This window comes from Calidris pugnax, unplaced genomic scaffold (genome assembly GCF_001431845.1).
Source record: "Calidris pugnax isolate Ruff unplaced genomic scaffold, ASM143184v1 scaffold188, whole genome shotgun sequence".
Classification (NCBI taxonomy): Eukaryota; Metazoa; Chordata; class Aves; order Charadriiformes; family Scolopacidae; genus Calidris; species Calidris pugnax.
In genome coordinates, this window is record NW_015091257.1 from 5,637,695 (window position 1) to 5,781,873 (window position 144,179).

General features: G+C 37.5%; 1 protein-coding gene across 2 annotated transcripts; it reads right to left on the minus strand.

The window, feature by feature from the left end:
- Positions 1–10,889: 10,889 nt before the first annotated feature.
- Positions 10,890–73,281, minus strand: PRKX (protein kinase, X-linked). Of its 2 annotated transcripts, XM_014960428.1 has the most exons (9): positions 72,855–73,277; positions 42,349–42,517; positions 37,778–38,041; positions 30,769–30,888; positions 24,765–24,860; positions 20,427–20,484; positions 18,244–18,321; positions 15,140–15,288; positions 10,890–14,657 (listed from the first exon to the last, which is right to left on the minus strand). In XM_014960428.1, exons 1-8 carry the CDS (start codon positions 73,039–73,041, stop codon positions 15,163–15,165), a joined length of 1,098 nt encoding a protein of 365 aa, XP_014815914.1. In that variant the 5' UTR covers positions 73,042–73,277; the 3' UTR covers positions 10,890–14,657; positions 15,140–15,162. The 2 variants fall into 2 exon arrangements, with proteins under 2 accessions (XP_014815914.1, XP_014815915.1); XM_014960429.1 differs by lacking the exon at positions 24,765–24,860 and having other exon boundaries at positions 72,855–73,281.
- Between the last annotated feature and the right edge of the window lie 70,898 nt (positions 73,282–144,179).

Consider the following 144,179-nt stretch of genomic DNA (forward strand, 5'->3'; position numbering starts at 1 on the left):
AAGGTTAACAGATGTTTTTGCTTTATCAGAAAATGATCTCAGCTTCCACCCTCTAAATTTCTCTTAGTAGAGGAAAATCAGACCAAATCAGTGCAGCAGATATTTGAGGAGTGGGAAGAGAGCTGAGTTTCCTTTAACCTCAGCACCGTCAGGAGCCCCAGCCAGCTCTGGCACCTCCGTCTCCCCTTACTGCTGTGAGCATTTAGGATGGGCAAAAGCCATTTTCCTCTCTGTCTTATTCCACAAAGTGTCCAGGGCAGTTTTCAAAGCTGTTATATGCTTCCCCAGCCAGACATAGCAGCTGGGCCTGAGGCCAGGAGTCCGGCTCATTGTCCAGAAATGTGATTCTGATTTGGGCTTTGCGATGGGTGAGGGAGCCACACTGAGCTTCCTCAAGGAAGAAAGGAGTTTGGCCAAACCCTTTGTAACACAATGCAAGCGTAAACCCCAGAGCTGGAGAACGTATAGTGATAGAAGGAGCTTTGGCCAGCCTCATTTATATCACTTGCAGCACTGCTATGAGCTGCAGCTGTACCGCGAGTGTATCGCATGTGAACGCCAATAGATCATGGCTGTGTTCACGGCTGTCAAAGGGCACAGGAACCCTTTGACATACGACCAAGAGTAAATGGTTCGCACTGACCTCACAGCTGTTTGCCTCTACTTTGGAACAGGATTCAAAGTACACAGAGAGAAGGAAAAAGGGGCTCCGTGCTGGTATCCTGCTCGTGTGGAGCCCTTCCCCTTGGAAACTAACTGTGGAAGAGCAGAGAGGCACGCAAGCGTCCCTCCTATGAGCACTGGTTCTTCGCAGACTCAGTGGGATCTTAGGTGGATGGGGACAGTGGGACTCAGTAAAGCAGGCTGCCAAGGCTTGGCAACACAGCTTTAATTATTTGAGCTGTTGCATTTTGTTTGTTTTCATGATTGTTATATGATTATATAAGCAATCTGGTTCTAATTATTTATTCCTTATCCTTTCATTTTCCTGAGGAAAGAAAGGAACAAAAGACATTTATTAAGCAAAGAGAGGAACCTGAAGTATTTCCAAGGTCTTCTGTCCTACAGCCTTAGGACTAGAGGAGAACAAGCTACCAAGTGTACAATTACAAACTACAACTACTACAAAAGTAGTTAGGATGCTGAGAAAGCAGGGCTATGTGTTTTCTAATTAGATGGGTTTACATTGCATAGAAACAATCTCTGGTGCAGGGATGGATCCCAATACTCCCCATCAGGCTCCAAAACCCTGAGTTTTTGCTTTCTTTCTTATCCATTCATACTAGATCCTTGCCCCTATAATATCACATTCCTTCAAGAAAAAGTGTGGTCAGGAGCTCTGTGAAATCAAAGCTCAGAAAGCAAATGGTGGTCTCTGAACGTCTGTTTCCATTTTTTTTGGTAAGTAATCACAGTAGCACCATTTCCTTGGGAGACTGTGCTTGCAGGGTTACCTGTGCCAACCTGTAAAAGAGGATTTGAGGCTTTCATTCTCAATCAGACTGAGACATCTAATAAGTGCGTCCATGTGTGTCTGCCTAAGCTCAAGAAAGGAGAGGAAATTCAGCCTAACAGCAGCGGCTTGCGTATTATTTCTAAGAGGAGCATTTATTTGCTTTTTCGGATACACACCTAATATTTGCCAGTTTTCCAGTAATTCGTACTACATGAATAACCGCATGGCTCATTTTGCCACTTCTCCTAAGGCCAGGAAGCAACTGTTTAACTGCACTGGCCCTGTGAGCGGGCAGAGCAGCGTTTTGGAGAATTGGGACTCTCTTTCCTCAGTCACAGAAATCTCTGGGAAATTCACAGCTCCATATCTGCAGGTTCAGTCTTTTGTCAGAGGCATCCTCTCAGGAATCCCACTTACCTCTTCTCAAGCCATTGGGATCTTTTTCAACTTTGTAGGGTCCTAAAAAAAAGATCTTTCTTTTTAATTTGCCAGGATGAGACAGGATCTGGATATCGTTGTAGGTAGGATATGAAATATTATGCTTGAAAAAACAAGGCCCTTATGTAGAGCAAGTACAAGATCTGGATTCATTTACACATTAAGAATCTAGATCACTCTTTCTAAGCTTATTGCATTGGATTTTTGAACCTCATTTAAAAATCTTTCAAACAATTGCCCTATAACTTATGCTGCTCTTTGCTTAACTCCTCCTGACCTGTACTGCTGCCACCAGACCATCATTCTGCAAACAAGGGGGCACAGCAGTTCTTTTGTGGGAATCCCAGAAAAGGGATAGAGAGACTGAGCAGATCGGAAACAGAGCACAAGTTATTTTAGTACTCCCAGAAGGGTTTTGTTCAGCTAATAGCAAAAGCTCATTCTTAGTAATTAGCTGAAAAGCCAGTTGCTTTCTTACCCCTTCCTGTAATTTTTCTGGTGTTCTCTCCATCTCTGGCTACAGAAAAAGTTTTGGTATCCCTGGCTCTAAAGGATTTTCTCTTCTCTCCTGCTACAGGATTTCTACATAATTTTAGCCTAAGAGTACTGAAAAACATAAATTCTCACATAGCAATCAAAGCTTTTAAGTACATGAATGTACTGCTACACAAAGGTACCAGGCAGACACATTTACCTGTAGGAGACATAGCATAGGTAGCAATAATATAGAATCTCACTAAAAAAAATTACTACAGCTAATGAGATTAAGCTGTCTATTTACACTAAAAAACAAACTCAAACTTACAACTCTGGTGCTGCACAATGGACAACTGATACCTAATAATGCTCAGTTTTTTACAGGAAAATCTGTGAGAGTGAAGGAGAGAAGGCTGTTGTAATGTATGTAACTACAATAATATAGATGTTTATTTGTTATCCACAACATAATAAAATAGTATTCATTAAAAGTGACCAACAGAGAGAGAACTGCAAGGAGAGGACAAACAACTGAGCATTTACAGCCTCCAGAGAAAACAAACCTGGGGTTCCCAGCAGGGCAATTATCTTTGCTAAACTGACAGCTGCAGCCACCAGAAAGAGGAGCCCTGCCTGCTGAACAGCATCACACCGCTGCAAAGGGTGGTGGCGTGAGATGGCCTCCCCACAGGAGATGGGGATTTCTCTGTAGACTGACATAACGCCATAAGAACAGGCCTGCTAAAAACACATTAAAAATATTTTCCCTTTCTAAGGAGGTTGCTTCTTCATCCAAGAAGCGGCAAATGAAATCTCTCCATTTGAGTCCTTTCAGCCTTGTTCCCTTTTAATTCATTTTGGCTCTGTGACAGCTTCCCTTTCCTTCCCCGTGGCTCCTTCGCCTCTGCCCCCAGCAAGCTGTCAGGGCTCTGCTTTCTCTCTCTGGCTGCTATTTAACATCTCTGTGCAAACCCCAGACCACAGGCTCTACCCAACAAGTCTTTTCTTTATTCTTTTTTTTTTTTTTTTTTTTTTTCCTTGGACTGTGCTTACAGACTCTCATCTTACTAAAATACAATCCGCGCTTCTCGGCTCCCTGAGCTCCCCGACGGTTATTTCGTTTTTTTTTTTTTTTTTTTTTTTTTTTTTTTTTTTTTTCCCTTGGACTGTGCTTACAGACTCTCATCTTACTAAAATACAATGGAAAAAGACCACTCCTTGTTTTGGCTCCCATATTTATGCTACTGTTACAGAAGTGGTCTGTTGAAAGACAGGAGAGACATGCAGGCGTTGGGGTTCGTGTGTAGCACAGTGAGATGCTTCGACACCTCCACCACAAACACACCTACTCCAAACACCCTTTGGGCTGTGTGTTTGCAGCCAGCAGGTACCCACAGGTGGAGGCCACCCCTCTGCAGCAGCCAGCAGGTCCCTGTCCCTCTGCTCCTCTGTGCTGTCATGTCTCCCCACCCCACGTCCTCCTCAGCACCACCTCATCTGCCTCCTTCCACTTTACTAACACCAGATTGCTGAGGTAAAATTATCAAAGAATTTTAAGCACTAACTTGGCCCTAGGACATTTACAGCGACTGCTCATGGTAAATGCTGGAGAACCACCTGGAAGGGACCAAGCCTTGACTCAAGTGGAAACCTGTGACTCAAGGTGCCAGACTTCCTTCAGCATAGTGTCCGACAACATGCAAATATCCGAGTACCGCAGGTCTTCCAGAAAATTTTTACCCACTACTTGGACATTGTGGAAAACTCAGGCTGAAAAAAGGTCTGCAGAAGCTCTTCATTGGAACATGGCTCTCTCACTGTACATGAGGATGACGCATTTCCAGCCTGTTGAATCACACATTTTTAACGATCGTGTATGGGACCTGGGTACGAAAACATTTTGATGTAGTAATAAAAGTTTTTCTTGTCTGTGAAATTATGTGTTGAAGTGCTCTTATGAATCACTTTGTCCTTAATTTTTCTCCCAGCTACTTCTCTGGGAGACTGTTTAAAAGTGAAAACCAGAAATTTTGATTCAAGTTTGTTTTTTTTTTTTCTTCACAGTACTGGTGAAGCACTTTGGTGCTAGCTCAAATAGCATACTTTTTTCCCTTCCCCTCCCTGATTTATGCATAATCATTGTTTCATTCAGTTAAAATGGAAATATTATATTAACCCACTATGACTGGCTTAAGGGAGATGGACTTGTAGACATGGGAAGAAATTTATTTATGAAGTGCTTTAAAACTCCTAAACTATTACTGAAGTAATCTTTCCAATCTTATTACTGCGTTCAAGTATAAGCCAAGTTTACAGGTGCCAGTAATGTGATGACAAATCTATTTTTCAGTGATTAAAGGTAACCTAAAAGGATAACAGAGCACATCAACAACACAGCCACTGTAAATAACATCAGAGCTACCTGTATGACCTTGACACACCTGAATAGGGAGTCTTTACTGATTTCTCAGTTAAACAGCTGCATAGTTTTCATCTGAACAAACCTACTCTAAGTTAGAACTTAGAAAATACCAGAAAGAAAAAAAAAAAGAACAAACAAAATTACTTTTGTTTTAGGAAATGCTCCCATTAGATGCCTTCCAGTTAAATGGACTATGTTTTGTGAGTGATGTCTACCATACTTACTGACCCTAATGATGCTGCCACTTTCAGAATCACTAGTGTTTGCAGATATAAATATCACAAAATACATATTTCAACTATAAAATATTAAGTTTGGCAGACTCACAAGGATACAATAACAAATCTTGCAACCAAAGTCTCAAAACCTTTGAACCTACATCTTATGTCTCAAAGAAATCCTTGATGCCCCACACGAGAGAAGACGCAGCCCCTCCCAAAGTCCATGCAATCTCCTCTCACCTAAGGACGTTTTGAAGCTCCTTGGCCATATACTTAAATTCTTGGTGCAGGGTCTCCATCTCCTGATTAATTTTGTATCACTCCTTTTTTGAATCAGGGCCATTGGGAGGAATCAGAGCACTTGGTGCATGACAGTCGATGTTCTTGTCATCTCCCTGTGCCTCGCTGGGCTGTTACTGCTATGCATTATTCTTCTAAGATTGTGATCAGCACTATTAGAAGGCAACACATAACGTATTCAAAACACAGCAAGCTGAAAGTGGAATCACTTTACACAGTAGTATAAAGCCATTAAAATGCTTTTAATAGTGTTGTGGCTCATTTTTAAAGGAAAAAACCCCCTTTTTTACAACACTCACTGGATTATAAATTCATGCTTTTCATATGAGAAGAGGACATTCTGTGATCCTTGACTAAAAAGACAGTTCATGGGGGAGTAATGCTTGCCAAGTTAACTAAAGAGGAGCCTGAATTCTCATCAATTCAAACAGGAAACGAGAGAGGAAGTGTGTTTTGTTTTTCTGTATGTCTTCTCAAGATAAATTCTTTAACTCCAAATTTAGAAGCTTGGAACTAAGCCTGGTTGAAACAATTGAATGATTTACTATTGTTTAAAAATACATACTACAACTCTGGAGTATACTATAGAAGTACTTCTGTGGTTATTTTATTCCTTAACTCTTTTTTCTTTTTTTTTTTTTTTCTTTTTTTTGAGGGAGGGCAATTCTTCCTCTAATCTTCTGTCACCAAAAGGACAAGAACAATTCATGTTCACTTAATGTTAAGTGGTCAAACACTTCTTGACTTTGTCTGGAATATTTTTCATTATAGGGTATTTCAGAAGAGTGGGATTAAAAACAATAGATGGTGCTATTACTGTCTGTACATAAACTGATTGCCAAGTAAATGAGGAGTATATCACAAGAAAGGCATTACTTGGAAATGCCATCAGTCTTCCTCTGTTTTCAATTAAATATATTCCAGGCCAATTCCCATGGCAGTTTTCAGTGGAGGAGGAAGGGAGATGTACGCTCTGTATTAGTGAAGGCCAAAATATGATCCTTATGAGTCCTTTCCAACTTGAGATATTCTGTGATTCCAGGGAATTATTATGTTGACATGAGGAGCCCTGCAAGAGCAATATGGCAATTAAACATTTGGGGTGCCTGAACAAAGGTGTGTGTGGACAGGTCTATGTCTTTGGACCTCTCTCACAACTCTCTGTCACCCAGCCCAAAGAACAGACGTGAAGCTGCTCCAGCGTTTGCCTTGAATGCCTTTTCCTGCCCGAGGTAATGTCTTCTTTTGTGAGAGGTCTCACTGTGCTCCATTCCTGTCTGCCGGTGATGAAAGAGCTGGCTGGCAAGTTGAATGCTATCATACTTGGGCTCATGGTTCCTGGAAGGGCTTTTTTTCTGGTGACGCATTCTCTTTCCACACTCCAGCTCGCTGTTCGGGAGCTCCTCAGCATTTATGAATCATCCAGACAACCACGTCTGGTGGAAATGCAAGCACAATGCTACAAGACTTCATTATTTGCCAGCTTGTCGCATCACCGTAGAAAGAACTGGGTGGAAATCGGTTTCTGGTGAAACTTCATCTGCCAGAGGCATATTTTGAGCAGCATCCAGTACTCTTTGGATTCAGTGCACATCCAGCAACACATGAGCACGTCAGTCTTCTGTCCCTCAGTTTGCAAAGAGCTGGGTTCTGCGCTGATTTCAACCACCCACCAAAAGCCAGAGAAAGGCCACACAATCTTGCTAGACTTGAGAGAAAAGAGGTTGAGCGGCACTGCATTCATCTCTCAGGTAAAAACATTTATAAACTGCTGGAAACTTTGTTCTACACACAGAAGTGAAGATTCCTTCTACCATGAGCTGACAGTTCCAAAAAGGTCACGTAGGATTAATACAAAATACAGTTTTTGTGTTCAGTGTGTAGCAACCTTGTGTGAGCAGAGGGGTTGGACCAGACAACCTCCGGAGGTCCCTTCCAACCTTAACCATCCTGTCAGTCTGTGAAACGGTCAAGTGAAAAATCAAAACTTATCCCAAGTATTTCCTTCTCTTCCTCCAAATTAATTTACCTAATTTGATCCTTGAATTCCTGAGTCCCTCTGGTGTAACATAAGGCATCAAGTATAAGATTCAAACAGAAAACTTTCAAAACCAAGGAAATAACACTTCCGCTTCCATTCCTGAGATGCTGCTATTCTTCAGTTTCAAGTATTCTCTGCACCCCTAGAAGCCGCATCTGCCTTAAATCAACTACTTCATGGGTGGTGGAATTTTTTTAGTTGGTTTTGGTTTTATTCTTTTAGAAGTAAGAGGATACAGTATCAAAGGAAATAGGCGTTGAAGATTTTCATTTTGCAGTCCTTTTTCCAATTTGAGAAAAAATTAAAACCCCAACCAAAGAAATGAACACTGCTGAAATGTGCTATGGAGATACCAAGAAACAAATACCACGCAGATGGATTTTTTCCCCCTTTTTTGTCACAGGTGAACATTTGTTATGCAGTTTCCATTAGAGAAATTTGTACAAAATCATTTTTTTCACTTATTCCCTTACTCAGAAACCCTCTTTTTCCAGCCAATTACTTACAACACTACTTACTGACTTCCCCCTATTCAAAACGTGAGCAACACAGAGTAGGTAGATAGAACAAGTGATATTAGTATGAGAAATTGTGGGGTTTTTTGTAAAGAGCTTTTACTTGGTCATTAAACTGGAAATCCTTTCAAAGACTGCAGCATGATAGGACTTTTTCTCTCTCATTTGTCTACTTCTCATTCACAGTCTTTCACATGACTCTCAATAATGCACTTTCAATCTGTAGTTTATTGCTGCTATCTCCCATGACACCTTGAGAAGAAACAGGATCACAGATTTTTTTTTTTGATAGAATGAACAGAAGTGAACTCCACTGAACATCACCCTCAGGGTAACAGGGAAACAAGCTTGAACGTGAAGAAAGCACTTCCAAAACAATTTATGAAAATATAGCTATGGATTTCTTTAAAGGCATCTCACTGGAAGAAGCCAGTAAATGCAACAACTTTTTGGCAATATATGAAACCATACTGTAACTCAAACCTGATTTTCAAGGTGGCTTGTATTTTCCCTTCCAATACATCATAGGCTACAGCCCTATGCAGAGAAACCCCGCCTCACACTTTTGGACAACATATGTTCTAAAAGTCATTGACTGTTTCTATAATCTTCTTGCAGCTTTTCTCTTTTTAGCTGCTTGAAGCTATGCCAATCTAAGACCAACCAAAGAGATTTAGAGAGAAAAAAAAGTTATGGACTGAATTATTTTAAACAGGATGAAATCTTCTCTATTCAGTGTACAGAATACACTAGAAGCTTAAAGATATTACAATGTAAATGTCTCATTTGCATTTTTATTGTCTTGATTACTATTATTGTTGATGGTTTGAAATCAGAAAAGAACCCAGAACAGAGACTCATTCCAGAGTTAAATAAGGACGATATGTTTCTATACTGGTCCTGATTTTGGCACTGGCATGATAAGAAAGTCTGTTTTCATTTTTGAATGACAATGACAAAAATCATCACTCCACTCTTTGAGCACTGAAGCTTCTTATTTTATACTTGAAAATTCGAAAAGTCTTTTGTAACTCGTCTATCACCACAAGCCTAGTGAAACTTTGCTTCCTAGGCTGACAGGTTATCACTACTGTGAGACTTTTTTACTCCATGAATTCCATCTGCTGGTAAACTTGTTACCTATGAAAAAGAGATCCACTCTGCAGAAAACTCAGAAGCTGAAAAGTTATTTGTATTGACAACTTCACTCTTCCTTTGGCATCTTCCCTGCTTAACATACATACAGGAACAAAAGCAGAGAAAAAGCCTGATGTAAAGTTGTAATCTATCCTTTGCTTTAAAAATGCAACATATTTCAGAGGCCTGTGTCCTAAATTACCAATACAGTAAGAGATGTTTGGCTCCCAACTGCCACCACAACTCACTCTTATTGGCACTGAAACAAATGCAGCAAATCAGATAAAACCATACTGTAAGTCAAAGCTGGTATAACATACCCCTACCTATTGCTGAAATTTTCTGTTGTCACACTTCGGAATATTCCTGCAAAAGACTAGAAAAATATCTGGATACATTGAAAGAAATTATTACAATTCAGCTTGGTAAAATTTTACAATATTCCTGGTTTCAAGGATAAATAGGAAGCTTGACATACATTCATGCATGGCATTTTTTTGAAGGGTAGATGGAAAGGATCAGTGGAAGAGGGAAACGAAACTAGACTCTTCCACAGGGTCAGCAGGAGAGCCTTCACTATCCCTGTGAAGAGCTGCCTAAATTTTCAAGCTGAGGTTGTAGCAGGTAGCAGGAGTTCACACAAGGAAGAGCTTGATATGTGAATTATATACCAATTCACAAAGTACTGGGCAAGATCCAGGTTTGCAATAGTGCTAGCTGCTTTCAACCATCTCTTATAATGTCATACTGTTACCAGTTACCAGTAGGTCACAGAAGGGTCAGTTCTCGTGAAATGCAACTTTAACAGTGTTTTGCAGTAGAAAGGGCTCATGAACCGTGGAAGTGAAACAGCTATGGGAGTAGTGAGTAACGCCATGCGAGTGTGGTCCAGACAAAGTTATACACCAGCAGAACTTACCTGCCCTGAATGAATGAAAAACTTATTTTAGATGGCGTTTGTTGGGCAAGATCTGAACTTACACATGTAGTCAAAAAAGATATAGTACTCAGGTTAGAACAAAAGAACAAAGACTCTTAACACATGGCAAAATGCTGGAGTGAGAACAAGATGCCAAACCAAATTCTTTACAAACACCCTGGACACTTTCTAGCATTCAAAATTTTGGTATGTTTTAATTAAATATTTTTTTGATTCATGTCAAAGACATGACTAAAAGCTTGCCAGGGCTCACCGCAGGGCTTCTTCACTTTCCATTAGCAGTTTTTTGAAGCACATGACACAGTGGTTTAGAAGAGAAAAATGTCAATGTACAAAATTTAAAATTAAGCCAGGCAGAAAGAAAGCACAAAGTTTTGTTTAAAAAGAAAAAAAACAACCCTTAACCAGTCCAAATTCTATCCAGTTAGTTCTATGTCTACATAATCTGCAAGATTAAGCTATCTAGTAGATAAGAAAGAAAATACAATTGACTTGGGAGAAGTCATTTAACACCAACAGTTAAATGAACTTTGCTAAAAATGGACTTTTGAAGTTCCTGATGTAAGATGAAATAAAAGTCTAGTTAGGTGTGCCAGACATCATAAGAATATTTTTTTGATGCTTAAAGAAACATTGTAATGAGTGTTCCTGGCAGCGCTTAGGTCATTAAGTAGTGAAAATGTTGAAGAAATTAGGACCATATAATCAAAGTTAAATGAGAAGTGTTAACTGAGACTTCTCATTATCGGCACACTACCTGAAGTGAATTTGAAAAATATACCTTTGGTGCTTCTTCCATGCCAACTGAAATATGTTCCACCACTTATGTCTTGCTCTCGCAAAAAGAAGAAATAGTTGTTTTTCTACTCCTCTCCCCTTCATAATTTTTTGGATGAAAAACCTCTACCTCCTCCCAACATAAATGGAAACAAACTAGGTATAAACATTTAAAAAGATATAAAGGTTTATTAAATGAATCCAGATTTGACAGGTATTACATAAATTAAACAGCAATAAAATTTTACTAGGGTTTATGTACAAATCACAGTGATTTTCATTGTGCAATGAGGGCTGACTTTGTAACTTTGAACAGTACTTATACATTTGAGCTACAACAAGCAACCAGCAACATACAATGGTAGTCCAAGTTAACCTCGCAAGTCTAGCAGTTCAAACTGAGTATGCGGTACACAAACGCCTGCTACCACTACCACTACTTAACTACACAGCAGAGTATTTATAAAGCAGTCAAGGTTTGCCATAGAAAAGTGCAAAACATGGAAAGTCTGTACACAGTACAGTACAAAAAGGAATCATGCTACAGTCATTGAAAGCTGAAAAATAATTCTATAGCATAGGAAGCACTGCATCACAACTCTTCTGAATGGCAAGCAGGTGGGCTGAGGAACAGCCATATCTTAATTGCTTTCAAAACCGCAAAATCCCTGTTCATCCATTTAAACATAGTTTAGTACCTATATTTGATCCATTAACAATGACTTTCTACAGTGGAAGATCACATTAGTTAAAGCTCAGTAGCACACATATTCATTGATCAAGCTAATTTACAGGAAAATCTACAGCATGTTCTCCATTGAAATCATGAAGCATTTATATCATTTGGTTACAAGGCAATTGAGTTTACAATGCACGTTTATCACTTAAAACCTCAAATTGGGCAATTAAAAATATATATATATAAAAAACTCAAAAATAAAGGCTGTTTTTAATGTTTAACATTCTTGTCCACCGAAGCAGAATACCAAAGGCCTATGGGCTCTTGCAAGAAAACAGTCCTTATGCAAGTCTGTACGCCAAAAAACATGTAAACTGAAGCAACCATAATAAAATGAACTTCAGAGAATACCATACTTGAAGAGAAAATATGAAAGTGTTGTAGTCTGCTTAAAATAATCCAAAGTTCTTAGGGCTGTGTGTACCCGGGGACTTCTGTGTGAGCACTCAGACAGAACTACGTTAGTGGGCCATGAAGTCCCAACAAAGACTTAACATAAAACAGACTCACTTGTGCAAATAAATAAAACGGGCAGGTAATAACAGCTCATTAAGTTCAAGACTGCAGAGAAAATAACTGATCACTTAAAATAATGCTTCAAAATATTTTGGTTTTTTTTTTAGTTAAGGATTTTAAATTAAAAAAGAAAATTGAAAGGAGTTATGTACTAGAAAGCATATTGACGAGGTCAGTAGTTAGGCATATGTACACATGGCTCTGGAAACAATGTAAAAGTCAATGGATTAGCATTATTAATAAGATTGCATTTGTTTCTTCAGTCTCTATCATAATGAGTGTCAGTGCATCCACTGCCAGCAATGGATAAGAGTCATAAAAAGAAAATCCACTATCTCCTGTTGTTCAAGCATTCAAAACTTCTAACCACCACTGTGGTATATTAGTCAAATTCAACTTCATTTCCTCAGCTTTGAAGACTTAAACATGGTGCAGTTTTTAAATTTGAAAATAATATAAAATAAAAAAAAAATTATTTAGCACACTTGCTTGTTGCAGTATGTACATTTTAAAATAAAAAACTGGTTTTGGAGTACGCTGATTCCATAAAATACTGTAAGCTTAAACATTAAAAAACCCTGTGAACTGTGTTTGCTCCCCTTAAAGTAATTTGTGTTTTATGTGCTTCAGTTTTGGAATAACTAATTACACAGATACAAATACAGTGGACCAGATTATTTTTTTCAAGAGAACAAGGTATTTTTACCAGGTTAAAATGATAATTTTTAATGGATTTTCCTGTATTTCATTATACCTTCCTACAGAGTATTTACTGAGTGGCAGCTGGGGCCATCTACTTGTTGCACTTGCATAACATCAAGAAAACTTTGTGATATCCCAAAATTACTACTTGGAGGTATCCTGATTTTGTTCCACACTGTGCATTTTTGCAAAGAGTTATGCAATCTCTTACAGTTAGACTTGCTTTATGAAAAAATAGATCTAATACCCTAGAAATTGCAAGTTCACAACAGCACTTCTGTACTGTGTAGAGGCTAAACTAAAGAAAATGGAGGTCACTTTTCCACAAGAAGACTCTATCTGCAGATCTGTCATAAAATTTAAACACAGTAATTTCATTAGCGCTTAGTAGAAAGCCCACTTCATAAGGATTCAGGATTCAGTTCAGGAAAATGAATGACATTTCTTACAGCATTTCTGATCAAAAATGTGGAGAGCAGTTTGTGGGAGAAAGTGTTATGTTCTACTTGAGCAGTTTTACGTGGAACCACCAGTCATAGTAGTGGAACTCCACTGAGCTGATGTGCTTTCAAAAAGTTTTTTTTGGTCTAAATTTTGTAATTTCACGAAATGTTATCTAAAACCACAACATCTGAAAGAATGTAATTACTTTTTGAAATCAAAGCACTTCAAAATCAATTCCCCTATACTAACACAGGTATCACAATAAGTAACATGAAAAAACCCTAAAAAGAGATCCTGACTTGCATACAATCTATCTTCATGTTTATGTGTACTCATATACATAGATACCTACATATGCACATACTGATATGTGGTGCTACTTAAAATAAAGCAGTATCACAAACACTTTCTAAATACAGTGTACTCAAGCTGCTAGAAAAACGTTAGTACAGGATGAAAAAAAGAGACTCCTTACATCTAAGATTTGAACTCTGCACACGTGGAATTCCTGGCAGCAGAGACTTTAGGACATTTCCAAGAGCAGGAACAGAAAAATCAGGCTCTAATATATATTCAGTCTTCCCTCTCATATTCTGAAGCACCAAGCATTCAACAACAGCTATTTCAATAATGAAAAAAGTCTGTTATGGCTTGTGCTTTGCATTTGGGGAAGACAACAAGCTTGAGAGAGAACAACTCCTGTAAGAGCCAGTTAGAGCCCTTTTATCAGTATGCACTGAATTGCATGTTTACAGAGAGTCTTCACGTGAGGAAGCTCATTTCAGATAGTGTATAATCACTCAATATCCTAGTTTATAAAGAGACATCACTGTAACAGAACTTCACAAATTAGCCATTAAGATGCACCTTAACAACAAAACATGCCCTTGTCTTTCTGCTTTCAAGTACTATGGTTGCAAGTGTGAGGCATTGGACATTTTAGGTAGAAATCTTTTTTAAAACTTAAGTATTTTTGTTTTTTACAAAGAATTATAAAATGTATATAAGATGATGAAAAACTCATTTATCCTTTTTAAGATTTTTATTCCTAGAGAACTTCTTGAAAAACATTATTTGAAAAATAAAAATCATAGACTCTGCAAAGTACAAAAATTTACATCTTTGCACATTCCTGTGCTTTGTTGTACTGTATTCATTATATACATATATACTAATTTGTGCTTTTAATTACACAAGTTTATACTAAACTTATAAAATTAAGTCTATGAGTTAACTATGCAAAAAGGATCTGGGAATAGCAGGAAACTTAACTAAACCATAAGTTAAAAAAAAATCCTAAAATATACCATTTTAGTGAGTCTACTTCAGAGTAGACCATCAATATTACAATTTACTAATGTCAAATGTCTACAGCAAAAAAATCATTACCTCCAACTCTTTAGATAATTATTATATACTAATATGCATATTTGAATGCAGCATCATTCTTATCCACAAAGAAAGTCTTCATTTATGTATGAACTCCATTTTTCTTCAGACTTGCTCTTAGCACTTCAATTTCCTTCCAGTTTCTAAGACAAAAAATAATGAAAAAGGAACACAAAATACAAAGTGGAGCATGTGAATTGAATGACAAGTATCAATCTATCATAGTTTTAAGACAGAATCAATCTGACAATCCTATTCCTCTTATTATAGTCTTCGTTCTTAATAGAAAAATCTTGCAATTACATTTCCTTATCTGTCAAATAAATCTAGACGTATGCTTTTAACACACTATTTTAAGGATGGAAGGACTTAAATATCTGTACACAAATAACTGTTCAGCACTGTAGAACACTGAAGCCTGTGAGATAAATTACCTTTGTCATTCCAGAAGCCTTCTTTACAATATATTTCACCAGCTTACTTTATACTGTCTATTACTAAGATACACGTTGGTTTTACAAGCTGTAAACAAGTATTAATCACTGTTACAAATGTAATTTTTACATATGGCTTTCACTGACAGAGCTGCCATGTTTTGAAGAGGACTACTGGCATTTGGTCATACCTCATCCAGTGTAGATACTGCATTCAGAAGTTCTTGAAAATTTCTAGGTCTTTTGGGGGTACTGGCGGCGTCTTGTTCCAGTCATCTTCAGGATAAGCTTCAAAATTGGAAGTATCTCCATCATTGGATACTTTTGGTATTATGGGAGGCTAGTCAGAACAAGCACAACAAAAATGTTAGTACAGTTTCCTCAATGAGCTCCTCTCCATCAAATTAAAGCAGAAATTTTGTAAAAGACTGATTAAACTAAAGGGCTACATATTTACAGAAGTTCACTTTTTCCACTAATAATGAACGGTATGAGAGAGAGAAGCTTGCAGCAACACAGACACGTTCCAAATCTTTGTCTATATTGCAGTTAAGTATTGTGGTTAAAAGACGCTTATAATACAGATACGCATTTTATTTAGCACTCAAGTTGTAGCTGCTTTGCAGACCAAAGGTAACTACTGCAGAAGATCACTACAACTAATCTCCCAGGCATGTGCTGTTACAGCATAATCTGCCACTTTCCTTCCTCCCTCTCCCCTCTTCTGTGGCCTGTGAGCAAAAAGGAGTGTAATCACATTAGGTTCCTTTCAACTAAGAGGCTTGATAGCAGTGCTTTCTAATTGAGGGAATAAAAGCCTCCTCTTCTCTTAATTGCTTTCAAATAGATTGACCGCTTTTAAGGAGGTTGAAATGACTAACTTGGGTATGCCTCATACTGCCTACTATGCTTTTTCCTAGCCTAGCAATAAATTCAAGGAGGTATAGAAATTGCTGCACTGTAAAAATGCATTTCACAAGGACATCTGTAAAAACATCTTAATTCAAATGGATCTTTTTAAGGAAACTTGAAGGTGCCAAGAGAAATACCTGGTTCCTATTTTTTCCTCAGAGAATCCTTTGGATTTCTAGTATTGCCCTGCCAGCTTCACAGTACCTGTTATTTCTCCTTGTCTTATATCTACCATGGAGATTACTCTGCCCTTCTAGCTCCAGGCTATGAGATAAAGCTCCTTTCTGGAACATTTCATTAATTGCAGGGGTTAACTTAGGGCAAATCCCCTTTCCTCCCTCAAGAAGATTCATCCTTCTATCCCCTTCTCAGTAACAGCGTAACTAACCTCATGAGTCCAACAAAACACTTCAGGATGGGGAAAACCTTATGGATGATCACCAAACTGGCTAATAATTCATACCACAGACAGAATAATAAAGTACAGCTAAATGTTATTCTGCATCTCCTCAAAAAGATAAACGCTTGGCTTCCATTTTGAGCTTCTCAGTTTGAAACAATGCCATCAGCAGGTTTTCAGTGGGAAAGGGAAGGTTCCTGAGGGATGGCACTTCTAAGCTTCAGCCAAAGGCAAGGTTCCACTCTTGCATGTGGCAGCCACAATCTACTGCCCAGACACTTAAGAAAATGGGCGGAATCTGCTTTGCTCCACTGTGGGCAATGCCTGGTTCCCCCACCTCCCTGCAAGCATTTCAGCAGGAAAAAGTTTTTTTGAAGTGACACACGAAAAGAAAAAAAATTAAGAAGAGAGGAAGGAGAGTCTTCTATTCAGATTAACAATATTATTTTCTCTTTCAGCCATTACTATTACTTACATAATACTGATACTTAAGATCTTATCAGGATTGCGAATCAATGCTTCATTTGTACAATAGGCAAATTCACAGTTCTACAGGGAAAATGGAGCACTGGATCCAGTATTTCATATTTTCAATCTCTTCATCAGTATTAAACAGTGAGATTGTGAAAACTAATTCTGGAGAATATAGCCTCTAGAAATATCGAAGTAAGTTTCTGACCCAACTCACATCCTTGCTCTGAAGTATAAGTAAGAAGCATCTTCTCTTCTACGAGCTTAATGTAATCATCACAAAGATTAAGAAACAAATTTTGGATTCATAATAATCTGAATACCAAGGATGTTTAGACTTGAGACTTTTGACTTGTACCTCTAACAATCAGTTTTAAATACTACTTGTTTGTTATTTATTTGGTAACATAGTTGGTTGTCAAGCTTCAGAGCTGAAATACTTATAAAACATATTATCATCCAGTTTGTGTTCTTTGTGGACTTCTGTAACCAGAATTTACAGTAAATAATTTGAAAAATGCTTCTTCATTACATAGATCTACATAAAACATCAACTAGTGTAGTAATCATTAAAAAAAAAAACCAAAACCAAAACCCAAGAAACCCACACATTTAAGACAATGTAAACTTTTTTTTAAAAAAGAAGAGTCACCTACAGCTTTGCATTAGGAGGATGTCTACAATTTTCATCTCTTATCTATGTTGCAAGAAGTCAATTTAAGATATCTAGACAGAAATTCATTGTATGATACTAATACAAAGAAAAGATTCATTGTAAAATACTAATACAAAAGAAAACCAAACATTTAATTGGTACTTGACTGACTGCATATGGCAACCTATGTTACTGAAATTCACTGCCATAAGAAATCGTACTAGTTCAAACTTCAAGGCAGAAAAGAAAGAAGGCAGTTTTCCTTTCAAAGGATTTTACAAAGCATTTTGTAGCGTTGATAGCTTTTGCAAACATCTGCCTTCATATAATACTAGAACTCAGTGCTGTTAAAAAGTATGTTAGAATTACATTCATAAATCCTTCTCTCGCCTTCCCTATTCCTCCTACTCTCATATGCTTTAGATTTTATTAAAGCATTTACCTGAATTGAACTTGGCACCAAAATTTAAATAAAAAACTTCCACAGATACAAGGGCAAAGAAAATAAATAAATCAAACCACCAATCCCCCCCCCCAAAAAACCACTTACAAGAAGTAATTACTTACAAACCCCTAAAACTGAAAATGAAACATTAAATAACCAACTTCAACAGACTAAAGCAGAGACTTTTTTTTTTTTAGACTTTTTGTGTACAGACAAAAATACAAGACATTCATATAATTAATCAGTGTGAAGGGGCAAAAATGCATGTAATAATTGGTGTGTGCATATACATACATGTTAATACACACATATGAACACACAGACACAACAGGCACCAAAACCTAAACAGATCAGTTTAAATGAACAATGATTTCTTATTGCAATATCCTATACAATTTTTTGCAGAATATACCTTTAGTCTCCTTTGAGGTACAGCATCCCAATCTATAGACCTGAACCATCGATGTCTCTTCACATCATCTGCTCCATTCTTTAAAAAAGAAAAAATCCTTTAAATTCTTTAAAAGAAAAAATCAAAATAACTATTTAGCAAGTTATACGTATGCTAAACCATCTATTTCATCATAACGACTGTGGTATCAAGGCAGACTAACGGTCCATCTAACTTTTTTTTCTTTTCTCAGGTGATAATCATTACAAGATTCTAAAGGATAAACTCATAGTGTTATTTCCCTAGCGGATCCTGAGCTCCAGCAAGAACATTCTAATATCTGGTTTTTTAGCAGCATTCTCCTCATTATCCTGACACAAGGGAGATCAAGAATAGCCTTTAAAATACCCACAAAACCATTCACTGCTGTTCTGTTCACTTCTGTTTTCTCCAACATTTTAGAGAATGCTCTTATTCAGCTATACTTTCTAATTCTTACACTAATAAAAAACGTAACAGAGAGTTGACAGTGTCTTAAATAAAAAGCATGTCTGGGAAGCAAGTAGGTCTATCAAATATTACAGACATTTAGTGCTGACAACAAGAGATTCTCAGTACTGTTACAAAAGTATATATATAAAACGATTTGTTTTCATTTTAGATATACAGTTAAAGACTTATTTGTCTTGTAATGATTATCCTCTCTGGGATGACTGCTTTGATTATGTACACAAAGAACGAAAATGTCTTCCCTGCCTGCCCAAGGATAAAGCTTGGTTCAAGCACAGACTCATTCTCAAGGCATTAAGCGCTGGGGAAAACCAGCTGGTTCTCTGTCTTAAGCTCATGCCTCACACAGCTCCATGGAAGGAAGCATACACCACATTTGTTTTTTTCAGATTCATATGGAGTGGGACTATCCATGCTCATATACAAAGAGACAACAAGGAGAGTAATTTACCACCTATTTTCCTAACTTTTCTTGCCAGTCTAAGTTTGTGCCATAAAAGGCTCTGAAAAGGAACTTTGGACAGCAGGTTCCAGCATCTATGCTTCTAGCAGTATATTCAAGGAACCTGGATGACTGTGCATCTTTTACCTTCTGTACCTATTTGCACCACAAATTGTGCTTTGTGCAAAAAAGCAAACCTCTAACCTCCCCTGCCCAGGGAAATGGAAATTTTCCTCTCGAAAAGATGACACAAGCTAATTTAGGTATCTGCAACACTGTAACAACAGTAGCAAGTCAATGAACATAGGATTAACTCTGCCAGAAGGGTAAACTAACCCACACTAAGTTTTGTGTGGTGCTTTGGCTGGCCTGGTAAAGTACTGAGCTAGTTCACACCCAGCTAACTTCTCACTGCGCTACCGGTTATAGCTACTGCTCAGCTGCAGAATCAAATGAGCTCATAATACAGGTGTCATCCTCTTGGCATCACAAGTAGTACCACATCAGGACATCTCACAGAAGTTACTGGATTTCTTTGTGCTCCTCCTTGAGATATCACAGATACAGATGTATTCTGAGGTAGGCTGGAATGCTACCTGAGACATGCGAGCATAATTTTGACTAGTAAGCTACTGCCTTCAGAAATCTGTTCAGCATAGGATGAGTAACTCTTCTTGGTGGAAGACTATTTGACAGGTTTTAATAAGCCCCACCACCAATTAGAACAGTGACCAAACAACATGATACTACAACACCCCTTATATTCTTTTAAATAATTTTTAAGCTTCAAATTTGACTAGTGCTCCTTCTGGGATTAAATAACTCCAAAGAAAGAACCAAATTAACTGGTATCCTGTCCTAAAGGACTTAGCACCATGTTTCTGGTCCAATGTAAGTCTTCAAATTAATCAGTAAACAAGTGTGGATTTTTGGTTTTTTGTTTTGGGTTGGTTGGTTGATTGCTGTGTTGTTGTTTTTTTCCTTTTAGGAGGCAGGTATCATGAAGGATAGCATTAATCAAGACAAATAGGAGTATCATTTCCAGAAATAAACAGTTAAACTTTGCATTTAGTATTGCACAACTGAAGTAACGTATGGGAAAATATATCTCAATTTCATGCTTATAAAAACAAAAGCCATAGAATAGATGTTTCTACATGTTCCCATGTCTTTCTTCATGTTACACATCTTTGTACAGAATTCTTTCAACCTTGTGCTATGTCCTGCATTACATCTAGCATTTTATACTGACCTTCATATTTCCTAATCGTCTTGTCCTGTCAACCACAAGCAGCTTCTTAATAAGGTCTCTGCAGTAAAGAAAACATGGACTCTGATAAATAAAAGTAATTTATATTTGACCATCATGCAAATGTTACAGATGTGAACATACTTCCCTTTGACTAGCTAATACTTGGTATAATTTACCCACTCATTTCCTTCATATTTTAGGACACTTAAGAGTGAATGATAAATAGGAACAACCTGTCCTAAAAGGAACTTGCAGAATTCTTGCAAGTTCCTTTTAGACTCTTTCCAGAAACAAAGAAGAAAAGTTCTCTCTATCTCTCTCCTCCCCTGTCCCCCAAAGTATTACCATACCTTTCTTCATATTTTTTTTTTATTTTGCTGGCCATTCCAAATTTCAAAATGGATCTCAAACCTATCTGGCAGAACATAACTCTAATATACATAAAAAAGTACAGATAAAGCCGCACCCTCAACTTTATACATCGACATCTAAATTGTGGCAGCTAAGTATTAGGAGAAACCATGGAAGAGCTAGTCATCTGCTTAAAACTAGTAATATCCATAAGCTTTAATTTTGTTGAAAATGAAAAGCCTCCCCTGAAATTCTAGGTCATTGAACAGTTCTACATAAAGCTAAATCAACATTTTAAAAGGTGAATGTACGTTTAGAGACACAAAGGACTTCCATTTTAATAGCAAAGTACTTTAAATATTAAGCAACAAAAAGCTCCAACAAATTAAAGTATCATAATTTATTGAATTAGTTTCGTTACTTGAGTTGAAAGAAAAATTTGGCTTCACATTTCTACAAGCAGTTACTTCTCATCTCAAACATTATTTTTCTAATTATTTTTAGAATAATAGCAATCTAGTCTCATTGCATGAAGAACCAATGACAGGAAAGAACAAAAGTATAGTCATCCTTGTTCTTTTTATAACCTCAAACAGACCTAAGAGATGCAATACTACATGAAATGCTAGGGATCTACAGAGCATGATTAATTCAAATTTTTAACTTTGCAGAAGGTTTAAAAAACCCAACAGCTTTATTTACAGAAAAGTATGCAAACATATTAATGACACACTTGCTTCTCTCCATCTCTAACACCTATTATCCCAAAACAAAAACAGTATTCTGTCACCTATTCTCAAAATCACAAAAGCATATACACGAAGAATATACGAACTGAGAGTGAATGTGCTTGAGTGTGCTAGACTGTTTGAAAAGCTGTAGTATGTGGCAGGAAAATACTTCTAAAATTCAACTGGAAAAAGTATACAATTTCCTGATAGAAGGAGAATAAAAAAGTCAAAGTAGAAAGCAATTTTTAAAATACTTATGATAATTCCAGCCAATCAATGTTTGGATCAGATTAAATCATGTGACTACTCCTTTTACAGTCACCGTTGTAGAAATACCTCCTTCTAGTTATTCATGAAGAATATTATTCTGTATGGAGAAGGCTACCAGAACGGCTGTAATCAGACTAATCAGACTTTTTAAAACACAAGCAGGGCCGAAAAGAAATCCAGAAACCTAGACTACATTCACAGGCTATATGGCCAAAGATAAATCATGGAGTTTCCGATTTGTATGTAACCAGAAAACATATAATGGATCATTCTTTCCTTGCTTCAAAAATTCATCTTAGAAATGAACAGTTAAGAAATGAGCTTGCTCAGTGATACTGTGTTGTCACTAAAGATGAAGACATTTGCTGCATTTAATAGAACAAATATGCATTAAATTGAAACATGTAATAGACAGTTCAGTGCTTCTTTATTACACAGTTTCTAAAGAATAATTTAGAAATGATCATGTTAAAGTCAGTCCAATAGAAATGTTGTCGTATGTATTTGGGGAATTAAATTCTACATCAAGGTAGATCATTCCAGACCAATGATCATTAAACTGCTGTAGTACTCATGTTTTGTTTGGTATTTTCTAAAACTGTCTCCACAAAGAAAAGTTAAAAAAAAAATAAATTAAAGAAATAACTTAGGAACTTATTACTAGTCAAAGAAATAGGTGGAGCACAATCAATACTTATGTTTTATGAGAAATGAAGTAACACAAAACTCTGCCAACAGTCTTATTTTGGAATTTCTAGTTGGTTATCATCATCATCATGGCAGAAGCTCCTCTTCAGAAGAGATCTGAACAAATGGTCAAATGTGGGAAGGACTTCATGTACACAGGACAAAGGACCTGGACAAAACATCTGATGAAATTGCAAGCTGGCTGACAAAAGGGACACAGTAGAGAGCATTGAGCAGAAATGCCAGCTCAGGCAAGAGGAAAGGCACTGATACAAGACACACAGCAGTAATACAGCACGAGACAGTGAACATCTAGGAGCAAGAGGGAAAACAAAAGTTGAAATTCAAAAGGCAAAAAGTGTGTGAGGGTGCCTGGAGGTAGGCACATCGAAAAATGTCCACCAGTAAGTTTATGCCGTACAAGAGTTTTCTCAGAGTTCAAAAAGAACAATAGTTTTGCTGCCTAGGAGCAGAGTTCAGGTGCAATTGTTATAAACACTGTATAGTGCTAATACTTCAGACACAGCCTGAACGTAACGGGACCCAAGATAGTCTTCATCCTTGCTGAGATACCAACTGATAGAAAGAAGAGAGAAAAAGCAAATAGGATACAAGTAAGGTAAGAAGCAGACTGTCTTCATCGGACAAAATAATCTTGGTGCTTGCTTTAAGCTAAGAGTGCAGAGATGTCAAAGACTACTCCAGTTCTGCACATTGTCTTTTAAAAAAAGGAAGAGTTGACGGAACAAGAGATACATCATGTTAACAACTCACTGCAGAAAGTAGCTGAAGCCACACAAACAAAGGAGATCACCCAAAACCAAGTTGTAAAAGGAAGAAAGCCCAAGCTAGAATCCCATGAGACCCTGTAAAAGCAGGAGTATAATGGGAATGAGCTGCCAAGCATACAGAAAGAACATCTGGGTAAGAGGTGTATCAACAACTATGTTGATTAATGTATCCTACAACTCATTGGCAGTCACGTCTAGACTGAAGTGCAAAACCTGCATACGTATGCTTACTACCATAACTAGGAAATTTCAAGTCTCTCCTAGGTAGTAGAAATCAACATTGGTCCATGAATGTCAAGCACAAATAGAAGCTAACAGCATCTCTGCTTTTAAGTACTTTCACCTTGTTAGACAGATTGCTAATGATAATAACCTAATTGGAGTTGTTCATCTTCTGGTCACACTGTTACACTTTAATGCTCATACTTATGCATTATCACATTACGATGCAATATGCTCAGTTTTCTTCCTAAAATAGTCTGGGTTAGGAAGATCAGACTATAAGACCACACTAAATTGGAAACAGCATCAAGATAGTAAGGGAAAACTGTTAAGAACAGACACAAATATGAGACAGTTATCAGCCTAAGGTGATGCAGGCATGCTTGAATCAGTACAGCTGATGCTTCAATGGAGGCTTAATGATTATTTTTGCAAGAGAATTCATGAAAGTTCAGAGAAAGTTGGACAGGTTTCATAAGTTTTGCTGTAGAACATTTTATCTATTTATTAAGTGGTGGTGACAGTAAGCAAGTGCCACCTCTAAGGTCACTTCTTCAAAACACCTTGCATAACTGTCCTGTCCTTGCTCACTCATCTCTGCTTCTGAGGATAAACTTCATGCTTAAAATTGCACTTCCTCTGTTCTAATGTTTACTAACAATTACTTCAATTATGGTTTGTTTGGTATTTTTAAGTAGGAAAAAAAACATTTTATCTGCAATATACCTGTAACAAATAAAAATACTATTAATAAAACCCACATATACGTATTTAAGACTGCATATTGAACTGTGGCCCTGCTATTAGAGGTGGAAGTTGATTCTACACTGGCACTTCTGAAGTATCAGACAGTTCATTCAAGTAGTTAAATTGAGAGTGATTTAACTGGCTTGTATGCATACAAAGGAACAGTTTAGTGTTCACTTACTGCACCCCTAATTTGTACCTGTATTAAAATATCTATTCATATTTTTCCTCTTTTGTGTCTTCCAGGCCCCAACCTGGTACCAATGAACTTTTTACAAGGTGGAAAAGCATTTAATATTCCAAAATATGCAGAAAAGTAAGAGAGGCAGATACTATCTTATAACTCTATCTCCAGCTTGAAGTCTACAAAACATGTAATTTTACTTGGACTATAAGAATAAACTTAACTTAAAATATTTTCCAATATAGTGTTTTAGAAAATCAGAAACTGTTATGCAGTCTTCTATGAAGATCCTCTAGAAACAATGCTCAGGAGGTGTTTAGAATATATAAGACAGTGTTGGGCGTCACGGACTTACTTCACATATAAATCCAAATGTCTCGGGAAATCTATTTTGCCAGCAAGAATCTTCTGATATATACCAAATGGATTGTCATCAAAAAATGGAGGAAACCTATTTTAATACAGCAAATTTTTAAACGTTAGAAAAAGAATTTCTAAAAATCTTATAAATAGTATTATGCTCTAGTAATTCCCCTCAGAAAGCATTGATTATATAGTACTTTTTGGTAGGGCATCATCAATCAAATACTAACTTGAATAATAAGTCAAAGCTGCTACTGCAAACCAGAAAACATTTTTATATGCAAAACATTGAATACAGAATTAAAATTGAAGTATTACAAGAGGTTTGTTACATTAATACAGTACAGATAACAATTATGAAACAAATTTTCAGTACCGAAGTAAAAAATGCTTTACCTTTACTTATAAAACCCAGGGCTATACTTTCTAAAACAGTATTATGATTTTTTTATCTTGTCCTGTAACTGCAGGCATACCCTTATACACTAATTTCTACCTAAAGTGTCAAAGGACGTTCATATGAATAGATTGTCTAGTTCATTATTTATTGTATTTCTTGAATTCAAGTATATGTTTTGTTAGAGAAGGTTTAAAAGAGACAGACTGTTCAGAACCTGAAAATCTCTTGAAATGCAGCTCTTTTTCTGTGTTGGACAGATAAAGTTCATATTTCATAATCTTCCCAAGATGATCAGTAAATCAAGATGCAATTAGAATTCTATACTTATTATTTTCTAGAAATCTCTTTACAAAGTTTTAACAGAGAGACTACTTCTTGTCTTACAGCTACAGTAGGATTTGAATTTTCTGTTTTGTTTCTCTCACTAGTATAATACATAACCTGATTACTGCAAGAGACTCAGAAAAGGAGTGCATCAGTACAGTCGGTATAAGCAGCTTAGCCCAAGTGCCAACAAGTTTTCAGAGTGGCAGTCACCTTTTTAAGAGTTACCACAGAAAACCTTTTAGGGGAACGGAATAACTAACTACTCATGCACGAATCTTAGTCCCACTTTGACTTCTGTAAAATGACCCAGGCATACCTCTTGCTACGCTTCTGTCTCAAAACCCCTACAGAATAGAAAAAAGTGAGATTTTTGAATATCAACTATATTAGTAACATCCAACTACTATTGCAGTCCAATGTTTTCAATATTTTCACATCTCCTTAACATTCCATAATTATTTTCTGAGATAACTGCTTGCATACACACACAGTAAGAGTGCTGGTGACTTTGGAAATCATCAGTAGCACAAACAAGGGTGAAAACAATGTCTCTTCATTTCACGTTCTTTCCTTAATTTTATGCTACCCAAACTAGCTTATTCCTCAATAAGTACTAAACACTATTTCCATTACGCATTTTTAGGAGTACTAATTTCTTCATTGCTCAGCTGATGGTCAAGTAGATAAGCATTTCCTTTGAAATACTGTAAAATTCAGCCACAGACAAAAACAGATTCCATCAGAATAGGTAAGTAAAGCTGTCTGTACGCATAAGGTAAAAAAAGTAATACTTCAAAGCATGGAAAAAGCACGACGACAAAACTATCTGGTTAACGAAAGACTGAAGAAAATTTGCTGCTGTTGTTCAGAGAGCCACAGTAGTTTCATTATGAAAAACTGATTAGTCTCAGTTGGAAAGAAACTGGAAAATATAAGAATCTCAGGAAGAAATATTTGTGTGTTTATAAATTGCTGCTTTGACACTAAAGAACAAGGAAAAAATGATAGATGTTTAAAATGCATAAAATTTTCCCATGCCAGAGAGATTATCATATAAAGTTTCTTTTTCAGTCAGGCACATTACGTCCTTCACATTCTCCAAGCAAGTTGACAAACAGTATACTGCATTTCCAATTTTGTATTTTTTATTACATACTAGCATCTATCCACGCATAAAGGAGTCAGAATGAGACTTTGTAACTATGTATTACAAAGGCGCCAGCTACAGTAAGCAGACTGATATGAAATGTAAGGGTTTTTTTTCCCTCCATCTCCAAACAGTCTGTACACTACTGAGGTATGAAATCAAGAGGAATAAGAAGTATGTATATGTTTTTACATTTTTATGTATGTTTAAATTACTCTTTGCTTTCCCACTTTGAAAATCTGAAATTACTATGTCTAGAATTCTTGAGAAAAATTCAAATTACACTTGGATATATAATAATTTAATTGCAATACTGCTTAAAGTACACTTGAACTGTATGCAAAATGGAAACAGCTTTGATGGATTGCATAGTTTTCTTATGGACAAATCAAATAACTTGACTTTGATACTGACCGTGAATGTCAATCTGCACCACAGCACAGATTTAAGACAAAACAATGCAAGTATTGTGCTGGAAGCTACCTAATAAATCAACAAAAAACCCCTTGAGTTTTGGACTGTCTTCACACCATAACACAAATACAAACAGCTGCCTTTTTTCCACCAACTGAAGCTAAAAAAAAATAAAATCTCTGTATATGGGACAACAGCTGCAAGCCATTCATTTTGCTAACTGATGCATAATAATGGCACTAACATTGGTCTCAAAGATAACAGATAGTTTTAGCACTGAAGAAGAGAAGTTGTAAAACCTCAACGGAAAACAGACAGGTCTGAGGCCGTGAAACTGTAGACAGCAACCATTAGCTACCTAAAATGACAGACCACCAAAGCAAAAATGAAAGACACAAACCCCTCATTAAATGAGAAGATTTTGTTAGCTGCATGTCTGATGACAGTACAATTATGCTCTAACATATCTAACATTAAAAAACATGTACATTTTCCTCTATGGTAGATTATAACAGAACATTCACTCAAAATAAATAGATTTTCTAACTCTTGCTATTGACAGTTTGTTCAGCTTGCTTAGATTAACTCTATGAAGTCAGTATTACTAACCTGTTCTGTAAAGATTTCTTATCACCTCTGGCTCTCCCTCTGTTTGCCTTTCCTATATTTTACTATCTTAAACCTAAATGAGACCTTGCCTTAAATCTGGCATGTGGAGAACTAAAATTCCATGGACCTCTAGAGATTAAGTTAGAGAAATAAGACACTGCAGAACAGGAAAGTGTGGTTTTGTTTGTTTGTTTTTAGAGAGATCATTTCCTTACATGCACATCTACCAATTCTTTTTAATTGCTTTTGAGGTTCAGAGAGAGTAACTTCAGGAAATAACTACCAAATGTGTTAAGTAATTTACTTGCAGACTATAACTTAGTCTTGAAGTTAGTTTTGTTCACCTTCAAATAACTGTCCTATTTTTTAAGATCCTTTGAATTTCAAGAAATAAAGTTACCTAGGACTGTTTTTGCATTAATAGCCTTGATAGCAAATACCGCTCCACAGCTTGAGATGGTAAGGAAAAGTGTTTTAAAACACAACTACCAACAACAGTGAAAACCTGGTAAAATACCAAAGCATATGCCTTATGTGACAACCTGCCCTCCTGAAGAAAACACACATGAGCTACAACGCCTGTCCCCTCTTGCCCCCCGAACTCCAGAATCTTAAAAAACCCAAGCAAGTAGTATCAATCTACCCCCCCCCCCAAGAAAACAAACCAGAACAAAAACCCCACAGCACCCCAAAACCTCCCAATAAAAAAAAACAAAAACAAAACCCCCCCAAAAAACCAAAAACAAGTAAATCAACCAAATAAACTTGGGTGGAGTGTTTATCTGAGCTTTGGATAGGGATACAAAAACCAGACACACCCAGACAATAAAAAATAAAGAAGCATCTAAGCATTATGAAGAGCATATCTACACAAATACTGTAATAAAAAAACCTTACAAAACGCAGTGTACAGCTGCTCTGTCAATCAGCCTATATAAGATCTCAGTTGCCTTTTAGAAATGTGTAATTTATCTCTATTGGTTAAGATTCTCTATAGCTGCAGTGTTTATATTAAGCTTGGGGGAATCCAGGTTTCATCACTTGAGCCAGACAGTGTCAGGACAGAGAAGATCCTACACAGAAATGACTGCAGCTGCTCCCTTTCTTTAAGAAGAATATATACCACTCATACTTCAGTTGAATATACAGCAGGCATACTTCAGCACCCTGCAGTCTTGAGGTCTCACTGACTGCAGAGAGACGAGATCTTGCTTGACTATCACCTGTAGTCAGTATGTTAACTTTGGAAACCATGTTTCTATTACTGCTTTAGTAGAGAAAATCCCATCAACATCTCTGTAAAGCACAGAAAGGAAAACCGCCCAGTATCCACTTGCACTGAGACCACACAAACCAGAGTGGTCCCACCAAAACCTGTGGCAGGAAGGTAAATCACTCTGACTACAGCACCTGTGCTCCTGTTATGGCACTGAACACTGTTATCTACAGTCTCCATGCTGTCTAGGACTAAGATTAGTGGCAACAAGGCTGCTGGGAATCTCTTGCTCCTTTCATCCTTCTGAGAAGGATTCCCTTAACTAACTTGGGCTGCTCACCCTTACAGGGAGTGGTGGAAGAAAGGTGATGCCTGGCCTCTGCACAGACCGGACTACATAAATAACGAGTTTTAATTAGACCAGTCAGCCAAGCCTGCTTGTGTCAGTAGGGAACTACTGGTATATTTTTATGCTTTTTCTGTCTAGAAATTGCCTTGAAATTCCAAGTAAATGCATATGCAAGCCTTCAGGAAATTAAGAAAGCAAGCAGGGACAGGAATGCTGTCCTGGGATAAAATTTTGGTGCTACTCCATGAACTTCTTCACAGCAAACACACGCGATGGATTTGAGCTCTGAAGCGATCATCCATCATGGGAACTGTTTGCTCAGGCAATTTTATGAGATTGTCCAAACACCAGAGGAGTCACCCAACTTACCCTGAGCTGGTGGTACTATATAAAGAAAAGAAGGAATAAATCCATGCAAGGATGTTTTTGTTCCAACTTCGCTCTATGGGGCTGCAGATCCAAAATGAAAGGCCACAGAGGGAAACGATGCACTCGGAGAGCTAGAATTCACAGAGCACACTGGGCCTGGTACCAAAAATTTCTAACAACTACAAAATCAAAATATACTCTATTTCTCCTGAAGCTATGCGAGCCTTGCTTTCACCTGCATTTGCTCTAGTGCATCAATCAAAGCAAAACTGATTTCTTTCAAAATTCCCACTTCCCCCCCTCCCACCCCTCAAGTACTTTTAAAAGATACAACAAATTAAAAAACAAGGAAAATTGTGGGGATGCCTTGTTTCAAAATGCAGAATTTCACGTTCTCCCTAAAGCAGTTATTTATTTTACTGAAAATAGCATTTGTTTTTTGAAATCAGAGAAAATTAAGACAATTGCTTTTATCCACCTAACACTTAAAGTCAGAAACACTCAATTAAATCAGTGCCAGAAAGCCTCTTTTCAGTTTGAATTTGTATCTTTTAGAAACATTGCTTATCAAATTCCAAAACATCAAAAGTAGCATTTCAGCAAAATGATTTCCAAATAGACCTTTTGAGCTTTTCCCTGTTCTTTTTTCATTGCTTTAAAGAAAACCAGTGCTTAGAAGTAATACAAGGTTTACTAATAAAAGTCTTTGTACTTGTCACCATGCATTTTTATAGACTAAAGCTCTCACTGCAATATTATTTCGCTGTGCTAGAAATTAATTACACAAGTTTCAAAGGAAATTGGTAGTCATCTTCTTCACCCTTTAAATATAAAGGATTTTATGTATAAAAATATAAACTTCAACAAAACCTGAATTTCCAAAGCAGATAAGGAAAGAGCAGCTGTTAAAAGTCTTAAGTTAAAAAAACAAAACCAACAGTCAAAATCAACAAACTCAAAAGACTAAAAAAAAATCCCAGTACCAACAGTGACACATACTGTTCAGCTCCCAATTCCTTTCTTCAGAGGCAGAAACGAAACCCGTGTATCAATGATAAACTTGGCCCAAATTTGCTATTCCAAATATTATAAACAGAACCAGTAAAGAATCCTGTATTACTGTGTTATATACTATTGCTGTGATATAGTAATTATTGTCACTTACCCTGACAACATCTCAAATATAAGAATTCCTAGGGCCCACCAATCCACAGCTCTTCCATGGCCTTTGCTTTGTATAACTTCTGGTGCAAGGTACTCAGGAGTGCCACAGAGCGTCCATGTCCTGGGAGGAAGAGAAGAAAAAAAAAACCCACAAAACAAACAACAAAACGAGACTGAAGTCAAACCGAAATAACAGTAATATAAAACAACAAACACACACAAAGGAAGTATACCTATATTACTATGTATTTGTAGGAACAAGAAGAAAAAAATGAAGACATCTATAAGATCTAAAAAGACTGCTTTGATGATGCTCTTCCAATTCTACTGTGACAGAGTTACATGGAAATTAAGAAACCTCTTAGCTGTAGGAAATATCTGTGCACTGAGTTTTCCAACTGCTCATACGGTACTCTGTCCATTAGCCTATAAACTGCTTTGAAATTATAAACTGTGGTTTTCATACTGTAAGCTGCAGATCCTGGGAGTTCTGCGTGTTCACAGACTACTTTTGACAGGCCCAGCAAAAGGCAAGATTACTGGCCATTTTCCAGCAAAATACAAAAAAAAAAAAAAAATGTTTAGAAAAACAAAGGGATGAGGGGCAGATAAAAAAAGCAAGTGTAAAATATCTAAGTAATACTATTTTTGACATATTTTAATGTCATTTTTAGCCATAGCTTTCTTAATATAAACTCAGGACATAAAAGTGTTCTATTACTACCAAACTGAAATGTTTATTTCAATTTCTATAAATTGATGCAATAAATTGAAGCTAAGCAGTTAAAGTTTACAAAGACCAAATTGCAATTTGAAACAAAGAATATTCTGAAACCATTTCTTTCTGAAATGTGATGTCATCTTTGTAACAATACCCATGTAGAATTTGCCTGACTTCACTTCCTTGACTTATGCTTAAATACGTGCTACAGGAAAAAAAAAAAGTGCTCCCATTCTGAATAAATTATACTTCCCTGATATCAAGCCAGAAGATGAAACTTTTTGAAAAAGTGCTCACCAGGTCAAAAGAGGATGAAATAACAGCACAGAATAAGAAAGAAAAAAGCTTATTCCATTTTAAGAAGAGTTCTAGTAAGATTTGACAAAGAATATGGCCACAAAATTAATAGTCACTCCACATGATTTCCAACTTGCAGCAAAGGAAACTCTATTTTATTTGTGAGTGCAGGAAGAATCTTCTCTAGTCAAACTGGTAACACGGTTCTGAACAAATGCATCAAGATGAGTAGCAGTCACCTTCAGAAGTAATACAGGCTCCTTTCAACTTCTAGTTTTTCCTACCACTGTTCAACTAAACTTAAGAAACCTTCTTTTTCCTAACCACAAACGGATATTCAAGAAGCACCTCATGGAATCTCAGACTGTTAACATTTTTCTTTATTTTTTTTTAATTAAATAATAATTTTGTGATTGCAAAATTATTTTAAACAGAGCTTTTGGGTGGTCTTTTTCTTGATTTCCTTTTGTTTGGTTGTTTTTTTAAAGCCTTAGCCTTAATTCATAAAAATACCTAAGATCAAGGAAGAGAAGCTGTATAGTCAACCAAGACTTTAAATGAAAATTTACGATGCACAGAATTGAATCTCTTCAAGCTTGATTTTAATATGGCAAAAGCTAAATTACTCCAGTTAAACTGTCAAAATGCATTAGACACACTATGCACCCATGTGCTCCATGGTTCTTGAACTACATTCATTAGTGTAAAGAATACATCTTTAATTTTTATCATAAAAGGGTGGCATATTTTTTTATTGCTAGAAAATACAAACTCTCATTTTCCAAATTAAGCACACGAGAAAATTCTTAGGTACCGCACTGCTTTACACACTACTGCCATCTAGCAGTTGCCTAGATCAGAACTGGGTAAATAATAAAACCAGCAAAGCTTTGTTGTCTTTTAAAACAAAATAGTCCTCCCTCCGTGAAATTTAAAGAACTGTATTACAATCCATTGTATGGATTTTTATTCATAAAGATTTCCCCAGCTCTGCAAATGAAGCAACTGCCAGTTTTACTGTGTTTGGGAAGAAATAAAGCAGACGGGGCAGGCAAATCTGTTTCAATAGACAAGCTAAACTGTTAGCAGGACAATGTCCCACAATGGTCATCCCCTCCTTCCCTAAAATTGTCAACACTATGACTGCACAAACTCAGCAAAGGTGCAATCTTCAGTGGTTTTCATCCCTTAGCAAGGCAATTCACGTACAAAAAAATAATCAGTCTAACATTTGACCATGACTTCAGGACCCACACAATTTGCTGGTAACAATGTAACTGAAAATGACCATCAATTAACATACAGGTTAATAGCAAGGTCTTTTATATTCAAGCAAAAGGAAAACCACAAATTAAGGGAAGGCCAAACTATCCTGAGGTCCCCTAGGACTAGGGTGAATATTTCCTAGCACTAGGAAATAAAATTTATTACCACCAGCAGGTCATCTCTTAATTTCAATCAAGAAATTTATGTTTACTAACTACACAAAAACTTGTAGGAAGCTCAAATTCTTTGTCAAGCTGTGTATTTGTGCCATAAGACCATGGCTTATAATTTCCTCTTTTGTTGGTCATGAAACAAACTACTGAATATTTTGGAAAACGCATCAAGTAAATTCTATAAAAAGATCAAATTGACTGAAGTATTTCTTTTTATCATTACTATTTCATGACTGTTGCATATTCATTTGAAAATCCAGATCATCCTTTTGAAGATAAATCATAAAGCAGAAAAATAAGCATAGACTGTTTCCTTCAAACTGCTACAAAAAGCAGTTTGGACAACCCACTGGTCTGGGTTGTCAAGATAAAAGCTGGAATACAGGTAAGCAATAGCTGGTAAGGTTGAACATGCTATTTTAAAACACGAAAATAAAACAAACAACCTACTCTGGTCACAAAGGTAAGCTGTAAAATAATACTTGCAGGACATGTTAACAGTATTATTTGAAGAAGTTAAGTCTCAATGGTTCTCAATAGACTTCTACACCATTCAGCATCTACCACTGTAGTCCCTGAGAGGCTTCTCGCCTATGAACCAGAGACTGACAACCATGTCCTTTTTGGTATTCTCTTCTGCAAGTTTCTTCATAATCATATTCAATGGAGATTGCTTTGTTTCCAGCCCACAAAAGTTTGTTCTGGAAAACATTCTTGCAGAATGTGAAAAACAACACACTTTGCAAACAAGACTTGCTGTGTCCTGTTTTATTTCTCTTTAACCCACTCTACAGAACAGTCATGAGGCACATCCAGCTAATCAACAGTGCAGAAGTATCCCCAATATCTTTAAGGTTAATCACTTCTCAAGTTTCTAGGAAAACTTTTATAGTTTAAAACTATTCATTTTTTTTAGCAATGTAAACTGAACAAACTAAAATTAACAATGAATAACTTTCCTAAAAAAATAAAATAATGAAAGTCCTAACTCTACTTTTGTAACATTTTGAGTGAAATCTGTGCATTAAAAAAAAAAATAGATAAAACTCTATGAACTTCAGTTTTGTGTCCTCTCTGAAAGAGCACAGGAATTACCCCCACCCACACCTCTTCCCAAAAAAGTGAAAAAGATCGGAAATATGTTTAATGGATATACTATACCCAAAAAGTGGTATTAGCTTTCCAGAAAAAGAAAGGTCTAAAAATGTAATGGGTATAAAGTTCAAACCAAATCCTTTCTACATCCTTCAAGTAACAACCCCATCTTTTTTCTTGACATTGCCCTTTTTTTGAAGTGGTGGGACATCTATTTGATGTCAATGTACTTACAAGACACTGAAAAAGTTATTAAATCTTCAGTTAAGCAACATCAGGGTAGAAAAGAGAAGAAATAAAAAGCAGCTGAGGCAAAGACAAAATGTTTTAGTTAAAAATACAGAATATTTAAAAGTATACTATGACCTAAAAGGGAGGAAACAAGGATAAACAGAAAGATGTATCAATAAGGAACAGAAGACAACAAGAAAACCTCCCCTCTTACCTTTCTCTAAGAAAAAAATATTCAGAGTGTAGCCCTTCAGAAAATGTACTAATAAGAAGGTAAATTAGGAGGCTGCTTCCCACAGTGGGAACATGAGCTATAAGCCAGCCACTTTCTCTAAGAGCAGCTTAATTGTTGATGGACCTGGTGAACACTTCATCCTTTCACACATGTTAATAGGAAAAAGGGAAGTTGTGTGCAGAAAAATGCCAAGTAAGCAATTACAGAATCATTCATGGTACGTATTAGGTATCAAGAATGTATAATTGTATTGAAGGTGTCCTGCAGATCACGTTTTATTTTATATAATATATCTTCTCTAGGAATACATTTGTTGGTCCTAAGTGGCAGGCTTCCTCACAGCTGTTTGAAAAACACGCATATTTTGCGTTTTATTTTCACAATTTATATATGCACTATATATATACATGCATATATTAACATACATATACATAAGGTTCATGTGTACAGACATTTGCCATATATAAAAATGACGAAACATCTCCTGTGCTTTTATCAAATGCTCTATGAAACAAAATAACCTACTGAAGTGTGTTAGTGGATAGAGCACAAGTCTTACGAGGAGAGGCTGAGGGAACTGGGGTTGTTCAGTCTGGGGAAGAGGAGACTGAGGGGAGACCTTATCGCTCTGTACAAGTACCTGAAAGGAGGCTGTAGAGAGACGGGGGTCGGTCTCTTCTCCCAAGTTACAGATGATAGGACAAGGGGTAACGGCTTCAAGTTGCGCCAGGGGAAGTTCAGGTTGGATATTAGGAAACATTTCTTTACTGAAAGGGTTATCCAGCATTGGAATGGGCTGCCCAGGGAGGTGGTGGAGTCACCATCCCTGGAGGTATTTAAGAAACGTGTAGACATGGTTCTTCAGGGCATGCTCTAGTGCCCAAGATTACTGGTTTGTGGTGGGGTGCTGTGTGGGTGGGTGATGGTTTTTTGGTTGGAGGTTGTTGTGTGTTTAGGTGGTGGGAGCTGGTGGTGTTTGTTTGTTGGTGGTTTTTTTTTTTTTTTTGTTTGTTTTTTTTTTTTTTTTTTTTTGTTTTTTTTTTTTTGTGGTTGGACTCGATGATCTCTGAGGTCCCTTCCAACCACTACAATTCTGTGATTCTGTGAAATTCCTGACAACTGCATATTTTTACAGTGACAAAAACAGCACTGTGAAAATGACCACATCTAGTGGGGAGAATACTATGTAGTTCCAAAAAAACCCAAGCAAACCAACACAAAAAACTGAACCAGACTTGCATAGGTATCTACTTGTGCTCTAACTGATGAAGCCCTTGCTCCTTCCAACTTTATGTTCTGTATTTTTATTACATGTTGTACATTTATAAGTAAATCAGCTACAAATATAAAACTACTATAGCATTCTATGATTCAATTCAACACAAATTGATCAACCTCACTGCCATCCCCAACATTATGGGATGCAAAAAACCACAATTAAAACCAGTAGTGATCACTTGTTTTGATGTCCTAAAATGCATTTGAACAGATTTATTCTTATAGATTCATTCTCCAGACTGAAAAATATACAGTGATGTAAACTATCGCCTTATTTAATGAAGGGTTATTTCTGCTGTGTCTTAAACCTACAGAAATCCAAATTAAGAATAACCACTAAGTGGCAGTATCTACATGTAAAAAGGAAGTCGTATGAATTCATATGAAAATATCTCATAGCCAGTCCTACTTTCTTACAGGGAAGTAGCCTTACCTCTTCCTGCAAAAAGTTATTTTCATTTTAAAACAAAATATTTTTTACAAAGTATCAACTTTTGTAAACCTAGCTACTTGCCTAGTGGAAACCTGAATTCAATCAAACCTTGATATTGAAACAGTATGATTTTTTTGAAACAGACATTCAGTTCTTAAGGGTGAACAGAACCAGCACACTTATTAGTCGCATCCCATTCTTCTGTGCTAAGGCAACTTAGCACTGTGAGCATGTAACCCACAGGTAAGCAACCTCTATCACCTCCATAACATAATTTGATTTGTCTCATCTGACTTTTACTTCATAAGGGATCCATTAAGAGTAGCTCCCTCAGATCCACCTTCGTTTCAAATTGACCTCGTAGAATTCCCACACACGTACTGAACTGTTGCAAAAGCAGCATCAACCAGGTAAACAAGATGAGTGAAGAGGATGAGAACCAACATAACACCTCACTTGCTTACTAGGCTGTGGCAACTAGAACAATCAGATATTGTCTCCCTCAAGAGACGGCCCAAGGGCATAATACCAAACCTTGCCACACCGCTTTTCTAATATGACAGGCTATTTTTTTCCTCCCTTTTTTGAATCCCAATGACAGTTCTTGCTTCCTTTAAAGAACATATTATAATCTTGGAAGAGTAGTTCAAACGGAGAGAACAGAGAAATCACTGGGAAAAAGACCTCTCTGCATTATCAAGAATTTTACATACACTAGTAAAACAGACATAAGGCTAACTGTATTGTAGAAGTTACAGTTAAATAAATCACTTCTGCTGAACCTGGCCTTATTGTTTCATTGTAGCAAAAGGCTAGTGAAAACACAGTATCCAGTTTAAAAATATTATTTCCATATTTCAAAAATCTCTCAAAAAGGAAAGCAGAAGGAAACAGCAGTTACAAAACATTAAGCAATTCAATGTGCATGGAAGATTAATGTCCCACTTAATATATTGATGTACATATCTCAATATTTGCTCATATTACTTCACTGAACTCCCTTTTCACAAGATGACTGCTGAAAACCTTAACATACAAAACATACAATAAAAATATTTTTCTGTGGTAGCTTATTTGTTATATGGTTCCTAGTTACAACTAAGGTGCAATACTGGTTTCCACACAGTCATTTAATGATGATTATTTCCTTCCTACTAAGGGATTTGACATGTGTGAACCACATGGAGTATTAGGTGAAATGCTGAGCTCTGAAATCAAACCTTTATTTCTTCCAACTGTTTAACATGCAAAACATAATTACCATAACAAAAACCTACTTACCTATCCACCAGTTTTTTAGCAAATCCAAAATCAGTAAGCTTGATATGTCCTTCTTTGTCTAGTAATATATTTTCAGGTTTTAAGTCTCTGTAAACTATTTCTTTGGAGTGCAGGTATTCTATTGCACAAATAATTTCTGTAGAGTAAAACAGTCCTGTGCTGTTGTTGAAACGCCCCATGTTGCGCAGGTAACTAAAAAGTTCTCCTCCTGGCACATATTCCATTAACATATATAAAAAACGTTCATCGTGGTTGGTCCAAAATCTGTAATAAAAATATTATTTTATTGAATAAACAAATTATATCTCTGATTTGCTTTAGAAGTAAATTTGTGTAAAATGATCTCTGTTGCCCCAGCTATGTACATAATTAATTCATGGTTTCTATTCTGTAAATATTAAATCCCAAAGAATCAAGCAGGATTGTGTAACATATTCTTTACTATGAGGGTGGTGAGGCACTGGAACAGGTTGCACAGAGAAGCTGTGGATGCCCCATCCCTGAAGTGTTCAAGGCCAGGCTGGATGGGGCTCTGAGCAGCCTGCTCTAGTGGGAGGTGTCCCTGCCCATGGCAGGGGGGTTGGAACTGGATGATCTTTAAGGTCCCTTCCAACTCTAACCATTCTGTGATTCAAGTATCTGACAACCTGAAAAGTAAAACAGATACTTCAGGATATAAGTTGCACAGACCATGAAAGAAAATCTAACTGATAGACTTCATTACGTTGTACAAAACAGCTCCCTGCTAAGGATCTAACAACTAAGTATACTGCCACTCTGCTAAGCCCACACAATTCTTACACACCTTACTTTTTATTTAATCGTATATTGCCAAAGTGATAGGAGGTAAACAGAATCTGCTTTTGTAAAGCTGCTTATTACAATGTTATCAAAAACAGGACAACAGAGACTTCTCTTTCCCCTCTCCTACTCCTTCCTCCTCAGATCATGAGGCTTACTCTTTTATGGTATCTTTAATAAAAGCAATAGAAAAGCAAAAATGACAGCAAAACAAGATAAATTTTTTTACCTCAGAATTAACCTAGTGATAAGTACCTTTCATTCCTCAGGCTGTTGCTTTTAATTTAAGAACTATTACTGTGGTACGTTTATTACTAGCATGCAGTAAGTAGCAGCTAAGTAAGAAAGAAAATAATTCCACATGGCTTTCAAATGCTTCATTACAGAATACAGGAATCTTCTCTCCCACATTCCTCAAAACTGTTTTTCTTTTTACCCACATTAAACAACTCATGTACCACACACTCGAACATAACTCAACAGTTAAGAAGAAAATAAGTATTCAGTAACATCTTGAAGAATATTCTACCCCTTTTAAAACAAACAGCTATCCCTATTACTATGATAACAGATAAAGAACACTGTATCCCTACCTACTTTATTGATAGAAGAATAGAAGATACTTTAGCTTCTAGTAACTGCTTCTGCATTATCACAAGAACTGAAAGCTCAAATATCTTTTTCTTCCCCCCCCTCTCCTTTTCCTTCATTAGCTGGTTCCTAATCCAGGCACAGACTCTCAAGAAAGATAAGCAGAGCAAACTGAGCTCCCAAACCCATGAATGACTTTTGCTCAGTAGGATTTTCTTTCTTGATACTGGCACTGAGGGCAACCAAGAAAATGAGACGGAGTATCAGACATCAGCAACAGTTACTCCATTTCTTCAAAGTCATGAAGACAGTAGGAGTCCAGGTCTGCCTTCTACTTTCATGGCACTATTTCCCTATCACAGTCATCAACATAATGAATTGTCAATTGATAATGTTCAGAATATCTTTATTGGCTACGTAAAATCACTCTTGAGATGTATTTTAAAGGAGTTAGGTGAAGTTGTACCTACGATAAACAAAAAAGAGGGACAGAACGGGCAAAATGAAGCAAACCATGTATTTTAAAAAAACATCTATGAGGGAGAGGAAGGGCAAATTCTGACTAACAATACAGAGGAAAAAAAAATAGAAGCCCTAGACCATTAAAACACAGTCTTTTTACTGGAATTAATTTCTTCAATAAGTGACTCTTAAAGGATTTTCTATCCACAGAAAAATGGGTATGTTATTTGGAATACATGAAAAATAGCAAAATAAAGAACTTTAATATTTGCAATACAGATTGCTTTAAATGGTATTTTAAAACACAAAAGGAAAACATCACTAGCTATCATTAGAATAATATGCATGGTGTCATGTATTTTACAATTCAGCCAACATGAACTTTCGAAGCCATTGTGAACACGTACAGACAGATAACATTGTTTTTTAGTTTATGCGACTGTAAAACATGGTTGATTTTTATGAATTCTTGTTCTCTTGGGGAAAAAAAAAAGATTTAGGACCTCCCTACATGCAGGAAAGGCATTTCTCAAAAGTAGCAGGAAAAAAAAAGCCCCACACTTATGTAAAAGTCTTTATATGCAGGAAGATATAGGAAGGAAGAATAACATAAATATGCAGCATTACTTGAAAATTCTCATCATAAAGTGCTACAAAAATACAGTATTATGCTGCTCTGATACATATGCCTTGTTTTGCAACCAAAGGATAATACTATCCCTGTTCAAGGAGGTGACTCTAATTGAAAATATAAAAACCAGACCATATAGATAACACTGTTCAAAGGCATCGAAGAAGAATTATATAGAAATTTTTTATCACCTTTTTGCTGATCAATTATATTCAAAGAACTAATGGAAAAAACCCACGTACTGGGCGGGGGAAGAGGTAGCCGAAAAAAGGGTGTTAGCCACAGAAAAAGCTTGCAGAAAGTTTTATTTGTCATGCAGTTAGTGATAATCATCTATGAATGCTTGTTTAACCTAAAGCACACAAATGTTAACATGACTTAAAATTTAACTACCTCATTTCAGCTAGGTTACTCTGATTCTCCTTTGCCAAGGGCCAAAGGCAGCACTCAAACAATTACATGAGCATAGCTGATGCAGCACCTCATTGAACACGGCAACAGAAAAGGCAGAGAGCTAGAGGACACGAAGAATCATAGAATGGTTCGGGTTGGAAGGGACCTTAAAGATCATTGAGTTCCAACCCCCCTGCCATGGGCAGGGACACCTCCCACTACACCAGGTTGCTCAAATAGCCATCCAGCCTGGCCTTGAACACCTCCAGTGATAGGGCATCCACGACCTCCCTGGGCAACCTGAATCTTTGCCTTGCACAGAAGTGAACTTCCATTTGAATTGTGCCTTTCCCTGGGCAATTTTAAAATGCGATGTTTTGGAAATAAGGCATGAACGAAATCCAAGAAAAATTACTAGTTTTGATTTTTGATCATTTCTGTATGGACACAAACCCTCACATCCCGTCTCTGACTTCTCACCCAAGTTTCTCTATTCACACACTTGCCACTGTTCCAGATGCACAGACATACCCTGTTCCCCCTGTTCCATCCGTATTTTAACCAGTCTAACCAGATGTACTCAGCCTCTTCATCTTGCTTTCCTGCATGCATCTCAAAACTCCACATACCCTGGAACTCATCTTACTAATACTACACCACACACAGGATTTCTGAACACTGCCTGGAAACTAATAGCATCTTGATGCTAGAAAAAGCAACAGCACGCCAGGGAAAAAGGCTTCTTCTACAGTGCTCTTTCCATCTTTCAGATGACTACCATGCTTTTGCCTCTTCTTTTCCCTCTGATACTTTCTTAGCCCTGGGAGAAGGCTGCACCCCTTACAGCTAAAGATTAACTAAGGCTAATTTTGTCTAATTTTAAGCAAAACTGACTAGGGCAGGTATATGCAAAACAAATCTTGATCAATGGCCCTGTATCTATGCATGAGAAAACATAAATGGAAATTAACCGTGCAATTACCCAGAGGTTTCATTATCTCATTAGCAAATACGGACTACACAGAAGGCACTATGGTGTTGTGCACAGAAAGTATAATGTCTTCTCTTCTTAATGAAGGGATCATTAGAATCATCATAATTCCACTAAAAAAAAAGTATTCCTCGTGAACTATGCTTAAATTATGTTTCTCAACGGATTCAATCACTTAAGGCTCAAATATGAGAGTAGCAAAGCCCAATGCTGCAGGCATTTTAACTCTTTAAAATTAAAGTTTGCAAAAGCAAAGTTCACAGGAGTTTTCAAAAAGCATTTCTTAAATCTAATTATATCATTATTTAGATATCTACAGGAAATATACATGTAGAAATACTGCTTTTCTCACCATTCTAATATCAAGAATCATTATAGAAATCGTTTTGATAAACCAATCCTAACATTTTTCATTAGTATTTCTCTTCTCCAGCATGAAAGTAAGAGATAGAGTAAAGCTACAGTGTAACAGTAAAGCTTATAATAAATCATTGCTTAATGTTTAAGTTATGCCTTGTTTTATATTTCTTGATTACTCTATAATAAATATTTTAGTCTGAAGTCTATTTCAGTCCAGATTATGTCACAGAAATTAAACGCCTAGTGTTGGTTAAGTGCATAAGAACTTGCAATGAGACCCTGGAACACTTTAGCTGCATTCTGTGTACTAGTTAAATGAATTAAAAAAATACAACAACTTACAATCTGATCAAAAAGGGGTGGTTGACCTCTTTCAAGACCGATTTTTCATTGTGCACATGTTGCTCTTGCTTCAGTCGAATGACATCAGGAATGCTCATTACTTTCAGTGCAAAGTAATTTTTGGCCATTTTTTCCTTCACCAGATGAACACGACCAAAGGTACCCGTGCCTGAAAAGTCAAAGAACAATGGTCAACTTATTGTAAAGAAAAAAGAAAAAAGTAAAGATAATTTACTAAATTAAAGCCTACAGAAGCCCAGTTACTGGTTTGTTCGGGCTTTTTTCCTCATCAATGTACCAGTATTACATTTCTTGCCCATCTTCACAGAATTTTTTTCTTCAGTTTTCTCAACTTTTAGTGATAATGATTTAATAAAAATAATGGCCACTCTTTGGATAGATACTGGAAGCATTCATTGCAAAGAAGTGGTCCTGAGAAAGGGTAAGGGAGATGTACAAGAAAAATATGTATGCGATGTATAAGATTCAAATGTAACCTATATAAATTGAACAAGCAAAACTGTTGTCAAGTACTGATGAAAGGCTGGGAAACACTCTTACATTTCAGAGACCAGTTTTAATTTAGATTGGGTGGGGAGGGGCAGGATAAAAAACAAAAGTAGCATTCAGCCTATTATATGCACAGTGTGTGGCACAAAAGAAAAAAAGAAAGCCATCACTGACCAAGAATGTAACGTTCAATTGTCATGGATTTAATAATTCCTCAACGCAAAAAACTACTTAACTTCTCATATATTATTTATTAAAACAAGGTTGCTAAAAATCAGTCAGGGTTTAAAATATATGAACTCATAACATGAGGAGTACAGAATATACAAAAATTATGACAACAAAACCAAAAAAATTAAAATATTCATCTACCAATGTTCCATAACTGAGAACAGTTGCCTGCAACTATTCAGGTGAAGAGATTATTCCCTTAAATATGCACAAGAAAGGTCAAGTGATTCAGTAGGAGGGATGTACGGAACAAAGATGCTTACAAGTTGCTGACCCTCTGAAAACAAGTAAAAAACAAAATCTGCTTACAGTGCTGCATCATTATATTAGATGGGAACAGTAGATTTCAGGCACTCTTTTTTTTTTTATAGTTAATGTATCCCTTTTTCAATTCACTCTTAAAAATATAAAAGGAAAAACATATTGTCTTTTAAATAATGTATTACACATTTCTCTATTCAATACAGCAGTTCCTTTTAAGTGTGTTGCACTCAAAACAATTATACATAACTGAACTGAGTATTTCTTTTAGTTTGAAATGAAAGTTTCAAGTAGCACATTTAGCCACACTGCTATTTGCACTGCAGCACAGTGTTATACATTTGAAGACGAACACACATTTCAGCTCTTTGGGTGGTTCTCATTGTTTTTTCACTCATTAAACAATGCCATGTAGGTTCCATTAGAACAGTACACCAGATATTTTTAATCCTATTCTCTGACAGAAATCTGTGCCACTATAAAGGATGCTTGGTATTCAAACCAATTGCCTCATTTGTGAAAGGTCATTCTGGTGCTGAGAAGTGCCTTCCAAACCAGTAAAAATCCTTTATTTAAGCCCATAATTATTCCCTTAGTTGCACATATTCTATGAAGGTAGCCAATAGACCTGTTTCAGTATTATTAACTGGTATGTCAATTGATTTCAGATTGTGTTAAACAGTTATGATCAATCTATACTACAAGACAATTTTCTAAAATGTATAGTGGGTGCATAGAGATGAGATGTATGTGAGAGGAAATAGATTTTTGAGAGAGGCGCAAGCGGAAGAGACCAAAAAATGAACTTCCAAAACTGCATTACTTGGGGAGGGGAGAAAAAACAATGGAGCTTTTGCCTCTAGTAGTTTCAAGAAGCTTGAAAATTTATAAAAATAAAAAACCTGTTTATTTTCTGTACATGTATTCTCACTTAAAACATTTACATTTTATTGAACAGTTATTATTTCCAGTCAGTTGTAATAGTGTTTGAGGGCATGGTGTTTACTAAAAACCACACCAAAACACTGATATTATAAACTAGAAACTAACAACTTCAGCAATCCGGTTTTATGTAACTTGCAGCTCTGTTACTAATACAGCTTTCAAAACCAGCTTTCAAGATAAAACTTCTCACTACACAAACCCACCAAGGATTACAGTTGTCCCAGCACAAAAGATTCTATCAAAGCAGTTTTACATTCCCACTTGTCCTGAGTTACATTTCTTTAATTATCAAAATCGTAAACAGGTCTCAGATAAAGCCTGCTCTTACAGTGAAGTAAGCCACCAGGTTACTCTGGAAAATTTATCATGCAATTAAATCCTTTAACAATGTAGTCACATCACATACCTGTAAATGACCTTATTTGCACAGGGATGGGCTTCTGCAGTAAAAAACCCCAATCATACAAAAAAAAGGCTCAAAAGCTTCCAAGCTGAGCCATCTGTTCAAACTACTTAAAATACTGATTATTTACATCTATATAACGGAATCACAGAATTGTCAGAGTCGGAAGGGACCTCTAGAGATCACCTAGTCCAACTTCCCTGCTAAAGCAGGAACGCCTAGAGCACATTACCGAGGACTGCATCCAGGTGGGTCTTGAAAATCTCCAGAGAAGGGGACTCCACAACCTCCCTGGGCAGCCTGTTCCAGTGCATACTGAATGCACACACAAAAAAACTAACTTAGGTTATTTCCAAATTGGGAGATGAAATTTAAGTTACGAATAAAATCACTGCCGAGAGTATCTGTAATCGTACTGCACACGGAAAATAAAAATGATCTTAAACTTCTAAGACTTCCAAATGTGGACTTGGGGAAATTAACAGTACTAACCCCATCAGTAAATGCTTGTTTTATATGCATTTTGATACTTCTATGGACTAAGTGCTTCCATAGACATATCCAAAAGGAAAGTCAGAAGTGAACACGTACCTAATTTCTACTAGGTCTCGAGCGATCTCATGTTTCATGACTTGTTCTACTTGTCCTAGAAATTTTATTTTAGAATGCTTTAATTTTTCCTTATGTTTTTATTAGCCTAACTTTACAAATGGTGCTGCTCAGAAATAATAACAGTAATAATAATAGCAATCACAAGTTTCATCAATTTTCAAAGAAGGGCCTGTTGGGGACTTATTTAGCAATAGTTCTAACTTTGGAAACATGGCCTCTTTAAAAACGTCTCTGCCAGGAACAGCAAAGCCTGGCAGGCTATTCCAGAATAGTGGCAAGCACCTAATCTGGAGAGCCTCCGGGAAAACCAGAAGACCACACAGGCAGGCAAGAACATACAACTTCCCAAACCAGTTTTATTGTTGAGCTGATTGCAGGCAGTCTTTTTTCAAACATCTTGAGCTCAATTTCAAGCATCTATGGAAATCAAGAAGACAATACAGACCAAGAAGCCATCTAACATTTGTTTTCAGACATCTCTTCTCATAATATGAATTTTTTCCCATTAAAGTCTTCTCAGAAAATCCATTAAGCCTACATTAGTTGGTAGTGACAGTACCCAGACACACAACCACCACCCTTCCAGTACTTCTGACAAACAATATGCTCTCTTAAAGCCCTAAAGAAAAATAATAGCTATGTTCTGGAATTTGCTTACACCATTTAAGCTGTTCAGTAAAACTCCTCTCACTGCAAACAGAAGCAAGGAACAAACATGGCAAGTATTATTATTTTTTTTTTAATACAAGTAAAAAAAAGATCTTAACCACATGGGGCCACTAACAAAGGGGAGCAGGGGAATTTGCTGAAACTTAAAAACAGTTGTATAAAGTATGCAAATTGGGTTTAATATATGCCTTTGCACAGCCACATACAGGACTAATTGTTGAGCTTTTTTTTTTATGCTTAGCTAGTCTTCAGACAACTGGATAAAGTTTGCATACAAAGATGACTACAATTCAAATATCTCACTTAAAACTTTTGGTCTGGATCACCTGCTTAGGCTTTTAGCCATTTCTGCCAATATTTTTAAAATTCTCTTTGCAAATGGGGGGCAGGAGGGAAGAACAGGATGGGACATGATGGTCAAGGTGGGAGGCTGCAACAAGGTGTTGTTATAGTTGTTTAGCACAGTCAAGAAAATCTAGCTGGTTTATAAAACAGGTTTTGTTGTGACTAGGTGGAAATCCTGCCCTTCACATTCACAGAAAGAAAACTGAAAAATTGAAGCAGTGAAGTGACAGCATTTAAGATGGAAGCTCAGCTACATAAATTAGAGGGAAGGCTTTTTGGAAGCAGAAAAAGGCAGCATTACTAGTTTTCTATCGAAGTGCCACTGTGTCCTGCCCTCCAGGAAGGAGACACTAGTTCTGTTAATCCCCATGAAAGAATTGTGCAATTTTTTGCCCCGATCGTATCAGAGCTCAGCTGTATGAACCAGCTAAATTTGACCTTCTGTGACAGATAAGTAAACATTCCTTAGGTTTACCTTAAAAAAGAAATATTCTGTACTTGCTCATCTTGCACATAATAATGAAAGAAAACACAGATTTGTTTATAGATCTGCACAATATTCTACTGACTAGTAGATATTCTACTACTAGTTGAAACCAAGAGAACTTCAGGGACTGTGTACCATTCTAGAGGACTCCTGGGACCTACCAAGTACTATCCTGCTGGAGGAAGAGCAATGACTACACACACACACACACACATGCATATCCCTGTCTGTCTCTCCTTATCATAGTATGTAATGCCAGAGTTTTAGAGCAAAAATGTGCTTACATCAGAAAATTACACCTCATGAAAACTGTTGTTATTAGAAGGTCTCATGGAGGATTTGCACAGCCCCCTTCTCCCAGCTAAGGCATATAGCAAATGGAGGTTTCTGGCCACCAGTAACAAAAGCAAATGAAGTGCCTGTACTATTTGTAACATGCAACAATTCAAGATTTTCAGGACTAAACGAGCAAACAGAATAAAACATGCAAAATGCTAACCACTAATCCAGTCTAATCTGTTTACAACAGAAACAATAAAATTTTTGGATCCCTTTGCAAATTTAGTGTGGTTGCAGAACTTGAAGGAACGCCAGCAAGCTTCTCAATTAGGTAACCTTCTCATGTTAAACACACACAAAGGGAGGAGGCTAAAAACTGCAGAGGACCAGCTTGGCATAGGTATCAAACACAAGAAGGGCACTCTCAGCCTTACAAAACAAGCTGGATTCCCTAATGCCATGCCAAAATACCATAGCCAGTTTCCAGGATTTTACTCTCTTTGAAGCCTGGTAGGAAAGAATAAAGAACGTGGGAATATTTCTGATGCAATTTTAGATAACTTTTGATGGTAGGAAAACCAATCCTGCAACTTTTGATCAGCTAAAACAATTGCGTGAGTAGTCATGTAGTGACTATTTTGCTATTGATGTAGGTGACTAATTTAATGCTCAGTTTGCCTCTTTATTTGTTCCCATTAATTATGCCCAGCTGTTCCAGCTTCCCATTCTTTTAATCCCCAGCTCATTCTTAAAACCACGTTTGTCTTACTCAGATAGATACCATCTGTTTTAATGAAGAATAAAATAGGTCATGTGAGATCTATGACCCTGAGGGTTGCTTTCTGAGTCCCAGAGGGGTTGGTCTTGACTTCCACAGATGCCTACAAAAAACATCAGATGTATTTGCTTTTATTTACAGTTAGAAGAAATGTTTCCTACTGTGCCACATATTAATCTTTACTGGTAGCCACAAGCACAACAGACTTAATTCTGTTGAATATCAGAGATAAACTAAGTCAAGGGTATCACACTGCAAACTCACTACTGAATGTTAAATTTGTCTGCCATTTAATCTGTCTCATCTGAGGACAGAACTTGAACAGCCTAGCAATAAATATCTTAAAGGGGGTACTGAGGATTGTCAATAATTCTTGACAAAGAAGGGGAAGAAGTGGCGCAGCAAAGGAAACCAGCCTGCCCAAATAGACTGGTAATCCAAAGATTAACACTTGAGAGAAAGCTATGGGAAAACCATATAACACAAGTAACTGTGGGCTTCTACAACAAGATGTGTCTGGCACACAAACAGGGCAATGTAGAACGAGGATGATGATTTTGGACAACATATTAGTCAAGTTTATTGGGTTTTTATTTTTCAACCCATAGACCAGCGTTAACTGAAAATATCTTGCAGACTACCACTCAACCTTCTCAAATTCAGTGTCTTCACCAGCTCTGGATTGCTCACCATACCTCTTAGATCATTGTTTATATATTTCTGTACCACTCTAGAGAGTTCTATCTAAACCTGAAAAACATGCCAGAGAAACAAAAAAAATTAGAGGAGGTTTTACAGGTTGCCTATTCATCTGTCTAGAAACGCGCATCTCATACTACTGAATATAAGAAGTGAGTGTCAGGCAACACTTTTTGCAAAGCTTTTGTGTATCCTTCAATGATCATGTATCTGAGGACACAGTCTTTTTAAAAGAGCTTAAAAGCATAGAAAACTGAGATGCCTCGTGCAGTGTTCACCACGTGCAGCTTTGCCGGAGCAGCTTGCTTCTTATATGCCCTCTACATTCCAGGCAAGATCATAACTTTTCAGACTACCTGTTCCAGAAATTTTATTGCCAGTGACATACCAGCAGTTCTCTCTTACTTCTATTTTAGATTCTACATTCACCCCTTGTCAACCAATTTCTCAACTGAAAGCTCAGTATCATTAATTCTTTATCCCAGCTCAGCTGAACTTGAAAAGAATGTAGCAATGCATGTTCAAACCACAGTCTAGCTTTTGACTCAAAAATACTGCTATAAAAATTTCCCCCTCTTTGCTGTCTCCAGGTTCCAAAGATCTGACACATTTTCAGGCTCTTCTCTCTTACTAGGTATACAAGGAGCCTATAACAACACACAACTAAAACTGAATTTAACATTCTAGAATTTGGTATAGTCTCTTTTCAACTTGCACAAGATTTGATATGCCAGAGAATACCAAGCAACTGTGTCAACAACTCCTGTTGTTGACCCACCCGTTTAAATCTTTCTGAATTACAATCCATAAGAATTAAGAATACAGGAATCACCAGGCTAATTAATACCCGCAAGTCAAGCTTCCTGTTTTTTTACATAGTTCAGAGACAGGTTCCTGGTTTCGAAGAAGTGCCATTCAACAGAACACCCATGACAGAAGTTCCTTTCAAATTCCAGATAATTTTTTTTTTTGACTCTCAACTTCTTTCATGTCTATAAAAATATTGTAAATATCAGGGTGTCTTTAAACAAAATAAGCAGAATCCTTAAAAGTTTCTCCTCTCTATTCTTTCATTATTTATTTTGAAATACCAGGGACCAACAAATAAATGAGAACAGAAATTCACGAGCCTGCTGGTGATAACATAGCCCTTAATCCTTTCCATTTCTAAACAGCTCTTAGAACACTGAATTCAAGTGCATGTCCATGTACTTAACAAAACTTTAATATCCACAATCTTCAGAACCATTCTCATAAAACTGGTATTCCCCCACTTCACTCATCAATAGTATTTTTATAACTCTTCCTATGGCTTCTGCTACCTGTGATTCATTACCTGGTATAAAGAATATGAACAGATGATTGGATAAAGTTTTTCATCCATATTAAAAATAGGACATTGCAAAGTCATTATTACTCCTACTTTCACCTATTTAAATATTGCACATGAAGTGTTGATAAGTGTCAACTGCAAAACTGTGAAGACGTAAACATTTTACAGAAACAGCTCAAAGCCTGTAAAGATACACTCCTTTTTCACCTAGAAAACTAAGCTCTATACTGCTTTTCCTGACCTAAATTTAGGAGGCTTGTTGAAAAATAGCATTTCAAATTATACCAAACCCCTGCTAAAAGTAAAGTGTATCAATCTTTATTGACGCCACTTTAAAAAAAAAATTGGTCTATCACATTTTAAAAAATAAGTACAGTTAAGCTAAGAATCATGTACCTGGCTGGCTAGTAACACATTCCAAGTTTAAACACTAGAAAGCATTAAATTATACATTTCATCTGATAAGAATTTCAGGTAAAGTATTATCAAAATGTGTCATTTTTTAATAGTTGGAAAATAATATGTATATTAGAAAGTGTAGTAGTAAGATAGGCCATCTTTATAACTTCTAAAAGTTGTAAAATGTCATTCAAATCCTATTCACAGAATTGCTTCTTTCATGTTAACTGAGACTTTCTTGAAATGTAGATATTAAAGAGAAGGATTTTTTGGTGTTGGTTTGTTTTCCTAAAAATCTTACAAACACAAAGCCAAACATAAAAAACCCAACATCTAGCCATCTCCTATCCATTAACTGGTGCTCAAAATTCCCATCAAGTTTGGTAATTCAGCATTGTTTCTAAATGAATTTGTGCTCAAAGTTAATCTCTCACAATTGCTTTAATTATTTTTTTCTTTCAGTGTTTTTAAACACTATGAAATAGCTTCCTTAAGATGAAACCTAAAACAAATTGTTGAACATTTAGGCTAAAAAGTTACTGTTTTAATTAAAATCTATTACACTAACTCACCACAAACAAAATACATGAATGCATCACAAAGTAACTAGACTCAGGCAAAGAGAAGGAAAACCAAAAAGGTGAGTCTAGTATTATTTTAGGTATCATCACAATCCAGATTTTAGGCCGCAGGATTCCTTTTGATCGTTTAGGAAAAAACAAAATGAAACAAACAAAGAACCAAAAAAACCCACCCCAAATATGACAGAAACATTTTATATTACAACCCAAAATGGTGAATCCTGCTCTCTCTTCAGATACTATTTAATTTTGGGTCTGCTGTTGTGGATAAACAGCTCCTACTTCTTGAGTTGGCCTTAGTGCTACATTGAAAATTTTGAACTAGATGTCACAGAAGCAGACTAAGTCAAAAGGGATTGACAACCTACAAAGGGATTGTTTCCTACAAAGACATGTAACTTGCAGTTTATCTCTGGCAGTGAATAAAGAATCAATTCTGGTGAATCATTAGCACACTGGTTTTCACTTATTCTATTCTGATGATGAGCCAGAAGTACTTCCCAGTGATTTTTCCCCCTCCCAATGAAGGTGGAAAAAAGGTGGCAAGTAAAACATGCAGGGCCGTACTAAATTGGAAAAAATAGCTCTGTGGCTAAGCTTAATCCCCACAGTCAAATCTTTACCCAAGAGGACAGTAAAGCTTACTCTCTTGTCATTTGCCAGCACTTCTATCTTCACCTTCAGTTTTCCTGTTTAAAGAAAGCATTTACAAAACTGATTTGGCTAGTTGCTTTACTTAAATTCTGCATGGAGATATTTAGTTTGGTTTTGCACAAAAACACCCCAAAACAATTTGCCGTGTCACTAATCAAGGACAGACTTAAAACCTTTCCAAGTAACTTCAACTAAAGGCTACAGTCATTAAGTTCTTAAAAGTTTAAAACAGCACCTCTGCAGAAGATACACCACAATTCAAGTACTTAATAAATTGTTCCAGTAGCTTTTGCTCTGTCAACTGCTACAGTTGAATGAAACTAGTATATGGACAAAGCTTATAATTACACCCAAAGAAAATAGAAAACCTTAAAATAAAGTTAACCAGCTAAACAACTACAAAATACGGCTGTGCCCGAAACTCATGTTCTCATCCAAGAAAAATAAATGACACTTGATGACTAAGAAACAAATACTTACAAATGCAATAATCAGTGAAGAGCCACTTTGTTCCGTAGAAGTTAAAGTTACAAGGAGTCTGATAAAGATCAGAGATACATGCAGCAGCCCCCTCTGAACTATTGGAAGCTAAATAGGGGTACTTAGTAGGTATCTAACACCTTATTAGCCACTTCCCTTTTCAACCCAGAAATACGTGCCTCTACACACTGCTAGGATTTTTACATAACCAGCATATTTTTCTCTGTCCTGAAACTCAGCTCTTGCAGATTTTTTCATTTGTTTTCTCCGAAAGAACTACTTGATGCAAGTAAGTCCCATATTAGTGCAAAGAAAGTATCAGGCTTAATATTCTTGACTGTGTCCATTTAAAAAGCAAACAAAAAAATCTTGTTAAAGTACAAAGGTTTATTATTGCTGAATGAATGTAATAAAAGCCACATTGTTTGTACTTGACCGATTTCCTCCTTCACCAGTGCTGGACAGAAGCCTTTGAGAGACTGGTACCTCTTATAATACATTCCTTTCAATTACATTTCACTTCCATCTTCATCTAAAATAGTGCTAAAACATTGTATTTTTCAGTACTTTTGGAACAGATTATCTATTCACTACTTAATATGTTAATGTTAATATGTTAATATGCTTTTACAGTATAAGAGTGAAGAGTGAATTATGCTGAAGAGCTCCTAGATGAAGACAGACCAAAGACTTTGGCTTTATTTAAACACACTCAGCACATTTTAGTTCTCTTGCATGCTAAATAGGCAACTAATAGAAAACTGTTAAAAATTACCTACTCCTTGCTATTTTGCGTGTTACCACAGAATTGGGAACACAAGGCTCGAGTCCAGAAACACACTTACATATGAATTTATACACACTTATACCAGCAAAATAGAGATTTAGCTAGAAAGACAAGGTTGAAAATGAGATACACTGAGAAAGCAAATTCTATCAAATTAACAGTAAAAATCAAGTTCAACAGCAGCCAATACCTACTTCTTCATTTTTTTTTAAAGTTTAACCTTTTTTCCCTTAGACTTCTGACTTTCATTTTAAAAATTTCACTAACATACAGATAACTCAGGATAACAAAAGAAAAAAAAAAAAACACCTCTGGACATTCACACTGAAGACAAAGTAGTAGTAGTTGTTAAAGACCTCGAGGCATCAGAAAGTTCATTCTTCACATTCTATCTTCAAACCTTAAGGCTGATATTTTTGAAAAATGACAAACTGGAGCTCTTTCTTCTTTCAAAGACAGAAGACCAGAGGACCACAGAACCCCATATAAGTTCTTTATGGTTGGACATTAAAAGATAAAACAGATATATCTCCTGAAAGGCTACCACTGTTCTTGGCCTGTTGCATTTATGGGGGGAACTTATAAAAAGTCTTCTCACAATATAAAAAAACAAACAACTAAGCAGTAAAGTTGCAGGCTAACAGAATACAAGCAGCAACTACACAGCTCCTTTGTAACCCAGACACAAGCTGACAGAATTTCTCCATCTTTTAGGCAAACAACCAACAGTCTCCCCAGACACCTTGAGTTGGAATTTCCTCATTTATTACAGAGCTTACCTTTGGACCAGCCAGGTAGAATCCTGTCAAAGTCAACAGAAGGGAAAAAAAGGCACTTCTATATTCAGTTGAGCAGTTTTACTCATCCAATTTATGAACCCAGAAGTACTTATTTCCTTCTGCTGATCATAAAGTGATTCTACACATGTAGGCTTGATAGTCATTTACACTGCACAGGTCTACATTCAGACAGAAGAAATCAATCTCGAAGTTATAAGGTCTGATAAGTGCACGTGGGATTTCACAACACTGAAATTGACATAAATATGCTAATTTGTATAAGGAAGTATACATCTGTGAGGTTTAAAAAAAGAATTGTTCGCAACTCACTAATTGTTAGTTACTAATTGCTAGCAACTATGAAGAATTTACTTCATACACATCATCAATGTGTATGCCAAACGATACCTATACAACTTTATCATCTTCATCACCGTGACCCAAATAAAACTTACTGGCAGAGTATCATAAATGTGCTATTAATAAAGTCAGTTTTCACCTAGCTTTTTTTTTTTTTTTTAATACTAACATAGTTAATAAACACACATTGCACACAATAAAGAAGAAGTATAGCTTTTACAAATAAATACAGAATCACAGAAAGGTAGGGATTGGAAGGGACCTTTGGAGATCACCTAGTCCAATCCCCTCTGCCAAAGCAGGTTCACCTAGAGCAGGTTGCACAGGAGCATGCTCAGGTGGGTTTTGAATCTCTCCAGAGAAGGAGACTCCACAAGCTTTCTGGGCAGCCTGTTCCAGTGCTCTGTCACCCTCAAAGTAAAGGAGATCTTCCTCATGTTGAGAAGAAATTTCTTGTGTTGCAGTTTGTGCCCATTGCCTCTTGTCCTGTCACTGGGCACCACTTAAAAGAGTCTGGTCCCATCTTCTTGACACCCGTCCTTTAGATATTTATAAGTATTGATGAGATCACATCTCAAACACATCACAGATCACAGCTCAAACCACATCCAATTTGCAATCTTGTATTTACCCATATAATCTGTAGTTTTACGTATGTTACTGAAGTTTTTACCACACAAAAGAGTCTTAGAAATTGTGTTGTTGTCTTAGAAGTTGTCTATTGTTGTGTTTACTTTACACTTGAGCTGTTATGCAGACAAAAACAGAAAAAGAATTCTGATATAACTAAGCCCTTTTCTTAAAATTTTATTTAGTTTGATCTTTGTTTTGAATGGGTTGTACTAAGTACTAGAGATTTTATTATGATAGGCATAAAAGACTTAGTGTTGTAACTATGGCAAAATGAATATTTTCCCAAAAGACTCAAATAATTTCTTTGCATCTAAGGTATGAACAGCGTACAGGGCCACTGAGACCCTGTATTCTATCTGCTTTAACTTATGTTTTACAAAACAAAATCAAGCTACAAGCCAGTCAGAATCTTCTCCTAAAACCCTGTTTCAATCTGGAAAAGCACTGCAAATGGATTTATTTTTGGTTAAGGGTTAATACACTGAGAATTCTTGAGTGGAACAAAGCATTCCTCAAAGGGAAGGCTTTGTTTATATTCATAAGGCAGTATCAACCGGTATTCCTGAGAGACTACAGAGTAAGATGCATTACGTATCTAGAAATTACTTCATGTGCTCATTACCCTTCCAAATTCTCTCATACTATACCATACAAAAAACAGCATAACACTGTCCAAGGTAAGGTGATGAAATCACCGTTGTTTGACACTAGAAGGGACATAATAATATCCTCCATACAAAGAACTATTATACGAGAAAGAGGAAGTAAGCCTGGAATATCCAAATAAAGTTATATCTGATATGGAACTGGAACAAATATACTAACACAAATATTAAGTTTCAAAATCCCAGTCTTCAAATTTCATTATCAAATATCAAACATTTCAGAAGAAAATCCCTATAGTTCCCAGGAATTAAACTGCTGATAGAAGCAGAGACTGAAAATAATCTTTGCATTAATACCTAATGTTACTGAAGACATGCCAATGTTAATTTAACAATTACATTTAGTGTAAACTGTTAAATATTCCAGCAGAAAAGGACTGCGGCCTTTAAATTATTCATACTCTTCAGGACTGCGTGGACCACTACTGTTTTTCCTCTATAATGCTGAAAAATATGTCTAAATTGAATTAAAATCCTGCTGTTTTCTAACTTCAGTCTACTATCCAACTGAAACATAGAATGGATAATTTTTCTATTTCTACTGTGCAGAAAACATAGAAAAAGAAGAGCTGCTCTACCAACTTTCAACAGTTAGAAGCCAACTGCCCTTGTTAGTTTTATACAGATACTTTCCTTTCCCTCCCATCTCCAAACTGGGATCCAGTCTCTCTTCAATATTATAACTCTGAGTATCATACCCAAGAAATCTAACCAAGCCAAGAAATAAGAATTTAAATAAAAGTTTGCACATATTTGACAATTCTTAAATGGACAAAGATGAACCAGGATGATAACATTTCAGAATTTATGAAAGAGTACACCCAAACAACCTACAAATACACTTCTGTCATGAAACAACCTTGATTTTCAAAGTAACTCTCAAGAAACAAACTGTACAAGAAAATGGAAATCAAGAGGTGAATGGGTTGCTACAATCAATACTAAAGTAAATTTCAGAGACGATGGCATATATCATAACAATATGATTAATTTTGCAACAGTAAGGATAGACTTTTTGACCAATACCAGATAGCATTTTTTGTGCAGGACTGAGTTTCTGTACAATTTTTCCTATTTTTTTTCTTTAAAACATAAAATCCTCTAAGGTACAATATTTACCTTAATACCATTTGCATTAGACATATTTGCTAATTTCATACATCTGAAAACACAGGTGGGAAAATGCAGCATGTCACAAACAGGCAAAAGGATATAGGTGAATTCCCTAAACAATAATTTTTTTCCCATGCAAAAGCAAAACTGACATATAAGGTTGTGGAAATAAATCTCATTTGCAATAATGACTATGAGCTACTTCTGAACAAAAATATTTAAAGAGTAAATATATATATACGTATAAAAAAGAATTTATCAGATTTGAAATTATTCATGAGTCACAACATGAAACTGAGAATCCTTCATTGAGTCACATGGAGAGCAAAGAGAAGGGTAAAGTTCAAAATCAAAGATCAATGAGATAGCGAAAGAAAGTATCATACAGTAGATATGTTTCAATCACACACAGGCCACGGCTTTCAAGATTCCCCGAAAGAATGCTTGCTTTGGACAGGTAAGCACAATTCGGCCTACCTAGATATAGACTTACCAAGCTCCTAAATTTCTAAGCTAATGTAAATACTGGAGAAAAGCTAATCGCATTAATTTTTGGAATATTTAGATCAAAATGCAGGTAAGTGATTTCAGACAGCTATTTGATAGCTAGTTTTATAGAATAAGCAGCTTACCCAATACAAAACAGTATGTTTAGTGTGAGAAGGCTTAAATCTAAGAAAATTAAAACTTGTATTGCAGAATACTACTAAGACCCATTAGTGGCACAGTATACCCTTCTTTAAATTGTATATAATCTTTCATAACAGATCTCAAGTGTCATTTCTGATAGCAATCGTGTTCAAATTCATGTTTTTTAAATAGTTTACAAATAGCCCTTTCTTAAATATTATCTGTCAATTCAAGGACTGGTCCATTAGAAAAAAAAAAGTCACCTCAGCCTCATGTTGTAGAATTTGAGCAATACCACAGACAAAAATCTGTGTAAATCCAGAAGGAAAACAGTAACCGCCTACCTGAGCACGTACCCTACACCAATCTTTCCATAAGACTTGAAAACTCGCCATAAAAATCTGAAAGCACTTCAAAAGTTGTCAAAACAAATTTAGTTCAGCTTTCAAATGCATTGAGAAGAAAAGACCACATAACCCTTCACATGTATTGAGCTTGGGCTGAATAAATCTCCTCCTTACCAATGACCCAGTGTTCAATATACACTCCCAACTGCAGAATCTCAGCCTCCCAATTCATTGGATTCACCCACTAACCTGGTAGTGACTAAGTTCAAAGTAGTACAGTGGCAACTCACTCACAATGGGTACACGAGAAAAAAAAAACCAAAAAAAACCAATCAAGATGTTAAAAACTGCATTTCAGGACAACTGTTTGGACAATACACTGAGTCAATACACATGGAAAGCTCTCCATCCTAATCAGACCAGCTAATCTAAAGAATGCTTTAAATGGAAAACAAACAAAGCTTTAAAAAGAAAACAGAACAAACCTCCCGCCCCCCAAAACTCTCCAGTATCTGTGACAGTCAAAGGCATCAATAGATCAGAACCTTGAGATCTAAAACAAATCAGTCCCTGATTAGTGTTAGCTGATTACACTCATTCTCACAAAACTACTCTACACACAAGAGTTTAACTTTTACATAGAGTGTATTTAGAATATTGCTTGGAATCCTATTTTCAGAATTAAAAAGTTATAAATTGCTCTGTTCTGCAGGCCATGAGGAGTTATTTCCTGGATCTTAATTCATAATGCTCCGTATGGTCATAAAAAGTATCAAGTATATTATATAATAGTAATAATAGTGAAGTCTATTAGTAAGGTCTATCTAGTAGTAACAGAATTTCCAACCCATCATATCACAGTTCCCCCTCACCCTTCTGCAGGCCATGAGGAGTTATTTCTTGGATCTTAACTCATAGTGCTCCATATGGTCATAAAGAGTATCAAGTATATTATATAGTAGCAATAATAGTGAAGGCTACTAGATAGACCTTACTAATAGAAACAGAATTTCCAACCCATCATATCACAGTTACAGTTATGAGCTAGTCAACCATACAGAACCCTTTTTATAACCCCAGTGTTCTCACTTTCCAGTCACCGAAAGCAGTTAGTCATTAATATTCAAATCTTGAAAATCAACCCAAGTTCTCTTTTTTCTTAAGAATCTACATTTTCTTTTAGATTTTCAGTTATTTCGCTCTGCTATCCTATGCATGTCTTCATCACACATCAATATTTTTAGCAAAATATACCCCTTATATGTAGCTATATGGGTATATAATATACAGATACACACACATGCACCCATTTACCCAACCACAGGTTAATTTATTTCATTGTTTACTGGTGTACTTGCTTCTCACTTCTCCTCTCTCCCATAATCTAATCCCATAAAGTCTCAGAATTAGTTATCTGAACCTAGTCTGATATATTTAAAAACAGGATCACAGTCTGCAGTAAAGAGAGCAATGAATAGCAAATCCAACCCCACCTTGATAGGACAGATTAAATTACAGCTAATTGAATTCATGAGCTGTAGTTCACACGCCAAGAGTACTTCACATGCCCTTGTAGACTGTTTCTCCAAAATCGTAGCGTCATCAGTTACAAAGAGGTTCACTCGCTATTATAGTAGACAAAGCACACCTTTCAATAAAAATGTATTTTAAATTATTAATTTTAAAGAAGAAGCATTTCAATATAATTTATAATTCAGGACTTACTCTTAAAGAAATAGTGCACAAGCACAAACGTGCTAAAATTAGAAGGCAGGGCCAGATATAAAAATCAGAAATGAACACAAAACCAATCTATCTGGGCTGGATCATCAGTTCATATATAACCCAAATTATTTCTAACTGAAAGTTACTGGTTTCTACCAGTCATCAGTTTATGATTCATTAACATTTTTTACAGAGGCTGAAGCATGCTAAGTTGTCAGCAGCAAAGATAAATGCTGGAAAGATAAACTTCTGCCATGAAGAGAGATGAAATATGCCAAACAAGAAAAATTGTTAGGCACATCATATATTTACTGTTCTATGAGCAAACTGCTGTTTGTTTCAGATGCTTGCACGTTTCCTAGGAACAAGTAATAGTCTCAGAAGACAAGACAGAGACTGATGAAATTATTCTTTCACACGTAAAAGGTCCTCCTACATCACTGATGGAAGAAGAAACTAGCATTGCACTATCCAAAATATAACTCCTCAGGAGGCATCTGAAGAAAGCTGTGCCAATGACTAATAAAAATACCTTACTTCTTGACATAAAAATTAAATGTTATCCTTAATAAGATTTGACAGCATACAAGTCAAGTACCATCAATGTTTAAAGAGTCCCTAAAGCACCTGTTTTCACTGTGCTGCCCTTTATAGTCAAGTTACTGACTTACTCAGTCCTTAAAACGAGGTCTGTGTATGACATGCAAAACTCTTTAGAGATGACTACTTTATGGTAAATTATTAAAAAGTATGCACCAAAAAAAGGATTTGTCCTGTTTATAAAACTAAAACAACTTTGCTATGGAAGGACCTCCAAAGCAAAGTGATCAAACAGTATGGTTTTTTTCCTTCTCTCTGCTCTCCCTCTCCCCCTCCCTCAAGTGTTCCAGCATTTCTAAATTGGTTTGTCGGGGTTTTTTCCCCATTACAACAATCATTGTTTAATTTTATTTCAAGAATCATATTTCAAAGGACCAAAGGAGGCCAAGCAACAAAGTGGTGTTTGTTCTCAAACAATGCAGCGCCTAACATCTCTATCAAAAATGAAAGCCAATTAGGTTAGAATCGCAACTAGTCTGGGATTATCTGGAGCTCTGAATCTCTGCCTAGCTGTTAGATCCAATTGCCAGGAGGAGAGTTTTTCCTCCTACAGATATTTTAAATGCCAAAACATGTGAAGATTAGAGAGACATTTATCATTGCATTTTATTACATGAGATAAACTGGTAATATTGCATGCAAGAGAGCTCAACTTTAGGGTATCAATGAATGCATAGCTGGCTTATTTCCACATATAGTTGCTGACATCACACACTCAGTATTAACCAGCAACAACCACAATTTCAGATACACCTACCAGATCTAGAACTAGTAAAGTGTGTTTCTTTTCATATGATTATTTAGAATACCCAGTTGCGCTCTCAGCCAGACTTTCACTCTGTTCTACTTGTTATGCCCTGAAAAGGTACAATATGGAAGAAACACAAACCTACCTAAACAAAATGGAAGAGTGTCTCAAAACAGCATTAAGTCCCCTTATCCTACTTTCTTTTTCCAACATAATTTTTAAGTAGGAGTTCCAACATTCTGAACTAAAGGTGCAGCCTCACCTATGCATTCATCTGCATTACCACCTGCCAGCTTCCTCTGACTACTCATCCACTTTGGTAGTCCCCATTTCACTAGGAACCCTCTTTATTAAAATACAGTCATGCAAAGACGTCAGTAAAATTCAAAAAGATTATTTGAAATTAAGGCAGAGATGTGAACTCTTGTCTCCAAATACTTCATGTCAAAGCATTTCACTTGCAATTAAACATTTAAGATCAAGACTCAGAGACAAACTTATTTATATTGCAGACTTTTATCACCAAGGTACACTCTTATGAAAACTCTTAAAAGCAATGTGAAACTAGTGTACTCTAAGCTATGCAACCAACTCCTGCTTTAGTTTTAAGTTAGATGAGTTTACCTGCAGATCTGTCAGGAAAAAAAACAAAACAATATCGATGAGGGACTGGCTAATTAGCCACAAAGCCAGTTATCTTCCACATTTCCCATGTCACAATGTTGCTCCTCTATTTCCTATTAGCATGTATTGCAAGCTCTTCTCGACAGATAAAGAATTCACCTGCAGTATAGTACAATTCATACATATTTCATGTTAAAAAAAAAAGTCCTTGCTGAAGAGCATTTTGAGAGTCTATTTCTTAATCTGCCTCTGATGTCAGCCAGGTTGAATATTTATGGAATTATACCATAGCCACATCTTATGCTCAACTTCCGCTCACAAAACTAAAACGTTACACTTTTTTGGGAGGGAGGGTGGGGAGGGAAATATCCTTTAGATTTCAGACATCAAATACTGTTATTTCACAAAATGCACATGACCCACTCAAATTGTCCCACCACAGATTTCCAGAGCATTGTTTTCCCAGAATTATCCCAAATCAAGCCAACAAGGCTTCACCCTGCCTAACCCACAACTAACAGTGAAGTAAGAGAACTGAAAAATTTAGGAATACCTAACAAAGGCAGCAAAAAATCATCTCCACTGCCACCAAAATAAATCTTTTGGCTTACAGTAAGTCAAGTGTTGCAGACAAAGAGTTGAGATAATTCTAGACAGTCTCTTCACTTAGACATTTAGAACCAAAGATAAGAGTTTATTTTATTAAACACTTCAAGGGGATAGCTTTCATAGGTTTTACAGCATCAGGAATGGATGTGCCCCAATTTATTTCTACTTTTCAGCTGATGAAGGATGAAACATATACAACTGAAATCCAAAAAACTGAATTTAAAAACACGGGGTTTTTTTCCCCAAAGAAGTATATTTCCATGTATTTTAAAATATTTTGCACTAACTTTCGTGTTAGTTCTTTTTTTCAGATTGTTTCCAAATCTCTTCTCAGTTACTTTGTTTTCCTTCTAATGATTCTGTCTTGTAGGACACACTGCCTTTCTCACAGCTTCTTTCCAGCTGCCTTTTCTAAGAGGAAAAAAAAGTAACAAAACCAACTTTAATCATGGAAAATTTTCCACGAACAGATCCAAGGAATTACTGCTACTCACTGTGAAATTACTAGAAGAGATGCAGAAAGCTTTTAAACAGAATAATTTGAACTAAATTGCAATACTGGGAAACTTTTAGAAATATTTTTAGATTTATTATGTCCTAAATGACATTATTTCCAAAGAGATTAAAGAGTGAGCAATTTCTACACATATGGTTGCTAAGGTGAATCTTAAGTCGATTGAACTACGTTGGTCACTAAAAAAGGAATAAGAACAATGTCGTTGATTCAACAGAACTTCTGTATCCACCATTTCTTAGTGCGCAAGGTGGGTTAAAGACTTGGTCACTAAAAAAAGAACAATGTTGTTGATTCAACAGAACTTCTGTATCCTCCATTTCTTAGTGCGCAAGGTGGGTTAAAGAAGTCTTCAGAGGCCTTTGAAAGTCACCAAAGTCAGGGAGAGTTTAGTAGCCTCAGAACACAAATTCAGCATACTGACACGCAACCTGAAACATCTTGATGAAAGAGAGGACAAGAATCCCAGTTTAGAAACAAACTGACCAGCAACTGTCCTTATTGTTCGTTCTCCAGGGAGAGAGACAGAGTTACCCACTAATCTTCCTGAAAACAAACTAAAACTTTACAATGCATACTCTGAAGTTATTTTTGGCAGGCCATGCAAATTAAAACCGTGCAGGCTATCATCTCCTGCGCCCAAGGAGCTGCAAGAAGCCAATACCATGCTGGGGGGAAGAGGTCTGAGGCTAGAAGTCTGTCATCAGTTTTGGGGCAGGTGGCTAGAAGAGTCAGCTATTAAAGCACCCAGAAGTTTTACATAAACACAGTCAGTTCCCAGCCTCTTATTTTTTATATTTGCCATCCATATAGCTATTACAGTGCCTCCTAATTAGTAGATCAGCAAAGTAAAAATCTTGCACCCAGTTAAGCCTGTTTTTGAAGAGACTATGGAGGAATAGCTTTCTTAACATCTACCGAAACAATTTTGGTGTGTTTAATTTACAGAACTGGCACTACCAGGGAGGCATAAAAAGCAATATTAACTAGACATTTAAAACAATTTTGGTGTGTTTAATTTACTGAACTGGAGCACTACCAAGAAGGCATAAAAAGCAATATTAACTAGACATTTTGCTTCAATCCAGACAGCTCCCTGCACCTTCAACAATAATGGCAGTGTCATTACCATAAAATTTCAGATTGCTCAGAGTCCCCATATTCCCCAATACAAAGAGAACAACACTTAAGCAAATGCCATGAATGCTGTGTAAAAAGCTACATTTTAATGAAGAACCATACCAAACCTCAAATACTGCATAGTGGGCACCCTAAATGTTCACTTTATATGATTTTGATAACACATCATTACCTCCTATGTAAGAATCATGTAAAAAGCCCACAAACAAACAAAAACCTTGGCAGCTCCACATTCTTCTTATATTAAACAATGTAAGAGACTACACAGTCACTTTTTCCAGGCAAAATAATGTATTGTGTTGATAGCTTTAGTGCTTTTAAAGTATGTATAAGACAATACCAAGTGTACACAAGAAAAACTCGCATGTAAGCCACAGGTTACAACTGCTAATAGCAGTTTGTATTACATAGCTCTTCAGCCTTTAGTTGCCTTTCCCAAGTACTCCAATAAATACAAAATACATCACATTATCATTACATATGAATTCTTGCAAATTGCATGGTAAAATCAAATTAACAAATACCAGATATGTGACCTTTCCTGAAAAGTTAACTCAGAATAAATTCTTTAAGTAAAAAGTATCCTAAGGTTAAAAAACAAACAAACAAAACTACATGCTGTAGATACTGTATGAATAATGTAGCAAAGAACTAAGTGCAATAGGTAGCAAATTAAGAAGTCCTGACAAAAAATGAGCAGAAGACTCTTCCTATATCAAGCTTAGAATTGTAGAACTTAGGTTTTATGAATTTATATAAATTTAAATATATATGCCTATATATATATAAAATAACCCAATAGAGAAAGCTTAGGCTATATTCAAACTGAATATGCAGAAAAGAAACAAGAGCAAAGAAGATTTTACATAAAAATTAGTCTGTTTTAGATACCATAGCCTGTTGACATAAGGGCTATGAAATACACTGCAAATCAAATAAAACCATATAACCTATCTACTTTTACTGTGGTATTAAATAAACACTCCCCAATGAATAAAGAGTCCCAAGACTAGAAATTCAGATACTTCACAAAGTATTCAAATTGCCTGAGGGATGCAGTTCAGATTTATTTAACTATAACGTAGGTCAAATTGAGGTGGACTTCTCCCTCAACAGACTAAGGAAGTTGAAGGTCAAAGCAAGACTTTGGGCATGGTTTCACTACCAGATCAATCCAATGGACAAGTCTAACATTCCATCATCATCAGTATTATACAAAAATATGTTACACCACGCAGCTTAGTCACATGGAAACAATGCTTCCTTCATTAATTTTAATGTGTTTCAGCTATAAATAAATAAATAAATCACACACACGAGCAATTTGTCTGAGGTGAAGCGTATTGAAGCAGACCAATTGATTCCCTGGAGAAAAAATAACAACACATTTAAACAAAAGTTACTGTCAACCAATTAATAGACCAGCTATCAACTGCTCCAAGCTGGGACTGAAGGAAGAAAGCAGGCAGCCGAGTGGAAAGTTTTCATGAACAAATGCCACAGATCACCAGAATTTAAGACTGGACAGGGCAGCTGTCAAAATTCACCAAAAGAAAACTTGAGCATCCACACATTTGAAAAGCAAGTCTGCAATGCAAACATCCTAAAACTACATTAAAATAGGTATAGATATTAATACAAATCCTTCAGCATGAGCTTTACACAGCAGCTCAGGTAATCTCATTTTAATAACCCAAAAGCACAAGCAACTTAGCAATACAATTAAATGGGTTTAATCTAGTTTAGGTATGTCTAAAAAGGAGAATTGTAATTGTATATCCTATAACATCTACATGTCCAGAAAAGCACATTCTGAATACTTGTAGTATGCTAGGACTTACAGTTTCAATACTATTTTCCCTGCTCCAGTCATCTTTGGCCTTTCAGTGAAAGCGCTTGCATATTTACACAGTTAAATTGCTTATATTTAATTGTAAAAACACAAAATTTAGAGTTCAATAAGACTGTGGCCCTTATACCATATAAAAACAAAATATGAAGTTAATCCTCATAATGAGATTGCTATTTTAATATTTTCAGAATGCTCCTTGGAGTAAAAGATGTTTTCTTCAAGTTCAAAGAAGCCTTCCAAAAGGATAATCTATATTTTTATTTTTTTAGATTATCAATGGGTTCAGGGCAAACCTGCTCACAAAAACACTGTATCTTTTTTACCCTCTGTCCCTCTAAACCTTTAGAAGAAAACAAACATCCCTCACTGCTTCAGAGGTAATATCTTTTCAAACACCAACCCCTGGAACTTGTCAAGAAAGAAGTCGTTAATTTGCCAGTTTAGAGTCTTACTATCACAACTGAAATTACTTCAATACCCTTGAAATATATTATTTGCCCAAAATAAAATGGTAAACATAATACAGAGAGTAAAAATTTGACCATTTATTTTAATAAAATTAACAAGCAAGTCTACCATTATCCACAGAAATACAATAATGAGACTATCCAAATATGTGTTTTGTTTACTGCTTTCACAATTTACTTACCTGCCTCCCATGTGAATTTCCTTACCACTCTAAATTTACAGTCTCTATAGTAAAGAAGAGGCTATACTAATGGAAAACATCTGATCCACCTTCAGTATTAAAAAAAAATAATAATAATAAAGCAATACATATTTTAAATAAAAACTAAACCACTGCTCTAATGTGAAGTGCAAACAGTGGTTAAAAAAAATGTTGTAATGTATACCTTCCCCCCTCCCTTATTTATTTTTTTTAAAAAAAAGGCCACTTTTGTTTATTCATTTGAAAGGTAGTCTTCTTGTGGGAAAACAGTACAGTCTAACTTTGAGAATTGCTCCTCCATATTACCTGAATATCCCAGGTGCACACTAACACATAGTACTCAGCAAAACTTTACTTACCAATATCTTTGAAGGTGCTAAAACCTTCTAAAACTGTGCAGAAATATAAGGATGCTTTCCCAAGTAAAGACATTGTGTCAAACTACTCCTGAGTAGTACAAGCTAATGCTGAAGATGTTTTAGAGTGATAAGCATCAACAGTAAGGGAATTGTATTGTTTAACCTAAACTAATTTGGTTAAGAACAGCTTACGCCCAGACAAGCTCTTGCAAGGTAAACACAAAGTTCCCATCTTTTACTTCACAAAAATCCACTCCTCAGTGCTGTATACACAGCTATGCCTCTCATAACAAACAAAAGTGGTACATAAATTCCACCACACTTCTCTTTCTTCTAATATTTGTATGTGGCATATCACCCTTAAAGTGGCCCAAGCCAGGATTAAATAGACTTTAGCTTGGGATTTGTTTCCCTAAGTTTTCATGACATAAAGCCAAAATATCAAGACACTCATCTCCAAAAGGCTGCTCTCCCTGTCCACTACAAACAGTCCAGACACGCAAACTCAGGAACCTAAACATAGAAAAGATGAGTCAAGCCCTAAGAGCCTACATGTTGTCAACCACCAATACCTTTAAGTGCTTATTCACTCCCTTTGAAAAAGGGGAAAGAAAGAAAAATTAATTCAAATCTCTATTTCTCGTAAAGTTTTTTATCTTTTTCAGTTTGGGTTGGCACAACCCACGACGGAAGAATTTTTCAACAGTGTCTTCACCTGGAACATTACTTTTATTCAAGCATAAACTTGGCAGGGGAAAGATGTGTTAGGTGCTTTTGATTTTGTGGGAGAGGAGTTTTGCATGCTTCTTATTTCTGAAATACTAGCAGTACTTGGGTTCCAGATTATTTTATTATTTGCATTGCAACAAGCACTTTCGGGCATCTCTGGGCTATTTATAGGACTTAAATTATTTATCTTCAAGAAGTATATTTGCGTGTCAAAGCCCATTCTACAACATACCCTCAAGTACACAACATCAGAGAAAGAATACTGAATTTCTCTCCATGATCAGTTAAATATCTAAGTAAGATTAAAGCAAAAGAAACAGGTGACAGGCAAACACTGGCCATTTACCTCAACACTGATTTTGAAAACTGAAGACAGAAAAGCAGAAATGTGAACTTCCACTTTTCACATGTTCAGACTTTTTCGATATACTCTCACTTTTCTGACCCTTCTGATAGACAAAAGAGGATACCCGTTTCGATCTATTTTTTTCAGCCGCATGAGAACAAGAACCTATGGGAAAGGACCTGTTGCTGCCTACTCCCACAATAAACATTATGCTACTGAAATTCACCTCAGCAGTGGATAACAGGAAAAGCAAGAGAAGAAAGCTGAGTCACACCTGGTCATTTTCTCTCTAGAACAGGCGCTATAACAATACTAAGGATTTATTTTGGGACAAGTATGATCTTGTGGGAGGGAAAAATGAAGCAAGAAAGACATTCCACAGACAGAGAGTGAAAACAAAATCCAAGTCATTTAGCTTTATGACTAAAGTCTCAAAGACGTACAAACGTAATGGTGAATTCAGGTCACCATCACAGTCACAACATTCAGAACATGTTTTCTTTCAAAACTTGTGGTATTTAAGGACATTGCCAAGTAAAATCATGGATTACTATTTATCATTTCAGTATCAAGAAAAGGTGACAAAACAGGAAAAAAATGCTCACACATCCCTCAGAATATAATATTTTAAATAGATGAGAACCTTGGTAGTGAAACCAAAAATAACACTTGGTAAGAAACTGAACTAATTTGAGCCCCTAAAAAAAAAAAAAAAAAAAAAAAAAAAAAAAAAAAAAAAAACCCCCCTTTTTCCTGGTTTTTTTTTTAAAAAAAAACCCCACTTGCTGGACCTGGCCAAGGGACATCCTTCAGGAGCATCGTCCCATCCCCACCACTTCCAGTGCAGGTGTGCTCTTCAGCCTCCGTGCTGAACCGAGCTGCAGCAACTGCTTTGATTCACCTCAGAGGGAACTGTGTTTCAGTCTCGGGTAAATTTATCCTTAAGAATGAGCTGCAGACTCCGGCGATGCTAAAGCTCTTTTGAAAGGAAGGCCGGGGGAGGGAAAAGAACATTACAAATATACTAACTATCTACCTAGCTCTCGTCTCCACGACAGTTGGCAGCATTATCTTTTTCAAAAAAAAAAAAAAAAAAAAAAAAAAAAAAAGCCACCAGTGTTCCAGTGTTTTTTGCTAGTAAAGAAGAACTTCGCTATTCTGGTACAGAATTTTTTATTTACACTATGCGCAGAGAAAATACTACTGTGATGTCCTACACAGGAGCACATTCCTTCTTACAACATTAGACTATAGTTCTGTACCCACTGTCCTGCTGGTATAATGCCATTTGAAATATATTTGGCTAGCATATTTGCTGTGTGTACACAGTGAAATTAAGTATTTAAAAATGTGTTGCAACTCACTTTTCCCATGTACTTTTAAAATTTTTCCCATGCTCATAAAAATTAAAATACTGGTTTGCCCAATTTTTTATTCTGCATTTACTTAGTGTAAAGCACCTCATGGGAACAGTTGTTTAAAAGAATCTTTTCACATGAAAATACTACTATTAAAATATTTCAATCAATTGAGTAGATTTACAAAACCCAATTTACATTTATAAAGCATGCTATGGAATTCATTGCACTTTGAGAAATGGGCAAGAAACAGATCTCACAAGGGAAAGGGCAAAAATAAGTCTACCATCTTTCTTCTCCTAGAGTTCTCTTCCTGCCACCTGCCTTATTAACCATACATTTCATTTAGGAATGTAACACTTGTTCTCCCAACTCCACCTACCCAGTATCTTCTGGTTTTCTTGTACTTATTATTCTAGTCTACTCGAATTACTTCTTCATGATGTCATAATTAAAAATTTAACATCTCCATTTCAGGATATATGTCAGGTGCCTGACTGCAGCCACTCTGCCTACTGGAAGAGGAAGGTTCCTCTCAAATGCTCATAAACAATAAGGATGGTTCAGAAACTATGCCACTAGTGCTCATAGTCTCTCTTCCACCAATCAGACCTACAAAAAGTTTGAAATAAGTTCAGAAAAGCATGAGTAGGCCGTGAACTTTCAGCAGCTACGTTTCTATGAACATGGTGGTCATAGGGTATAAATTTTTGCATCTGTGCAGCACACAACTACCTCAGTCTTGGCACAGCTGGATACGTAAATTCAACTGAGACCGACAGAATATTTCAGCCCAGTCTAAGCAGCTGTTTCTGAGCATGCTGAGCAAACACTCATATTTTGACCTCTTTTGAAAGGAAAATTAACTCACAAACAGAAGTGGACAACCACACACCTTCAACAGTTCCAGAGCAGGAGCACTCAGCTTTCATATAAGAGACTAGTTAAAAAAACAAATGACACCTCAAAGGTTCAACACCATATCTCAAACCTCTCAAAAAGTACCCTCAAAGAAATATGCTTCCTGTTCCATCTTAGTGTCAGAAACCAATATGCACCCAACTCCTGTGACTTCCCCAAACCCATAACTGCACTTTATTAACTAAATATTAGGGCACTTCCCTCAAAAGCACACCTGTACTCTAGTCTCTGCTACCAATGCTTTTACCAAAAGGCCCACAAATACAAAATAAAGATTGAGTCCTGGGATCTTTCGGGGAGATAAATATCCTCCTAAGCATTATGTGAAACTGTTCTCCCCTTTTGCTCTTTCTTTCCTCACAGTGAGGTCTTTATTAAACCAGGCACAGTGTCCAACAGAAATCACAGAGAGCACATGCAATCCAGCTTGCATTATGGTGGTCGAGTTAACAGATTTTAATCCTCTTAGACTATGAAGGGTATTTAAAACAGTAGCTATTATATCCAAAGCAGGTACTGCTTCCAATTTTTATTTTTTTTTTATTTTTACATGAACTTTATTCCATCCTCCAAGAGAAGGTGCCTAAAGTCAGGAATACTCACAGTTTCACAGACACCAACGTCATCTTTTTATCTCAAGTATTACTCATAAACAGGTCTAAGAGCATGGAGTTCACCTCCCTCTTCTGCCATTTTCCCAAGTTGATAGTTTCCAAGGCCTCTTTCTAAGCCTGGGTAGATATATAAGCAACAATGGTTCTAGTAGAGAAGATATCAGAACTTCCTGTCATATCATTTCTGGGTATCCCCCTCTCCTCCACAAACACCTCCAAATATCTCAGATCGAGCACAAAGCTTCTGAGAACATCAGCAGAAAGAAAATGGCTATTCTTATCACAGCAATCAAACTGCAGCTGAGTCTAAGTCGCTGTAGTGAAATTGATGACAATACATTAATCTCATCTATTTGTGCAGGGAGATCAAAACAGAGGATAAGGCAATATTGACTAAACCACAGCTAAAAAAAACAAACCTGCAGATACACTCTCCGTATATGTGATCTAAACCTAAACTGCAATTAACTACCTTAATTAAAACAAGGTTTAAGCTAAGCAAAGATGAGTTTTTCAAGCTAACCTACACATCTACATATTATTCTTTAGTATTCTGCACCGATTTAATTTGCAGATGATTTAACTCAGGAATGCAATGTAGCATGTTAGCAGGTGCGTACAGAGCAGCCCAACCTCAGGCAGAGTTACTGGCTCAGACCTCAGATGCACTACAGAGATGTTAGCAGGGTGCTAAATCTTTTATAAACTCTGCCACTCAGAGGCAGGTATAAATGTGTTCAGTTTCAGTATCACTTTGAGGCTGCTGTATTGCTTCCTGGTCAGGAGCTAGATGCCTTCCCTCCTCATAGCCTTCTATTGAGGCAAGTCATAAATTTGTTTAAAAAACAACTTACAGTAAGCCAGCTCAGCTTCTTTGATAAGGTAAGGCCTTACGTGTTTATCTCTGTACATTTTTATACCCTTCAAGTTTTGCATTTTGTCTTCCTTTCCCTACAAAACCACCAATGCCACGGTTCACAAGAGATGCAAAGAACAGTCATCTTCTCAGACAGAGCTATTTGAGAAAAGAAAAAAAAAAAAGAAGACAGAGAAGGAAGGGAGACTGCTGTTTTAAGTATTCTGTCAGTGCCCTGCTAGACAGCTATCTGCTCCTTTTATATTTTACTCCCTTCTCTGTGTCTTCATAGCAAGCAGGGTCACTTTTTTAAAGTCTCCCTTTATACCTTGTGGAATCACAACTTTCCTATTCCTTAGCCTCTAATGAGCACCTTAAAGAACACTCTAAAAATAGATGCTGTTTAAAACTGACAACAGGATTATTTTCACATTTCTTCACTGGCCTGAGGAAGATCTCCATGACTATTACGCCTTCTTTAAAAATTACTATTTTTCTGCAGTCTACTCTTCACTTGAAGTCATAATCCTCTGTGATGACAATTGTATTCACAGCAACTAGTCATGATGTAACAAACAAGATCAACCACTTCTGGTGGAAAACAAATTATTGCAAACCTTTCAAGTAATCTCTTAATAATCTCAATTAATTTCTCAATAAAATGCCTGTTCACATTTCAAATTGGAAAAATTATCTCAAAAAACAATGCATGGGCAAGAGAATATAGGGTGGTCTTCACTGATCACAATATTCTCAGGCTTTCCCAACTCCATTTTTAAGGACCTATCAAAACCAACAACTTCACTAAGAAAGGGTTTAAATCGCACCTTTTTGGCTGAAGAAAGCTTAGGGGAAATTAAGATTTACAGCACTTACTGGAATAAATCTATCCCAAATCATTCCAGAGTCCCATAAAGATAGTAAAACTTCCATACAGTTGAACATACAGGCCTGCAAACCAGGTGCAAAAACATACGTAACTCCACGTATGTATATTCAAATACAACGCACTGACAGATACAGTGGATACGAACACAATGAACATTATCACTGATGCCCAAAATGCCCATTTATTGAATACATGCATTTACTCCGCAGTGCCACCGATTACAGGCAGTTTTTAGTTAAGTGTAGCAGATGTGAGATGCAAGGTTGCCTTCTACCAAAATTCTGCACACACAAAGCACCTTTGCATCAATATTCAGGGCACCAGCGTGTTGGGGTTTTGAAACGCACTTAGCTGTATTCAGTTAACCTGTCTGATCTCTCCACCGGTCCAACAACTACATTTAAATGATGAATTATTTATTTTATTTTTTTTTTTTTATCACGATGCAGGCATGAAGTTAAACCAGATAAATCAGGTTCGACACCAAAAAGGTCTTTAGGCTTCACCAGTGACCGTCCCCGTCTCCTACACAGGCCAAACCCCGTTACAGGCTTGTTCAGCTGCCGATAAAACCCACGACCTCACAAGCCAGAGACGATGACACGCGTGTGTGCGAGGGTGTGCGTGTCGTGGTGGGGCGGGGGGGGGGAATCACCCCCAACGGCACCTGCCGACCGTTCAACGGCCGACGGTCCAACCCCGCTGCCTCGCAACGGGCCCGCAACGCCCAACGGCCGCAGCTCCGGTGGGAAAGGAAGGAGCGGAGATGGGGGGGTCACCCGAAAAAAAGGAGGGCGCCCGGGAAGGGAAAGGGGGCAGGCGGCCGCTGGGGTACCTCCGGGGGCCGCGCCCGGCAGGGAAGGGGCGGACTGGCCGCTCTCCTCCCGCCGGGCAGGGCTGCAGGCAGGCAGGCACCTGGGCAGCTCCTTTGTTCCTCCCCGCTCCCGCCGCCTCAGCCCTTCCCGCACTCACCCACGGTGGCCAGGGTCTCCAGGTCCTCCAGCTTGTAGGCGGCGGGCTCGGGCGGGGTGGGCGAGCCGGGACCGGCGGGGCTGGGGGCCGGCGCGGCGAGCTGAGGCGCGGCTAGCCCCGCTGCCGCCGCCGCGTCGCCGCCGCTCTTCGCCCCCATTTTGGCCTTGGCGGCGCTGAAGGCGTCCATGGGGCCGCCCGCTCAGCGCATGGAGAAGGGCGAGCCGGGCCGGCGAGGGGGGAAGAGATGAGGGGAAGGAGGGGAGAAGAAGGAGCGGCGGGGACGCAAAGTTTCAGTCTTCAGCAGGCGGGGTGGCTGCTCCCCGGGGCCGCAGCCCGTTCTCGTTGCCGCCTCTGAGGGGGCGCGGAGCCCTTCAGCATCGCGGCCAACCGCCGCGCCGCCCGCCACTCGCAGCAGGAACCGCCGCGCTAACAGACAATGGCGAGGGTGAGCCCGGGCGGGCCGAGCCGAGCCGAGCACGAGCCGTGCCGAGCCGCGCCGCGCCACAGGCGGGGCGGAGGGGCGGGGGTTGCCTCCCTGCCGCTGCGGCACTGTCCCGCAGAGGGCTGGCGGGGCGGGGACGAGCACGGAGGGGACGAGCTCTGCGATCCCGCCGTGGCGGCGGAGCCTCGCTCCCCACCCTGTCCCCACCACGGGCAAGCGCCCCGGGGGTGTCTGGTAACGGCGGTGCCCTTTGCTCGTCCTTCCCCGCGCCCCGCCGGAGGGGCAGCGCGGCCCCGCTGCTGCTGTGAGGGGGGGGATGGTGGAGAGGAGGGGGGGCACCGGCGGGCTCCGCGCCTGCCCCCGCCCTCCCTCAGGGCTGCGGGGGGAAGGTCCCGTCTGCTCCCTGCGGGAAGTTAGAAGCGATGGATGGGGGACCCTTGCCAAGCGGGTTCCTGGCACACCTGGTTTCACACACCGACAGCTGTGGGAAGGATGGGTGGGTGGGTCGCTCCACACGGGTGGGAGCGGGTGTTGGGGTAACGCGCCGTTGCAGGGTGTCTCCCACCCGCGCAATTCAAGGTTTCCCCACGCGTTGTTTTACTCGGCCGCGTTCAGGTAGGGACGGGTGTTGGAGCGGCCGCGGCCCCTCCGTGTTCCCTGCGAGACCCCCAGGTGGCCGGGGAGCGGGGAAAGGCACCGCGTGGAGCGGCGGCCGAGCACCCAATATAGCTCCTTCCACGGCGGCCAAGAAACTGTTGACGATTATGCAGAAAGACGGGGAAAATCGGTGTGGGAGCCAAGTCACTGAGAAGAGCTCGTGTCAGAATTGGGAAGGAAAGCCTCATTTTTTCCATGCCTTGTTCTGGCCCGGTTTTCACGCTGCTCGCCCTGCTCCAGCGAGCAGCGCATCGGTAAAGTGCAGATCGAGTCGCACAGGTAGCGTTTTGCATCTCCTGTTTATTCAATGTGAAAACATGGAAGCACTAGTTTCTGTGTGGAGCAGGTAGTTTCTGCTTACTGGTTTCTGTGTGGAGTCAGTATAATAATAATGAGAAATAATTATCTGTGTATATGCAAAAGTGAGTGTGAATATATAAATTATATATAAGAATTTCAAATTTATCTATATCTTTCCTTACAGTCTTGTCTATAGTAACAATACTCAGAGGATATAATGTGTGTTTTTATCTCGTAGCGTGTTGACACAAAGAGTTATGACTAATTCGGAAAAATGCTAGGTCATCTCTGCTTCCTGTCAGCCTGTGGAAAGAATCACCAGTCAAGGAGGATGACGTCACTTTTGCTACAAAATTTCAAATTTCATTTGTGTTCTTTTCAGAATGCAAGTTTTGTGCTTCTATTTTGCTTTACTAGGTCACTAAATTTCTTTTCGTAATATGTTTTATACATTGTATACAAAAGTTATTGTGATTCATGCCTTGAATGGAAAATTTTAAAGATTCCTTAAATTGCAAGTTGTAAATGTTCTGGCAGGCTGTAAATGTAGTTCTTGTTTGGTCAAAAGATGGGCAAGCCAACAAGCCTCTCAACAGTAACAGAAATTTTTGTTAAAGATAACAGTTTGAATAATAAACATTCATACAGAATCATCTAGGCTGGAAGAGACCCTCGGGATCATCGAGTCCAGCCATCCACCCTACTCTAAAGTTCTCCCCTACACCATATCCCCCAACACCACATCGAAACGGTTCTTAAACACAGCCAGGGATGGTGACTCAACCACCTCTCTGGGCAGCCTATACATTGAAGAAATATCAGTGTCTATAAAAATGCAACTGGTTTTTAGACAAATAATTGCAAAATGAGATGATCTTTAGAAAAGGTACAAGCTAATTGTGATCATCATTTTCACGAGAGGTTACCTGTAACTTCAGTCTATCCAAGAAGATCAATATGTGATCTTCCTGAAACCTTTTTTTTTTTTCCCCCATAAAAACTGAGATATCATTGACTGCTCAGATGTTAGAAAGGACATAAAATACGGTAATGATTACTTTCAACTGACATTTCTACTTATGCTACAAACGTTACTTAGTGATTAAAGTACTTGCATTCAGGAACTTCAAACTCTCTTTGAGGAGCCTCCTACTGCCGTGCTTCAACAGTCAGTGGCCTGCACGACAGCACACATTCAAAAAGGCGATGATTCAGGAAGGCTCGTAAGCGTAGGATTAGCCCCATTCAATGCAGTCTCTCTTCTTATGATTAAAGTTAGCTTCCTACCTTGCTACACTGGCATCCAAAGCATTTGCTAGTTGTAGTTGGAGCAACATAATTGCAATGTTTATATTTAGAATGTCAATGTATTATTAGTGTGCTTTACCACCTCTGTATAACCTACTTAGAATTTATCTTGCAGATACTGATTGTTGTTCACAATATTTCAGGGAAATAAAATGCCATTCTTTCTAAATACAATGAGTCTGAGAATTAAAACTCATAACTTCATAAACTGAGTGTGGAAGTAGAACTGGCCATTGGGTTGCAATTGTGGATATGAAACTTAGTTTCTTGCCCAGTTTGGCCACACTCTGTGGGAAAGTCTGCAGCTCTGATCTCCTTTTGTCTTTCATTTTTGATACTATTTTAACAATATGTGAACATCTGGTCACAGGTACTTTTTGAATAATCTTAGCCTTTCCCTTGCCCTTGATAATTCATAGTTCTCGTCTTTTTCACTTTCCCCACATGTGCAGTAGATGCTACAGCCAGGTTCCTTTAGCTAAAAGCAGAGTTTAACGCCTTACATTTCCACTCCTTGACTTTGCAGGTGCTTACACCAAGGGTTAACTCTATTTTCATTTTCCCTTAAAAGTACCAGATGTTGCAAATTATTCTTTCCAAAGACGGTGAATGCCTTACTAAAAGAGGTTTTATTTTTTTAAAATAAAATTGAGAACAGTAGTTTAGTTTTCTGAATTCTCATTATTTTAGGTGGAGCTTTTTTATTCCATTTCATCTGCAAAAAGTGTTCAATGTACTTAGATTCCTTCATAAACTCAGAATTTTGGGGGACCAGAAGAGCCTTAGGAGTCAATTTGGTGACTCCGTGCTGCCTTTCACGTATGTACATTTGCCAAATTTCAGTTTGCTGCACAAACTGCCACAAGGGTTCAATGATTCTTTGGGCACTAAATTACTAACCTACCTCCCATTCCTTCCTTTTGTTTGTAGGTTTTTTACCTCCCCCTCTGCCCCCCCAAAACCTTTGGTTAACAATTTTAAACTAGTAGAAAGGATTAGAAACTTTCTACCTGAGTATCTATGAATTAAGAGATCATTTCTCTGTCATTTTGAGGAGGGGACATTGAGATACACATATCATGCAAATGGAATATGATTTAAGCACTTAACTTTTGGTCTTTTGAGTCTCTGAGAAAGGAATCAGTCATTTAAATGTCTCCATGACTGCAGACAAAAGAGTCTCTCCCATGGCCTGAGCAGGTTTGCATTTGTCTACCTGAAGCATACTTTTTTCTTACCTGCAAATATGTAATTTTCCTTACAAATCTTGTTAAAGCATATCTTTACCACCACCGTCATAGTAAAACTACTATAACAAGTTTGCTAGAGAACCTGTTCAAACCCGTAGGGAGGAAATGGAGAAGTCCTTCAATGGTGGTTATTACTAATAAGTAGCTCCGTATTTTCTCCTCTTGTCACATTATGTACAGTGCCTAAAAACGTGGGACTGCTCTGAGGAGGAAGAATAACTAGTAAAGATAATTAGTGCTTGTATGTGTTTTTCATTTGCTTTGCTTTGCTAAAGAAGCTCATGATCAGGCAAGTTCTATGAAGTAAACAAGCACCTTTTTGTGCAAGAAATCCCTGCCTGTGACAAAGGAAGGGGGAAATTGTTCCACCCAGCTGAAGTAGTTCCTTCATACTATGGAAATAAGACCATTGGTATAATGAACGAGCACACATCATGTGAATGTATCTACGCATTCATAAAGCAGCTATCACACTTGTATTTTAATATGATTATATTTAATGGTTTTTTAAAAAAGCATTTAAAGGATTATGAGTATAGTGGCTGAATCCAAATGAGAATTTAAGCACCAAGAACGTAACATAGATGCCTACTCCAAAACCGTGATTCTGTTGAGTCTTGCCGAGTCGATGCTTCGCTTCGGAAGTGCGTCGACTTTGCCAGTTCAAACATGGAAATGCTGTTACCAGGGTGTCTAGACTTCTGCCCAGTCTGAGCAAGTTTGTGCTTAGCTTCTGCCAAAACTAGATTGAGATCTGGAAGCAAGATGTTGCTTTGCCTACGTTTGCTGAGGAACTTGTTCTGTTAAGCATTCTGAAAGCCTATCTCACATATATGCAAAACCGCTCCCCTCACAAAATTAAGCCGTGGCCACCTTTTTAGAAAAAAATGTCAAAGGAACACGGTGTTACCTAGTAGGAGACACTGAAATACCGGTGTGCTGGACAAGCTCTTCAAAGACAGATGGTGATATTTTCTTCAGATGGAAGACAGCATAAAGTAGCAATGCAGTAGGACATCTTTTAATTTCTTTCCCCAAAGAACTAGTTATATATATGTATATTCGTGCTAGCACATCTCCTTTTGAATACTCAGGATAGCATGCTGGTTATAGCAGCCACTCAGCAAAAGGAATATCCAGCATTTTTGATCTTAATTGTATGAAAGGAGTTCTCACTCCAGCCTCCTCCCTTTAAATTACTGAAGGCAACTGCAGGACATATTCTCCCATATTGTGCATTCCTACTTCACGAACACTCCTTTTTTTAACTGTGCCCATGAGATGAGGTGTTTGGTCCACTGCTCGGTGGAATGCTGCAAAGGTTGTAGAAATTGAATATAGTACAAGTCACATTTATTTATACAATTTATGGTATGTAGCCATGGTATGTTTTTACAAATTTTATCAAGGTTCTGCAAAGATTATTGTAAAATAATAAATTCCAAAAATTATTAAATCAGTATGAGAGTTATCTTTTTTTTTTTTCCTTTCTCCGTTTTTTTGTTTTTTTGAGCAAGACATGCATTACGTGAACTTTATGACATTCAGGGTAGTCAAACAGAATAATAAAACCCATCTGTTGCAACCAACCTCAGGGAACTAAGCTACCTCATCAAGGAATCCTCAGTTAGACAAATAGAAAATTTCTGTGCCAAACTATTTTTTCCTCTATATTTAGAATACTTAAAGGACTTTTGAAGTAATGTTGCATACCAATGTCTTTTCTAAGGCACACACATCTAATGCATGAACAGAATAAATCTTTTAATTCCACATTTTTTTGAAATTCTATTTGATTTCACGTTGTTGTCTTCATATCCAAGATGAAGGACTTGTGTGAGGAAAAGGAAACAGCTGAAATCTTCCTTTAGTCACAGCCATCAAAGTAAGAAAGATGCCAGGCTTAAGAGTCCATCGTATCTTCATTGATTTAGTGTCAAGCTTTCCCCGTGTCACAATTTATGCGGGCTTCAGGCTTAGAAAGGTGTGGTTCATTTTAAGCTGATCCAAATCCAGGCTGCCACAGTTCTGTCCTCATCCTCCTCCCTCTCTCGCATCAGCAGTCCCACCCACGCCCTTGCTTTTGCATTTGACATTTAGATAGCTCCCTGGTGAGCCAGTTCAGGAATTAGTTCAGAGATTTATTTGTAAAATACAGTTATTAGGGTTTTTAGCCAGATCAGTTCCCGAGACCATTGCCACGCACAAGATTTTGGGGCATTCAGTGCCCTGATCACTCAGCTGTGGAGAATTCTGGGGCTGGTTCAGCATTATTCTCCACTTTCTTCTGCTCATACCTTTGCTGTCTCTCCCGTTGCCCCTTCTCAAAAAAAACCAGAACTTTGAATACTCCATGGTTGTACATGGTGGCAGCTGCAGTTAGTGTTTCCCATGGATGTTTTTAAAGAGATCTTCACTCAGTCTTCTGCATGAAAAAATCACTTCACAGTGGCATTGAGGCTGGCCATAAAACCAGAGGAAAGAGATGGGCATCTCATTTAGATTACCAGTTTGTTTTGTATTCTGGAGGTATCTGCCTAGCTCTATCAGGAAATATGTAGTTAAATTTAATCCAAATTAGCTCTAGGCAAGAGGCTGGCATTCTCTCTCTTACTTCTGTAATACTTAAAATCAGCTAAGCAAAATCTGACCCTTACTTACATAAACCCTTCAAGTTTGGGCAAATCTCTACAAATCTTTGCAGTTTATCTCTAAAATGAAGATGACACCACAGTCCCCAAAGTAAATGGCTAAATGGAAGCAAGTCTTGCTACTTTATTTTTGAAAGCAAAATGCTTGCATTTGCATGATAGCTGCATCTTTAAAAATTGAATTAAATTATGAAAAGAAAGGACATTATCAGATGAATCCATCAACATTAATTATGCCTTTAATATCCATAACTGATATCTTCTGCTGTGAAGTAATATATTTTTTTCTTAATCTGTCCTCTGGTGTTCTGTACTTCATTCATTTAATTTAATTAAAATACTATAGATTCTGTAATGGCACATTTACCACTTTAGTATTCCAAGCTGGTCTGAGTGATGCTTTTATCTTTCATTATCGGTTAATATCCTTATAGAAATATGAGCTAAAGCAGACAGAAAAACATTCAAAATATTTCTGTTGATACTCTTGTAGTCTGATCACTGCTGAAGGAGAAGAAATAGATTTGAGATTTCTTAGAATTAATTTTTGTATGCTTATGTATGAAATAATATTTATGTATTGTTTTCAAACTCTTTTTCTGCTAATCAAATATATATTTTGCCGAACAAATACAAGGTGAAATAGCTGTGATTCATTCTTCTGTTTACAGTTCAGTTCATGAACTGTTCGGTACATGAGAGTCATTGCAGACTCATTAAGCAAAGTATTTAAGCACCTACTTAATTTCTATTAGTTTTAGGCAAGTGCCTAGATTCTGTTAAAGCTGATGGAATTAGTCACAAGGTGCGACATTTCAATGACTGCGGTTGAGTTTACATACATACTTAAAGTGATACATGCACTTTTTATGAACGGCAACATGAACCAAAAAGCATAAAACTGTTCAAGCAATGAAACTGAGAATTAATCTATTTTCAAATATAAAATGGGAACACATTTTACTCAGGCGTCTTGCCTATTTAACTAGAAAAAAGAAACCATTGTGGCTTTTTGGAAAAGTCAAGTTAATATATGCTCGTCATAGATCTGTGCAAACCCTAGGTTACGTCCAAGCTTATATGCTACATCACTGGTCACATTCAATCCTGAAGAAGGACAATTTATCGTGAAGGGCTTTATATGTTTAGCACTCTCACATTTTTTGCTAATTTATGGTGCATTTTATTTTTCCTTGTATACTGCTTTTGTGCAGTATAAAATCTGCAAAATAGTCAACATAACAAATAGATAATGCAGTGAATGTTGGGCAATGCAGAATATGAATGTAGATGAGTTCAGCAACGTATAAGCAGACCAATAGTTAATTCATCTTGCAAAATTCCTAATTACATAACTTCCCTACTATACTTAGCAGCTGATCTCTGGATTTTGAGCTGATCTTGTTTCCAGTCTTTGTGTTTGTTGGAAGGCAATGGACAGCTGGAGTGTATCACCCGTTCATAGTTCTCTTAAAGATGAGAACTTTGGGAAAACCAAGGTGCACAGCTGTTCTATTATCCAGGTTTCAGACTGATCTAATTTTACAGATTTCATACAGATGAAATTAGGATTATTTAATTCAAATTAAAATCTGACAGCTGGAATTCAAGCTAATAGCATTTCAGGAGCTACATTCAATTGACACATTGTCAATGTAATTTCCTGCAAGTCTGAGGAGAATGGGGACGACAGTGGCTTGAATCAGAGGAAAAATTCGTTTAGGAAGAAGAAATGTTTTAAGTCAGTTAAAGATAAATGGAAGCACTCTTTATCAGCTTTGAGCCTGGTATATCTAGGAATCATATCACTTCTGTCGTGAGGCAGAGAAGTTATTCTCATCATTAACAAATTCACTTTATCAAGGCTTGTATCCAGTGTTTTGGGAAGTTTCTCAACATGTTTATCTCTTTTTGCCATGATTGTTTTTCTCCATCCACCCATCTACTCCTCATAGGCACAAGGATATTTCTGTGATGACAGAGGCTTTGTATCGCATACGATCTACATATGCTTGGGGTTGCTTGGGTGGTTGGCTTGTTTGTTTATTTGTTGTGATTAGTTAATAATGACACACTTTAGGTATTAACAGATAGTTGTTTAGATACTGATTCAAACCTAGTAGAAATTAATGTGAATTTTGCACTTACCAATTTTCAGGTTTAGTAGATAATATGATTCTGTAAAAGAAGAAATTCTTTTTGAGAGTCTTAGCTTATAGCAAAAAGATCCTCAGTCCTGTTGTTTCCCTCTCTCCATTTTAGTAAGTTTCTCAAAATGTATTATGTGCTTATTCACATTTCCTATGATGTAAGTGTCCATATATATACCTATAACAACTTTAAGTTATAATAAGAATGGCAAGGAAAACATCTGATGTTGAAATGGTAATGTTTAAAATTGGATTTCAAATTACAATAATGAAAGCAATACTTTTAATACTTCAAGTTTGTCTGAAATGCTGTGGAAGCCTTTTTGCATGCATGTGGACATTCCACTTGTGCAGAAGGCTCTCACTGGCTCTGTAGCTTTTTTCTTGTTTTGCTATATTTGCAGGTAAAGGAAACTGCAGGTAGAAGAGATGTTAGGAGATTGCACTGGAGCTGCAGATAACCCCTTGTAGCTGCTGCTGTCCTTCATAAATGTGATGGACCATCCTGCTCATGTCAAAAAGAAGAGTTTTTCCATCAATTTTACTGGGCTCAGCATCGGCACACCACAGAGCCAGAGAGACCTCTCATTAGTTTACTACTGGAATGAATTGTGAGGTTTTGTTCACAGTCCCCAGCTGCTCCAGACAGGTTTCACAAGGCAAACATTTGGGTCCACAGCCTCAGTTGAACATCCTGCTTCTCCATTTCTAGCTGTGGCTGAGAAGGGAAAACTTCAATCCTCTAGAATCCCAGTTCCTTTTGGTCTGATACTGCAATGCATAAATGGATAAAGAAGAAAAAGGATAGTGTTCTTTTAGGTATCATGTAAGGCATGCCATTTCTTTTATTTGTGCACCCTTAATATTATGTATTAATTTTAAAAATATATTTCACATAATGTATCTGTGATCTATTTTATCTAGTATATCTGCACTCACTTTTTTTCCACATGTAAGTTTAGTTCTTATTGCTGTTCAGATATGGCTGGGCTTGTCTGCAACCCATTAACTAGAAACGGAAGGGAAAAAAAACCCAGAATTTTTGGGGTGGGGGAGAGAACAAACACTGTAACAATGCTCATTCTGCACTTATTTTTGAAAGACCTTCTTTTTTGTGTGTTTAAACAAATGATTTTCATTTTGAACAGTTCTATTTTCCTTCTTTTTCATTCCTGTACGTGTGTCATGAAAGCCACACAGTTTTACATAATCTATTTTACTAAAAAACCTCTGAATATATATATATTTTAATAAAAATATGTATTTTTTTTTGTAACTCTGTTTTTAACTTTTCCTGCATTTAACTACTTGGTAGGTCCTGTAGCATAGGGATAAGGTTTTGATCTTTGTTTGGTTACTCCTTTTTATGTGACTGTTATTCTTCAGATACTTCACTGCCTTAACCACTTTATCAGTGGTGCTGCTTTCATGTTATAAGAAGCTGTTGTCCTCATGTTTATATACTGTGGGTTTCTTATCTGCTTCTGTTTTTACACACCCTTTCATCAGAGAGCCAAGCAGTCGCCTTGCTTAGAACAAGGTTTGTATCTCCCAATGACACTTACACAGCTGAGTTTACTGCTCAAAATTGAATTGAAAACTGTGCCAGACGGCTTCATCTTTTTGATATTCTCCTTTAAAAAGGATATCCAAATTCACTGTAGAAATAGCATAGTATGAGAAAAAATGACAAATGTAAATAATAAACAATAGCAGACATATAGGCTAAGGAAAAAAGAGCGTTCCTGTTTGAAAACTGACTGCAATGCAGGGTGAGTAGAGTAGTGGGAATCAGAGCAGCACTTCCAGGTGGCACTGCTGAGGAGGAAGGCTGCCTGGGATTTCTGAGCACCAGAGAGAGCCTCTCAAAGGAGAACATTGGCAGGGTTTCCTTTTTCAGCTTCCTACTGAACATCTAGTGGGGAAAACAGATTTACATTTCACTGGGGACTGAGAAGCCCAGTCTACAGAAACTGCTGAAGAGTTAAATTGGATTTGAACATACCATGGCTCACGACATGACTTTCCTGGCCAACTCTGTCCTTTTCAAATCCCATAGGTGGAATGGCCAATAAATGCACATATGGTAGCACATGTCTTTGGTGTGTGTGTGTGTCAAGGCACGTGCTGCCTGTAGTTTATGTAAGCTTTGGTTGATTTAGATTCCACATATGAGTCTGATTCTAAAATTAATGGGAGAAGGATGAAGTTCTTTAGCAATGACTTAGCTGGGTTCATCAGTTGTTCTTAGTATCTGAATGTGAACAACCGGAACTTGGGGAATACTGAAAAGAAGAAAATTACTGTGATTCAGAAAGAAATGTAGGTAAGGGTATACAGGGATTTCACAAAGGAACAGTGGTGAAGAGACAGAATTGCTTCCCTAAAAATACAGAGGTACAGGTTTTAGGGTACAGGTGGCCAGGGGAACACCTGGCGAGGTGTTTCTGAATGAGCATACGCTCTTTAGGCTGGGCAGCTGACCACCTCATTTTTCTGCCAGTGGTAATACCTGACTGTGCCAGCCTACACCCCAGGTGGATGTCTTAGCAAAGGGACATGGAGGCAGGTTTTCAGATAGGTTAGGAAATCAAGAGCTGAATATTTTAAAATCATGTTATGATGGTGTTACAGATAGTAGAGTAACAAGGATAAATTGGAAGATGGAGACGTCAAAGGTTTCTTCAGATTTATTCAGTACTCCTCCGTTATGTGGGATGGAGTAATTTTTACCTGACCAATGATAGATACTCCGTTCACTATAACTCTTCAAGATCTTCAACAGTGTAGTCTGCTGTTCTACCAAAATTATCTCATTTATAATATTTGACAGGGAAAAAAAAGACAGCACAAAGATGACTTGCGTGTTTGAGAAGAGATGCAAAAAGGTTTGCTGATATTATTTCTGAGATTCAGTAAGAAGTGGTTATCATTAGCTAGTTTGAAAAACACTACTAACATTTATTTATTATTTATTTTAACATTTCTTTTATTTTCTTTAGCATTTATTACTTATAATATTATTTATAATATTAAAAATATTGCATATCTTAGTCTTATTACATTATAGATTATTTTTATTTCTTAAAAATCAGTAGTTCTTAGCCTAACATAATATGAAAACTTTGATACTTCTTTTAAGTTTTTTTGACAGAAAAGTTTTAACTTTAGACAAGATTTCAAAGGTTGACAATTTAATCTCCCCAGCTATGCTCAGGGATTTTGAGCAGGACAAAATCTTTAATGAATTTTAATGGAATCAGATAGCAGCTTGAAGCTTTTCTTGGATAAGTCAATTTAGAATGCATTTTCTTAGTTTGGCCTTGTTTCATGAAAGCAAATTTGTATGTGTTTTGGTTTCAGCTTATATATGATTTGAAGCCAGTAGGAACGAAAGAAACGTTCAATGCTGTGTTGACTAACAAAAACGTAAGCATATGCTTAGCAGTAAGTGCTTTACTAGGTTGAAACTCTTATAATTTAAACATTTTCTGCAATTGTGGTGAGAGTCAAGTGAAAGAAGAAGAGAAAAATTACCTTTGATCTCACTGAACCATTTAAATTATAAGCATGACTCCAGGAACCTCTTCTACCAAATCAGGCCAATTCAGCAGAATGAAGCTTCAAACTATGTGTTCTTATTACATGTAACACTAATTTCACAGTGTGTGAAATTGTTTTCTCCTAATCCAAAAGCATGAAGGAAGCACAGAGCAAGGAATACTTAAAAAAAATAAAGTACCACACTGATGGTTTCTGACAGTGGGCAATGATTTGACAAAGGGAAAAGATGCACTCATGACACAGGTTTGCTGGAAACTCAAAAAATCACTTTCAAGTATTTATTTAGCACCCCAATTTATTCTTTTCCAATGATGTACTAAATTTTAGTTTCATAAAGCAGTAAAAGTGCCAAAAGTGGAACTATTGATGCAAAGGAAATATAATAGAAATGTACATTTTTGTACTTTTATAAATTTGCTGAAAATGTGAAATAACTTCTTGCCAAATGAACCTTACAGTACAGTGTAGTGTAAAAATAAAAGACTAGCAAATGATACATTACTGACACATGTAAATCTCTGTGCTAGGGCCTTCCGAGTAATTTTCTTTTAGTTCACATATTAATATAATCTAAAGAAATGTGTTCCCCCATATTACAGAAATACCATAAGTTGTCATTAGAAGTGATTAGGCATTAGACATCTCAAAATAATACTCCAATTGTATAAATATCCTGAAAAGATTATTCTTTTCATGAAAGGAAAGTCTGCCTCTGTTTGGGGAAGAGTTTCTGCTGAAGCTGTGATTCAAGGCCATGAGAATACCTCCTCTGCAGTGAAGCCTGGTAAGGGAACTATTTTAAGATGGGGAAAACTATATGACCTCTGGAGCCCTTAAAGACATCTTTCTATACCACAGAAAGATTTCTGATGCTATCTATTTGTCCTTACTCAACAAAGTTTCATATCATTACAGAAAGGGAGTGTTCATATCAAAACTTCTATGAGAATCTTATAGGCTGCCTCCAAAAAACAACACAAATTACTAACTCACTATTTATTCTTTAGTTTTTGCTTTTGTAATGTGTAAACTTGAACATAAAGTAGTCTACCACTTATTTCAGCATTCCCGTTTTTATCTAGGTTTCTGCTAATGAAAATCAGGCATTTTTTGAGTAGCTCGTTTACCTGACACAGGGAACTTTAAAACTAGGTTAAAATCAGAATTTATATTGCCATATTTTAGTTTGAAACAAAATGTTTCAAATTTAAACCAAACATTGCTTAAGGGTTTAACATTTTTATTCAAGACACATTTGATAATTACTTGACTGCCTCTATGACAGCTATGTTTTGCACTTTATCAAAAGCATATAATTACATTGTAAAATGCCGTGTTGTATCATTGGTTCTCTTTTAGAAATCTCATCTAAGATTGTTCTTTTTCACTTTTTAAATTTTGAAAACAGGCACATTTATTCAAGATAGCACACAGCTTTCTGAACAAAATGGTATTTCTGTGAGTGCAGGGCAATTACTGTTCTCTATTTTCACTCTGCAAAATTCTGTTTCTCCCTGAAGGACTAGATTATTTCTGTGGCATAAGAAACAGAAAGAATGAGCACTGCTCGCTACACTACAAAATACCGAAATCAGAGTTGCAGAGTCCAGTGCACTGAGTGAGAAACTAGTAGGCATCCATGAGTGGGTGCAGGTGAGAGGAGGCAAGGACAAGCGTGTTGAAGGCAAAGCTAAGGCTTTACATTTGATGTGCAGATTAGCAGTATACAAAATCAAGATGGAAATGCAGGTGCCTTATCAATGCAGCCATTGGGACAAAATGTCATTCAGGCCAAGTTAAACAGCCCTCAGCAGTTTGTTTCTCTTTCCCCCAGCCCCTTCCACTTGGCCCCTCAGTTGCACAATCACACAGTGAACTGTCCTGACAAAGTCACCAGGCTGAAAACTGATGTAATAGAAAGAGAGGGCTTTTTTCAGCCTCACCAGTTCCTTGGTTTGGGTTACCACACAGCTGCAAAAATAGCTCTCCCAGAAAAATGGAAGAAGTGGTCAGGAATAGAAGATGTATGTGAGCCATGTGTAATGGTGCTGCAGCTGAAGAAACCCACATAAGATGATAACCTCACAGACATATTTTTGTCAAACTCCTTCTTGCCATTGACTCACTACAGAATATAGCGGAGTCACAACACCTATGTTTCCTCTTGTATCTAGATATCATCTAAAGCTGTTTTATAAGACTGCTGTTCTTAAAATAAAACAGCTTACATTTCATAGAATCATTGAATCATAGAGTTGTTGTGGTTGAAATAGACCTTTAAGATCATCAAGCCCAATTGTTAACCTAACACTGTCAATTCCACCACTGAACCATGTCCCTCAGCACTACATCTACATGTCTTTTAAATACCTTGAGGGATGGTGACTCAAAGACTTCCGGCCAGCCTGTTCCAATGTTTGGCAACCCTTTCAGTGAAGAGTTTTTTCCTAATATCCAATCTAAACCTCCCCTGGCACAACTTGAGGCTGGTTCCTCTTGTCCTATTTCCTGTTACTTGCGAGAAGAGACCAACCCCCACCTCGCTACAACTTCCTATCAGGTAGTTGTAAAGAGTGATAAGGTCTCCCCTCAGCCTCTTGTTTCCCCAGGGTAAAAAACCCCAGTTGCCTCAGCTGCTGCTCATAAGATACGTGCTCTAGACCCTTCAGCAGCTTCGTTGCCCTTCTCTGGACTCACTCCAGCACCTCATCTTTCCTTTAGTGAGAGGCCCAGAACTGAACACAGTACTTGAGTTGTGGTATCACCAGTGCCGAGTACTGGGGGATGATCAATTCCCTAGTCCTGCTGGCCACACTATTTCTAATACACACCAGGATGCTATTGGCCTTTTGGCTTACCTACATTTAATGATGAGATTGGTTGTTTTACCTAAGAAATAATTTGGTTCATCAAAATTAATGAGAATAGCCGGGAAAGACACAAAGATAGTGAAGTTTTTCTTGAGTGATTCCTAGCATTCTTTGGACTGCATTCACAGTTGAATCTTAAGCTGTAGTCCTTGAGAATATATTCCATGAGTTCATTCCAAGTGAAGTGATTTCGTTTGCATTTCTGCAGTGCATTATCTGCCTTCTATAACATAGACATGTCTTTTGTTGTTGTTTTATTGGTTTTTGTTTTATTTTGGGCTTATTCTCACAAGTATTTGGGAAGAACCCATCTTCATGTGGTTGAAAAAGAAATCTGACATTCTAATGTCTGTTTTGTTGTAATCTTATTACTGCAATCTCTCATCAGAGCCAAATTCAATACAAGATCTTGCCAATCTTGACTTCTTTTTATCATTCGTAATTCTTTACTATCTTCCTTTCAAACACATTGCCACAAATATTGGACAGGTCCTCATATGAATTTTTCAGCAATTATCAAGGTGCTATTATCTTTTCTGATTTTTGACATTTTTTCATTTCTTTTTCCATTATTTCACCTCTGTTTTTCCTGTCTTTAACAATCTCTTTTCTTTCTTCTGTAATTGCATCTCACCATTTATAATATAAAATAAATGAAAGCTGTCATGACTGTTAGTTTGAAAACTAGACCCTGCTCTACTGTCAAATACATTTTAACTTACCTGCATTAGGTTTTGTTCTTTCTCATAACATACTTAACATTTTTATCTCTCTGTATTTCTTCCTATCTTTCATCTATTTCATCATTCCGAAACACAAACAGTCTCTTTTGGAGCTCTTGCCACTTTTTGTTGTTTAGTAGCATACAAATTTACATACCCTTCACTCTATCTAATTTTCATTTCTGTAAAATGTAACAATTTTTGGTATATTTCACTCATTCTTAGTCACAACTGTCTTCACTTGTGCTGTTTTAGATTTATTTCACCTTCTGTAGTGGCATTTCTATCTGTTTATGTCTTGCATATGTGTCTTTAAAAATGTATTGATCTCTGGTCCAGAGAAGGGCAATGAAGCTGGTGAGGGGTCTGGAGAGTAAGTCTTATAAGGAGCGGCTGAGGGAGCTGGGGTTGTTCAGTCTGAAGAAGAGGAGGCTGAGGGGAGACTGTATCATGCTCTATAACTACCTGAAGAGGGGGTGGTCTTCAGAAAAATGGGGGTTGGTCTCGTCTCCCAAGTCACAGGAGATAGGACAAGGGGAAATGGCCTCAAGTTGCGCCAGGGGAGGTTTAGATTGGATATTAGGAAAAATATCTTTACGGAAAGGGTTATCCAGCATTGGAATGGGCTGCCCAGGGAACTGGTTGAGGCGCCATCCCTGGAGGTGTTCAAAAGACGGGTTGATATGGTCCTCAGGAATATGGTTTAGTGGGGTTTTTTTGTTTGTTTTGGTTTTTTTAATTGCTTATTTCTTATTTATTTGTCAGAGTTCGGTTGATGGTTGGACTAGATGATCTTTAAGATCCCTTCCAACCTAGATGATTCTATGATTCTAATAATTCAATTTTTTACCTATTTTGCAGGAACATAAATATTTAGCAGATTTCCTATACCAGTGTCTATCTCTGTCCTTCTCATCCATTTCACATATATTTATTTTATCAGCTGAACCCTTAATTTTTTTTTAAATATTTTTGGCAAAAATTCCTCAGAGTGATTAATAGCTTGCTTATGACTGGTGATAAAGGTAAATACAGCAGCTGGATTTCCCTAAAAAGAATAGCAAATCAGGAAAAAGTTAGAATTTGTTTTCACTGTGAAGTGAAGGGTGGAACAGAGTCCATAGTTATCCTCATTCGGAATTTTGGAAGCAGTGAAGTATGCAAGTACTCAGCTGACAGGGCTTTTAAACTCATATGCAACGTTGGCTAATGTAGCAATGCTGCTTTTATGTTGTACCAGGTGAATATATTAACACTATTGTGCCCTGTAGTTGTCACCTTAGCGTGGGAACGTTTTTACAAAAACATCAGTGAGGACCATCTGGAAATAAAAATTCAGCTGAAGAGGAGAAACACACAGACGGAGTATGATATAAGCTCTATTAGTCATTACAAAGTCTGCTGCTTTAACTGCATCTCACAGCCCGAGGTCTCCATTTCCACCACTGTGCTCTTCACAGCAATACCAGAGTCGCTTTGCTACTAAGCTTTGTCTGGCAGAAGGCCCTGGAGAAAAGCCCTGCAGAGAAGGTGTTAAGTATTTGCACCAAATGAAAAGAAATAGCTTCAAGCTTCCTAATCTTTTTGAGGTTGAGAACAGCCCTGGTTTTGATCCCTGCATCACTAGCTCCAGAAAATTGGCTACTCAATAACCATTCCTTCTTCTCTGTGTGATTCCTCAGCCCATGACGTTTCTGTACCAGCTTGAGGAGGCTGGATGATGCCAGAAGGGCAACCAAACCAGTCTTCTGCACTACAGGGGGAAGAACTGTACAGGCCAGGTCTCCTCCCAAGCTGAGTCTTAAAAGAAATCAGGCAGTTATAGTTTCAGAAATAATTCCTGCCTTGAGTAATGGAAGTTTCACAGATCAAATGATGTCCCGATTCTGTACGTGCTATTCAGTTTATGAGAACTGCTAATTGACAAGCAGAATTCAGCCTTTCTGTAAGACTTTCTGAAGCATCTTCCATAGGGCTAAGCAGCACTGGACAGATTAATGCTCTCTAGAACATTCCCAGGTCCTTATTAATATAAGAATGAAGCATGCTATGTCAAATTGTTCACTTGAGAACAAGTCTTTTGATCTTATTTAGCATTTATAACTAGAACTTAAAAGTCAAGCTGGTTTAAGCAGCTGCAAGATTATGGTCCACACTCTTTCCATATTATTTCTCATTAGATGTTCTTTCTCCCACACTTTATTCTTTTTACTAGCATTTAACTTTCCCACTCTTCTAATTGCATTCTGCTGATTGTATGCTCTGTTCCATTGCCTCTCTTTCTCTTGTTTCATGCCTGTTACAGAGTCTCTATTGATTTTAAAGATCATTGTTATTGTTCTGGATTGCAGGAGAAAGCAGAAATTGAAAAATGAAGGAGTGGATATGGCAGTGGCTGTACAAATGATCTCTTCTATTGGGGAGAAATTACCCACTCTTCTGGTTTTATCAGGAAATAAATTATCATTGTTTTATAATAATTATATTAAAAGAGCACTTTATGATAAATTCTTCTGAGAATTGTTTTTAAGGCTGTCTAAACACTGAAATTTCACTCTTGGCTGCTAAATTAGGGTCTGAGTTTCATTAATGCTCAGTCTCTGGTAGTTTCACCCAAGACAGTTGCTGCATACCCTACTGCATCAGAAAATCATACTATTGGTGTCCCTATGTGGACATAGGAAACCAGTTCTATATTTGGTTGAATTAGAAAGCCTCATAAATTTTATTTATGTTGTCAGTAATAATTCACATTGTTTTTAAGTTCTTAAGGATGTGCTCTCATTTTAAAGGACAGAGATTGTCCTATATATTAGTCACTGGAATTAATTAGGAGTGACAGTCACAGAAATATCATGTGTCCATCATACTGCTTAGGCTTTCCAATTTTTTCTAAATTGTCATTTTTCTGGAGTAATGAAACTGATACAGATATTTTTGTGGTCGTGGTCATAGTTACGGTCATTCAATAAATCATTAATAATATTTTCTACCTTGTGTTTTTTCAAAAATATTACTTTAATGACTTATTTTTTATTATTTTGGAGAAATGGATAAATAATGAAAAATATGTTGTTATATTTTAATGCATGTTTGATCATATATACAATTCTAAGACATAATACACCTTTAATTTATGTACTTTTTGTCAGATGATTCCATGGTCACTAGCATGCCTTCAGATTGCTACTATAATTAGTCACCATGTAATCTAGAGCCTAATAATCATATATAAATTCCCTACTAATTACGCTGTAATCTACTATTTGTTGATTAGAAGAGCATGGGATGAATATTTCTTCTATTATTAATCTCAATTTACATGATAATTACAGGGCTGTTACAGATTTTTCTTGTTTACTCACTTGGCTATATTGTGGGGTATTTTGTTATGTTAATAAAATACTGCCTTTTTATGTTCATCCATTTTAATCCCTACTCAGCCAGCTTCTCCTTACATGCTCTTCTAGTCTGCATTGTTCTTGGGCTGGTACACATGCAGGTCACTACAACAGGTCATCCGTCATCCTTTGTTTTCTCTGAAAAGTACCCAGGCAAGTTTTGAGGCTTCAGGATATAAGTCAACATTTATATGAAACAAACATCTAGTTTAAATATAGGGTGAAACCCTGCCCATGCTGAAGGAAAAACACGGGGAACTGTTGCTGTGTGGATCAAGAATGTACACATACCTGCTCTGAAGTTCAGGAGGAGGCAGTGTGGTGGATACTTGGGTGAAGATGAAAGGGGAAAAGAATAAGGTTAATTTAATGGTAAGGTTTTACTATGAACTGACAAACAGAAGGAGTAGGTGGATGAGGCTATTTTTGTGTAGCTATGTAATGCATTGAAATAGCAGGGTTGTAGTAGATGGTTTTAATTAACTTTGTATCTTTGGAAGAGTAATTTTGCTTTTCACACATGGAATAACAACTTCTCAGATGGACACAATATTTTTATTTGAATAAATTGTTAGTACTAGCAGTTTTAGATATGATTCTAGCTAGCCAAACAATACCACTTGAAAATCCAAAGACAGAAGATGTGTCACTGTAGGTATCAAGATTATGATGTATCTGGGATTCTAGGAAGAGGATGCATGCATGGAAGAGGAGGATAAAGGCTGACAAAAGTATATTTCAACAAAGGAGACTTAGCAAATTCAAAGTGCTGTTAGGTAGGGTCTCTTAGGAAGACGAAAGGATAGCTATCAGGTGAGAAAGCTGTAACTCATTCTTGGGGGTATTAGCAGTTGCTACTACATAATACAGGTAGTAATTATTCTGCTTTTTCCAGATATAGTGAGGCCTCAGCAAAAATGTTTAATTTTAGGAATTACTCTCTATGAAAGATGTGGGCAAATTAGGATGAGTTCAGAGTAGAGCTAAAATGCTAAAAGATTTAGACAATATGATCTCTGAGGACAGTTCGAAAGCACTGAGTTAACTTAGTCTAGAAAAATAAGATTGTTAAAGGATACATCCTCCAGTACCTGCAGGCTTTTACTTTGTGGTATTCAGTTATCTTCCATGTCCACTGGAGGACAAAGACAAAATTGGCTGAATTTGCAACAAGAGAGGTTTAAGTTGAATGAAAAAAAAGATAATATCCAAAACACATTTATAATTAATAACAGGAACAAGCTGCCTAGTGTAAAAATAGGATTTCTATTATTGGAGGCTTTGAAGGAGAGACCAGTTGAACATCTATTAAGAACGGTCTAGCCTGCCTTGGTAGAGGGAGATGGACTCAGTAACTTTTTGTTCTTATGCCATGCTGACATTTCCAGGGTTCTTTTAAATTCATGGCAGTAACACCTTGGGCTTTGGAGAGGATTTTACCCCCTAAGTGGAGCTACAAACTGGTATAAAACTGATATTCTACAGTTAGACCCTGTGGGGACTAGGAAGCTAAGGATTTAGTTCAATACATGGAAAATGTAATGGTAGAATACATGAGTGAGCTTTATATCTCCTTATCTCTTACCAGTTTTTATACTGGATCACTGAATCACGGGACTTAGTGTATGATCTCCAGAAACGAGATAATTAGATGGAAAATATACCAAGCGTGTAGTATGAAATCGCAGAGCTCAGCTACATCATGGTATTTAAAAATTTTTGTAATTATAGAGGTTCAGATTGATGTTAACAATTTTAAATAAAATAATTTCCACTTGAGTGCCTTCTTTCAGATTCAAATTATAAATTCTCATTATAACTGACTCATTCTAATAAGCTTTTATTCTTGTGGGTTATATGTTATCAATCTTATTTGAATCATTGACAACAATTGCAGAAATGAACACAAATGAATAAGTCCAAATGAAACTATGCCTTTTTAATCACATAATGTTGTAAATTAAAAAAAAGCACCTCATCCACCTTAAATATTGAAGAGAGATTGACTTTCAAGAGAGTCTTTGGAAAATTTGAACACCAGAGCCTTCCTCATCTTAAATTTTTTCAGTGTGAAAAGAAAACTTTACTTACATCTCCCTATCAATTTAATGTCAGTCATGAATTACAGAGAATTCATCAGTCAAGAGTTAGCCTTGTACAATGGACGCCACCAGCACATAACCACTGTTACAATTAATATAGTGATTTAATAACCCATTCAGATTATCATCTGCCTTTAGAGAGAGTCAGAGCTTCTACCCAGGTATTTTCTGTTAGTAGTTTTTATGGTTCTGACATTGAGTGTCCAGCAGTGCTGTCTGACTACAAGGTATTTTAGGACTTTGCACCTGAAAAATAGGTGTCACCCAAACACATTTCAAATTACAACCCTTCTTATGAAAAATAAAGGGCAACATAAAACAGCAGTATACATTGCATTATTAATGGAAAGAAGCCCAAGTGTAATACCACAAAAATTGTTTATTTTCTCTGAATAAATATAAAAATGATAGTTCCACACAGTGGCAGTCTTTATGCAAGTAGTGATATATTAATTTACTCTTACTGTATAAGATGTTGTGAATGATCACACTAAAATACCTATCTATCTAGAATAGGTTTCCCATTAACATCTGCCATGTAAAAGAAAACATTAGGGGTATTATTTTGTTATGATAACATAACTGAGACTCTTTAAAAGCAACACACTCATTAGTACTAGGGTATGAAAGAAGTAAGATGTATCCTTAAATAGGCTGTAAAATCTATTTCTTACAGGCAACTTAATCTATATGTATGGCTGATTGTCCAGATACAACGGCAATATTCAGAATGTGCCTTCTTTTTGAACATTTGGTCCACTGTACTAAGTTTCTATCATCTTTTGCTGTCTCTTTAAAAATCCAGCCATTCTAGGTTTTGAAGAGTATCGTATACAACCATGGGGTTGATTTCTTAGATTTCATTAGCAAAAAACTGTAGATTATATCCCAGGATAAACAAGGGAACTCCTGTCACTGCTGTCACTGCCCAGGCACTTTAGATGATGTATGTACCACCTAAAATTAGGTCTGCAAGTTACAAAGGCATTTTGCTTTGAAATCCTGAAGACTTTGTGAAGAGATAGAGACTTCTAAACTGGGCCTCTTCTCTGAACCAGAGGATCACTGAAAATGGTCATGACCAGAGATCAAGAAAATCTCTCTGAGTACCTGCCTCAAATATAGAGGTGGAAAATCCTTGACTATCAGCTGGAAACAAAGGAGGAGGCTGTGACACATGGCTGAGCAGAACTGGGACAGGGCAGGGAGTAACTGCTGGGATCATCAGGGACAAATCCGGTTATTAGTGAAATATTGAGACAAGGTGGAAAAACTGTGGGAGTGAGATGCTGAAAGGAGGAAATCATCGCGGTCCAGTCAAGAAGAACGGAAAAGAGAAAAACCAGGTAACCCGGGAGGAAAAGCCCAGTGGGGAACAAATTGGAGAAGATGGAAAAGAGTGGGTAAAGACTAGATAAGGCTCTGTGACCACAGTCACGCGCTCCTATTTAGAAATTAGGGTTGAAGTAGATACTCCTCAGATGTCATCAACACTCTGTTGTAGTTCCCGATTCTACTGATGACATCTACAGACCACTGCCATGATACAACCGTTTCTGGCTTATTTTGTTTTACTTCAGCTTACATTTTAGAAAATAGATACAGAGAAGGACACATATGGGAAATAAAAAGTTTCCAAGTACTCATAAAAAAGAAACGCCAGACAGATGCTTAGTAATGCCTTTATTTGCATGATCACAGGACCTAGATGCATGGGCCTGCACTTATAATAGAGGTGGTTATCATCACAGTACCTTTAAGTTTCATTTTCACTGCAGCTGGAGGCTTTGAAAAATTAGTGTCTCACTTTCTATTAAATAAACACAATCTACTCTGTGTAATGCAATTATCCACTGAATGTAGCAAAAGAACAATAAGCATCTAATAACATCAATGCAAATGTAGATGATATAGTTGGAGCCTGAATCAAGGTGGCATAGGTGCCTTAATTTAGTTGTTTGATTTTTTCTGAGCTTGATTTTTTCCATTGAGTTCTTCTAGTCTGTACACTTCTTTGCCTTGACCTTAAGTGCAGCACTCTAAAATTGCCTGTGAAAAGTATGAATTATCATGCGTAAATATCTCTCTGCAATCTGTTTTTTGTTTATTCTGAAGAGGAAAATTTGCTTTTAAGAGCTGCTCTCTCATCCAAGTTTCACTGGAGCTTGTTATACTCATCCTCATTTCTGGGCAGATTTATACCAACATTTTTCATCTATTTGTGATTATTTCTTTCTCTGTTTGTGTTCATCCCTCCTTGATAGTAGATAGTTCTAGACAGTTCCGTTTTTATGATAAACATATTTTTTCAGTCAGCATTTCAGATTTCTTTGCATTGTCTCCTTGGTATTGCGACATGAGAATATTTTTCTCCAAATACAATAAGTTTTATTATTTCTCTTTTGATACTTTTAGCTATTTTCCTTCTCTCTATTCAAAACCAACCTACAGTAAAGTTCTTCAAGACAGCTATAAACACTTCGTCTGGCAGAGTAATTTTGCCTTGCTGTCTGATTTGTATTGTTCTTGCAGCTTTATTGCTGTGGACATAGAGTTTTTACTATTTGCACTTGGGATATGCATCTTGATTGTAACTAGACAATCAGTGGCAAGATTTTATTCTTATAAACACTTCATGAATGCAAAGCAGAATTTTTGATTTAACTGTTTTCTTTATCCTTTATATTCCCCTTCTAACATCATAAGAGTAAGAAGCAATTTATTTGTACATTTAGGGAAAGAAGTCCCTCATGGTTCCCCCCAAAATTTGAAAATATATGATTGATTGAAGGAAGAAGTAGTAGCAATTGAATGACAATTTCCTTAAAACTAAGAACAAGAAGAAAGTAAGAGTATAGATGAAGAAAAAAAGATGGAAGAAAGCTGGTGAAAAGATGAAGCGTCTCATGAAGAAGGGAGAAAAAAGGAAAGAGTATGAAGAACTCTGTTTCAGTGTGTGGAGGCCTCAACATTTGCAGTATGCAACTTTACCTTTTCCTGAACATTTCCTCTGTACATGAGTCAGGGAAAATCTGTCATGACGTATGTCCTTGGAGCTGTTGTGAGAGTAAAAGGTAAATCAGAAACACAGTCTAACAAAAAAAAACTGTCTCTGGAAGATGTATAAAGCCATCCTCTCCAAGGCTCATGGCCCTCTTCTTTCATCTGAACATCTCTCTGTCCTCAGGGAATGCTGCTGCCCCAGGACTGTAACTGTAATCCCAGAAGTTTGCTCTCATAGTGAGTTAGTCCTTCATTTAGTGGTGCCTATATCTAGCTTGTAAACTACTTTGTTCAACTCATCCTCCACAAGTACGAGTTGCAAAGGATGTAACAGGGCAAACGTTTAATGCTCTGTGTAATGCAATTTCACTCCTGCTACAAAAATAGCTACATGTAAACTCTGTGGACAATAAAAAAATGAATTATTAAATAGTGCCAGAAAAATTCGTTTACTCGTAGATTTGCTGTGTGGGAAGAAAGAAGATGAGTGGAACTACTGTGATAGCAAAACATAACTGAACAGGAGACAGACAAACAGACAGAAGCTGACTTTATAATTATCTTTACTAATAAGCTGTTAGTGAACTGTGTGCTAAATGCTGCTCTCAGAGAGTAGGGTACAGTTTATTCTACATTGCTTGCTCCCTGCTCTTCCTCCTCTTTCCTTTATGCTAACCAAGAGAAACAAAACGTTCTTCATGAAAAAGGCAACGTGTTTTTAGTAAATAAAACTGTTTCTGACTTTTTATCTGCCACAGGAATGGTAGCACATAGTGGAGTAACCTATTGAACTGTTCTTGAGGAAAATGTGGTCATAAATTTGTCAGAAACCAGGAAGGTGACTGTGCATTTATTGCATGCTGCAGTATTTGCTGCATATCAGAAAACTGGAAAGTTTTCTGAGGAGGTGAGGAAAGCTTAGATGGTGTTTCTGTGGACCCAGAAATAGCCTCTTGTTGATTGGAGCAGTATCTATCCATGTTTATCACTGACAATTTAGATAACAAGAGATAAAAAGTGACTTCTGTCACATGTTTGATTTGAAATATAGGGTAGGCACAATGAAATTAAGTAACTGGGACACTAAGTGTGCTTTCTTTATTGTTTTCCACTTTCTTACACGGTCCTGTTGAATAGGTATCTGTTCCGCTTGTATTACATTTATATCAAATATAATTTAATTAAATTCAGCAGCACAAAACATTTGAGAAGCTAAAAGAAAATGGAAGGTTGGTAGTTAGAGAAAGGATAACTGGGTCCTCAGGCACCTAAAACAGCATAAGACAATGATTGGTTTTCAGTATTGAGGGACCAGTTTGACTTGGAAGAGACGTATTTCTTTGTTCCCTGACTTTGCTGTCCAGCTTTAAGCATGCAGTGAAAAAGATGTGAATATCTTTAACCTCGTGCAGCAAACATTTGCCAGAAGCTGTAGGTATGTCCAGTGTGGGTGATTACAGTTGTGAAATAATTAATGTTAAGAGAATTGTCACCAGACTTCAGCAATAACATCCTGCCAGGAAATAGGAGGCAATTTATGCCATTTCAAGCCATTGTTCCAGATTGTAAACTCAAAGATACATCACTGCATTGATTACACACTCATTTTATGTTTTAAAGCACCAGGACTAAAGACTTTTTAAATATAAATAATGAATCTGGAAGATGGCAGTTTAAAAAGTCATCTGACATAGTACAGCAATCTGCCCAGATCTGTAATCATATTATACATTTTCCCTGGCAGTAAAACCTAGGCAAAGTAGATGGGATATATCTGGCAGTCACTACCCTTGGCTTTATGTGGGCAATAGAAAAATGGATGTCATTATGACCGATCTCTCTGGTCCTAATGACATTGTGGATCTTGTGGCCAATTATTGTCAGGCTACTGATGAATTTTTTAATAAACTGTATAATGTTTTCAAAAACTTCTTTACATTTGGCCAGTGCTCTGGCAACCAGAAACCAGATCAACAAAATCAGACACTTGGTTCAACAGAGGTCCTGTGACTTCAGTAACTGGTGATCAGGTTTGTTACCTCTCTGAGCATGGATTTAGATGTACAAGCCTGAAATTTTAGAGCTGCTATTTTTCCTCCTGACTTTGCATTTCTTTATGGTATAATTTTGCTCTGGTGGATCAGAAGTATAGTAGTGGCCAAATGCCAAGTGACTTTTTCATTCTGTTCATTTTCTGCAACTGGGAGAGAACAGACCAGTATACCAAAGCTTATTATTACCTCCAACGACTCCTAAAATTATCTGGTTTGAAGACAGGTTTAATGGCTAGACTTACACTATTAAACAACATTTAATTGTTATATATAAATTATGCTAAATCTTGTATTGAGATCTGTTGTTTGCAAGTAGAGTAAGGGACAGCATGTACCGAAGCTGGAACGTATTTTGGACTAGGAGCTCCTGAAGTGTTTTGTGCACCTGCAGGCCAGGGGCAAAGTAAAATCAAGTCTGATAGCTCATACCAAAGAACAGGAGGCATTGTGTTTTGTTGCATACCACATGTCAGTGTCACCCTTGCTCGCCCTTTCAAGGAGAACAAAGCGAGTTGCTTCCATGTCTCTGCTGGGCTGGTTCTTCTGGCCAAGGCAAAGGCAGGCAGAGCCAGGATCCTGACCTTTATTTTCACATCCTTTTCTTTGTGAGAAGGCTCTGGCTGTTTTCAGTGTTAGCTCTAAATAAGCTCCATGAGGGGCAAAACCACCTTGTATCCTGACCTCGGTGTCTTTTACAGGATTGTGATGATTTAAGGTATGGTGTTAGGTTTATGACTTAAAAAATTAAAGTCTAGTAGTCTCAGAAGCACGTGTCAGAATTTAGAATGAAGATATGTTATTAGACATTTTTTATATTCTCTTAACTACAACTGTGCTGTCTTTCAAGGCTGATGTTTACATTAAAACTCAACGGTGCCAACAAAAGCAAGGCTTGTCTCTAACAATAGGAACCCTGTTATTACATCTTGATGAGTGTTAGGAGAAAAATGTCTCCCTGCTGCCATTGCTTAATTGGGCAGGAACAAGCAGTGTGAAAGGAAAACATGTGACCCATCACAGCTTATCTCTGAATGTGACTGTATCAAGAAAGTGGGGATGTTTTTTGCAGCCTGTCACACAGAAATACTCCAGCATCTCTGCCTATTGTTAAGGAGCTGTCAGCACAGAGGTAGCCTGACTCCACTAGACTGCTGCCCAGAGAATCTTAGCAGTAAGGGGTTAATGCAAAATAAAAGAGATGGAAAACAGAAAACAAGATGAAAGAAATGAAAGTAAATAGTCAGCACAAATAATGCTAAGCCCCTTTCCAAAAATAGCACATTTAACATTTCTTACGAGCAAGAGCAGAAGTATCTCACTGACATTGGCTTTGTGGTAAGAGAAATATAAATAGAAGCAGGCAGTTATGAAAGCTGTTTAAAGGAGAACTAGAAAACACATGAAAGACCTTGAATCACTTAATCTGATTACAAAGAAGTAGGAACCTCCACATTAAAGCTAATGTTAATATTCTCAAAATTAATTAACAGAATAAAAATAATTAAGGTGAAATAGGAAACAGGCAGCCTCACTAGTCTGTTACCCTAATTTGGTGTGAAGAGGTTTGGTGGTTGTTGGTTTTTTTTTTGCTTGTGCTTGCTTGGTTATATTTTTTTTTGAAATGGGTGAGTTATAAAAACCGGAAGGATAGATGGACTTTCTTTCTTGTCTGATGTGGACTGCAAACCAGTTGTCTGCTTACCTTTTTTCATTTGAATCATCTCTTTGCTCAGTGGGAAATTGTTTAAAATGCTTTGTTTTCTTTCTGTTTCCTAATGGATTGTATCATTGCCATTTTCTTTTATTTAAAAAAAAAAAAAAAGAATGAGGAGGAAGATGACAGACAAAATGCAGATTCCTATGTTTAGGTCACTGTTTTGTTTTGGCACAGTTCAAAAGCGACAGTCAAGTCTTTGGATGTGGACCAGCCCTTTGAACCTTTTGCTGAGGTTTAAATCTGATGAATCCCACCCTCAAACACTACCCATCCTGTTCAGTTTGCACCCACATTTCTCACATTATATCTGGAGGCAAGATACAGTGACTTTCTGGGAAGAAAAGAGGCTTACACAGAGCCGCCTATCTCCCCACTGTATGAAGAGGTAATGCATTTATATTGGCCTCTTTTTTTGAACATATCCTGAGGTTTGAGAAGTCTTTCAACTTCAGATGCAAAGCAACAAAAACACTTAGAGTTGACATGCTTTTGGCTGAATTTTTGACCGTAGATTACTTTGGCATAAAAGCAAATGGTTCAGATATACTAATCAGGTTGTAGGGAGAGCGTTCAACTGATCAGCATTTGTGGATGTGGGTGTGGTATGTTCACAGGACGTATGGTTTTGGGTTTTTCTAAGGTACTCTTGGGACTTGAACTAATAAAATTATTCAATATAAAGGATGATGAGCATTTCAGTTTTTAATGCAAGAAATCCAGCCTTTTTTGCCAACAATAAACTCACTTGCAATATTTAAAATTATTACATTTAAGAAACGGAGAACATAATAAGAAGTGTGAAAAAATCTACATAAAAATGGGGGAAAAAAACCCCCACCCCAAAACCCATGGTAGAAAGAACTATTAATAAAAGTAGTGGAGCAAAGAATGCAGAGATGTCTGATGGGTGGAAAGTCACCATAGAAAAAGAGCTGTAGTTTTTCTACAGTGATGAAGGACCGGCAGACAAATGCAACCTTAGACAGGAATGGAACCCGATATGAAGGGTGTGCTCTATGTATCACATTGCAGAGAAGCCACAATGTTTAACCATAGCCTAGATTTACTGAGGCTCAAGCAAGGGTCAGCCTAAGGTCATATAAGGACTCCTGTATTCACTAAAATTCCTCAGACTACAGGCACTCAACAAACTCATGAAGATAGCTTCTGCTGGCTAGAAAAGTGGGGAAAATTCAAGTGCTTACAATTGCAGAGAGATTTTAAAAAATAAATATCGATTAATTACAATTACCAAGTAATTAAGAACTGCTAAGTTATAGTAAGATGACTCAGGAAAAGTCCCAAGATTTTCCATTAAAAGTACTGTTTGTGATAGACAAAAGGAAGCAGGCAAATGTAGGCTACGTATACTTCTGTTCAGGCAATCCTCATACTGTGTCTTATTCTGGATTTGCAGTGCTCAGAAGGCAAAACTTTAGCTTTTGTGCTCTGCTTCCTGTCTTTCTATAGTAAACTCAGGAAAAAAATACAGGTGACAAGGAAATTAGTGCAACAAGTTGATGTTTAGTAAGTTGCTGTTTACTTGAATGAAATGGAACAATTAAACCCATGATGGCGATTTGCATTTTGTCTCATCCATCTGTAGTCTGAAGTAATGCATTTTGGCTAGTTAGATAAAATTATTTCTGCTAAACTAAAATAGAATTAGTTCCACTAAAATTACACAGACCAGTGCTGCTAGGATATAATACTTTAAATTGTCACATATAGTTAATAAGCAATTTTCAGCTGCAAATAGTACAGACTTCACTATGTTATAATTACACTTTCAAAAGGAAGTAAATGATGCTCATGGGCATCTTTGACTGTTGATACTTTCTAATAGACCTGCAATGCCTTGCAATGTAGATTGCAAAGAAATCAGCCCATTTAGAGTGGATATTTTGCTAATGAGAATATGTCCACTGTATCCCATGGATCTTTCTTTTTTCTGAGAGAAATATTTGAGGCATGACCTCTAAACAAAGTGATGAATGCTTTAGCAGACTGAAGCCTTAAAAAAAAAAAAAAAAAAAAAAAAAGAAGGGAAAACCAAATTTGTTTTGGACTTTTGTCTCCTGTTTCCATTGCTAGAAATAGTCATTCAGCATCAGTACATGCTTTGCATTCAAGGGATTATCAGTTCAAATCCAATTGCAAGTTTCTAAGCCATTTTCCTGTTAAAAACTATCGTGCCCATGTAATCGCATTAGTTGTTGACTGGCTTCTATCTGGACAAGGCAGAATGTCATGATTGATGCAGAAACTTGGCACATGCTAGCTCAGGCCAAAGAGCATTTTAAAATGGATTATCCACAGAACAGCTCTTGATACAGGATCACAGAGGAATCCACAGCTGTGTTCGTCCATCTCTATGCCTAATGCTTTTTCATGCCTATTCAGTGGAGAATTACTGAAAAGCATTTTGTAGAGCTCTTCTCCATCTCTTCTATATGTGTTTTGGCTTTAGGCTTTCTTTGTAGATTTACAGTGGATCTGCTATACCACCGGATACTCATTTTTTAGGTCTAAGTATTGTAGCATGGCTTAAGGCACAAAGAGTTAAGACACAGTATATTTAAAATATGTAAATATTTATGCAAAATATACTTATGTATTCAAAAAATAGAGGAAAAGTGGAATTAATGATTCTGTGTAGATTACATCTATACATACATCTATAGCATCTAGAAAATAGCTGCATGGTATGGGCTAACCCACATCAAAGATATAGAATAGATAAATTTGTGGTCATCCTGTAAAGATACAAGGCTGACTGTTAATTACATACATGTTTCCATGCATTATTCCTTCCAGGTTAGCACCAGAACAAACTCTATTAGCATATATTTAGCATATTCTAATACACCTCACACCAGCCTAACTCTAGCATTCCTTTGTAACATCAACAGTTTCAGGGGATGGAAATCTGATGGCATCCATCACATTCTCTTATTTTTATGGTGGTGGCTTATATTTGAGAACATCTCCAAGCTTCCTTCTCCTTTTGGGGTTCTGTATTAGTATAGTTTTGCCTGTGGTCTTCATGTGGGTTAACCTAGATTACCTATCTTGATGCTGACAGCGCCAGATACATTCACTTCCCAGGCCACACCTGTAGACCTGGAACTATGACAGTGCTCCACCAGCTCAAAATTGTCTGCATATGACTTGTACTTCAGAAGTGCGGTATGAGGAGTCGTTTTATTCAAAGGAGCTCTAGAAGAAATCAGGATGCAGCCTGTTAGAATGGATGACCCTCTTTTTTTCCAAGGCATGGCATGGAGAACAGCAAAATTACACAGGAGACACACACAAAAAAGAAAAAAGCAGGCCAGGAGAACATATGGAGCAGAGTAGCAGGCATGCAGAATGTAGCAGGCACACAGAAAGCCATTATGCTGCCAGGGTCTTGGCATTACATCTATGCTTCAAGAGAAGTGTTTGAGAAGGGCATTTTTAGTTCTTTTAACTGTTTACTTATTGAAAGAGCCTTTATTATGCTAACTCTGTGATCACTGCCCTCTGAAAAATTACCCAGAGAATGTACTTGGAATTACCCAATGAACTTTGTTCTGTGTTGCCAGCATATTTTGTTTGAACTTCATGCATGAACATGCCCATTTCTCAATATAACACTCTGAATTTTCTTTCTCTTCTCATATAATTCTGCAGCTGCTCTAGAGAAAAAGCAAAAAGAACCTTTTGGTGTTGACACTTATGAATGCCTTGTTCAGTCACAAGGAGAAAAAAAGTCAGTGTCAGGACACTCAGGCTCTGTTTAAGGCATCCAAGAATTTAACTGGATCTTGCACTAAAAATAGCATCAAAACCAGTGTGTGTTTATGTGAATAATTTACATTACTCTGTGTGTGTATAAAACAAAACACTTAAATAATTGATTTTACAAGAATAGAAAGCTTATTTTCCAACTTTATACTAACCCTAAATATTTCTAAATTTCTATCTTTGGCATAAAAATCAAAGAACAAAATTAGGTGAAAAGATGAGAGAAACTTTACTCATGTAGTAATGTGATTTTTTAAGGTTCAGCATGTGGATGCCCTGGCAGGCAGAATCGGATTAAGTTTGCCTCTTTAAATGCTTTCCAAAATATTTTTAAAACATTTATGTTACAGTATTATACAAATCCAAATAATTAAGAATTACACGATAAACATGATTAACTTTGTAATAGAAGCTATTCACAATGGTTTAAGCAAAAACTATTGCCATTCTGCTGAATGAAGAAAGAAATAATACCACTGTAATGGAAATTTTTGCATTAGTGTATGTCATAAAGGTTTGTAATTAAACAGTCTATGATGAAATTGCATGTGCCTGTTTTGACAACATTTTGTTTTAAAAATAAATTTCCTCTTCATCATTATCTTCAGGCATTTAACCACTGACAACCTGTGGATAATTTTCCCCTTTGCCCCTCCAAAAAGACCATGCAAAACCAATGCTTTCATCTATCTCCCATATCAAGACCATATTTTATCCCTCAAATTTTCTTTTAGAACTGTTCTTTTTTTTCTTCTGAATTATTTCTGTTTTCTTTTAATGTGCATGCAAATAGACAGATGAGCAATTTGATCAAAGATAGCCTCCATTTAAACTACAAATATGAATCAGAGTCAGATTATCCCAGACTGTTTTGCCTGTGTGTATATCTGAATTACTGTTACAGATCATGGCTAGTAAAACTGTAGTGACTTCTTTGCCTCAGAGGTACATGGATTTCAAGGTGCCCTTGTGAGATTGGAGACCAATCTTGCAATGAATGTGATATTATCTAGTGCTAATAAAAAGAGCTTTCACTTGTGTCAATACAACTAGGAAAATATCAGTACAAGCTCATGTGGCCAAATCCTTCCACTCCTAACTGCAGAAAGAAAGCTTTTCCTTTATAGTATCTGTTAGTTTTTTCAGTTTGTACCCTAGGGTTAGGTACTCTCTATACAAATACACAAAGCAGAATAAAGTGAATACCAATGACAAATGGGACTGGGTTTCTTTGCCATGAGGGTGTTATAGTTCAATAACAGATGAATAATAAATAAATGACCTTGGATTCAGAGTGGCTAAGAACGTGAGGCCTGACCAGCTGCCCAGAGAGGCTCTGGAGTCTCCACAATGGAGCCATTCTAACCTGGGCTGAATGAAGCCAGAACAACCTCACCTGCCTTGGAAGTTCACTTTGATTTGGGAGCGACAGAGTTGCCTTTCATCTTACATGCGTTTATGTTTCTATATGTGTATGTACTTGGATTTCTTAAGTGTTCATCTTGGCAAAATCAGCAATCTAATGATTGGACTTTTCACCTTTCCTCTTTTCAATTATGTATACACCTGTTTATTTGTAATGAATACAGTATTTGTTAATAGTTTTTATCAACCATTTGTGATAACTTTTTTCCTTTTTTTTTCTTTTTTTTTTTTTCCTACTACTGTATTTGCTCCTTACTGCTGTCCAACTAGCAATGTGTACTAACAGATAATCCCATGCTATTTTTGCTGACCATTCCTTCCAACTATTCCTACAACTTTAAGGATGGTGCTGCCTATGTTTGGTCATAGAGTAACACAGACAGGATCATTTTGGCCATGCAGTTCAAAAGGCTGCTTCAAAGAAGTTACAGCTGGGGTTGTAACTGTGTAGCAGAGGAGTTCCTCTTCCAAAATTCAGCAATTAGGCAATATTGCTATCACTCCTGAGCTCTGTAACAGGAGTGCCGTAGGAGCATCGTTAAATGGGGTTTGACCCAAAACTTGTGCATGTAACAGGAATCACCCCAAGCTATTCAATAGCTTTTGTATACCATATGGCCTTATGCCTTATGGTAATTTCTCTCTTTGTTCTAGTTCTGTTTCGTGAAAGGTGCAGGAGTTATGGCAGACAGCACAACTGGTTTTTTGGATGGCAAAATACTAGCCATCAAGAGAAAGATATTCAAAAGGAAGAACTGATGTTCATGTGGTAATGTGAAGTCCCTGGGTGGAAAAGGACTGCTTCATGATTATGTCACCTCTTATGAGGTGACATTTGATTTATACTACTTACCTAAATTGCTTTTGGCACAGAATAAACTGGATGCAGGGCCCAGTGTTGGAACAAAAATTTGTTGACAGAGAATAAGAGACAAAATAAAGCAAAAAAGTAGAAAATTCAGTAATGAAGGTTGGCTGGTACGTCAATTTTCTGCGTACATGTGCAATATAATACTATCTCCAATGAAATAAACACACAGAGTAAGATTTCTTAACAAGGAAAGTCCCAATTCTGTTTTATTGCAAATACAAAGTTTAATGCAGAAGTCTTCTCCCTGACTCCCTTCCTCTCTCCTTTCTCCTTTCCTCCTTCCCGCTCTCCTGCAGCCCTTGCGACCCACACCTCCCTCTCCCCCATGCAGGACCTGCCTTTGCTGCCTCCCTGTCCAGGTTGGTGTCTCCGTCACCGTTCCTGAGATCCCCAGACCTCCAATGGCATCCCTGAGGTACTGTCCTGTCTCCCTGGCAGGGTTCAGCCTCCCTCACCAGCTGCCCTTGCTGTTGGCTTCCCTCATGGTGTGGCCTGTGGCCGCAGCCACCTCTCCTGCTGCTATCCCTCATCCCAGCAGCCTCCCTGGGCCTCCCGTTGGGCATCCACCTTGCCCTCCAGCCAGGGCCTCCCTCGCCTGTCAGCCCCATCACTCGCCAGCAGCCATTTTGGCAATGGGATTTCATTAGGATGTGCCAGGTTGCAGATGGACATTTAGTTCCCTGTGCTTGCTGTAACAAGGTAAAAGGTCAAGGATGGAAACGGATTGTACTAATTGATTTCCTCAATTTTCTTAAATAAGTAGTGTTACACAAATGATACATATTTCCGCAACTTAGCACTTGTAGCGACTTAGGTGTGCATAAACTGGGTGGGGAAAAAGTAATCATATATCAAAGTTTTTAGCTGCTGAATAAACACTCTGCTTAAGTTTTTTGTTGTAGGCATTGAAAAACACCATTGCAGCTTAAAAATCATCCTTTTTAATAAAATAAAAGATGAAATTTAAGACTGGGACAAGTGATTATCTGACAGGTAAAATAAAGTAGCTGTTGGGCTTACTGTCCTTCATCACCAGTCTGAACCTCCATGGACAGGTATTGGCCCATGTTGCATTATCTTGGATGTTGCGTTATCTTAGATGTTACATAAATAAAGGATGGCCTCAGTCTAAGGTTAAGGGATAAATGTCCACATTGCTTGAAACACAGCTGAAATTATAGGTATTGTTGCATTCATTAGAGGACAGTTACATCCTAAGTGGATATTTCAATTACAGTGGTAGACTGATACTGATTATTTGGCACCATCATTCCCGTTTTCTTGCTTTATCTTTCTCTGAAAGCATTTAAAGTAAATATTTCATACTGTTACTCTTCATTATGAAATACAGCAAAATCTGATACTAGAAAATTTTCAGTTCTGCAATCCTTATAACTGAATTGAGATATTGTGACCTCTAAAGATGAAAACAAAGGAAAAAAAAAATAGATTATATGTGGAGCAGTTCAGGAGAGAATCACCTACTCACAAGTAATGCAAATGAATTTGACAGTCTGACTACCCATCTCTAACCTTGTGGTGGCCTTCTGGCAACAGCTAGCAATATCACTTAAATGAGTTTTAATTGCACGAATACAGAGAGAATTTACAAACTTCACCTTTGCCAGGGGACCAAGAGAAGAATAATCTGTGATGACTACGTTAAATGAGGTTGTCATTGGCAAAGCAGAACTATGTCTTTCCATTTTAGTCTGAAGAAATTTTTCAGAGGAAAAGACATAATAAAAGTGCAGCACCTTTACTGCTGCTCTGAACTGGCATATTCATGTTTTAATAGTTTTGTAGGAAATGAGTGGTATGTTGAATATTCTTACTTGTGAATCCTTGTGAATCTACTTTTACTTGACTACTATTTCTTCTTTTCACTATGTCAGAAATCTTCATTCAGTGAAAATTGTATGAAGTAACAGAAAAAATCCATTTGACCGATCCAAGTACATAATATGATGCCTAGTGCATGCCAGAGCCTGCTTTATTTTCCAGTCTTGTGTTTTTTGAAATATGCTTTGATCTTAATTTCATTGACACAGCAGACAGTACAACTGTTTACAGCTGTTACAATATTTTAATGGCAATGCATATTAGTACGGATCCATAATCTGTGCCTTATATGCATAACAGATTTTACTAAAAATCCTCCATCAATAGGATTTTATCTGCTTTACACAAAAGATCACCTCTAATCTATGTACAGTAGGTATACAAATGCCTAACATTTTAATGAAAAATGGTCTAATAAAAAATGCACATTGGTCCTATTTTTAATTTTCAACTAAAAAATTTTGCTCTTGGATTTTTATATGTGTTCTGAAAATTTTGCATTGTGTTCTGCTGGCTTGCTGTTCCTTATGTTTGTTTTTCACAGAATTTAATATGGAATTGCATTCTGTTGTATAGGATTCTTAATCATCCCACAAAATTTTCTGAGGCAATTATCTACTATATCTTAGTAATCACTACAAAATATGCTTACTATCAATAGTAAACTTAATAGTAAAAAAATATTAATTACATATATATTTGATTTCTAATACATTTTATTGGATTTTGCTGTAAGGCACAGTCTACAAGGGAATAAAGAAACACATTAATTTGTTTTATTTATAAAGTTTAAAATAAATACCTAAATTAAACATTGATTAATTATTCCTTTCCATGTATTCTGTGAAGTTCCTGTAGGAATTTATGCAGCTGTGAGGCATTTTTGAACAGAGAGATGCTAATGGTTTTGTTTTCTGTTTGTTTATTTATTTGCTTTGGAGTTAAAAAGCTCATTTCAGCCTCTGTGCTGCTCCAGTGGAACCCTCTGTGTTTCTTTGTTTTTAATGAAAGCAAAATAGTTGCCTTCATATTTCAAGATATTTTTCAACGAAATTACTCATAAAAGCTCCCCTTTCTAAATCTGTTTAGCTGTTCTTGTGATAATATGTAAATTCATTCTGTTAAGAAATACTTTAAAATAGTTGATATGGCCTGTTTATGACTGGAGCTGTATTTCAGGAACTGTAAAAGCCAAACAAACCTTTAAGAGGAAACAACTGTCACAACTATAGTACTTTTATTTTGGCTTACTGGATATTAATTCAAGTACTTTGTCTTGTACATGCTCTAATAATTGGGCGCATAAAAAAATGAAGATTTCAGCAACATATATATATATATACACATACTGCTGTCTGACACAAATATCTGCAGCAGTGATTATTTTTGTTTGCTCGTCTATGAAGCTTCACAGATTTGAAATATGCAAATACTTTGCACTTCTGTAGATACAATGCAGTTTACAACTCCCCACCAGGCTGGTTTGTAGGGAAAACTAATCCACAGTGTTATATAATAGTGAAGGTATATTTCACTTTCCTTAGATAAAAAAGGCCCAAACTTTAGGTAGCCATGTACATTATTCAATTATATATTTAGCTGTTCAAACAACTATTAATACCATGAATTTAAACAGGGAAAGATAAAATGTGTTTTACTTGAACAATCAGCTAGCTACAACAAATCCATAGATGTGGAAATACTTTAAGGAAGATACAAACATTTTTTTTGTTTTGTTTGCCTCTTTCCTCTTATCCAAATAATTTAAGCAGCTGTTACTAGAAGAGCTTGAAAAATTAATGGGACAGCCTGATAAACTGTAAAATAGCAGAAACTCTTATATTTGGATAACATATTTTTCCATCAGCAATCTTTGAAGAGATTAAGTAAGTTATTTACACATTGTAGTGCCACATATAGACTTCTGTGGATTATTTTTCACTGTGTGACTCTGGCTTCATGAAAGTAAAATTCCTTTTTACTTTGGCCAAGTTAACTGGTTTAAAACTGCATTCATACAGAGAGGATGCAAGTACACCTTTTTGAATTGCTGAAACATGGGGGAATCATACCCCTTGTTTGCTAATAGCAGTGGTCAGCTCTGCTACATTCAGCAGAAAGTTTGTAGGAATATATCCATAATCCATAGATTTTTACATGCTCATTTTCCCATCTCTGTTCATGACTCTGCAGAACTAAAGTATGAAGCATATCCATACAACGCATCATGGGGAAACTGTAAAATGTCAGCTTAAAAGTTAGTACAACAAAAAAACATACCTCCTTGTAAAGGAAGTCTTAATAAAATAGTACATTTTGAGACCAAGTAGAACCATATTGACACTGAAGCAACAAGGAAAAGCGTCTGCAAAATGTTTGTAATTAATTCATAGCTTCTGTAGAACATGCTCATATCAAAAAGCTTATTTAAAAATCAGAATTATCAATGTTTTGATACAAAACACGGGTGCTGGACATAGTTTCTTCCACATTTTTTTCAGAAATAATAGAGAAAACTTGACAAAAACTTAAGTTATGAACTTGTTTAACAGATGCAAGTGTTACAATACTGCAGAACTGGGTATTTGACAGAAAACGTCTATTATTTGTGTATGTGAATATCTGTGGTTGCCATACATAGTAAAATTGTCTGACTGATGTTCAAGGATCCTTTTTTATGTCTGAGAGTATAAGAATTCAAGCAAAAAGGGGCTATGAACTCTTCCATTCACAATACATAAACCTTACTGCATGGCTAATTAAGTAACACAGGTTGAACAGTAAATGCTTCCACTGATGTTTTCGTAGTCAGCTCCAAGAATTAGCAAGATCTAAAAATCACCCAACCCTCCATTCCCCACCAACTGCAGTGATAGAAGGTAATAAAATATTTGAGAAAAAAAAAAATGGTTTTTTAGAATGTGGTGTGTGTATTTCATAAGCAGCAGAGTTCTTTGGAGAAATCCTTTGTTAGGAGTTATTAGTGTCCCAGTTGTGTTACTACAATATCAATGCCACATGAGAATTTTCAGAGTACAGGTCTTGACTTATCACTAGGACATTGTGTTTAATTAGTCAAAGACTAGTTAAAATCCTAGATTCTCTGGATAGATAAACATATAATTCTTATAAATATAAATTGCTTGTGACCGCAGTGTGTCTTATTTTGGTAGCAGTCAGAAAAGCACAGATTCTTTTTCTTTAAACAGATTAGTATTTATTATATTCTTTCCTCTGATTAATGATAACTGATGCTGTGATGCCAAAGCTGTATACAAAAATAACAGGACATAATTGCATTGGTAGTGCAAAATAAGCACAGGTACTTTTTATAAATTTTATCTTCTATAGGACTCATTTATTTGACATATGATAAGCAATTTTTCTCTGCATAGAGGCGTTTCAGAATGCATTTGGTGAAGAAAGAACAGAGCATAGAGGTAGATTGACTAGTAGATTTAGTCAATTATACATGATAAGTGTACTTAAAACATATTATAATTTTAATTATGAATAAAAATAGAATGATCTAGAAGAAAGATCTGGGGAGAAAAGTAACTAGCCTTATCTTTTGGCTATATAGTGGTCCAGCTACAACAAAGAGGTGAAGCGTGTTCCCTCTTAGTCAATCCTTTTTCCTAGAAGAAAACATCACTGAGAAAATACAAGAATCTCACACCTCATCTGAATATGTTGACAACTAGGGTATTAGAGAGGCTGGATGGTGACATGTACGGCTAAATGACATTTTCCTTCTGTTTACAAAGCATGACTCCTGCCAGTCTACGGGCAAAAGCCAAGAAATGGCTCTGGTTTGAACTCACCACAGGGGATGGGCCTAACGTCCTATCTGGCATCTTCAGGCAGTTTCTTTCTTAGTGTGCATAAATGTTGAATTGTCCCATCAGAGATTTTTCTATGTATTGTGTTCTAACTGCATTTGAAGTTCTAACTATATGGGTGGGTACAGACATATTCAGGTTATGACTTTGTCTCTTCTCAGGAGTCTATGGACACACACAGGGACAGGCCATGTCTAAACCAGTAGTCGTGTTTTCTTCTGACTATCTCAGAAAGCAAGTAGAGGGGCTCTCAGGATGATTTGTAATGTTTAAAAAAAAAAAAAAAAGAAATTAAAAAGTCCTGCATGTTTAATGGTATCGGGATGCACCTTGCTAAGGACAGATGTCCATGTTTTAAGTATTACAATAGTTGTCTTCTGTCTAGTACAGCCATTTAAACGTTGGCTCAATGCTGAAACAGGTTTGAGCTAATCTTCATGATACTTGAAGGTGAACTGAGACTTTGAGGGACCTTGTCAATGTGTAAAAATATCTGAAGGGAGGTTATGAAGAAGATAGAACCAGGTGCTTTTTAGTGGTACCCAGCGACAGGACCAGAGGCAGTGGTCACAACGTGAAATGCAGGATATTCCCTCTGAGCATCAGGGAATACTTTTTTACTGTGAGGGTGACTGAGCACTGGCACAGGATGCCCAGGGGTTGTGGAGTCTCCATCCTTAAAAGTTTTCTGGACATGGTCCTGGGTAACCAACTCTAGGTGGCCCTGACTGAAAAAAGAGGTAGGAGTCCTCAGGACATCCCTCCCTACCTCAACCATTCTGTGATTCTGTGACACTATATTGTGTGTTTTCTTAATAAGATTTCAGAGTTATGGCTTGTTTCACTGAATCGTTGTTACAGAGATTGATATCTAGCTTTTAATACCATGGGGTAGGGAGAAGTACTACCCAAAAATATGCATGTGGCACTATTTTTATCTTATAATGTAAATAAAGATATAATCTCAACACTTGGCTGAGTTTCTTTAGCAGGAATGTAGTAGTGCAATCATTGGAACTAAATATGCTGTGCAAGTTGAAACAGGGATTAGGACAGGAAATGGGATGGGGTTTTCCCCTTCTGAAGGTGTGGCAAAGAAATGGTTTTCCAAGCAGTAAATTCCAAATTCATGAGACTTTGTAGTTTACATTTATTTTCATTCAATAATTAAAAAAAAATACTTTACATTAAATTCTTAGACATATTTGTGTTGTATGACCAACTTGAGTTTTACATTAACTGTACTTCATTGGTAGAAATCCTTTAATGCTAATCCATTGGAGTGTGATTAAAAGAGACACACTCTGAAGTCAGTATTTGTTTATCATTGAGTTGCAAACATACAGCATCATCTCTACATTGCAAATGTCTGCGTTTTTTGCATATAAGTATATGGCAGCTAAATTATATTGCATATTTCCATCCCTTCATGTGTTTTTTATTTTTTTAAAGCATTTTTCATTGCTGAAAGTTCTGATCTCAAATACTTTCTGCAATTTCCTTGAAATGTCTTTGCTCTGAAATTGCTTGCATATAATCTTAGTCCTAATTCTGTTTTGCTATTAAAATCAATGAATTATGACAGTTTTCTTCAATGAGGATCAGTTAGGTAGTTTTTTTCTTAAAAATACCAGTAAACACCACAGAGCTTTCAGACTAGTCCTTGGCTGACAGATCAGTGATCTACCACGCTGAAGGCACAGACAGACTCTGCTAAGCAGAGGACATAGCTCAGGTAGAAAATGTCATTCCACATATACTTTACTCCTTGTTTCTTTTAACTATAGCAATTTTAGTAATGTGGATCACAGTTTCTTCCCAGCCGTAATTTTCCATTACAGTGTTTTGTAATTTTGTAATGTTTTGTGAAGACGGCAGTACTCTGATTTTACAAGAGCATATGACTGTCTAAGCAGTGCTTACTGGCTTTGGTGAAGTTATTTACAGCTCTGCAACATGACCACAAAATAAGAGTGATTCATGATAGCTCTGCTTGGGCAGTGTTTAGTGTCCTATCCCACTTACTTCAAAGAGGCGTAAGTGATCACATAGGAACAGACTTACAGGCACTAGGATATTAACATATTCAAAGAAATTTTTGTTTTGTTTTGTTTTACTTAAATAAGAATTATACCCAATAAGTGGAGAGGAAAAATAAAGCCAATGTAACATTAAAAAAAGTTCCATTACACAAGCGATTTATCACTAACAATCAAAATTGTACAAAGGGGATTTAAGTAGTATTAGGGCAGATTATCCCTCTATGCACTCCTTGCATACATACACTCACAAATATACATGTGCAGCACACCTGTCCGGGAATTGGAGGAAAATACAGGCTATGACAGGATATACTGATCACATTACAGAGGAGCACAGCTCGTCTACTTCGTGGGCATCCATAAGTAAGCAATGTTCCTTACTACAGTTCAAAATCTGACCAAGCATCAGACTCCCCTGAAGTGATGCTTTTTGTTTGCATGGTGTTCAGTTTGCTGAATTACTTCACAATTAAGTTATTCATGAGCAGCTGGGCTTGTGGGTGAGTGTAGCATGCGTATGCACATGTGATTTACATAAAATGTGATGCAACATAGAAAAATAAAATGACCCCTCATCAAGAGCAACCAGGCCAACAGAACAAGGTTGGTGTGACTTTACAAGAAATGCACCTAGTACAGAAGTGTATGTTTCAAGAGTGAGAGCATTTCAAACTCTTTGGCTGTGGTTTGGCATACTTTTTAATGAGATCCAGAGAAAACTCTGGGTTTCTGGAGTTTTCTGTTTCATTTTCTTGTTTTGTTTTCTGTTTGTTTGTTTTCAACCCCATACCCTGGTCATAACAGAGCCAATTTCAATACTGACATTGCACATGAGAGGTTTTCACTTTATGTGAAAATGCATAACGATGGAGAAGAAAAGGAATAGCTGTTGTTCCCTAAGACCAACATAATTTGAAGCAGTTGATTTTTGCCAGTATTCTCTGGCAGGGGAGGAGGTATAATGATGTAGTGACAAAATTATTTCTGCGTAGGGTGTGCTGTGGAGACTTAATGGGTAATGTGCAGTGAGGTGAGAACAGAACCGCTGCAGGTGTGTAGCTTTGCAAGGTGCTAATTAGAAAGCAGGTGAACATAAATAAGAAGCACAGATGGTACACATTGAGGTGATTGAGAATGAAGGTACAGCGCAAACTCAATGTCTTGTAACTTACAATGATAAAAGGGTCCTAATTCTTCTCTGTTTTACGTCAGTTAGCCACAGCTGAACAAATTGAGTGTAGAGTACATGTTCAATTATAGATCTTAGAAACCAGCAATTCCTTCTCTATTATTAAATTCTGACAAGAACAGAGAAAACCCTTTCTTGTTAACTCATACATGGGAAAGAGTGTCAGATTTTAAAATCTGTTGTGGGAAAGGAATGTTGACAAAGATAAAGAGATTACTTTTCCAAAATTTGTGCAATAGGCTGTTTAAACTTAAACTGTCATTTAAATGCCAGGTGCCAAACAAATCCAACCTGATATTTCCTGGGGAAAAAAAAAAAAAATAGAAAGCATTAACTCATTAACTTTATCTATTATTAGGAAACCTAAATAGGAAGAAATTCTCTCCCGTACTTGAGTATTCAAGTATAAAATAAATGTTTCCATCAAGACACTAAAGCAAAATTCCAAACATTCTCATGATCCAGTAATGAAACAGAAAGTTGTGATTGACCAATCAAATACTTCATTATTATTCTTAAAATCCTGAATTCCAATTCTGATAGTTATTTATTTATTTTTCATGGAAATAAAACTGACATTTAAAAATCATTCTGAATCATTAAATGGACTTTCAATTGAAGATACGAATTCTGAACTATAAAGTTTAAAAAAGTGGAAACATGGCATTATGTCTTCTTATGGAACTTCATGTTCAGCATCATCTGTCTTACAGATCCCAGTCTTGAAAAGAGTGCTATCACTGGGCTTTGATGAGTAAGCAGACTGCATTTCCTTTGGGGTGTATTCTGTGCATACAGTATTTTCACATTCACTTTCTATAACAGGAGTTGGTGAAGATAAGACAATGAAATAACACAATTATTTAGTCCTTTTTCCCCCTTAAAATAGATATGGAGGAATGTAATCTATTCTATTTTGCAAAAATATATTTGTTGCTGTCAACAGAATTCAGTTTATGTAAACACCTGTGTAGCTTGGCTATATTCGAATATTTCAGATAGCTATTTTGTGTGCACTGTTTGTAAATTTGCCAAATTGCAGTGCTTAGTTTTGATTAGTTATTCAAGTTAGCTGTTTAAATGTGGAGTACATTGATTCCAGCACCTAAACTAGATCAATATAACTTTCTCAGGTGGAAATATTTTTATTCTTGCAGCAGTTCAGTTAAATAATAAAGGTCGTCCCATTTTCTAAGTGAAGAAATGAGGCATGGAATTATTTCAGTTCTGATATGTGGAAATCCGTTTAAGGATAAGTGAATACTGGAATAACTTTTCAAGTGAAACAAAGGAATTACCTTAATGAACTATGTATAAAAGCAGGTCAAACAGGTGGCAATATGAAGCAAATATCTGTAAGTAATGCAATAGATATAGATGATCTCTTTAAGTGCAGTAGGGAATAGTCTGAGATATCATAAATCCCAGGTTATTTTCATGGAGTTATTTTTAGTTCTGTGATTTAGGCAGCTGACTGAGATTGAATGAGATTTTAATGGCAGATAATGAAATGCCTTTCAGAATCTGGGTATATGCAATTCATACAAAGTCACTGAGGAGGTACCTAGAAAAGCAAGGAGCTGAGTGTCAGTCTCCTGAGGCCCAGGTTAATGCTCACTCCATTGCACAGCCTTTCCTCCTCCAGGTAAATTAACAGAACTGGTCATGTTTCTAATTAGAGGGACATTGCCTTGTGATTGAATAAGTGTACATTTCACCTTCAAGGTCTCATATACAAGAATTAGAAATAAAACCCTGTGGAAGTTTTGTCTATGAAATCTATATATAGTTAGAGTCCAATTCAGATATATGCTGCAAGTGATCTCAAAATATCAGTGCTGCGGTAAATTCATGTTTAAGGGACAATTATTTTCCAATTGCTCACACAAAATAATAGTATTAACAGTACATTATGCTAACACGGAGTCTTCCACCACAGGACCTCACAGAGTTAAGCTAATTAATTAGCTGAATGATAATGCTGAGAAAACCAAAGCAGAGTTTGGTGCCCAGTGTTAAAATCAGCAGAATTACATAGTAAGCAGGAACACGAATGAGGCCCAGACAGTAGAAAGTTTTACTTGAACATCTATTACAATCAATTGGAAGACCACCATGAAATCCCAAGTCTTTCTACTGACTCCCAAGGAAATTAGTTTAGGGTCATGCAAAACTGATTTTTCCTTCCAGTATTGGCTGACTGATTACAGCTATAATGTTTGGTTTTTATTTATGGTATTTTATTTATGGTATTTAAAAGACTTTTCCTCACAGCAATTAGCACAATCACATATATAAGCAAGGCAGAGCTACTCTGAACTTGGAGCTACCTTGAACATTGGAGCCACTCTTTTCAGTGGTTCCCAATGACAGGACGAGAGACAACGGGCTCAAGCTGGAACACAGGAAGTTCCAGTCAAATATAAGAAAAAACTTCTTTACAGTGAGGATGACAGAGCACTGGAATAGGCTGCCCAGAGAGGTTGTAGAGTCCCTTTCTGGAGATTTTCAAGACCTGCCTGGATGAAGTCTTATGTAATGTTCTCTGGTCAATCCTGCTTTAGCAGGGGAGTTGGACTAAATGATCTCTAGAGGTCTTCCAACTCTGACAATTCCGTGATTCTGTGAACTTGAGAATTTCCCTGAAGTCAGTGTCAGTTGTATGAGCTCCAAAAGATAGTGACATTAGTCAATGATTTGATTCACAAGTCTCCTAAGCCAATAAAAAGAACTCTAACTCATAAGATTTTGAATCAATACCTATTTTCCAAAATCAGCAACATTCTGTATTTGTCAGGTCAGAATGGAAGACTATAGGCTGTTTTATTTTTAATGGGCTAGAAATTGAAGAGAAATTAAGGGCCGTGGTGCAGAGATCCATCCAGGTCGTCAGTAGTTGATTGTGAATTGTACATATTGTGAGGCACGTATTGCTTTATGAAGTTACATGCTGTTCCTAGAGGAGGGTCAATATTGCATAGAATTCCTCCTAGTTGGGTTGGGAATACCTACCTCTGATTTAAATGAATGTTCAATTCTTAAAAGTAATGTACCATGCTGTAGTGGAGCCTTTGGTTAGTGTGGTAATAAAAAGAAGCTTAATTGGAAATTCTTTCGAGAACTCGCATGTACTGTACATTATTAGCCTGGGGTAGGTCATTCTCACCTCCATTAGTTTTCTGATGGATAGAACACATTTACATTCTGCAATCTCTGTAAGTAGAGGACAGGGTTTTTTTTTCCCCTGTTATTTTCCTGAATACCCTTGCACCTTTTTCTTGTTCCAGTAAAACAGGCTGATGTAACAATCTGGTATGTATTGCTTAAAACTACGTCCATTGTCTTTAGACAGGTTGGCTGCCAGTTCAAATGGATTTGTTGAAATAACGTGCTTTTACCAGGCTACACTCACTTCTTCTCTTAGCAACAAGAGGTTCTGACGTTAGCAAGCTTATTTTGGAAAGTCTGCTCCGTTCAGTGTAGGATCAGAGCACCCCAAGGGCTTGAAGTCAAACTTTGTAACTTGCAAATTAATTGACAAGCTGCAGAATCCTCCTAGATACAAAGCTAAGATTTTTTTTACCCGTTAAAAAAAAGATCAATCTGTAAATATGGTAAATAAATGTCTTAAGGTAACAATTAAGATCCAGTTTGCTATTGGTTTACACTGACACATTAAATCAAAATAGTATTAAATAGCCTAATGGCATTGTGAAGCCTGGAGCTGAAATTAAGCAGTGTATGTTAAATAAAATTCAGTAGGAGATTCTGGTAAAAATAGAATAGAATAATTGTACAAAAAGAATTAATTTGAAAAAACAAAGAAAAAAAAAAAAAGAAAAAGTGGGGAACTGTCTTGCTACTTTACTGGCCCCATTTTTCCCCCAAGAATCAGCTGAGTGACTGTTTACAGGAGAGACAAAGCTAAAAATGCAGATAAATATTCCTGAGAATTCCCAGCCTGGGAAAGCTCCCAAGGCCTTTCAAAGCTTGTTCTGTGAGTCTCAGGGGAGGGGAGGGAGAATTTAGCTAAGAAAGGATAGAGGAGAGAATAAATCCTAATAATAAGGGACAGTAACAGCACACATTTCAGTGTGATTTGAGTGTGAATATTCACACACCTAAATTTAAGCACTTGCCTCAGTTGTTTTGCTGAGCTAGAGCCTAACTGAGCACAGCCTTGAATAACTGAGAACTGGCGGACTGTACATGAAGGAAAATACTCATATTGTGTTTCTGAAACTGTGTTTTGGCTGCATCTCCAGCTTTCATAGATTTATTAATGTCTGAGTCTTAATAACGGCTCTGACCATCAGCTTGGGCCTCTCTTTGGCTAGGCTTTGATCACTCTTAGAAATAAAGTGCACTTCAGTTCCCACTGACTTCAGCAGGACTTGAGAGCACTGAGTGTTTTAAAGGTATACACAGTACCATGAAAATACCAAACCTGTATAAGGCTTATGCAAGAGGTGGTTTCTCAGAATTGGAAAGACGTGGTCATTCTTCGGGAAGAGGAATTTGAAATAATCAGATATTGCCTGTGGTGTGCCATCAGAGGTGTTTCCCTTTCATCTCCAGAGTGTGTATACGTCAGCATCAGTGCTAAATAGGGAGCAGAATCAATAAACCCTTGAGGACTCTATGCACGTAGGACAAATATTGCTATGGAAGAGACTTACAATCACTGTCCGCAAACAAAGCAAATTCAAGGGGAAAATCCTTCTAAGTTAATTTTCTTAAAGTAATCCTTTTAAGATTTCGTGTTACTTCTGTTTTACTCAATTTCTTTTTTTAAATATGTAAGACTGTAGTTTTGAGAAAGATATTTTAGAATAAAATTAATGACAACAGGTTATTTCCAGGGCGTTTAATGTGTAAGCTACTGCACAAACCCACAGCTCCAGCTGCTGGCAGATTTTCCTGGATTTTCTCAGCTATACAAGTAGGAGAAAACATGAAAGTGGAAGAACTCTAAGAAAACATTCTTTTCTGCATAGAAAAAAACCCCAACACATAAATAATAGTAATACATGTTCCTAATTTTTTCTATACTCCCATATGTTTAGAAACCATCCAGTTCCCCTTTCAAAGCCAGCCCTGCATGATGTACCCAATGGATCAACAGGATGTATCACTAGCGTGGCACAAATCACAGGCTGTACACTGAGTCACAATGCTGATGTGCACAAGCTATGTATATGACTTATCTGCATGTTGTTAATGCCTTTGTGCCTGGCCACCAAGAGGAATGAGTGGATTACAGGTTTCAAACTAAAAGGTAAAACAAAGCTTCTAATTTAGATAGAAGTCATTGCTTTTATTGTCTCTTGACAAAATAAAAATGCAAATAAATTCTTGCATATTGGTGGACTGTACTCATGCCACTTGTCTGAATGATAAACCAAAACCACAATTACTTCATAGAAGTTGTTAAAGATAACAAGAGCAGTGACAAGGAATAAAATATCTTCCTTGAGGAATAAATCAGCAAATAATCAGAAACAATTTTTTCTTATGTATTTGTTATTTATTTTGTGATTGATGCTTTTTTAATAAAAGACTACAATGGATCTATAAAAAATGAAATATAATTCAGTACACAGAACAAATATATAGATTTTATATGCAGATAGATATTTGTGACAACTAAATTTAGACTGGCTCTAAATAATTGCTTTGTTAGTCTGGTATTGTCCAGTAATAAATTTAAAAAAAAGATAAAGCAATTAATTCCTATTGCGTTAAGCACTGCTATTAGAATATGTGCTACAATAATACTGCAGATCATGTGACACTTGCTTTTTGGACTTGTTTTTCATCAATAGATCACTGACGAGCACTTCATTTTGCTTACTCAAGAGCAGATATTTCTTTGTCAGTAGAAATTAATTCAAAAGTAGACTTTTCTTCAGGGAATATTACGCTGAGTCTAGGAAAAGAGAGCAGTGGGTAACGTGTGTGCTTTGCCAAATGTACAACAGGTACTGAGTTCTTGAGAAATGTGCAATTTGTCTCAACGTGGAGCAAAGCCTTCCATAATTCAACACATACAAAGAACTTATTTTCTCAAATGTTCTGTTTACTAAATGAAATAGTTTTCCCTGTAATAGGTTAATCCTATAAACTACTCACTTAAGCAAATAACCTCGGTTTCTACAAGAATCATGGAATCATAGAATTGTCTAGGTTGGAAGAGACCTTTAAGATCATTTAGCCAACCATCAACCTCACTCTGATAAAAAAACATCGTTAAACCATGTCACTAAGCACTATTCATTAAGACCAATAAAATGTTTTATTAAAGGCAAGCCTAGGAATTGTTGGGCTTACCTTGCTCTTCCATTTTTCTCTGTTTTCATTTTCTTCTAAATTTGCCAAATGTTAATCGTTTGGGTGCATATATCTGAAGCTGGGTTTATCCTGGAATGGGATTATATTTTAAATTGAAGCCACAAAAGTGTGGCTGTTATTGAGACAAAAGCTAAGGAACAAAATATGGCCCCTGGTCTGTTTATAAATAATAACCGTGTCAAAAAAGACTTATGTATAATGGATTGTTATTATAGCTGTACATTCTACTATTTTACTACTTCATAGCAATAATTGTTGCTGACCTTTCTTCCTTGCAATTGAAGAATGAACTCAGTATGAGAACTGGGTATACAATGTTGCCATGAACATGTCTTCTGAAACCCAGGTTAGAATTTTAAACATTTAGCCATGTTCAAAACTTAAGAAAGAAAAGTGGTTTGTGGAGTGGAGATCTCTTCCCTTTTCCTGTGGACTTCCTTGAATGTTCCATATGTGGTGAATGTATGGGCTTGGACCCACCTGCACCTATAGGTTTTCTTCAGTAGCTATCCTGACCTGGATACTTGAAATGAGGGAAGGGGTTTTATATGTTTCCCCTGAGTTCTGAAGTAGATACAGGATCTGTGTAGGAAGAAACAGTGTGATCTGAAGAAGATGGCATGGGAACCAGATCCTCTTTGTTATGCGACTGAGTGTGTTGAAGTGGAACAAGAAAAGGTGTGGGTGAGGAAAGGTGTGGATGAGGAGGTTGGGGACAACACAGCTGATGATAAGTATCTGAGGAAAAGGTATGAAAGAAGTTCCTGGGAATAGATAGGTTAGGAAAAGAGTAGGTAGACATTGAGTTGAAGACTGGGTCTGATTACTCAAGAAAATTATCAAGCCTGGGTAAAAAATTTGAAAGCTGAATGGAAGTGGCAATAGGAAAAGAAGAGCTGTATCAACAAGAAGACGAAAAATGGGAATTTGGTAGGTGAAACTGAAACTGAATAAGATGTTTGGGGAGTGAGATTGCAACTGGAATCCAATGAGCTGAAGAAATGTAGGCAGGTGAGTGACTGTCCAGATAACAGAAGTGAACACTTGGAAATGGATGGATAAAAATGTGCAGGGTAAACACCTGTGAAGGGGAAAATGTCAAGGAAAATGGTCATTAGAGTGGGAGCAAACTGAGATTAGGGGAATCGTGAGCCTGATGGGACACTGTGTAGCACATAACTGCATTTATTAATTTCTAATGTTTTTTTTTTTTTTACTTTATTTCTTCAGTTTCTTGTTGCTGATGCCTTTATCTCTTATACAGTGAGATTCTGCAATTCTCCTATTTTTAGGCCAGGTTCTGGAGTATACTATTGTGTACACAGTGATTGCCTAGTAGATTTGACTGCGAAACATAAGGGTTTTTATTTTAGGAGTCTGCAGGCAATGTAGTATCATTTTCAGAAAACTTAACTATAAGCATAGGCAAAGTAGGATGGGAAATGTTTTAAAATAACACAATTACTGTGTGTTGATCCCACTCATATAAAAGCACCAAATCTTTATTTTGGGTTTCATTATTTCACACTTCATACATCTCCACAAAAGAGTGCTGCTCCAAGACATACTAAAACTTTTGAAATAGGACACTTAATCCTTTGAAAACCTGGTGAATCACTCCAGCAAAAGAACCTGGCCAAGTTCTCAGATTAAAAGGCTATATGAATTGTTTCTCAGTGAAATTGCCAAAAGATTAAATCCAAATCTAAGCAACTCAGCTCTCCTTCCTATATGCATTACCTGAGAATTCTACTTTTCAATTTAATGAATTATGAATAGAGAAAGCACTCTGCAGTATTTTATTAAGAAGTCATTAGAAGCAGTTCAAAATGTATATAATCAACAGAGCCCAAGGTGCAAGTGCAACATCAAGGGTCATGTTTGGGAGACTGAAAATTAATACCTTTCTCTTCAAAGCTGGGAATAAAACTGACTGTATCTGAGTGTCTGATACTATAAAAAATTCCATGAAACTTGCTGATAAAACAGTATCTCTGGAAGTGATGCTTATCCACAAAAAGAACCCAACAAACTGCTGCTACTTTAGGCTATAGTTTCATAGCATTTATCTATTGTCAGTGCTTATTGGTCCTTCACTGATAAACCAGTAAAGAAACTGTGCAGTTGTTTTCCTCTCAGATTGCCTTTTAGCCAGCAACAGCTGGGTCTAGACCTTCACAGAAGCACAGCCTGTGGCAGCCTAGGTGTTGTAGGACTATATGGTGAGTCTGCAGGCTCAAACCCTTCTGATGACTCACATGAAAATCAGGATAATGAGATCTAATGAAATTTCCTTTTTTCTGATTTCGTGGTGGGTTAATCCTACAATTTGCAAATATTAGCTGTAGTAAAATAATGTAATTAAGGACCAGAAATTAAGTTTGAAAGATTAGGAAATTTCAGAATTGCAGTTGATTGAGTAACGTTCTTTTGACCCTATCGGGCACTTGTGGTATGACTTAGTCTTTAATTACATGATCGCATACTGTTTTCCACAGTAACTCTACCTCATTTAGTTAATAGGTCAGCCCTGCTCCAAGAATGGTCCAAGCCTGTGTAGTTAAAGATGCTGATAGCTTACATGTGGAACCACAGTTTCTCATACCTTAGTTCTCCACATCTAAATTGGGCATAATAATACCTTGCTGTCTCACTGGTGTGTTGTGAAAATAACTTAATTGGTGTTTGTGCACCACTTGGTGACTACAGCAGGCTACAGGAAAGCCCAGGAGGGAAATAATAATTTTGTATCTAGGGAAGGCCTTGAGTCACGTGCGTTATACAGGGTGTGGGCCACATTTTAGACAATGAATAATAAACAAGACGTGGAAAGAGAACAGATCAGCAGTGGCATCAGATAATCACGTTGGCTGCACCTGATTTTGGCAGGTAAGCGGATCCTGGCTCATCTACTTGGAAGGCAGAGGAGAGGAAAGAGCAGGAGCACAGGAAGTAAAACAGTTCAGTCTGCACACTGAAAAAGACAGACATTTACTGGAGGGAGAAAAAAGCATACATGGCTGGGGAACTAGAAACTGCGCTGTAGTCCAAGATTTGCACAGGATACATTACTTTGCCATTCTCCAGCTTTTGAGTGCTAGAGCTTATAACCTAACCACACTTCCCTGAACATGTCTTTATTTCTTTCCTATATACTTAGGTTCCACCTACTCAAAGAAACCTCTTAACTCTGCTCTAGATTCTTCTTTGGCAATCCTTAAATAAACAGCAGTGAAATATAAACCTTGTTCCACGGAAACCACCGATAACCACAAGCATTCAAGATCTATATCATAATCCATCCCTGCTAACGGAAACTGAGCTAGTCTTTCAGCAGTCCTTGGAGTTTCTCAGCTAAGACTTAGTCAATTACGCAGATGAGATGGCTGATGAAAAAAAATCTCTGCAAAGGCTGAAAAGCCCTACAAAAGATTAGGGTGTCTAACTGAAATCTTTGTGATCATAACTGGCAGGATGGTTTCAGGTGAATCTCACTCGAAGTTCCAGATTGTAGAAGACAAAACAAATCCACCATTTTTTCAGAAAGCCATAGGAAAAGCCAAAGGCCATGTCAGAAATAATAGCATAAAATGTTCATAATAAAATATACAATGCAAGATGTTAAATTTTGCACCGCTTTTAGGTATCAGTTGGAGATAAAATGTAGTCCAACAGTCCAAATGTAGATCCATAGAACAAATTACAATTCTCAAGCTAGAAATGTAAAGTATAGGAATTAGAGCTGTAAATTCTCTGTTGTAAAGAAACTGGCTAAACCTCACTGAAATTTTGGTGAAAAAACCAGACTTCTGCAGCTGCTATGTGATTTGATAGTAGCTGGAGATCACACCAGAGAAAAATCACTGCAAATAGCAACAACTGTGTTAAAAGAGATAGGGTCATTGACTCATAACTCTCATAGCTGAGAGAGAGAAAAAAAAATGCTCAATATGTTTAAAAACATTACCAATTTAATCTCAGTTCTATCTGTGTTTTTATGTAACCTTTATTTAACTACACTTAATCCTACTTATTTCTCAATAATTTTAAGAAACACCTGAGATTACTATCTAAAAAGTAAGAGCTTAATTTCATCTCTTCATTCTATTCTGTCCAAGTCTCTAGTGAATTCTATGCTTTCCACCACATATTCATACTTGTCTTATATAGAGTCACAGCTAAAAGGACTGTTTAGAAATGAAAGTTTAAGACAACCAATGCTGCCACATATTGAAGGCGCTTTTATAATTATTAGTAGCAACTGTGTCATGCCATGACCATCAGTTACGGTGCTGTGAGTGGCTGGAGTAGATTCAGGCAACAGGATTTCATTCATAGTCTGTACCAGGGGCTCCATCAACCCCATTACACTGTTTCCAAAGTGGCAAATCCCGCATTTCAAAACTGTATGTGCCAGGTACAACACATACAGATCCCAGGGTGGTTTTTCTAGGGAAAAAAACATCAAAACAAAACAAAAAGGAGACATTCGGTAATTTTCCTCCCTCTATTTTGTAGAGAAGAGACAAAAGTCATTGTGAGGCTGCTATAGCTTTGCCTCTGTGTCTAGTAAGCATTTCTGCAAACAGTTCAGGGTTTCTTTTCATCTCAATGTGTCTCTGGCACTTCTCCTGCTCTTAGGCAAAGGGAAATACCAAAACTGAGGAGGAACTGTCCTCTGTGAGAACCGTGTCACCCCAGATGTAAGCTGGGTGAGGATGACTGAGGGTGAGAGCCAAGCTGGATGGAAACTACATGGAAAGTTCTGGGGAGCCAGGATGGTGGACTCTGGCCATGGCAAAGGGAGAAATGCCAGTGAAGAGTGCTTCTCCAGGGGTAGTGCTCCTGGCAGGAGTCACAGCCTCAGGTCCTCGTAGCAACACAGTGGCCAGCACCACTTTCCAGTGTTCCTGTGCAAGAAAATTCAGCCAAGGAAACATGGCTGTTTTGTGTCCCTGCCAGTTAGTCTGTCTGCATCTGCCTAAAGACTGTGCTGCTTCTAGCCTGAGCCTGCCTCAAGTTACAGATGGGATGAGTAGGGGAATTTTTTTGTTTCTCATCTCTCTCCTTAAGGCAATAGAGTTTAAGCAAAGTTATTTTAGTTTTGGTTCCTAAATTCTCACATCTAAGTTCTACTTTTAACTTTTAAACTTCTATTAATAACAAGGCAGGTGGCAGGGGAAAACCAGCAACAGCAACCCAATGTCTAATAAAATAATTCACTTCTTAAAATATAATCTCTTTTGAATGATATGTACTGATGCTCCTCTGCTATCTTTTATTTTAAAATAAAAAAAAAATCCAGCTTCCTTTAATTTTCTATTTAGTGTTTGTTTCCTTTATGCCTTATGTATGATCCCCTGCGGTCTTCAACTCCGCCAATACTTTCCTTTTATAAAGTATGTTTGTAGGGACTGCCCTATTAGGATGTGTGGGCTAAAAGCTAATGATGCCTGGGACACTCTGTGTGAGACCACGGGGCTCTGTTCATTTTGAGCACACAAAAGCATCCTTTGTACCAAGGGTGACAAGAGGAATACTGGCTTTCTGTGCACCTCCAAACCCAAAATGGGGCTTCCACTTACAGGTATATGTGTATCTGTGAGAGTATTAATATGGGCTGTTTCTGTTCCACATCAAGCCCTCCAACCCCAGAACTGCTTCACATCCCCTTTATCTTTCCACCCAGAGACCCTTTACTTGCTACATCCCCTGTCCACATGTAGCCACTTTCTCCAAATTGCTGCCAGTGACCCTTCCTTCCAAACCCTACCTAAGCAAAGTCCCTTGTTCTGGAGAGAGTCCCCTCTTCCTCTAGAGCTAATGTCCTCTCCAGTCTTTGCAACTCCCCAGCTTTCACTGAATTTCACTGAATTTTTAGAGGTGGAAGGGACCATAGAGATCATCTAGTCCAACTCCCCTGCTGAAGCAGGATTGCCTAGAGTTTGTCAGAGCATGTTACTCAGGACTGCATCCAGGCGGGTCTTGAAAATCTCCAGAGAAGGGGACTCCACAACCTCCCTGGGCAGCCTGTTCCAGGGCTCTGTCACCCTCACTGTGACACCCTTACTTAGCTTCTTCAACTCTTTTTCACTTACCCTATAACAGCCATCACCACTCTCTTTTACCCTTTCTGCGCTCTTGCTGGTTTTAAGCAACCCTATTTGCCTCTCTGCCTTGGAAACAAAACATTAGACCTTACCTTGGTAAGCCCTTAAAAAATGTAGACATAGACTTTGCTAAACACCGATCTGTCCTTCTGGGATTCATTATGAAAAAGGATGGAGAAACAGACATTCTATTTTCTATTTGTCTTCTATTACATAATGGCTTGCCTTTCTCCTTTTCCTTTTTTTTTTTTTTTTTTCTTTTCCCTTTTCCTTTTCCCCATTTTCTTTTTCTTCTTGCCTCTTTCTTCTTCTCTCCCCTTTTTTACTTCTCCCTTTTCCCTTTCTTTTGAAGTTATGTTATGTTATATTATAGCTATTTCCAGATCAGAGTTCTCATTAAACACCACAGCTTTGTCTTTTGACTCCAAGGAGAATTGCTAGAAATGTCATTGGGGCAACATATATGAAGGTAAAGACTTACCAGTAATTTGAATGAAATGCTCTCACAGGCTCACCCAAAGGACGGAGATTGGATTGGCTTTCCACATGCTTTATCAGCTGGTTATGAAGCAGCCTTAGCTTGTTAGTTCTGCTAGGTATATCAAATGTGTTTCTGTATCTTTCCTGACAATATGTGAGTATTTCTAGCTTTCAACAGTAAAAAGCTTAATAGAAGTGAACATTTGTAACATGATACAGTGCTCCTCTACCAATGATAGCATTCTCCTCTCTGTTGCCAAAAGGATTGTTTTGAAAGTGAGTTTTTACAGTGAATAGAATTGACATTCTCCAAAGGCAGCAGATGCAAAACAAATGCTTTATAGAAATATAATGGCAAAAAAAATTAATAAAACAAAATCAAAACCCATTTAGCAGGGCTTTGGCAGATTTAGGAAAAATTCAATCACTTTTTTTTTTTCTTTCTTTTTTTTTTTTAACAAAAAAACAGAAGACATTTAAAAATTATATCCTAGTGCAGTTTGTCCAAGTACAAAACAAAATATTTAATTGAAAGCTATAGAAATCTTTTGCAGATACACTCATAGAGTTTCCCCGTTTCTATTTCTGGTTGAGTGAAACTGAAAGAAAAAAGAATTCATAGGGGTTTTTTTTAAGAATTTTTTTTACGTATAATTTGATTAATATTATTCAGCCAGTTCTAACAGAAAGTCAATGGCAATACTGGTGACAGAATGTTGACATGGTGCTAAGAAACATAGTGTTGAAAAGGCAGCACCTTTTACAACTAGAAGTCAAGTGAAAAATATACAAAGCCAAGGGAACAATGTTGGTTCAAAAAGCAAACTGAAATAAAAAGAAAAGTTTTCAGTTAGCCCAAATTTTATTTTGCCCTGAACTCTTTTAAAATAGGTTTTTAAAATGAACCAAAAACCAAAAATAAACCCCAGAAACTACAAGTGAAATATTTCAGCTTGTCTAAATGCTGTTAATGTCAGAGTTCAATTACTTAGAAGAGGCTTAGCTGCAAATTGAAACTGCTGAATAGAAAATTGATTCTTTTTTATCTCAATCTGGGATATTCTCACAATTCCCCCCTACTTCCGCTGAAGTATTCCCAAATCTGTGATTAATCATTTCAGCCAGCCCAAGTCCATCCTTTTTTTTTTTATTGTTTCTTTGATTTTTATTTAGTGAACTAAATGCAGTATTTGCCTCAAAATTATAGAGTTGCAAACAATACTCTCATGCATAGATGACTGCAATGTTTTTTTCCTGGGAACTTCTACTCATCTAGGCATTGGGAGAATAATGTGCTGCATGGAAAGCCCATATGACATAGCCTGAGACCTGTCCCGCTCTCCATGTTCATTAGAAGTGCACAACTCTCAGCTGCACCTGATCCCCCCTCTTTTCCTTCTCTCAGCTTGCTGGAGTTCAACTATTCATGCAAGAAAAGCTGGCAGTTTTGCAGCACAGTCGAACTCAGTATTGCACAGTGAAAAAGAAGAATGGTAGATGAGCAGAAAAGAGAGGAGAAGAGGGAAGGAGCAATGGCAGGTGGGAAGAGGATGGCGGTGAACCAGCAGAATGGCCTGACGCTGCAGGATTATCCACGGGGCAGAGGGTGAGAGCTCTAGTTCCCTTCACAATCCTACTGGCCCAAGACCCAATATACTGCAATTTAAGAACTTCTCATCATCTTGCTGCATTGATGGTAGGCATAACCTAAACCCAGTAATGGGATCAGTAAGAATTCAGGTCACGCATGTTGTCCCCCTGCACCTAAGACTGAGCAATAAGTGAAGCAGTGAGTCACTAGCTCCAAAACTGTGCTGACAGCACATGCTGAAAGAGTATCAGTTTTGATGTGTGAGCTTTGAATGGTTCTTATTTTGAGGAACTCATCACACAGGAATGGGGAAATGGCAATGCATTGGCTGTTGAGTACAATAGCAGAGGTCCTGCTCCCATGTAGCTGTGGTAAAGCCTGCTGAGCTGGAGAACCGCTAGTCAGCAGTTTGTAAAGATAATGGAAAGCAAAGATGAGCCCATTAGGTTTTTTCCATTGCTTGCACTAGGGTACTTACCAGCCAGCATAGCCCATTTGTTGGGAGTCAAGGCTGAATTCTTTTTTTCCTCTTCCAGTTGGCGTGGACTCACTTCCTTGGAATAACTTAAGCCACTGACTACCAAGTGTATCATCTGCCTAAATATTTCATTTATAGCCCCACCCAGGTTTCACAACTCTGAACTTAACCTCTTGTTTTGTAAGAGGAACTCCCACCAACTGAATTGCCTGGAGTTTCATAACAAGGACTCTACATTTGCATAGTTCTGCCCATAATCCATCCTGCATAATCAGGATCTAAAGCCTTTATATCCTATTGTATATCCTGCAATGTTTCTGTCCCATCAAACCCTGCTATCTTGTTAAAAATACCTGCAAAACCCCCCTCATTCATGTTATTATGTTAATGTGAACTATTTGCAGTAAGCTACTTAACCTGTCTCATTTTGGTAAAGTTCATGCTTGTCTAGAAAACTCTAGTTTATTTTGGGCTTTAATCTCACCATATATCCACAAATACTTTATTTTAGTGCCCACACTGAATTGCTCGCATCACATCTGCAGAACCGTGGACCATAAAGGCACACAGGTATCCCTCTTTTCTGTAATCTGGTTGGGTTTTGTCTTATACCTAATGTACAAGGCTCTTTTCACTGTCGTGAAAGACGTCACCTCCATCACGAGATGACGTATATCTGCCTAGAGCAATCCGCTCTGTCCCGCTCAAAACCCGGTTCCCGCCGTGGGGGTCGGTAGGGCTGCCAGCGCCCAGGGCTGGCCGGGGAGGCTCTGGCTTGTCCCTTCCCAAGACGGCTCTGCAGGAACAGCAGCGCCCTCTGCTGGGGCAGGACGCTGGATTCTGGTAGGGCGCAAGGAAAAAACTTCCAAAGGGACTTCTTCCTAAAAGGTGGACACTTTCCCTGCCATGCATTCCTCTTCTCTGTTATCCCGTCTGTGTATTCTAGAAATAAGGAAGCCTGGGACCTTTTCCATTGCTAAAAATAGAGCTGGAGGAGGAGACCGAGCGGTAGCGTGTTTCGTAGTTGGGCTTTAAGGGCTTCTTCTGGGTTAGGTTCCTGCTGAAGAGTCAAAGGCTTTTCAGTGCTTTTGTAGGAAGACTCAGAGAAAGAAGTAGCAAACATCAAAGAAATAAGCAGTGTCTTTCTAGCTTTTCCTAAGCATCTTTTGGAGATTATATGAAAATATTTTCCCACATAAAAGAAAGCCAAGCAGGATAGAAATGAGTCTGAAAGGTTACTCGTCTGTATAATATCAAACACTTTGCATTTGCATGAAGGATTAAAAAAAGACAGATGGATCCAGCTGAAGCAGATAAAGCCTTTAAAAATCCTAAAGAAATTATTTAATTAGAAAAGTATAGTGAATTGAAAAGACATGAAGGCCTTGTAAGTGCCATGTTGTTCAGCAATTAGTGATTGCTAGGGAGTGGTTTGCAAAGTTGCAGAGGCTGACACAGTAAAATGTGGTGTGACCTAGGATATCAAATACCTTGTATTTGTATTGTTGTATTGTAAGCATATATTTTTTTCCTTAGCTCAAGAGAAAGACAGTCCCTGTTGTCTCCATGGGTAGATCTCCAAGAGGGACTCACAGAGTAGTGTCACCTCAGAATATTTTTCTACTACTGTGGTAGTGCAGTTTGTCTTGTGGGAAGAGTGAGTGTCAATCATGACATCCAGGAAAGGGGAAGGGAAGGGGGAATCAGGATTAAAGATTTAATGATGAGTTCTCTCAGTCTTGGCAGAGGTACCTCTCCTGTGGTGTCCAGAGGCCAGACCTGTATCCAGAAGTGGGAAATTGTACGTGAAAAGTGATGTATCAGTGGCCTCAAATGGCTTTTAAGCAGCCATTATTTGTGACAAAGTACTGGAATTTATAAGTAATGAGCTGAGATGTTGCCAAAACCTTTTTCCAGGACTGACAGAAATGCTGAATCCCCACAGCTTCTATTGGCTTTGGTAGGACTTTTGAGTCTGATATCTGAAAATCAGTCAAAAAAGCATGTTTCTTAACCCCAAAATACCTTGAGAAGAGGAAATGCGGTTCTGTAAAGCTGAAGATTCACAAGGAAGTGATACAAGTGGCTTTTTAAAAACTGACTCTGAGAAAGTATGTTCAAGGTCAGACTGGGCATGAATATAATTTATTAGCATTATGGAAATACAGAATAAAACCACCATGTGTACAGAATAGTGAATCTTCCATAAACAGGAGGAGTTAGACAAGTGTGGAAAGAGGAGTGTGTCAGCATTGCAAAAAGTCTTCAGAGGGCAGACTTGATTTGATACTGGAAAGATGCATACTATTGTTTGAAGACAAGAAAAAAAGGTATTAAGAATAGCAACTATAATAACAGGTATTAAATAAGGTTCATAAAATATCACAATAAATTACAGAAGAACTCCCATTTGGGATTATTAAAACCTATCCAGAAAAAAAAAATATGTAAGAAATGATGGAAAATTGTAAATGTTTACAGAACCTAAGTTAGAGGGGAAGAAAGAAAATGAACAGAATTATCTAAATAAGAAGAGAAACAACAGGTAGCAATAAATGTAAAGTTGAGTAAAAGGTTGAATGAAAAGGAGAAGACCACACCACTTGAAGATGTTTGTTTGATTTAATGAAATGGGAAGTGGTTTGGTAAAAATACTATAATATTTGGATAAAATATTCAAATAGTAATTTGAATGGTGCCAAATGGTGCATGCATGACTTTTAATTAACTTCAAGACTTGAGTAGTAATAGCACTTGCTTGCAAGCAGAATAGCACTTTTTGGCCAGGAATTTATGTACAGCCTACCATCTATTTACTGAAGAGTGGTTTTGCTCAGTGTTCTATAAATACTATTCAAATGAATAACCTTCAGAAATTGCAGAACCATGTTTTTGGCAAATTACAGATATACTACCAGACAAATGATGTACTTCAGTGTATGCTAATAATGTGAAAGTTCCTGAAATGTTTTATTTCAGAAAGCTTTTACTTCATGGAAGATATGTGGCTCATTCAGATGAGATCAAATTGTAAATTACTTATTCACACTGGTGAAAAACTAATGAGTCAAAGACAATGTTTCAGTGAACAAATGTTCCCCAATAAAAAGAAAAGTTCCACTTTCTAACCCCGACCTTCAAAGGCTGCCTCTTCCTGTGTATGTCATTGCATAAAAGTATGTATAAAGGAAACATCTCAAGGCTTACAAATCTACTTCAAATGGTTTCAGCATTTGCATTTCCTGAGATTTCTCTTGGAGTACATTTGTGCTTTCAGTTTCTTCTAGAAGCAATTTCTGATAATTACAATAGTCTGATTTCTAAAAAGACATTTTGGACTGCTGGTACCATTGCTATCAGAGTTGTTTAGGAATACTCTATCTAAATGCAGTTTCTGAAAAAAACTCAATTGAAAGAAAAGGAAAATGTATTTTCAGTTCTGTATAGGTATTTTATTCTAAACCCATTAAAAAACTTTCTGCACATAACTCACAAATTATGACACAACACCTGAGAGAGCTGTAGCTGGAATGCCTCATTTACCTTTGGAAGGACATTCCAAAGCTGGGAAGGAGAGAACTTCGACCAGGGATGGATTTTTCATCTTCATTATTCATTTAATAAAAAAGCACACAAATGTCACAATGTTTCATAGAATAAGTGGCTGGTTATTTATCCCCACTAAACAACAGATCATTTATCATGAGGCATAAATTGTGTTTGTCTCTTTTTAATAAATATGAGCCTCACAGACTCAGAAGTATGCATCATTTTCAGACGCTTTCAGGTCATTCTGTCCAATAACTTGACAATGAAAATTATGCCACTTCTTCCAACAGAACATTGTATTTTTCATCAGATGAGAGCAGAAGAGAGCATCCTGACACAGTATACAGCCTCATAACTCTGCAAACTGACCCCACTGCTGGGAGAGCCGCGATTCACCAGAACTTCTGTTCGCCTGGGTCACCCAAGACAGAAGCACTCCAGGTGTTTAAGGCATGAACTCCCAAACCATTCTTAAAGCACTTCTCCAGCTTAGATATCACAGCACTGTTGTCAGTGGGACTGATGTAAGTGGAAGGTAAACATATTCTGGGAAGAACAGCTTTATTGGACTGGTAGCCTAATCCATAGGGCAGGTCATCTCAGAAGCTGGAAGAAAACAGTGATCTCACTTTAAACAGATTTGTGTTGTTATTCTGAGTGCTCTGAGGACCCTTGGCCATAATATAAAGTGTCTAAGTACTTTCTAGCAGTTGCAACAGTAAGGCCAAATGGTTCATCTTAAGTAGTTCCCCCCCTTACATTATTGGCATTTGAAAGGTTTTGTCACTTGTGACTATTGTATCTATTTTTGTCACCATGGATTCTTATCAGGTATGAAAGCCTAATATTATTGAGACACAAGGCCTCCTGCTGTGAGAAGTATCAGAGACGTGCAATTTTTCTGCCTGGATAGTAATCTAAAACTTCTGTTAAGTGACAAAATAATTCAGTTGCTCATATGATGAAGGGTCATAACTTTTTCTGGCTGAAAGCAGCAGGACTCTCTACCTACGGAACCTGAGAGAGGGCTGAAGTAAACCTTCCAGGAAACCTTCATATGTTCTGTACTCAAGATACAAAGGACCAAAGAGTTCAAATCACAGAATCACAGAATCATAGAATCACAGAATGATATGGGGTTGGAAGGGACCTCTGGAGATCATCTAGTCCAACCCCCCTGCCAAAGCAGGTCCACCTAAAGCAGGTTGCACAGGAACACATCCAGGCAGGTTTTGAAAATCTCCAGAGACTGGGACTCCACCACCTCTCTGGGCAGCCTTTTCCAGCGTTCTGGCACCCTCAAATTAAAGTTCTTCCTCATGTTTAGATGGAACTTCTTATGTGTCAGGGAATTTTACCTGCTAGTCAAGAAAGTTGTAATTCCTGTAACATTGTCTGGGACTCCATCTCCTGGCCCATACCAGCTTCTCAAGGTAAGCATCTCATGGAAGGATGAGAAAAAGCTGCTTATAATGTCATTGTTCATACAACAGTTACTGGAGAGCCCTTGTGTTTCCTTTACGTGCTACAGGCTTGCGGAAGAGTGGCTGGAGGGTCTGCCTGGCAGAAAAGGGAGTGTTGGTCAGCTATTGGCTGAACATGAGCCAGCAGTGTGCACAGGTGGCCAAGAAGGCCAACAGTATCTTGGCCTATATCAGGAACAATGTGGTGAGTAGGCCTTGGGAGGTGATCATCCCCCTGTACTCGGCACTGGTGAGGCCCCACCTTGAGTACTGTGTCCAGTTTTGGGCCCCTTAACACAAAAAAGACATTGAGGTGCTGGAGTGGGTCCAGAGAAGGGCAACAAAGCTGGTGAGGGGTCTGGAGAGTAAGTCTTATGAAGAAAGGTTGGGGGAGCTGGTCTTTTCCTAGAGAAAAGGAGGCTGAGGGAAGACCTTATCGCTTTCTGCAACTACCTGAAAGGAAGTTGTAGAGAGGCGGGGGTCAATCTCTTCTCCCAATTTACAATCAAGAGGACATGAGGAAATGGCCTCAAGTTGCGCCAGAGGAGGTTCAGATCGTATATTAGGATATTAGGAAAAATTTTTACACTGAAAGGGTAAAAAGCATTGGAATAGGCTGCCCAGGTAAGTGGTTGAGGCACCATCCCCTAGGGATATTTTAAAGAAGGGTAGAAATGGTGCTCAGTGACATGATTTAGTGGTGGGTTTTTATCAGAGTTAGGTTGATGGTTGGACTGGATGATCTTAAAGGTCCCTTCCAACCTAGACAATTCTATGATTCTGTGGTTTAAAGAAATGGGCTAGGAACAAGAAAGAGAAACTAGTTAAGGTTAGTAACAAATATGTGGAGTTCATGTAGTATGCAATAAATGCATGGCCAGAATCTATAAAGACCAAAAAAAAAGGTCATGGCCATCAGTGGGCTATATGGCCTTGTTATTAGGAGATTTAGAGATTGAACATCTGTCTCCTCTGAGAAAGGAGGGTTAATGTGTCATTGTTTATTTTATCTGGTGATTGGGCGTGGCAAACCCTACTGTTTGTAAAGAAAAGCACTTATCTGAAGCTGTTGCCATTCTGGGCCTATGCCAAGCCTGTTAGTGTGGCATGGACACTCCTCCTATTTCTTCCCCTATATCGCTTTTGCTGTTTCTTGGCTAGATTCCAAAGGGAAAAGACAGTTAGAGCAAAATGTTTTTCCAAGAGCTGTAACTTGAAGGGAGAAGATAATGTTAATTATCTTGAGCAGTGTCAGGACTTCCCTAAGGGAGACTGCAGAAACGTTAACAGGGAGTTGCAAACTCCTAGAAGAGACTTGTAGCACCTTAGCTTGTTCAGTGAGAGACAACAAAAACAGGCTGTAATTGCTGGCCAAAGGTTTAAACACTCAGTCTGCCCTGGAGCAAATGTGCTGCTGCCAGAAATAAAACATAATTAGTAATTCTCTGATTGTTTTCAACACTTTTGGCAAGTAGTTGTGACCTGTTCTCATTCCTCTGTCCTGGATTATGGGAACTGATGATGATTCCCAGGCCTCTTTAAAGCAAAAGCTCAGTTTAATAGATCATCCAGGAGACCCAAGTTAAAATTCCCCGTTTTTGCAGGCTGTTATTTACACATTGAAAATATTCGTGGCTGTTTGATCTGCAGGATTCATTATTACACTGTGCATCACAAACTGCACTGTGGGTAAAAGTAAGAGGCAAGTCTATGCTGAAAAAAACAAACCATTTCTTCTTTAGGAAAATTGCTTATGCCATGGGTCAGTACTGCTGCCCTGGGCCATATCCTGATGTTAGCAGAACTGGCTACTTGGTTTCTCTGTGAAATGCTTGCTTTTCCTATCTGGAATTCACTCTTTGAACATCAAGATGATCTCTCCATTTCATATTAAGAGCTACTGTTTTTAGTACAGTTTGTTTGCAAAAAAATAGTTACTTTTGGGAGGACAGAAATTGCTGGGACATAGAGGCTGTTAATCTGCTGCACAGTCCTTTATCCATGCTGTTTTTTCTAACCAGTATGCCCTCCTCCTGCTTGTTGGTGTTAGGTGCAGACTCAGTCTGCCCTTTTACTATTTACACTCATATTGAGTGGGATCTTGCTGAATCATCCTTGCTGTGGTTCTTGATCCACAAGTTCTGATCTCCTGTTTCACCTGTATCTCAACAGTTCTACCTTGAGCTTTGCTAGTCCATGTACTTCAGGCATCAAGTCTTCAGTTTTATTTCCACTATTTCTTGTGACTCTGTAGCTACCCCATACAAGATACCTGAAAAAAGCTTTGTGTTTCTGCTCTTTTGTATTTATAGACCAGCTTGCTGGTTAGACCCACACTTGCTCATTTGTGTATAGTTTCTGATACTTCCTTTTCTTCTTCAGGTTCTGAGAGGAAGCTGATTATCTTAACTGCTTCTTGGTCTTGCCTGTTACTGCTCTGCTGGTCTGATTTTCACAGGCAGCAGACACTAACCCTTCATTCAGTCTAATGGTGTGCTACTGCTGCCTCTAGGAAGATACAGTATAGTGACCAAATATTACCAGGTATGCAGTGTCTCATTTTATCACTCTTATTTTTCTGTTTATGCAGGTAACCCTGTTTTCCTGGAATAGAAGAAAAAGCAGGTTCTCACTAAAAGAAAGATGCCTTATTTATAATGCAGTAACATTAACATGTTATTTAATTATTTTGGTTATTTTGCAATACTTGCAATAGACCTGTTGTCTGAGCAGAGTGTATTACTATTCTACATTTTTTCAAAATTTGTCTTCTCTTTCTATCTGTCACCTAACTATCCTGCAGAAAACCTGCCTAATAGAAGACTTAATTTATTGGCATCATGCAGTTGCTCTCCTTAAGTCTTTTCCAGTGTTTAACTGTCACATCAGAGTTTCAGGAGGTTGAACAGTGAATCCATTACATCTCATCACATTATTTTCTTTTAGTTTAATATTTCTTTTGAATTGTGTTTTTTAACTTGGCTGATCCTTCTTGGCTTGATTTAGAAAAGCTTTTTTATTCAAAATTCAATCTCAAGGGGTGCGTTTTACCTAATCAGATGTCTTCCATATAGATCCATGTGTCTGAACAACTTACTCAAGGGTCCTTTAATGGCCATCAAGGAAAAATGGACTTTTGAAGTGACAAAGGGTGCTCTTCATCATGTATTATCTCATTTTAGGCATGCATTTAAAACAGCTCAGGTGAATTGCACCCTTAAAATGCGTATTTCTCTCATGTTGAGATCTGAAGATAGGTAGAATAAAATTTGGTCATGATGTCACACCTTGAATCTGTTGGAATAAGTGCTGTCTTCCCTTTAAGAAAAATCCCATCTTTCACAGATAGCAGTAGTAGCAGACAGTATCCTGTGGCACTTGCTTCCTGTGATTGGATTAGCCAGGGAACATTTATTATTTTGATGTCTTCAGAAGCCTACCTTGTCTGATACTTTATTAGCTTTTGTGAGGTCTTCCACTGGAATTGCAAAAATATTTTTGCATCTTGTCAGACTGTATCAGTTTTTCCAAAGATCTATGCATTCAGCAATGACTCTTTCCAGGTGTGTGTTATCAGACATCATGGCCAAATTATTTCCACATTATCCACATTATTTTATTGCAATTTTAAGGTTTTAGTGCTCAGTCGTAACAAATGCTGCAGTAATTAAAATCCATTGCATCCTATACAATCACCTAAGTAATGCTGAACAATCCATAGAAGGGTATAATAGGTTGTTGCAAGTCTGTTAAGAGTGTCTGATCATAAAATGTATGCAAACATTTAAAAGCATAATTACTGTGCTGAAAATAACTATCTCACTTTCATTTTAAACTGGAAGAGAGGACATTTAGATTAGATAATAGAAAAAAATTATTTACAGTGAGGGTGGTGAGACACTGGAACAGGTTGCCCAGGAAGGTCGTGGATGCCCCATCCCTGGAGGTGTTCAAGGCCAGGCTGGATGGGGCTTTGAGCAACCTGGTCTGGTGAGAGGTGTCCCTGCCCATGGCAGGGGGGTTGGAACTAGATGATCTTTAAGGTCCCTTCCAACTCTAACCGTTCTATGATTCTATGATTCTATGCTTTGTGTTTCCTAACTTTTTTTAGCGGATGTGTCTGTTCCAGTAGCTGTTTAACATCAATGTTGATAAACAGATTATTGCCCATTGGATTTTCTTCACATTAAACAGACTGATGGAGAGGGTCCAGAGGAGGGCCACAAGGATGATCAAGGGGATGGAGCACCTCTGCTACAAGGACAGGCTGAAGGAGCTGGGGTTGTTCAGCCTGGAGAAGAGGAGGCTCCGGGGAGACCTAATAGCAGCCTTCCAGTACCTGAAGGGAGCCTCCAGGAAGGCTGGGGAGAACCTGTTTAGAAAGGCCTGTAGTGACAGGATGAGGGGAAATGGCTTCAAGCTGGAGGGGAACAGATTTAGATTGGAGATTAGAAGGGGGTTCTTTACTGTGAGGGTAGTGGAGCACTGGAACAGGTTGCCCAGGGAGGTGGTTGAGGCCCCATCCCTGGAGATATTCAAGGAGAGGCTCGACGAGGCCCTGGGCAACCTGGTCTAGTTGGGGGTGTCCCTGCTGACTGCGGGGAGGTCGGACTAGATGACCCTTGGAGGTCCCTTCCGGCCTGGGAAATTCTATGATTCTATGATTCTATGACTGCCAGTGTGTTTTCCCCAGTTATCCTACCCCTACAGCTGCTAGCAGGCCATACATTAGATGCATTAATATGAATACTCAGCTTGCCTTTCTAAGTCTTTTCAAGAGGAGATACCGGCACTGTCTTTGTTAACAAACCAGCCCGGCAAGTTGAGCTCCTCACCTGTTGTTCTCTCCTGCCCGGGAAAGTAATGGAGTTATCTAGTAGCCATCCCAGGGCACGAATTCTTTTAAGAAAGCTTTTACCATATTGAGTGAAGCAAATGTTGGAAGTAATTCATGTGATCATACATTTTCCACAATACAGGACCAGAAGGTTAACTAGCAAGCCTGACTTAGCAGTAGCAAAGCCAATATTCATTGTGTTAAAGGGGAAGAATGAAATACAGAAATGGAATCAAATAAAAAATAATGTGAAACAATAACTAATATGGGTCAAAAATAGGCCACTGAATGAGCTACCTTGAACAGAAGATAGGATGAGTTACCTACACAGAAGGGTAGATATGTCCTTGGCAGTGGTGAATGTTTATATTAATTAAAAATATGGGAAACTTTGGAATGACTACTAAAACTATTACTTCAGGTAGAATCTCAGATGGAAAAGATCAGGAAAAGACCTCCAATCAGTTCTTCGTAGTAAGAGTATTTCTATACGTACCTATTGAGGAAACTAAATGGAGAGAAGGAATATTAGTTAGTCTGCAACATTTTTACACTATTGCTAGTGAAGTAAATTTGGTATTGTGCTACTGTGCATCATCTCCACCTGAGACTGTCACAAGGGTAAATTTGTATTCCTGTGTGATGCGTTTTTAAGGAATTCTCTAACATGAAATAATCTCTAAAGAAATGTTTGGATAAATTGGGTGTACATGAAGATATCATCCTAAATAGTGAGTTTATTGTTTATTGGCATTAAAAAACAGATAGAGATTGTTGCATGCTTTAGTGTCCCGGGAGAATGCTGTGTTGGCAGGTGAAATGCTTGCCTTAGTGTTACATCCAAAGTGAAAAACATCTCAAATTTGAAACAGTTTAGCAGAAGCTAAGGTGAGGACAGTGCAAAGCACCAGGCGCATGGGAGAAACACAAGAAACTGGTCTGTCTAAAACACCTACTTAGATACCCAGGGGGCAGATGGAAGCTGTTAACAGCTCTTCTTTCCTTTCACCATAGAAAACTTCCAGAAGTAGCAGTTCTGTGACTCAGTGTGTCACAAGGTTCTTCTTCTAAATTTGCACTGCTTTCTGCATTGTGCTATTGTTTTAATGAAGGAATTAAAGACAATGAGACATCCCAGCATGGCTCACTGGAAGTCTGAATCAAAGTTTGTAAATAGAGAAGGTGTTTGTAAATAGAGAGGACTTGGGAGGGATGTGACGCCGTCTGGGGCAAAGTGACCACAAAATGATAAAGTTTTCGATTCTTAGGGAGGCAAGAAGGGGAACCAGCAGGACTGCCATCATGGGTTTCCGGAGGGCAGACTTTGGTCTTTTCAACAGTGTGCTTGACAGAGTCCCTTGGGGGGCAGCCCTGAAGGAAAAAGGAGTCCAGGAAGGCTGGGCGTTTTTCAAGGAGGAAGTCTTAAAAGCACAGGTGCAGGCCTTCCCTCTGCGCAGTAAAGTGAGCTGTCGAGGGGAAAGACCGGCCTGGCTAAACAAAGAGATAGGGTCACAGCTCAGGGAAAAAAAGAGAGTTTATGGTCTTTGGGAAAAGGGCAGGCCACTCAGGAAGATTATAAAGATACAGCAAAATTATGTAGGGAAAAGATTAGAAAGGCCAAAGCCCAGCTTGAATTGAACCTTGGATGTTAAAAACAACAAAAAGAATTTCTATAAATATATTAGTAGCAAGAGGAGGACTCAGGACAGCCTCTATCCACTACTGGATATGGGAGGTAATGTAGTGACAAAGGATGAGGAGAAGGCTGAGGTACTGAATGCCTTTTTTGCCTCAGTCTTTAGTAATGGAGTAGGGTGTCCCCTGAGTACCTAGACCCCTGAGCCAGCAGATAAAGACAGGGAGCAGAATGAAGCCCCTGTGATCCAAAGGGAAGCAGTGAGGGACCTGCTCCAGCACCTAGACACAAACAAGTCTATGGGCCCAGATGGGATTCACCAGAGGGTACTGAGGGAGCTGGCAGAAGTGCTTGCGGAGATGCTCTCCATAATTTACCAGCAGTCCTGGCAAACTGGGGAGGTCCCAGCCGACTGGCGTCTAGCAAATGTGACGCCCATCCACAAGAAGGGTCGGAAGGATGATCCAGAGAACTACAGGACTGTCAGTCTGACCTCGGTGCCTGGGAAGGTCATGGAACAGATCGTCCTGAGTGCCATTATGCAGCACATGAAGGACAGCATGGTGAGTAGGACCCGAGAGGTGATCATCCTGCTGTACTCAGCACTGGTGAGGCCTCACCTCGAGTACTGTGTCCAGTTTTGGGCCTCTTATCACAAAAAAGACATTGAGTTGCTGGAGTGGGTCCAGAGAAGGGCAAAGAAGCTGGTGAGGGGTCTGGAGAGTAAGTCTTATGAGGAGAGGCTGAGGGAGCTGGGGTTGTTCAGTCTGAAGAAGAGGAGGCTGAGGGGAGACCTTATCGTGCTCTATAACTACCTGAAGGGAGGGTGTAGAGAAGTGGGGGTCGGTCTCGTCTCCCAGGTCACAGGAGACAGGACAAGGGGAAATGGCCTCAGGTTGCACCAGGGGAGGTTTAGATTGGATATTGGGAAAAATATCTTCATGGAAAGGGCTATCCAGCATTGGAATAGGCTGTCCAGGGAAGTGGATGAGGCACCATCCCTGGAGGTGTTCAAAAGACAGGTTGACTTTTGATTGTTGACTACTGATTTTTTATTGCTTATTTCTTATTTATTTTCTTGTCAGAGTTAGGTTGATGGTTGGACTAGATGATCTTTAAGGTCCCTTCCTACCTAGATGATTCTATGATTCTATGAAAGCATTTCTCCTATCTTTGTTGAAGTGGCCTGGATTATTGCCTGTCAGGGGAGTTTATGTGCTGAATGCTCCCTCATGGCATGGCAGGAAATGCTGCAGTCAAGCGGTGGATCAGAGGTTGATTTTTTAAATTTATCTTTGTATTTAACAAAAAGACCCAAATGACTAGAGACATCTGAGAAGGAGTGAACCACAGCTGGATGAGATCGAAGTGCTGAGGAGTGTGCTGATCTAATGAATTGTGTGATGAGGAAGCCAGTACGAGTCAGACTTCACTGGCTACAAAGTACTTGCAATTTATTGCTTGCTGTATGCTGTTCATTGCCTCTACAACTATGTTATCACCTCTGTGAGGAACGCATGGCCATTTTTTATCTACTCTTCTGCTCTGATCCATTTTTCTTTCTTAAGGGAATACAGTGATAATTTGAGAGAATTAGGTTTACTGATTATTTTACTACCACTGATAGCTTCATTGCCAA

Bases quoted from the DNA above. Each gene is read 5' to 3' on its own strand.
- PRKX (XM_014960428.1), bottom strand. From the start codon at position 73,041: ATGGACGCCTTCAGCGCCGCCAAGGCCAAAATGGGGGCGAAGAGCGGC. The intron at 42,518-72,854 runs GTGAGTGCGGGA...TTGACTTTTCAG, and splicing joins GGAGACCCTGGCCACCGTGG to GCACGGGTACCTTTGGTCGT. The intron at 30,889-37,777 runs GTAAGTAGGTTT...TCTTCCTCCCAG, and splicing joins GCTAAAAAACTGGTGGATAG to GACATGGACGCTCTGTGGCA.